The following is a 129,328-nucleotide window of genomic DNA, read 5'->3' on the forward strand; positions in this document are numbered from 1 at the left end:
AGCCTGTCAGAACCTGCTGAATAGCACCCCTAATCTTACCCAATCTGGACTTCTCCAGGGATGCTGGCTTTCTACCACCATCATGATTGCATGCCCAAAAATATATTTTCTTCTCAAGAAATATGGGATCCCAAGTCCAATGCTTTTAGAAGCATCAGCTTGGAAAAGACTGCTCTGTTTGTCTGATTTAGCTTTTTGGAGTTTCTATAATGCTGACAGGAGAATGCAAATGTCCATTTTAGAAAGAGATCTAGCAACAAAGATCAGGCTGAGGTAATCCCTGATGCATTTGATCCACTTTGCAATTTACTATATGATGGGAAAGAAGGAACACAATATATGGGCAGATTTGGAAAACTGTGCATTGGAGCAATGATTTCCTCTTCAAATCAGGCTTTTTAGCAGCCTGTGCTTATTTCCAGTTCATCCTACCAGGGGTTTCTTTCTATCTATGAGTAGATAGAAAGCTGAACTTTTGGTACTCTCGATTGTCTCTAAAAATCCCAGAGTTGAGACGTTTAATACTTCTTTATTGAATAGATTGAGGGAACTCATTTATAAATGACCTGTCCAGTTCCAAGTGCAGCACTATCATTATATACAATTTTCTCTTCTATCAAAGGGGCTTCAAGGCAAGTCTATTGTGGCAAAAGAACCTATTGCCATCTGCATTTTAGCTCTTTCCATTAGAAAATTACCTTGTGGAGTAATCGTGCCCTAAAGGTTAATGAACATTCATTACAGTGAAGTAAATGGATAATGAAAAGACAAAATGAGCTTTTAGCTCATGAATTTAAGAGAAGAAATTGGGACTTCTGCATTGGAAGCATTACAATTACACGAGGTGTTGAAAGCAATTTTGGGGTGGAAGCATATTGTTTATGAATTGCAAAAATTCTGAAAACTGTACAGTCCTACTGCTTATCTGTAGTCACACCTTGCCACTCCAATTAAAATTTTAATAAACCAACATTACTGGACTTTTGACACTGCTGAAAATCTGTGTTGCATATAACTTTTCAGAGTAGATTTATTGTTTTGCTTTCAGTTTACAAGGTTTTATTGTAAGAAATCATTTAGGGGTGAGATTTGGCACAGAAAGATACTCATTTGCATTCAGGAAATTATTAAAAAATAATTTACTATATTTTCCAAGTGTATTATTGAAAAAGTGCTCCATCTGCAGGCTTAGCTATGTTTACAAAATTCTTATGGACAAAGAAGGGGATGGGGAAAAAAGGAAGAAGGAAAAAGAGCTGGAGACAAGATTAATAATTTAAGAAGCAATTTGAATTGTCTTAGTTTGTCTTAATCTGAGCTTTCCAACACTCCCCCTTGTGCCTGTCAAATCCCTGTGCCTAATTAGATTTTAGATCAGGATTGTCTTTCTTGGGGATTTGCATGGTAAAACATGGGCAAGCATTTGTCAAGAAACGCTCTGAAGGCTGCCTTATCAATTAATGTAGCAGCAAATGATAAAATAGATCAGATTGTATTTCTTTTTAATGGTCTGAAAAATGTGTACATAATATGGTTCTTCTGCTGTTTTAGCCTTCTGTCATCCATAGTTGCTATCCTATACACAATGACTAGAAAGTAAGACCTTTTGAATATAATAAGATATGTATTTGTAGGTAAACATGTTCAGTGTTATAACTCTACCATATAAGAACCATTTGAATTCTTTTCTCCTCCCACCCTTCATCGCCCAATATTCTGGTAACATGCATTTTGTAATTGCTCATAAATATAGAATAATTATCTGTTCTCCAGGGAAACACAGAAACTGTAACTTGGTTGATGTCTACTGAAGCTTAAGAGACTTGCATGTACTAAATTAATGAAATCTTATTAAAGTCTGGCTTCATGGGCAGCATCTTAAATATTTATTTAAGCTCTTTACATTTTGCATTTTAAAAAGTGAATAGTTACAATTTTTACTATGCATGCATTGCAAAAATAAAGCATGCAATAGGTGAAAGTAGAGAACAAAAACTCTTGAAAATATGTTTAGGAGATGCAAAAACATATTACACATATTTCCATGAATGTGATAAGGTTTGAAGTTTGTGGCTAACTGAGATATCAGATCCTAAAATTGTGTCCATTAATTGAGCCTGTAGACACTTGCCTTCTGCCCCACTGGTTCCCTCACCCAGTCAGTTCTTTTTAAAAAAATCAAGATTATTTTATTTAAAAATACATGGAAATTTGGAAATTCCTGTTCTCCTCACGCCCCTTCTCAGAAAATAAACAGTACAAAATATATGTAGAAATGAGTTCACCAGCACATAAAGCAAACAAACCCTGAATGTTGATCAGAGAGTAGTAGGGAGCATTCTGAGGACTCCACTAGGTGATGTCTCCCTCTGAGAATTGTTCAGAAGGTCCCTTTGTGAACTGACAACTTCCTGGCTTGTGGCAACTTTATTAGTGTTCCTATGAGAACAGTTCATGAATAAAGATTGAATTACTCCACTACCTGAATAGGAAACAACTGCTTGAATAAATATACAGATATATCTGAGCAAAGTACCTCAGCCATAGCAACTGAAAGTCAAGAAACAGGTATATTACAATGGCACTCATATCCAAAGAAGCCAGTGATCCATATATTTTAATATCATGGCTTGACAGCTGTCCCAAGTGATGGAAAGTATAATTCTATTACATTGACAGAGCAACTTAAAAGGGAAAAAACAAACAGTTGTCCAAATGATAGAGGAAAACTATACAGACAAATAATATGTGGAAAGTTATCTACATTGCTTGATAAAGTAATGTCCCAAGCTTGACTTATCAGCAAAAAAAGATCCAGAATTGTGTGGATCAAATACCGGTAAGTGCTCATCAGTTTCAGCATAATGCCATACAACATTAGCCGAAAATCTTGAGGACAGCCAACTAATTTTTACAAGAACAAGAAATTACATTATTTATTAATAGCACGTGAAAAAGGTGATGAATGTATCAATCTATCCTTGGCATCAGATGCATAGAAATATGTTGGCCTTGAATCATTTAGATAATAAGGTACTACATAACTTTCAAATAGTGTAATACCAATGCTATTCTCAAACTGAAGGAATAGTTAGCCTGATATTTTTTATGCTCACTTTGTAATGATTAGAGTTGTTTCAATGGTTAATATGCAAAATGAATAACCATACCATTGTAGGATGTGCAGTCATACCACTGCAACCTGTTTTAGGCATTTGAGAGTTGTCCACTGTATTGACATTATTAAGAAGCTCAGCTATATCATCATCCTGAGATGGTAAGTGAATGGGACTTGGCAGAATAACTAGCCATCACTTCCACTCAGTCAATGAAGCCTGAGGAGAGGGAAGGATGCTTAGTTCGTTACAAGTCCTACCTTTTAATTAACCTTCCTAATGTACTACCCTCCAGTGTGTTAGGCAACAACCAACAAAAGATTGAGAATTATGGGAGCAGCAGGAGTTAAACGTGACTTAAGAACACATTTATTTAATATTTTAATTCAGCACATGTGAAAGAGCACAGGCTGAGGAATTTTCCAGTTCACAAAAAATTGGTGCAAGTTAAGTTCTTGTGGTAGGTTTATTCTTCTTGTGAATACAATGCTTGTATTATCAGTATTTTTATGCATTAAATCTTGGCTGTGTTGTAGGAACTATGGACTGCATAAACTTCTAATAGATTTTTTTTCTGGTCAGGATTTATATAAATAAAGCCAGTTATCATAACCAGCTAAAGGTGTCCTGAATTCTGCAACTGAACATTGCATTTTAACACACTGTATTCCCCAAAAAGTACACATTGGAATGCAAACTGTATTTCTTAAAGATTTTCCACAAATTTCTGATTATGAATTGTTCATTTTCTTGCAAGCCAGGGTATTAGAAGTTTCAAAATATTTTTCAAGTATTTACAATCCAATCCTAAGCATAAAGACGGAAGTTAAAAAATATTAAAAAAATATACAAGTTGCACATAAACTTTTTCTACCTGAAACTATTGTATGTGACCTGTCCACTGTTGTGTCTCATCCGATCTCACCACAGCCGGGGCCTTCTTATCTGCTTCCGAACACGGAGGAATTTCCTAGTATGCCTCCTGGCCCCAGCCCTGGCTCCATGCCCAGACAGGCTGAAGAGGAGGAAGTATCTCCAGCCCCCAGCTCTGGCTCCATGCCCAGGCAAACGGAGCAACTAGACCTCCTCCACAACATGTGAGCCTGAGGGAGGTCAATTGCCAACAGCTGCAGACTGGAGTGACCCTCGCGTCAGAAGACTTGATAGACGGAGGCAACAGAAGGAAGGGAGGGGCAGGCCTGGATAAGTGCTGAGTCATGGAGCCCCACCCCATGGCCTATATAAAGGACCTGCTTTCTGGCATTCTCTGAGTCAGGCAAAGTCTAAACATATCTTGCTGAAGTCACTTTCTGGTCTCCTGCCTGCCCTGAGGACTTTGCTAGGACTTTGGCAGAGCTGCAGAGGCATGCCTGATTCAGATTTCCCTGACCCGGCCGTCAGCGGAGGAGTGGGACACGACATCCACCAATAATACCACACTAAGATTCATACTATGCTACAGAGCTCCTGACTACGACATCGCTCATGCAAATATGTTAACCTCACTACTAACATGGGCTACCTCTTGCCCATATCCTCTCATCTTTCTGGGAGACCTAAATCTACCTTCTATAAACTGGATAACAAATGAATGTACAACCGAACCAATCCATACTACTCTATACAATGCAGTTACAAACCTAGGCCTTCAACAATTAGTAACTAACAATACTAGACTCAAGAACTGCCTCGACCTCATCTTTTGTAATAACGCAAACTCTATTTATGGACTACAAGTAAAAGAACCCTTTTCCAACAGCGACCACTGCATGATAGACTTTTATTTAAACATACGCCCTCGCATAAATCGTCTCAACAATAGTACTCCAAACTACAATTTTAAAAAAGCCAACTATGACCTTATAAACAATGATCTCTCATTTCTTGACTGGCATAATCTATTCTCAACCTGTATCACTACAGAAGACCACTATAAAGTATTCCTACTTGAAATTAATAAAATCATCAAACTATATGTACCACAAATCATCACCAAAATGAACCACAAATCATCACCAAAATCAACAGGAAAAGCAAATTTCCCATATCAATAAAAAAGCTGCAATCCAAAAAAAAATCCCTCTGGAAAAAAAACAAAAAAGGTTATGTAACAAACTTCAAAAACCGCTACAAAAATATTTGCAACCAAATAAAAACAGAATGTAACACTTACCACACTAAACAAGAAGAAAACCTTCTACGCACCAATTCGTGCTTTTTATAATTTTGTAAACAATAAACTAAAAGAAACAAGAACCATTCCACCACTAAAAGAATCTAACAGTAAAGAATGTACCGACGAAACAATTAAAGCAAACCTCTTTAACACATTCTTCAGCTCAGTCTTTGTAAACAGTGATGGCTCATATCCAACATTTCTCAATCGTATCAAAAATGTTAACAACGACTCAACACACATAGACTCCACAGAAGAAAACAACGACCTAACACACGTGGACTTTACAGAAGATAATGTTGAAAAAGCCCTTCGCAACCTGAAACCATCATTATCTATTGGACCAGATGGACTATGTGCATACTTTAAAAAAAAACTTTCAATTACTATAGCTGAACCCCTAAGCATTATCTTTAATAAAGCCTTCAAAACTAGTTCCCTTCCAAAACTCTGGTCTCTAGCCACAGTCATCCCTTTCTTCAAAAAAGGAGATCCAAGCCTTGTTGAAAATTACAGACCTATCTCTCTATGTTGTGTCTCATGCAAAGTAATGGAATCCATCATAAACCAATCCATTACACTCCATCTCGAAACAAATAACCTTCTCTCTAATAAACAATTTGGTTTCAGAAAAAAAATGTCTTATAATCTACAACTTCTCCACTGCAAAAACATATGGACTACAAACCTTGATCAAGGAAAAGCAATAGATGCAATCTACATAGACTTCTGCAAAGCTTTTGATTCAGTAGTACATGATAAACTACTCCTCAAACTAAAATCCTATGGCATTTCAGGACCTCTTCACAATTGGATAAATGCCTTCCTGTCAAACAGACAACAAGTGGTCAAAATTGGCAACGCTATATCTAATCCTGTTCCTGTCAAAAGTGGCATTCCCCAAGGTAGTGTTCTTGGACCAACACTCTTCATACTATACATAAATGATCTCTGCGACCTCATCTCAAGTTATTGTGTTCTTTTTGCTGACGATGTCAAACTATTTAATACCACCAATAATACTTCTACCCTTCAAGAAGACCTCGACTTAATTTCCGATTGGTCTAAAACTTGGCAACTCCAAAACTCAACCAGCAAATGCTCAGTCTTACATATTGGAAAAAAGAACCCTAATATCAAGTACAAACTTGATGGACATTACCTAACTGATGACCCCCACCCTGTCAAGGATCTTGGAGTTCTCATATCTAATGACCTTAGTACCAAAGCTCACTGCAACTACATAGCGAAAAAAGCCCTAAGAGTTGTAAACCTAATTTTATGCAGCTTCTTCTCCAGAAACACTACACTACTAACCAGAGCATATAAAACATTTGCCAGACCGATTCTTGAATACAGCTCATCTGTCTGGAACCCATACCACATCTCTGACATAAATACAATAGAAAGAGTCCAGAAATATTTTACTAGAAGAGTTCTTCACTCCTCCGAAAACAACAAAATACCTTATACCACCAGGCTTGAAATCCTGGGATTAGAAAACTTACAACTCCGTCGACTTCGACATGACCTGTGTTTAACACACAAAATCATCTATTGCAATATCCTTCCTATAAAAGACTACTTCAGCTTCAATTGCAATATTACAAGAGCAAAAAATAGATTCAAGCTAAATGTCAACCGCTTCAAACTTGACTGCAGAAAATATGACTTCTGTAACAGAGTTGTTAATGCTTGGAACTCATTACCTGACTCCATAGTCTCTACTCAAAATCCCAGAATCTTCAACCAAAAACTGTCTACTATTGACCTCACCCCATTCCTAAGAGGGCTATAAAGGGCGTGCATAAGAGCACAAAAGTGCCTACCGTTCCTGTCCTATTGTTCCCTTCATCATATCAAATTGATATAGTTGATGCATATTTTTATACATATATGTATATTTTCTTCAAAATATGTTGTTTTATCTATAACAATTGTTTGTGTATTCTGTTGTGACAAAGGAAATAAAAAAAAGTTATTTTGAAACATAGAAAGGTAGCTTTAGTATTCATTTAATCAAACATACATAAACATATTTTAAAAAGTAAGATCAGAAACAGATCCTTTGCAGCCCTTCCACAGTATATCACACTATGTGTCACACTTCCCTAGTCTCAAAGACTGACATAAATCACTGATACAGAAACATCCCTTCTCCACAAAACCAGTTAAGCTTGACCTATCCATGTCAAACTGACATCTGCTAAGCCATTGTGACGAGGGAGTAGAAGCACACACACAAAGAAGTGCAACACCACTATAAGCAAAAGTAGCCCACCTCGGATTTGAGTCTTTTCAAGAAGAATGATGGGAGCAAGTAAAATGGGAGTTTTGTGGTAAAAATGGTGACTTGGAGCACATGAAGAAAGTAAGCAATAAAGTTTATCAGGCAAACTCCCAAGAAATGTCCATTGGACAAAAATCATTTCAATAAAATAAAACAATATAATAACAAACTGTGAAGGACAGCAAAAGATTATAAAACTATTCAGAATCAGAATATTTTTCATCAATGCAACTCTGGCTTAATTTATATTTCCTTACTCCTAGTGTGTATGTGTGTGTTTGTGTATGTTTTTTCTATAATAAGAGTGAGAAAAGATTGATAAGTCTTTTATAAGGCAAAGTCCATCCGTTTATATCTGTAAGCCTACTAAAGGGCTAGAAAAATATACAGGAGAAAGTATACAGGAGAAAGCCCAGGGTTGAAAGATTATAAAACATATTACCTTAGCAAAACTAATAGAAATTGGTCATTCTTGTAATAGAGTAATATACTATAGCCTATTTTTAAAGGAATTTGCAGAATGAATTTTAGCTAATGAAATTACAATCGCTTGGCATTCATTTCTCCAGAGGGTTTATTCTGGAGAGAATAATAATAATAATAATAATTTATCAAAGCATTTGATAAAGTAGACCATAACCTACTACTAGATAAAGTAGAAAAATGTGGGTTAGACAGCACCACCACCAGATGGATTCGTAACTGGCTGACCAACCGCACTCAACGTGTAGTCCTCAACGGAACTACATCCACATGGAGGGAAGTATGCAGTGGAGGAGCCCAAGGCTCTGTTTTAGGCCCAGTACTCTTCAACATCTTCATCAATGACTTGGACGAGGGGATAGATGGGGAACTCATCAAATTTGCAGATGACACCAAGCTGGCAGGAATAGCCAACACTCCAGAAGATAGGCTCAAGTTACAGAAAGATCTTGACAGACTTGAACATGGGCGCTATCTAACAAAATGAAATTCAACATTGAAAAAAGTAAGGTTCTACATTTAGGCCAAAAAAACCAAAATGTACCAGTACCGTATATGTGGTACCTTGCTCAATAGTAGTACCTGTGAGAGGGATCTTGGAGTCCTAGTGGATAACCATTTAGATATGAGCCAGCAGTGTGCAGCAGCTGCTAAAAAAGCCAACACAGTTCTGGGCTGCATAAACAGAGGGATAGAATCAAGATCACGTGAAGTGTTAGTACCACTTTATAATGCCTTGGTAAGGCCACACTTGGAATATTGCATCCAGTTTTGGTCGCCGCGATGTAAAAAAGATGCTGAGACTCTAGAAAGAGTGCAGAGAAGAGCAACAAAGATGATTAGGGGACTGGAGGCTAAAACATATGAAGAACTGGGTATGTGCCTTTGCGGCCTCTGACCCGGCGTCAGTCTCAACCAGCTCCTTGGTTCTCCGAGGAGCTGAGGGAGATGAAACGCCGGAGAAGACGCCTAGAGAGTGTCTGGAGATACAGCCGTTCTGAGGCTGACCAGACACTAGTTAGGTCCTATAGCAGGACCTACCTAGTGGCACTGAGGGATGCCAAACGTTCCTACGTTTCCTCCCTCATTGCGTCGGCAGATAACCACCCGGCCGCCCTGTTTCGGGTGACCCGTTCTCTCCTTCAACAGGAGGGGCGGGAGGACCCCCTACAAGGGCGTGCCGAGGAGTTTAACGGTTATCTACATGATAAAATCGTTCAGCTTCGGGACGGATTGGATCAAAATTGGGTAGATCCAGACGAGGGTTCCGAGACCCGTCTTGTTGAGGTGGTTTGGGATAACTTTGACCCTGTGACTCCCGAGGACATGGACAGGTTGCTGGGTAGGCTGAATGCCACCACATGTTTACTGGATCCGTGCCCCTCCTGGTTAGTACTGGCTACACAGGAGGTGACACGAGGCTGGCTCCAGGGGATTGCAAATGCTTCTTTGCGGGAGGGGGTCTTTCCTGCTGCTTTGAAAGAGGCGGTGGTGAGACCCCTCCTCAAGAAGCCTTCCCTGGACCCAACTGTTTTAGGGAATTACCGGCCAGTCTCCAATCTTCGCTTTACAGCGAGGGTTGTAGAGAGTGTGGTGGCATGTCAGCTACCCCAGTACCTGGAGGAATCTGTCTATCTAGACCCGTTCCAGTCCGGCTTTCGGCCCGGATACAGTACGGAGACAGCTTTAGTCACGCTAGTGGATGATCTCTGGAGGGCCAGGGATAGGGGTTATTCCTCTGCCCTGGTCCTATTAGATCTCTCAGCAGCTTTCGATACCATCGACCATGGTATCCTGCTGCGCCGGTTGGAGGGGTTGGGAGTGGGAGGCACCGTTTATCGGTGGTTCTCCTCCTACCTCGCTGACCGGACGCAGACGGTGTTGACAGGGGGGCAGAGATCAACTCCGAGGCGCCTCATGTGTGGGGTGCCGCAGGGGTCGATTCTCTCACCCCACCTGTTCAACATCTATATGAAGCCGCTGGGTGAGATCATCAGTGGCTTTGGGGTGAGATACCAACTGTACGCTGATGATACTCAGCTGTACTTTTCCACCCCGGGCCACCCCAGCGAAGCTGTCGAAGTGCTGTCCCGGTGTTTGGAAGCCGTATGGGTCTGGATGGGGAGAAACAGGCTCAAACTTAATTCCTCCAAGATGGAGTGGCTGTGGATGCCGGCACCTCGGTACAGTCAGCTGCAGATGCGGCTGTCCATCGGGGGCGAGTCGTTGGCCCCGATGGAGAAGGTACGCAACTTGGGCGTGCTCCTGGATGGTCGGTTGTCCTTTGAAGATCATTTGGCGACCGTCTCCAGGAGAGCTTTTTATCAGGTTCGCCTGATCCGCCAGTTGCGTCCCTTCCTGGACCGGGATGCCTTATGCATGGTCACTCATGCTCTTGTTACCTCTCGTCTGGACTACTGCAATGCTCTCTACATGGGGCTCCCCTTGAAGAGCACCTGGAGACTTCAGCTAGTCCAGAATGCGGCTGCGCGGGTTATTGAGGGAGCGGTTCGGAGCTCCCACATAACACCTATCCTGCACAGACTGCACTGGCTACCTGTTGTTTTCCGGATGCGCTTCAAGGTATTGGTTACCACCTTTAAAGCGCTCCATGGCTTAGGACCGGGCTATTTACGGGACCGTCTACTGCCGGCCTCTATCTCCCATCGTCCGGTGCGTTCCCACAGAGAGGGCTCCTCAGAGTGCCGTCAGCCAAACAGTGTCGACTGGCGGCCCCCAGGGGGAGGGCCTTCTCTGTGGGGGCTCCTACCCTGTGGAACGAGCTCCCCTTGGGCTCCGACAACTACCTGACCTTAGGACCTTTCGCCGCGAACTTAAAACCTATTTATTTCATATGGCTGGACTAGCTTGATTTTTACTTTTAAATTTTAATTGAATTTGATGGGTTTTTAAAGTTTTGTAATTTTATGGGGGTGTATGTTATTTTAATATTTGGGCAAATTTAAATCAGTTTTTTAAGGGATGTTTTAACTATTGTGTATATCTGTATTTTATCTGCCTGTTCAGCACCCTGAGTCCTTCGGGAGAAGGGCGGTATACAAATTAAAATATTCATTCATTCATTCATTCATGTCTAGTTTAATAAAAAGAAGGACTAGGGGAGACATGATAGCTGTGTTCCAATATCTCAGGGGTTGCCACAAAGAAGAGGGAGTCGGGCTGTTCTCCAAAGCACCTGAGGGTAGAACAAGAAGCAATGGATGGAAACTGATCAAAGAAAGAAGCAACTTAGAACTAAGGAGAAATTTCCTGACAGTTAGAACAATTAATAAGTGGAACGACTTGCCTGCAGAAGTTGTGAATGCTCCAACACTGGAAATTTTTAAGAAAATGTTGGATAACCATCTGACTGAGATGGTGTAGGGTTTCCTGCCTGGGCAGGGGGTTGGACTAGAAGGCCTCCAAGGTCCCTTCCAACTCTGTTGTTGTTATGTTATGTTATGTTATGTTATGTTATGTTATGTTATGTTATGTTATGTTATGTTATGTTATGTTATGTTATGTTATGTTATGTTATGTTATGTTATGTTATAGAGTTTTTTAAAAAAGGTAAAATAGTTCCTGTGCTCCTAAGAAAGCAACATTGGTAAAGAATCTGAGCATCCTATGCCATTTTTTAAAGTTTCATCATGTCTAATAGCTAAATCTGAATTTAAACTAAATTAATTCTTTAGAACTTTTATAAAGTTTATAAAATATCTCAAATATCCATTTATCGCTGTTAAAAAGAGAAAAAGGATTAAATGCAACCCCTATACAGTCCACTGTTAAATAGTGAGACAATGTTGTTGTTGTTGTTGTTGTTGTTATCTTGCTGCTGTTAACACTATAGTTGTCAAAATACTTAAACAGCAAAGAAGCCTCATTAAACACAGGGGTCCTACATCTAAATAAATATGCAAAGATTTTGAAAACGCTGCAGGCTCTCAAAGATAATGTGTCTTTTAATCATTTTTGTTCTTTCATTTGTGGCAAAAATCTTTTAAAAATCATCACTGTTTTTGCTACTGGAATGTAAAATAGCTAAGTCTGGCTCAGAGATCAACCCAACTCTTAACATTCTTTTCATTCACTTGGGGGACATGTGGCATTTCAGATGAACCTGGGCAATTAAATGACGGCTTGAGCATGAGGAGGCAGCTTTGGTACAAAAAGTCAAGCTCTATTTATCCATAGATAGAACCAAAGTTTGTTTCTACGAATAACCTAGCTGTACCTCTTAATTTTTCTCTTGTTTCATCAAATAGAGGATTTCTCATGCTTTATTCGATTATTTTTTTCTAGGGATTTATTCCACAAATGTTAACTGCAAATGCCAGGAATGGAGACATCATCTCCATTTTAAAGAGAAGTAATATAATACTTCTGAGGTATCTGAAGAACCATCTGAGGAACCTGAGGAACCATCTTACTCTGATGGGATAACCCACCCCACTCATTCCAACAGAAAAGACCTACTTCAGATTCCATCTGCCAAAGAATTTTGGCTGGCAAGATTCCAGGAGAAGAACCTTTTCCACTGTGGCCTACTAGAATATTCTCCCATGTGAGATGTGAGATCCACCAACACATTCCTGGCCTTCTGGAAGAGCCTTCAAACTTAGTCTGCTATATTGGGGTGGCTGACGAGGTAGAGAATATTCTCACCCCCAGGCTGCCCATCATCTTAGTTCTTAACTTTTAATATTTTTATTCTAATTTTAATTTAATTTTATTTTTTTTTTAGCAATTTTTAACTTTTGCCCACCCACAAATATCATTGTTATCAATTACATTTATATGCCACCTGACTTCCATGGAATCTTGGCAGTTTGCAAATTATTTATTAGTCATATCAATTTTAGAAGGGCAGTCTTTCTAATCCCTATGAAAGCAATAGGGAAATAGGGAAAAGCTTCTTTTTACCCAATTGCCTGCTAATTCTCATTATGTTTTATCATGCTTTAATAGTTGCACAAAATTAGACCAGATGCACACTGATCCTTAGTCTATATTTTGAATTTAAGCTGATAAACTGGCAGTTTAATCCTACCTTAACATATGCATTAAAACAGCACAGAGGTCAAGGGAGGTCATATAGTGGACACAAGGCAACTTCATCAGAAAGAATCTGCTATCCTGTGACATATTTTACAGCTCCTAGTCTGCCAATACCTGCTGCTTTAACGTAGCAGTTTTACACTGCTTCATGATAAGTGGATTGAGGATTATGGCAACAGTCTAAACCAGAGGTCTTCAAACTTGGCAGCTTTAAGACTTGTGGATTTCAACTCCCAGAATTCTCCATCCAGCTCAGCTATGTTGGCTAGAGAATTCTGGGAGTTGAAGTCCACAAGTCTTAAAGCTGCCACGTTTGAAGACCTCTGGCCTAAACAATGGATTTAAAAAATGGGGACGAAGAAGAATTCTCTATTCCCATTCTTTTTCATTTCCTTTTCCATCGGTGGGGCTCATTGTCATTCATGTCATTCATGTCCCTGAATTCCAGGGACAAAGGAATTTCTCTGCTTTGAAACTGATTGTGTGTGATGACTCACTGTAAGAATAAAAACTCCATCATACTCCCTTTCTGTTCTTGTCAAACAGGAAGAGCTTTTAGATAGTGGTTATACTGACCAAAGTCAGCATGGTTAAGAAGCTAATTGGATATAGACCAGCCACCTTGCCTCCTGAAACATTAATCTTCTTACTTAACAGTAGGTCATGATATCCAATTAATTGAAGTGCTTTTGGTGTGTTCACTAGATGAGAAATATAGCTAAATAGCTATTGTGCATAAAAGACCACCAAATAGGGAGGCAGGTTAATCACCCACTACACATTCATCGTTTGGGGGGGATGAAAGAAGAGGTGATGGAACAAGTTATTTCATTTGTAAGAGCCTATCAGGTTCATTATGATCTGATTATTGTTTTTGAATGGTAACTCAGAAAGGTTTTTCAAAACATTAATTTTATTAGTCACAGCCTAAACCAATATAACATTCATTAGTCATAAATTTCAAGTCCCCAAAAACATTTCCTTGTTTAATATCTATTACATTGATTTCTCATGCATTTTAAATATACATGAGAAACAGTCCAGAGTGTCATAATCGAAGAAAGCTGAAACTTCAATGGCAGAGGGGACTTCATTTGAATTCATCAAAACTCTGCACAAAACAGTGCCTCTTTATAATTCTATGTTATAAGAGATATTGCATTTGTAAAAAAAATCAAGACAATATGTTCCAAGAAAATTCATTAACATATGTTCCTCATAAAAAGAATGTGCATTTACAGACACACAAAAGCAACAGTCTTAGGTCACCCAGTCTGTATTTGACTTTACTGTTACAGCTTCTGCTTCCTCCATGCAAAATTCAAATTCATTGGAAGCTGTTGATTTCCCTAATCATGTCAGGATGGCAGTCTCTGAGAGAGATAAGAAATCATCATCATCTTCATTTAACAACCCCATAACCCCTTGCGGGGAGTCTGGGCAACTGAATGGAGCTAGCAGAGTGTTTTAATGGTCAGATGCCCTTCCTGTTGCCAATGAGGAGTTTTGTTCAGCAGATATTTCTCAGTGTGCCCAGAGAGAGAAATATCTGTGTCTACCTAGGATCAAACTCGTAGCCTCTTGGAGAGGTGTGGGAGCTCCACCTCTAGGCCACCGCACCACTCCAGAGATAAGAAATAATGCTTCCCAAAATTCTACCTGGCCATTCCCATATACAGATAGTCCTTGAGTGTTGCACACAGTTGAGCCCAAAAGTTATGTTGCTAAGTGAAAATTTGTTAAGGGAGTTTTGCCCCATTTTATGACCTTTCTTGCTACAGTTGTTACACCTGAATCATTGCAGGTGTTAAGTTAGTAACAGGGTTGTTAAGTGAATCTGGCTTCCTCATTGACTTTGCTTGTCAGAAGGTTGCAAAAGATGGACATATCAACTGCAACTGTCATCAATATGAGCCAGTTGCTAAGCATTTGAATTCTGATCATGTGACCAGGATGATGCTGCAACTTTAGTTCACAATGTAGGTATGACAAAAGGTGATGAGTCACTTTTTTCAGTGCTATTGTAAGTTTGAATGGTCACTATATGAACTGTTGTAAATCAAGGACTCCCTGTATGGAACTCTTCCAAATATAACAAATGAGCATAAAATTCACTGTATATATATATATAGTGAATTGAGAGCTATTTTTCAGATAGAGTACAAGACTTCTATCTTTGATTTGAAATTTTCAGGTATGATTTTATAAACATAAATCATTTGAATGAGAATCTTCTTGAGTGATAAGCCAGCACAGTGAAGATTGGCCTAGATTAGACTTCTCAAACTGACTAATTAGAATGTAGCAAAAAGATTTTCACAGTTTTAACATTGTTCACATTGGATTTTATTAATATTTAATCTAAAATATTCAAACTATATAATTACAACCCAAATTTACAAAATTTCCTTCCTTGGAGGCATATGTACTATATCAGAATAACAAAACAAAATAATTCTAATGAATTCATGTAATCTATTATTATGGGGACCCAAAATTATTGATCACTTTCCTTTATTCATTTTATCTAATGCATTTTTAATTAAAACTTTATCAGGAAACACAGTATCATAAACTGATGCTGAACAATAGTGTAATACTACAGCAAAAAGGTATGCAAAATAATTAGGCATCCATTGGTTGTTGTTTTTTAACTCTAAAGCCTCAAAGCACATTTTCAGCATAAATCTATAAGTAATGCCACAATTAAAATTAAAAGAAAAAGAAACTACGCCAAGAAAAGCACTCACTTGGATAGGCTGTCTTTGTAGGAGATTACGAAGTACTCTACAAAACTAATCCCAGATTAAACATCTAATTGGTTTGAATAATACTGTCCTGAAAAGCTAAATGCCTCTAGCATTTAATTACAAATGAACAAAGATTTTATAGATCTTTGTGAACAAATATGTTCAGTAAATTGAAAAGAAAATTCACCAAAGTGAAACCACACCCAACAGAGGAAAATGTGAACGAGAACTCTCCAGAACCATCATCACAACATTCTCAGGTAGGTTTCCATAACTGATTGCATTTGTTGACATTATATTTATTGCTGGAGAAGACTTCTGCTGGATATTATCATCCACAGGGTTTTGCAAACGTTTGCTAATTGAATTAGAATACAACTTTAGCTGAGCTTATTTTATAGCACTTACTCAGAAATAAATTCCCCTGAACTGAATGAAAATTGCCTGAAGCTCTTTGAGACCAGATATCGTCTTGGCTGACATTATACTGGTTATTGTTGTAATAACTGTTGTTATCTATATAGCTATCTGCCTCCAAATGTTGATTTCTATGGCCTTAAAATCTAATAAAGAAAATTCAACTTCATATGATTCTTCCTAATAGCATAGATTTCTTTGTAACAATAGAATGTGACAAAATTCCTCATCTGTGTGATTATTAGAATCCTGACAAATCTTACTACAGTGTCATAACTGTTGTTGAAAAGAGGTTTAGCATTACTTAGCTAGATTTCATTTGGGTACAACACGTTTGGATGCGGTTACGGCATAAGCCATTCTGTAGTGTGGCTAGTTTCCCTTATGCTGTTAGTGTTTGTTATTTTTAATGTGTTCTTGGAATATTAATTATTTTAATAGTATCAAACACTTGTTAACCTTTTAGAACACCAGTGTAGAAAATGGATAATCATTGGTAGTATGATCTGTAATCTGCATAGATTGGTTCTCAATACCTTGGCATTAGCATTTAACAAGGAAATCAAATAAGAGCTTCCATAATCAATAGCATATTTAAAATCACTTACGTAAACCTGGTAAAAGGGGGGAGGAACTATTAAAAATCACCATTATAAGCCTCAAAAGGTACTGGAGCAAAGAAATCAATGCTCTGTTATAGCATTCAATGGATAACCATCACAATTAGGAGCTCTTCCTGTTGCAAGATCCAATCTGGGCCGGTCACTGGGACCAGAGATTTAGTCTTCTGAACTTTCAGACTCATACTGGAGCCCATCCTCAGGGAACCTCTCTCTAGCAGAACATTAGAGAGAAGCTCTAGCTCTTCCTGTGTTTGTAGATATCTTGGAATCAATTATTCCTTGGTGAGATAAAGATACAGCCAAGTAGGCATATTGATTGAGGTGATTTTTTTTGCTAGTTACATTTGACTCAGTATTATACAATTATGACTTTAAAAAGAGATGTTGATGCATTAGATAAGGCATGTACTTTGCTCTGAACATTTTAATATTATAAATAATTTTAGTACTAGTATTAGAAATGATATTATTTTGCAATAACTGTTTCAAATGGGAGGCCAGTATTTTATCAGCTGTTTAACCTTGCCCTTAATGTCTAATTCAGTGGATATTTTGCATTGGATTCAGTAAAAGAAGCTAGTTTCCTTTTTAGCATACATAAAAGCTTTCATTACTGAGGAAAAAGCAATTAGTGCAATGGCATTTGAATTTGTCTTCAAACATCTGAACGGCTGTCAAGATCTGAAGCTGACAGTCCTGTTTCATAGATTTATAATGCAAAGTTTAAACACTTCTTTTAATAGCTTTCCTTATTGTTGCTTTAAAGGAATCTTTAGATTAATTTAAAGGATTATTCAACTACTTATAAACTTATTAAGAAGCTAAAGAGAAGTGTTTGTGTCCTTTGTTATAACAATCAAGACAACTTGGACTGCTGTAAATCTGGTAGACCAACTATACAAACCAAAGGAACCATAAAACGACTTGATTAACTGTACCACTAGGATGTAGCTAAAGAAAAAAAAATGTAGTTAGCTCTAAGCCTTCCTCTTAATTGCTTCCTTGTGAGCAAAGGAAACTCTGCTTCTCTTGGTTAAAATCATTTAATTAAGGCTGTGATCCCAAACAGGCTTTATGCAAAGAATAACTTTATTGGAAAGAAGAGAGCATATTTCCCAATAAATGTGTTTATCATCAGTATGTAAAAGTATGGAAACCATTTGATGGCCTGTTTACTCCCAAATGTAAGATAAAACTGATTGCCAAACTCCATAAAAATTTATCCTGATATTAATTTAACCATAGGCCTTCATAAATCCTGGCCCAGTTCTAACTTTACCTTATTCCTTACTCCAGTACTTAATACCAACTATAACGCAAACCTATGACTATTATAGTTAAATTTAACATAAAGGTTACAATTAGTTTTTGACTATATATTATTTTTAACCATACAATTAGATTTAAACCATCAAAACTCACCCATTAATTACATTACAATCCATTACATTAAACATTATCATAAACTTCAATAAAGCTGACGCCTTTACCCATTAATAACATCAATTTTAATAAAAAAAAATTACCTTTTATCACTAATTCTGGAGAATAGTTATCTATGTGTTCATTAAGAACTAACATTGATTTGATGGTACATAATCAGTCAAGTTACATTAAAGAATAGAATAAACCTAAGATTACCACTACTATTACAATAAATTTTAACATAGAAAAATAGGTTTCTCTAGAAACTTTAGTTTTTTATACACACACACACTAACCCAGCATGCAATCCAAATAGAATAAATCTAATAAACCAGTTTATTAATTCCAGCCCCCCAATATAATCATAAACCTCAAGCATATACCTAACCATAAGTAATACCAATGTGAAGATTTATCCCACTCTTTTCTCCCAGTACTCATTCCCAAAAAATAATAAAACCCATAATATAAACCTAAGACTACCACAAAACAAAACAATTCATCCAATGTTAACTCTCACAAGAAATATGACTATCGGGCCCAAAGAAGATTAAGTTTAATCTTAATTTTACACTTACACCAATACTTAACTTAGTTTAGGCTAACATTTATTACACCACTCATTCTCAGTGGTAACACAAACATTTCCTAAATAATGTTTGCATATTATTTATACAATGTGCAAATATAATTAAATGGCCAAACTAGATAAAACTAGATAACCCATGACCCATTGGATAAATGCTTCAGGGTAAATCCTTTCCTAAAACAGAAAAAAGCATGACCACAAGCAGGCAAAAAAAAAAAAATTGGTGGGAGTAGGAGTGACTTCCATCTTTCTATGAGCTTCCTCAGTGCTTCTGTACTGAGTTTCCTAGAAGGAAACTGGCAGTCAGCATCAGAAATTTCCCTTCTTCCTTCTATCCTTACCAACAGACAGGTAAATGAATGCTGTGAGATAGGCAAGAAAGTATATCGTGCACAACAAGTACAGAGGGAGTACACCATTTCTCCTTTGACCTTCTCCCTGCAAGCTTCCCACAAGCGAAGTCTGCTAGTGAACAGGTGAGAAGGTGCGTAAGAGTGTCAGTAATAATATCAGTTCCTTCTGCCTTCCCCTTTGCCTTGTGAGAAGCTGTCATAGAGAATTGAAAATGAGCATTCTAAGATGACAGCTGACAGCAGCCACACAACAGCACTGAAGTGGGCAAAAAGAACCCATCGAGTTTTATTCTCTCTCCCGAGTGTAGAGAGCCTCAACATTCTGTAAATTAGCCAATTTGAAGTACATTTCTTGACAAAGCTTTGACCTATGATGCAGCTTTCACATGTAAAAGTTACAAATATCAAACAGAAATGAGAGTTTCAGTAGTGTACAGATAAGGAACAAACAGTCTTCTCGATATTTGTCTTCCTTTATAGAGGTGTTCCGTCTCATGAAACCTAGCAAATGAGCTAGCAGTAATGATGGAATAAGTCAAAGTCTCTCATCTTGGGAGCACACAAGTATCTCCATGCTAAATCTTTGGGCAATCAAATGGAGTCTGTGAGTGAGCCAAAAATAGCATTACAAAACTAATCCAAAAGGAGGAAGATAAGATCCCATCCCTGTAATTTTATGAAATGGTGACCGTTTGGTCTCTCTCTCTCTCTCCCTTTCTCCCCCCTCCCACCCTTCTCTCTTGCTGTAATCTGATTTATAAAGCTGGAAATTATATGCTGCCAGCAATGGTTCTGGCTGCAGGGGCAAAAATCTTTGTTAAATAAATAAATTTAAAAGTTTACAACAAAAGCTGGAACAAGCCAAAGAATGCAGAGGCTTCTAGATATAGAAAAAGCCGATCTTTTTAGTGGAGGGGGGGATGAATTCTATTCCCTCCATATGGACAATAGCTAAAATTGTTCCTTACAACAGTCTGAAACTGCTCTGGGGAAATTGGGGAACTGCAAAAGGAATGTGGGTGTAGCTCGTTCAGCAATGTTTAAACCCTGTTATCTGTATTTTGATTAGAATTAGTTAACAGCATTTCCTACAGTCCATTATTCCGAACAACATGTATGTATTTCTTTATCTCGGCCCTTATTCATTAGATTTTAAATAAGAGGATGGAGAGGAAGGAAAGGAACTGTGGAGGCAAATATAGCCTGTGGACTCTCCTTAGCTAGGGTCTACATTTTTCATCAAACTGACTGTTACTCCAGACCCCCTACTCCTGAGCCAGCTTCAGTCTTTGAATGACCAGTTGTGCTGCCGACACCCAGAGCCAAATGTTGTTCTGAGCACTATATTTTCTCCATGTCATGCTAATATGAAATTGATAAGTGAGGCCTTAAAAAAAAAAAGAGTTAACCCGCCTGCCCAAATCCACAAAAATCAGGCTGATTTTTATCATTCAAATGATAAGCAACACCCAAATCAAAAAGGGCCAAATATTTTGTCCCTGCCTAATCTAGCAATGTTATGTCACCAGCCAGTCCTTTATATTCATTAGAGATAACTTTAGATGGTGGGGGGGGGGGACATGTCTCCACTCTCAATATCAAGATGGATGCCACCCCTGCTTTGAAACTTTTCCTCATGTTCTTTTGTGCTCCTAACTGCCTCTTCCAAGCGCAGTTAGCCTTAGGGGAGAAAAACAAGCTTTTGATAGAAGCTTTGGAAAATGTGAAGATTCAGACTAGATAAACAGGACCAGCCTAAAGCATTTTGTTGCTGGAGGCAAAGGACAAATGTCACATTCTACTTTCCAGATGGAAAAAACAGGTGGAGTGGCCACTTAATCTTACTTCAGTCATGGCAATGGAAGAAGACTTTCTTCACAGCTAAGGGAAGCAGATCAGTTAAGGCAGAGGAGAAATGCCAGGCAGATGCCCTCACTCAAAGGCCATCTGCCACCTGAGACAACAGATTAATACTAGCATATGGAAGGAGCACTCCTATAGATAAACATGACAGGAAAATAAAATATTTCTTTCACCTTCTATCCTTCCATTTTACTCCTCTATCCCAATTCTATAGTTACTTGGCATTTAAAAAGCTATGACAGGAAATCCATCACAAATGTTGGTTTGATCGTGACTTTCATACAGCAGTGGGGAAAGCTGTTGGTCTTATCAATCATTGAAAAAAGAAAAAAAACTCCCAATTCTGACTTATCTTGTAATACATAGCATAAAAGTTGGTCTCTTGGTTAGCAATATGCTTCACATATATCAACTTAACATAACATAACATCAGAGTTGGAAGGGACCTTGGAGGCCTTCTAGTCCAACCCCCTGCCCAGGCAGGAAACCCTACACCATCTCAGTCAGATGGTTATCCAACATTTTCTTAAAAATTTCCAGTGTTGGAGCATTCACAACTTCTGAAGGCAAGTCGTTCCACTTATTAATTGTTCTAACTGTCAGGAAATTTCTCCTTAGTTCTAAGTTGCTTCTTTCTTTGATCAGTTTCCACCCATTGCTTCTTGTTCTACCCTCAGGTGCTTTGGAGAACAGCCCGACTCCCTCTTCTTTGTGGCAGCCCCTGAGATATTGGAACACAGCTATCATGTCTCCCCTAGTCCTTCTTTTTGTTAAACTAGACATACTCATTTCCTGCAACCGTTCTTCATATGTTTTATCCTCCAGTCCCCTAATCATCTTGGTTGCTCTTCTCTGCACTCTTTCTAGAGTCTCAACATCTTTTTTACATCGTGGCGACCAAAACTGGATGCAATATTCCAAGTGTGGCCTTACCAAGGCATTATAAAGTGGTACTAACACTTCACGTGATCTTGATTCTATCCCTCTGTTTATGCAGCCCAGAACTGTGTTGGCTTTTTTAACAGCTGCTGCACACTGCTGGCTCATATCTAAATGGTTATCCACTAGGACTCCAAGATCCCTCTCACAGGTACTACTATTGAGCAAGGTACCACATATACGGTACTGGTGCATTTTGTTTTTTTGGCCTAAATGTAGAACCTTACTTTTTCACTGTTGAATTTCATTTTGTTAGATAGCCCAATGTTCAAGTCTGTCAATATCTTTCTGTAACTTGAGCCTATCTTCTGGAGTGTTGGCTATTCCTGCCAGCTTGGTGTCATCTGCAAATTTGATGAGTTCCCCATCTATCCCTTCGTCCAAGTCATTGATGAAGATGTTGAAGAGTACTGGGCCTAAAACAGAGCCTTGGGGTACTCCACTGCATACTTCCCTCCATGTGGATGTAGTTCCATTGAGGACTACACGTTGAGTGCGGTTGGTCAGCCAGTTACGAATCCATCTGGTGGTGGTGCTGTCTAACTCACATTTTTCTACTTTATCTAGTAGTAGGTTATGGTCTACTTTATCAAATGCTTTACTGAAGTCCAAGTAAATTATATCAAGCATTCCTCTGGTCTACTAATTTTGTCATTTTGTCAAAGAATGCGATAAGACTAGTCTGGCATGATCTGTTTTGACAAATCCATGTTGGCTTTTGGTTATTACTTTGTTTGCTTCTAGGTGTTCGGTGATTCGTTGCTTGATTATCTTTTCCAGAATCTTCCCCCAGTATTGAGGTCAGACTGATAGGTCTGTAGTTTCCTGGATCTGTTTTTTTTTCCTTTTTTGAAGATGGGAACTACATCAGCTCTTTTCCAGTCCTCTGGCAGCTCCCCTGTGCTCCAGGATCTTTGAAAGATATAGTTCAGTGGTTCTGAGATCACGTCTGCCAGTTCCTTCAGAACCTTGGGGTGTAATCCATCCGGTCCTGGTGATTTGAACTCGTCTAGGGTAGACAGGTGTTCACTTACCATTTTCTTCCCTATTTTAACTTGTGTTTCTAATCTGTTTTTTGTAGTGCTGTTTTTGATAGGTTGGATTGTTTTTTCCTTTTGTGTAAAGACAGATGCAAAATATGAGTTAAGTAGATCTGCTTTCTCCCTGTTGCTTGTCATCTTCTTGCCACTTTCTCCCAGCAATGGGCCAATTGTTTCCTTGACTTTTTTCTTGTTTTTAACATGTTGGAAGAAGCTTTTTTGGTTATTTTTTACTTTTGTCGCTAGCCTTTGTTCATTGTGAGCCTTAGCTTTCCTCACTTCATCTTTACAGGCTCGGGCTATTTGCTGATATTCTGCCTTAGTTATTTGCCCCTCTTTCCACTTTTTATATTTGTCCTTTTTGTCTTTCAATTTGTCAGATAGTTCTTTATGCATCCATGCTGGTTTCTTTTGAGATCAATAAAATGGGGCCCTGTCTTCCTCATTGGAGTCAGTTATCTTTTCCAAGCCCTTTACCAGTAGAGGTCATAGGAAACATCAATGTTTTCAATGAAATGAAGAAATATGTTGGATTTACTTTGTCTCTGTATTTCTACATTTGTTCCCCCCTCACCTCCTCATTTTTATTTGTTTAATTAATTGATTTAGAGTCTTGGACCAAAGTCTTGGACCATAAAAACTTACATAAGTCCAATGACACAAATAGCAATAGAATGAAAATGGGTATAAGAGGCAAAAAAAGGTAAAGGAAACTTTATTGTTATGAGCTGTCCAGAGTTGTCTTTTAAGAGGGAGGGGGCATAACAATATTTTAAATAAATCAACAATATTATATCAACAATAATTTGTTTTATAAGCAGGTATAGGAATTGGTCCAATCTTGTGAAATCCAATGTCTTCTGATTACAATAGTGAACATTTTCATAACTTTCATGGAGAGCATAAATTGATTAAATAAGCAATGTAAATTCTATATATTCAGATATATAGAAAGGCAGATTATAGATTGTAGGTTTTTTTTAAAAAAAACTTGTTCAGTGTGCTGGAATGATGCTTTTATTCAAAAAATTTTATCTGCGCATATACCTTGAATACTTCTGTAATCTTCTGGGCAGGAAAAAGATAAGAAAAATGATGTTGAAAATGGGAAGTTGAAAAAAGAAGAAAACATGGCACAATCAGCCCCCAAGAAAGAAAGTGAGTAATATAACCTGAAAGCTCAAAAAAATGTGACTTTTTTGTTAGAACCTTCAAATTATAAGAAATTTGAAGGTTCTAAAAACAATGTATTGTTGTCTTGGATTCCAATTACTGCTATTAAGTAATTATTTCTGAAATATTGTAGTACAGTATTATATTCTTAATGTGATATTAAACTACTTTCCTAAAACATAGAATCCATCATATCAGATACTTGGCTCTCTAAAATTTAGGACATAAAAAAGAAGGTAAGTTTACATAACTAAAAAGAAACTTATTTGCTTGATTTTTTTTTAAGTCTACTTAAAAAGTAGTCTACTATTTTTGAATAGTCCCTTTTGGTAAAATAGAGATGATGATATAATGTGTTGCTATTTGATTTAGATTAATGATAAGATTAAAGATTAAATTAATTTAAAATATTTATATTATCTGGATTTTGTCCTGTTAATTAGAACTTTAATAAGCTGGTTTTTATATTGTTATTTTTTGTTAGAGTATATTTATTTGTTTGTTTTTTATTTGCTTGTTTTTGTCAGATTTGATTTATTTGAATCACTACATTTTTCTGTTTTACTTTATTGTTTATCTCTGCATTTTCCTCTTGGTGTTCTTTCCTTTATTTTCTTTTTTATGTTTCCCCATTAAGAGTATTAAAAAATAAAAAGTAATCAAACTAGTAAAAAGGCTGTTATGGAGAGGCAACTGTCAGATATTTTACCCTATATATGGATCGTAATTGTAATATAGTTAGGCCATGTATAATTGACAGACTGGATTTTATTGTAGATTTTAGTTGTTATTTATTATTTTATACTAGAATTTTTAATTGTATACTTACTGAGCATTTTTATTTCTTCTGGTCTCTGGTCTAAGACTGTAATAAATCGATTTTAAAAAATTACCTTATGTAACTGCAGAAAGTTAATACTATGGAGCACAAAATGTGTAACTCTCTAGTTACAAAAAGTATGAAAAACAGAAAGTATCATCTAATGAAATAATATGGTTGATTAAAGAAGTTCAGTCTATTTTTGATCTTCATGAATCTGTATAGATCTGTGATGGCGAACCTATGGCACGCATGCCAGAGGTGGGACGCAGAGCTGTCTCTGTGGGTACATGTATTATTGCCAGCTGCTCTTCCGGGCTCCGTTGCATGCAGCTGGCCACCGTGCGCATAAGCACTGGCAAGCTGCTCTCTTCTAGGTTTCAGTGCTCCGGCGTGCATACTCCAGTTTCGGCACTCAGTGCCAAAAAGCTTAGGCATCACTGATATAGAAAGATGAAGCATATTGGAGGTGTATTCTATCTTACCCTACACAACAATGCTTGTGCAACAGTTTTTCCGCTGCATATCAATTATATTTAATTAGAAGAGCCATGAACCTTTTAGGGACTCAGAAAATAGGGAGGCAATATCTATACAATTCGACCGCCATAATTGCTGGTATAAAATATAAAATGACTTAGAAGGAAAGAAGGTTATTATACTAATATTCTTGAGCAGCTGAAAAGCATGAACATGCTTATGCTGCATAGTTACATTGTCCCTGAAATGACCTTGTAGTTAAAAAAAAAAATGTTTTTAAGGCAATTAAAATGAGCACAGCTCTAGCTGATACAGAAATTTCACACATTCTAAGCCTATTTTCTTTTTGTTTCAAAAAAGTTTTATTTTGACATTCTTGTGCAATAACATATCCAATAACATATTTAATGTACCATCATATACAATTAATCGGGTCTGCCCGGTCACCACCCCCTTCCTTTTCCTTTTACTCTCCTTCTCTACCTTCTTCTACTTTCCATAACCATCCTCCCCCTCTCTTATCTACATCCTCTCCTCTTTCCTCCCTACTCCTTTCTTCTCCCTCTTCCCCTCTTCCTTCCTTTCCTCCTCCTCCTCTTCTCTTTCCTCCTTCTCTCTTCTACTCTTTCTTTCCCTTCATTCTAAAGTAGTAGCCAGGCAGGTCCGATCTTACATTAATTATACATCTTCAATCATCTTTGTACATTAACTATCAATCCATTTTCTGCCCCTCCCTCCCTTCCCTTCCTCCCCACCCCCAGGACTTCCGAGAACCGAGTACAGGGTATAAAACTAACAACAAAAATTAAAATCTAGCACAAATCATAATCCATAGTCATTCCTTAAAACCTCCACTCCCCTTCCAAAGACAAAGAAGATACTTTTCTTCCACTCCATTATATATCAGACCATTCCACTCCTAGAGTTCTCAGAAGTTTCCGATTGAGTTAGTATTTATTCTTGAATAAAGTACATAGTTTTTAATATCCAACCTTCATCAATCAATATCAAAACAACGTTCCATCTTCCAATATTCACCAAGGGTTCTTCTAAAATGTCTTTCTTCCCTTAGCAGTCTCTCAAACATAGTTCATATTTCCAGCTTAGTTTCTTTAATTTTTCTGTCCAACCTTCCGGGGTAAGCAATAGTCCATCTTTTCACATCTTTAACATTTATATATACAACAAATAATATTACAAATATCCAAAGTATCAATTGTAGTAATTAAAATCTTCACTTTACCTTACTTATATCAAATAACATTGTTAAAATTACACCTATAACTTATCCAAAATATATCTATTATAACAATTACATTCTAATTAACATTACATCCATCTCTTAAATATAATATTTAATCCAAATTCCTAAATTTTACTATCTATCCTCCAAAATTAAACAATATTCCATCTTCCTATTCCTTTATACCTTTAATATATCATATAGTACCCCTAAAATTACACATTTATATCCACAATAAATCATTTACAAAATTAAAATCTAGCACAAATCATAATCCATAGTCATTCCTTAAAACCTCCACTCCCCTTCCAAAGACAAAGAAGATACTTTTCTTCCACTCCATTATATATCAGACCATTCCACTCCTAGAGTTCTCAGAAGTTTCCGATTGAGTTAGTATTTATTCTTGAATAAAGTACATAGTTTTTAATATCCAACCTTCATCAATCAATATCAAAACAACGTTCCATCTTCCAATATTCACCAAGGGTTCTTCTAAAATGTCTTTCTTCCCTTAGCAGTCTCTCAAAATAGTTCATATTTCCAGCTTAGTTTCTTTAATTTTCCTGTCCAACCTTCCGGGGTAAGCAATAGTCCATCTTTTCACATCTTTAACATTTATATATACAACAAATAATATTACAAATATCCAAAGTATCAATTGTAGTAATTAAAATCTTCACTTTACCTTACTTATATCAAATAACATTGTTAAAATTACACCTATAACTTATCCAAAATATATCTATTATAACAATTACATTCTAATTAACATTACATCCATCTCTTAAATATAATATTTAATCCAAATTCCTAAATTTTACTATCTATCCTCCAAAATTAAACAATATTCCATCTTCCTATTCCTTTATACCTTTAATATATCATATAGTACCCCTAAAATTACACATTTATATCCACAATAAATCATTTACAAAAATTAACCATAATCATATGTAATAAAGTTAAACATTCTCCCTCCCCTTCTTCTATCTTACACATTTTCGACCATCTATTCACCATTCAACTTAACATCTGTTAACAAAGAATTCCCAATCTTTAATACATTAGTATAAAAATCTCGTGCTTTACAAATTGTGTTGAGAAAATACTTTCTTCCTTTATAATTCAGTGTTAAACCTACTGGAACCTCCCATCTAAGCCTATTTTCTGAAAACCACATCACAAGTGGTCTTATATAGAAGACATTACAATGACATAGACATTGAATAGAACAATGTTTGATTGAATGTACCTACATAGTAACAAACCTAAAGGAGTCAATATTTCTCATGATACATGCTATTATGTTTCAGTGAGCAAGCATGATATTGACATAATCATTGATAAAATAAAGGTGGAACTGCAAAAATATGCCATTTCATTCCCACCCTGAACTATTAAAAACAGTTGCTTAAAATCATGATTCTACAGCAGGTGTGCCAAACCCAAGGCCCATGGGCTGGATCTGGCCAGTTGAATGCTTAGATCTGGCCCACGAGGTTGCCCTGGAAACAACAAAGGACCCGTCTCTGCCAGTGAAAACAGAGCTCGGGAAGGCCACATGCAGTCCCCCAGGATCATTTTTGCTGGCAGAGGGCTGCAGGAGACCATTGCGGCCGAAAACAGGGCCTTGTTTTCGCTTGCAGAGGGCTAGCAAAACAAACTAAAAGCAAAATAAAAGGAAAAATGTTTCCTGTAATGTATTTGAACTTTGGGAGGGAAATTTAAGTGGGAAACTTGCACGTTGCTGATTGGTTGAAGCCTCAACCAAAAGAGTATTTAAAGAGGGGTTTTTGCCGGTGTTGGCTGCTGGGGTCGCAATAAACTAAAGAGCTGTTGCATGTCACTGGTCTCCTGCCTCGTTATTGCCCGAACTTAACAGTGGCGACGAAGGTGGGATCTCGAGGCAGCGATCTAAGAAAAAGAGCTGAAGTAACCAGGAATTAGCGAACCCAGCCGTTTCGAGAGGCGATGTCCAGCTATACACCGCCAGCGCCATTTGACTCAGCCAAGGAGAAATGGGGGTCATACATGGCTCGTTTCGAGTGTTTCCTCGAAGCGAACGAACTACAGGGAGTCTCGGACAATCGAAAGCGAGCGTACTTCTTGAGCCACTGCGGTCCAGAAGTTTTCGATACTGCAGAGTCACTCTCTGAGCCAACGCCGGTACAATCGGTACTGTGGCAAACCCTACAAACTACCCTTCGGGCGCATTACGCACCGGTACCCTCGAAGTTCGTCCAACGGTTCGAGTTGAGGCAACGGGTACAGCGAGAGGGCGAATCGATAAGCATGTACATGGCAGCATTGAGGAAAGCCGCAACCCACTGTGAGTACCGGGACTTGGAGGACTCCTTACTCAAACAACTCATTTGTGGGGTCAGGGACATTAGACTGCAAAGGCGACTGCTGTCTAAGAGCAATCTGACTCTGACGATAGCTCTGGACGAAGCCCGAGCTCATGAGATGTCTACCAAGGCGGCAGAAACACTACAGAAGCCAAACGCCCAGGGTACCGGAGCAAAGACGACACCGGTCCACAGCGAGGAAGTCCAGGCCGAATCGGAAGGTGAGGAAGAGGAAGAGGTATTCCACACCGGGAGGCTGGAAAGAGGTGACCGGGACGAGTGCGTGAGTTGTGGGGGTCAACACCAATGGCAGAACTGCAGATTTAAAGACGCGGTTTGTCGGAGATGCGAGAAAAAAGGACATATCGCTAGGGCCTGCCGAGCCCCCCAACCTTCCCGCCAAAAATTCAAACCGACCAATCAGAGCGCAGGAGCAGCGAAGTGGCCTGGGATTGGTCCATTTAAAAAGGGCGCGAAGTTAAACCAAACCACTGTAAGAGTGGGCCACGCATCGACACGACTAGAGAAGAAAATATTCACTAAAGTCCACATTGAAGGGGTGCAGTGCCAAATGGAAGTCGACACGGGGTCGTCTATCACCATTATGTCCTGGGACACCATCGTGAGAGAGTTGCCAGCCATCGCGGAACGCCAGCTACAAAACCAGAAACTGAGGGTGCAGGACTACCAAGGGAATCAGATCCCTGTTCGGGGGGTCACATCTGTCCAAGTCAAATATGGACAATTCCAGAAGACCCTACCAATCACCATCGTGAATGGAACTCTACCGAGTTTGATGGGACTGGACTGGTTTCGAGCACTGGGCATGGAGGTGACTGGGGTCCATAGAAACCACGTCAACCTCAAGGATGAACTGCTGAAGGAGTTCGAGGACGTTTTCAAGGACTACCTGGGCAAGTACGTGGGAACCCCCATTTTGTTCAATCTAGACCCCCAAGTCGCCCCCATCAGGTTGAAGGCTAGGAGGGTCCCGTTCGCCCTAAAGCCCAAAATCGATCGGGAGATAGACAAGTTAGTGAACCAGGGAATACTAGTCCCCGTCGACCATGCAAAATGGGAGACACCCATAGTGACCCCAGTTAAACTGGACGGGTCGGTCCGAATTTGCGCTGACTACAAAGCAATGCTTAACAAAGCACTGCAGAAAAGCGCATACCCCGTTCCAGTAGTGCAACATTTGTTGCACTCATTAGGGCAAGGGCAGGTCTTCGCCAAACTTGATTTGGCTCAAGCCTACCAGCAACTACCGGTAGACAACAGCACAGCCGAGGCACAGACAATCGTCATGCACCATGGGGCGTTCAAATGTACGCGACTCCAATTCGGGGTTAGCGTGGCTCCCAGGCTCTTCCAGAACCTAATGGAGTGATTGTTGCAAGGCCTGCCAGGAGTAGTGCCCTATTTCGACGATGTATTGGTATCAGCTGAAAACTTAGAGGAACTTGGGGTAAGACTAAGGAAAGTCTTGGGCATTTTTAGAACCGCAGGGCTTAAGGTTAAGCTAAACAAATGCCAGATTGGGGTAAAGGCTGTAGACTTCCTAGGTTACCGAATAGATGGAGAAGGGATCCATCCCACAGAGAGTAAGGTACAGGCTATTAGAAAAGCCCCAGCCCCCAAAAATAAAACAGAATTACAAGCATTCTTGGGGCTAGTCAATTTTTATGCAGTATTTCTCAAGAATAAAGCAACAGTAGCCGAACCGCTACATAAGTTACTGGCAAAGAAAGCTGTTTGGTCCTGGGGCAAAGAGGAGGCTAGGGCAATTGAAGGGGTAAAAAACCTGTTATCCAGCGATAGTCTCCTCATTCAGTACAATGGCATGTTGCCACTGGTGCTAGTTTGCGACGCGTCACCATATGGGGTGGGGGCTGTGCTCAGCCATAGATTACCAAATGGAACAGAAGCCCCTATTGCGTATTATTCCAGGACCATGTCCTCTGCGGAAAGGAACTACAGCCAGTTAGATAGGGAGGCACTGGCCATAGTTTCCGGGGTTAAAAAATTCCACGAATACTTGTTTGGGCGCGACTTCGAAATAGTCACGGACCATAGACCCGTTCTAGGATTGTTAGCAGGTGACCGCCCTACACCCATGGCACTTTCCCCCAGGCTGACCCGGTGGACTATTTTCCTGGCGGCATATTCCTACAAATTGCTCCACCGCCCGGGAAAAAACTTAGGGCATGCGGACGCTCTGAGCAGATGCCCTTTACCAGAAACAATTGAAGACCCAACCCCGGGAACACCCGTCTTACTAATTGACTCTTTTGACTCTGGCCCAGTCACATCCAAGCAAGTGGCTAGGGCATTGTACAAGGATATTACAATACGGACTGTAATCGGTTGGGTACAAAGGGGTTGGCCCGCTGCGCCGGGCGAGCGTTTTAAAGACTTTGTAAAAAAACGTTCGGAGCTATCCGTTCTAGGAGGGTGTCTGTTATGGGGGGATAGGGTGGTTATTCCAGAAAAGTTACGTGAAAATGACTTAGAATTATTACATGTGGGGCACCCGGGAATTGTGAGGATGAAGAGTCTAGCAAGAAGCTATGTGTGGTGGCCCCTAATGGATAAGGATATCAGCGACAGGGTAGGGAAATGCCAACCCTGCCAAGAGTCAAGGCCACTACCCCCTACAGCCCCAGTTAGAGAGTGGGAGAAACCCCAGGGGCCTTGGTCCAGGATCCACATAGATTTCGCGGGGCCGTTTCATGGGCAGACCTTTTTAATTGTAGTAGATGCCTACTCAAAATGGTTAGAAATCATACTTATGAAAAGCACAACAGCCGAAGCGGTAATCACCATCCTAAGGCATCTCTTCGTGACACACGGCCTGCCCGACACCCTAGTCTCTGACAACGGACCGCAATTCACGGCAAACCAGTTTGAGGGGTACTTGGCGGGAGAGGGCATCAGACATGTCCTCTCGGCGCCGTTCCACCCGGCGACGAACGGACTTGCAGAAGGTTTCGTTCGGAGCGGCAAGGAAGCACTATCTAGGATAAGTCCTGGTGATTGGCAAACAAAAATAGACACTTTCCTGGCCGTACAGCATAGGACACCTAGTGTGACCACCGGCCGCAGCCCAGCAGAACTCTTAATGGGCAGGAAACTCAGGTGCCCACTAGACCGGCTAAACCCAACTTATACGCCGGACGGGTACAAGGGAAATCCAGGGAAGACCAGAGAGATGGCAGTGGGTGACCCAGTATGGGCACACAACTATAGCGAGGGCCCCACATGGTTGAAGGGGGAGATTCTGGGCATAACTGGACCCAAATCCTATATAGTAGACATGGAAGACGGCCGGGTATGGAAACGCCACATAGACCAGTTAAGAAAACGAATACCAAGTAAAGTAGAAAACAAACAACCACACCCTGACTACCAAATGTTTGAATCTACAGCTGACTCAAACCCGAGGCGAGCGGAGGACTTATCTGAGTCCGATGAAGTCCAGCGACGCCAACCGGTTCCTCCTGAAGACGGCAGGGACAGCTCAGAAAATAATCCAGGGCCGGATGGCCTAGAGGAGGAGCTGGGAGGAACAAACAGTCCCTCCGACCAGCTCGGTTCTCTCCCAGAGAATGAACTGCGCAGGTCAGAAAGAGTTAGGAGACGCCCTATCTATCTGCGCGACTACGTAGAGTAATAACATGTAAATATTATGTAGATAGAGTTACAATGCGTTCTGGGAGGGAAGGGGTGTAATGTATTTGAACTTTGGGAGGAAAATTTAAGCGGGAAACTTGCACGTTGCTGATTGGTTGAAGCCTCAACCAAAAGAGTATTTAAAGAGGGGTTTTTGCCGGTGTTGGCTGCTGGGGTCACAATAAACTAAAGAGCTGTTGCATGTCACTGGTCTCCTGCCTCGTTATTGCCCGAACTTAACAGTTTCCCATTTTGCATTTGATCATGAAGAGACAGGAAAGGAGAAAGGGCAAGAGGAAAGAAAAAGAAGGAAAGATGGGAAGATAGCAAGGAAGGAAAAAGAAGGAAAGAGGGGAAGGAAAAAGAAGGGAGGGAGGGAGAGAGGGAGGGAGGGAGGGAGATTATAATGAGAGTGAGGGAGGGTCTGAGGGAAGTCTTCCTTAGCACTTGGACACTACAGGTGCCCCTGACACAAGTGATGTCGAGTTGGCATTGCCCACCCTGGCCATGCCCTTTCTTTTTTCTTTTTTTTTTACATTTATATCCCGCCCTTCTCCGAAGACTCAGGGCGGCTTACAGTGTATAAGGCAATAGTCTCATTCTATTTGTATATTTTTACAGTCAACTTATTGCCCCCCCAACAATCTGGGTCCTCATTTTACCTACCTTATAAAGGATGGAAGGCTGAGTCAACCTTGGGCCGGGCTTGAACCTGCAGTAATTGCAGGCTGCTGTGTTTTAATAACAGGCTCCTTACAGCCTGAGCTACCATGGCCCCTTTCTGACCACACACACACCATCCCTGAGGTCAAACACAACCCTCAATGAAATTGAGTTTGCACCCCTGTTCTAGAGGTATTAAAGAATTCAGGCAAAAAACAACCACCACCAGGAATATTCCTGGTCCAGATTTTATGGTCTTCAATAAAGTGAATTCACAATCCCAACAGACCAGCCTTGATATTCATTAAAAGATAAAAGGACATGAAAGTAAGAGCATTATAGGCTTGATTAATAACCCTATTTCTTTCTTCTCCTTAAAGGAAAGCCCTTAAAGAAATAAAAAAAATGCAGAGAACTAAAAGGAGATATGTGTTGTTCCAGTAAGACAAATGTTAAACCATAATGGGTTTCATTTTTGTAGCTCTGAAGGATACACCAACACTGAATCAAAACTATTCCAAATATGGTTGAATGCCTCAATATTGGGGGGGGGATGGGGGGAAGAGCTGTGCCTATTTTAATGGCATTTCACTTCTAGGCTCCTTTGTTGCTGAACCTGTAAAGATTGAATGAATTTGAATGAAAATATCAATTAGAAGCCAGAATAACTTCATGTGTATGATCACATCATAAAACAAAGGAGTAATTTGTACCTTTTGTGTAATGAAGTCATGGTTCACATGATGTCACTACTGCCTTCAGAGATGTCCATGGACCTGAACACTTTGTTATTCTGCAGTAATATTGTAAATGAAGATACAACAAATCTGTCTAGAGACGAAGAATTAGGGTAATTATCCAACAGGCTCAACCTTTAGTCAACTTGATGTGAAACTGGGGGATCAGCTAATAAGTCAATGGAGTAACCACTATGGCCTCTTTAAGACTTTCACAGAATTTCTAAGTGCAATAAAAATTACATTAGTGATACAGCTCTTTCTTGGATTCTTTTACAAAGATAGCCCTTGAGAACACGACTCATTTGATTCAGAGAACAATGAGAGATTAATTAGAAAATCCAACCTGACAACTGAAAACTGAAAATTAGATCTACCCGACCATCTCCATACTGACCTGACTTTTTTCAAGAAGAAACTGCTGCTAATTATGTAAATGTGAAAATTAAACCGATAAGTAACAGATACTTTCTGCTTAACATCAGATAATGCACACAGCAATTACAAATTGCAAATTTTGGTGGCCTGACCTCTGTCTTTTCAAAGAAGGGAGAGTAGCCTCTGGTGTCCAATTAAACTACAGTATACCATGGTCTGCTTACAGCCAGTTCAAAATACCCAATGGGTCAAGTGAATATGAAAGTGTTGGCATCTTGAAAGAAAATCACATCAACAACCAAGAAAATCTGTTTTGGGGTCAACTACCCAAACAAGTAATTATAGCTATAACCGATATGTGATCTCTTGGAAGGTATTTATAATAAAAATAATTTTAATCATTCTAACACAGGAATAGAAGTTGAGAGAGTCATTCCAGGCCAGTTCTTCAGATGGGAATGATGTAAAAGCATATATAGGTTTAGCACATGAAACTTGCAAAACTATGAAAGATAGATCTCTTTAGTTAATTAGATGAAATATGTGGGAAGCCATATTCTGTTCGCATTTCACCTGTCTCCAGACTAGGCTTCCATATTTTTTTAATTAAGACCGGAAGCTTAAGAATAAAATTTCTTTTTTTTTCCAGTATTGTAGTTCCTGCTTATGATGTCCCATTGTTTAATTTTGTAAAAGTCACAACATTTTCTTACATGTAATAAACAAATATCAAATTGGCTTGTATTTGGAAAGGGTGCTTCATGGCCCATAAAACCCTTCCCGCTGTCATAAAACATTGTGCCGACCCAACATTGCATTATGAATGCTTGGCAAATGGGTCACATTTATGACAAGTTATCAAAGAGCCGAGGTGGTGCAATGGTTAGAGTGCAGTACTGCAGGCTACTTCATGTTGTGTCTGCGCCCCCCGAACCGGGCCTCCTGCCAGAAAGTGACTTGGAAAGTGAGGGGGGAAGGGCCATCAGGACTTACCTCGGGAGCACCACTTCCCTGGCTCAGCTCCAGGAGCCAGAGGCAGGCCAGGTGGAAGAGACAACGAGGCCTCCGTCCCCTGACTCTTTTCCCCCCCAGGCCACACCTCCAGACCCAGCTGATGGCAATCAGACCTGGCTGGACCCTAGATTTCGTAGGCAGGAGAGGCGGGAACAACAGAAGCAGGGGTGGGGCAGGCCTAGGAAGTGCTGAGTCATGGAGCTACACCCCACAGGATATAAAGGCAGCAAGAGCTACTGTGCCTCTTCGTAGCAGGCAAATTAACTGCTTAACTAAGAGCTGAAGTACTGTTTGTTCCTGGGTGACTCATCAGCGTCGAGGGAGATAACAGAAACACTTGGCAGACGCACGCGCTTTTGCTGCCAGAGCTGATAGTGCCGGCTAATTAAGCCGTCGCTCAGACGGAGGCGAGGGGGGACAGAACACTTCAGCTGACTGCTAGCTGCAGTTTGGCAGTTCAAATCTCACCAGCTCAAGATTAACTCAGCCTTCCATTCTTCTGAGGTGGGTAAAATAAGGACCCATATTGTTGGGGGCAATATGCTGACTCTGTAAACCGCTTAGAGAGGGCTGTAAAAGCACTAAGAAGCTGTATATAAGTGCTATTGCTATGCTATCAAGGGCCCTGTGCAAATCACCATTTGCAATCTTCTCTGAGGTCTTCCCCAGAAAGTCAATGGGTAAGCCGGAGGGAAGGTTACAAGCAGAAGGGATAGAGGGTTCTGAAATTTTTCTGCAGGCTACAGGAACAGATCTTAATCCTGGGGATCCTATCCATGAGAGGCTGAAATCCTTTAACAGGCAGCTCTTTCACTCCATCCACTTAAGGACAAGGGATTTTTTTATTTATTTATTTTTCAAATTTATATACCGCCCTATCTCCCTAAGGACTCAGGGCGGTTCACAGGCAGTTAAAATACATATAAATACAGATTAAAAATGACAATTAAAAAACTTATTCTATTGCCAAATTTAAAAATAGTATAAATAATAAAAACCCCTTAAAACCCATAACTTTAAAATCTAATCCAGTCCCGCGCAAATGAATAAGTGTGTTTTAAGCTCGTGACGAAAGGTTCGGAGGTCCGGAAGTTGATGAAGTCCTGGAGGGAGTTCGTTCCAGAGGGTGGGAGCCCCCACAGAGAAGGCCCTTCCCCTGGGTGTCGCCAGACGGCACTGCCTAGCTGACGGCACCCTGAGGAGTCCCTCTCTGTAAGAGCGCACGGGTCGGTGAGAGGTATTTGGTAGCAGTAGGCGGTCCCGTAAATAGCCCGGCCCTATGCCATGGAGCGCTTTAAAGATTGTCATCAACACCTTGAAACGCATCCGGAAGGCCACAGGTAGCCAGTGCAGTCTGCGCAGGATAGGTGTAACGCGGGAGCCACGAGGGGCTCCCTCTATCACCCGTGCAGCCGCATTCTGGACTAACTGAAGCCTCCGGATGCCCCTCAAGGGGAGCCCCATGTAGAGAGCATTGCAGTAATCCAGGCGAGACGTCACGAGGGCGTGAGTGACCATGCATAAGGCATCCCGGTCTAGAAAGGGGCGCAACTGGCGCACCAGGCGAACCTGGTGGAAAGGTCTCCTGGAGACGGCCGTCAAATGGTCTTCAAAAGACAGCCGTTCATCCAGGAGAATGCCCAGATTGCGCACCCTCTCCATCGGGGCCAGTGACTCGCCCCCAACAGTCAGCCGAGGACTCAGCTGACTGTACCGGGATGCCGTCATCCACAGCCACTCTGTCTTGGAAGGATTGAGCTTGAGCCTGTTTCTCCCCATCCAGATATCACTTAATGACAGCAAACAGGAGTGCTGAGATTACAGTCACTGAGTGAAGCAGTCACGTGGGCATCTTACTGAATAACTGCTACATTCAACCCCTGAGACTCCAGTCCCAATTTTGATTGTTAAGCAAGGAGCACCTGTAAATTCCCACAGTATTTTTCCAACAATATGACAGGAGAAAGATGTTGAGAATATTTTGGAAGAAAATGTAATCTAACTATTTAAACCATTTATCTTGATTTATCTTGATTTCACTGTACATAAAGTCTTTGTTTAAAATAGGCAAGAATGTACAAGTAAAAACCTGAAATTAATGAAATGAAGCATCTGAGAATCACTTATATGATGAATGCTAACATGTTTATCTTTTTGGACCAAAATAAAATGATATAGAGAAAAAAAAGAGACGTTCTATTTGAAAGCCAATTCAGTTTTAGCAAGTATTTTAATATAAAATACATATTAACACAGGATGCTATACTGAGATATATTCTTAGAAATTATTCATTGTTTTTTTCTCATGCAGTTTATACTTTCTTAATATATTATATGAAATACTTGAAGTACAGTTTTCTAGATTTATCATTTTGGGCTAAATATGGGTGAATGGATATAAGAGCATAATTTTCTATACTAAAAGAATGCCTGAGCAATTTTGGTTTTGTTTTGTTTTGTTGACATTTTATAAAATAAACATGTACATTAAATACTCAATTACCAATGTTCACATATACAAAACAGGTATCTGATTTAGAAGTGGAAAGAAAATATAATCACTGTAATTAAAGACTCTAATATTACTTCTGAAAAATATGGTGGTTTGTATTGATTTGCTTTCAGACCAAATGTGAAATCCTGTAATTGCTTTTAAAGGCCTTCACGACTTGGATCTGAGTCATGTAAGACATTGCTCTCTTCTGCATGATCTGCCACATTCATTAAAGCAGGTGTTCTCAAATTGTGAGCCACAATCCCCCAGGAACTCATAAACAACTGGGACAGGAAAGATTGAAATGTTTTCTTGAAGCTGATCAAACTTGCAAAGGCAAAGTATAAATGTTATTTTTAAAAAAGTATTACTTTTTTTGCCTAAGGAGCCACATGTAAGCCTTAGGCAAGCAAAGCAGAACCAAGAATATTTGTTTATGGCAATCCTCCTTTGTTTTTGATAGTATGATCAGCTTTCAGAAATATTATAAATAGTCAAAATTGGAATGCTGTTAAAACTTGCTTCCAATTTATCTAGCGCAGTGATGGCTAACCTTTTTGCCATCGCGTGCCAAAAGCCGGGGGGAATGCAGGGGGTCACACACGCAAGTGCCCACACCCATAATTCAATGTGCCCCACCCCCCATGCATGCACACATGACTCTTCCTATACTTACTCCGCGGTGGGCCCAGTAGGCCTGTTTTTACCCTCCCCAGGCTCCAGAGACTTTCTAGGAGCCTGCGGAGAGTGAAAACAGTCTTCCCCACTCCCCCTGGAGGCCAGAAACGGCCCGTTTCCCGACTTCCAGTGTTCCCAAAAGGCCTGAAAATCAGTCCAGAGAACGCATGTGCACTGGAGCTGAGCTAAGGCAATGCTTACTTGCTCACAGATATGGCTCCGCCTGCCACCTTCACGGATCTAGAGACTCCCACCAGAGACTTGTGCAGATAAAACAGGAAGTAAAGTCCACAGCAAATGGAGATTGCTAAACCCATGAGTCTAAGTGTCCACTGTCCATAGCAGATAGCAATAGCAATAGCACATAGACTTATATACTGCTTCATACTGCTTTTACAGCCCTCTCTAAGCAGTTTACAGAGTAAGCATATTGCCCCCAGCAATCTGGATCTTCATTTTACTCACCTCGGAAGGATGGAAGATTGAGTCAACCTTGAGCTGGTGAGATTTGAACTGCCGAACTGCAGCTAGCAGTCAGCTGAATTAGCCTGCAGTACTGCACTCTAACCACTGCGCTACTTCAGCTCTTATGGTTTCCCGCTACATGTTAAATATGGTATAATATATACATAATCTTTGGAGTGTCTGTAGAAATGTATGCTAGTGGAGCTCAGTATTTTTACCCCTTTTTCTAAATTTCTAGATTTTCAAAGTTGAATTTTTGGAGCAAATGTCAACATGACCATGATAATATTGACCATGTAAAATAAAACTAAGTCAAAAAGTATGTAAATATGTAAACATTATGTATGTTTCAGTAAATATTGTTCTTTTTGGGACAACACCTAAGTAAAAAAAATATCATTACTTTTATTCACGAAGGGGTGTCTCAGAAATATAGTAAGCATTTTTAAAGGTTGTAATACTATGCATTTTGAGTTCCGCTGTGTTAAGGTCACCTGCAAAGGTCTTCCACTCACTGCTTTTGGAGTTATTCTAGTAATGAATATCCCCCAAATGTACTTTCATAGCCAATGTTTTCAAAAATGTTATTATTCTTTGAAAAGTTTTGGCTTTTTTCTTTCACTGCTGTATTACAATGGGATTTAGTTTTAAGCCCCTGTACCAACAAATGAAAGCTAGGCAGAAAACCATGAGAGAATACTTTATACATATACACAAACTGATTATCTTTTTCACTTCAGAACTCACTCTCATTACTACATAAATATCTGTTGAAAGATTATGAAGATTATGCTAGGGTCTATGCTCAGTCTAGTCTTCAAACCAGGGTGAAATGCTCCCTGATGGGACCGGCTCGCCCAATCCGGTAGCAATGGCAGAGGTGGTTCGGAGAACCGGTAGCAAAAATCCCTGGCCCCGCCCCCTGCCTCTACTGAGCCACGCCATCAACAGAGGTTTTTGGGGTTTTTTACTTTTAAAAACAGTTTTTCTTCAGCTGAAAACATGCCTTTAAAAGTTAAAAAAAAAAGCCTTTGATGATCCCACGGCTCAGCTGAGATCGTCAGAACCCTTTAAAAAAAATTTTTTTAATAACCTCTTTGGCTGAAGAGGTTGTAAAAAAAAAGGTTTTAAAAGACTCCTCTGGCAATCCCAGCTGAGTTCCTCATCACCAGAACCTTAAAAAACATGTTTTCTACAAGCTCTTCAGCCAAAGAGCTTGTAGAAAATCTCCTTTTAAGAGGTTCTGGGCTGCGATAAGGTACTTACCTAATTATCTGCTCCTTTCAGGCTGGGAAAGCCATTCTTTACATCAGTTGCATCAGCTAGCAACTGAATCTGCCTGCCTGAAATCCATCTCCTCAGTCAGCAACTGAATCTGCCTGCTTTGCTGGCTGAGGAACTCTGGGAATTGAAGTCCACAAACCTTAAAGTTACTAAGTTTGGAGACCCCTGATCTAAAAAATATAAATAAAAGAAAATAATAAAATAAAATATTTGTGCAGCTTTCTGAGATTTGGTGTGTTTCTGTAGTGTTTCACTCTAATTAAATAAACAAACAAAATCTCACAAAGCTGTAATGTGGCATTTTGTGTGTGTGTGTGAGAGAGAGAGTCAGTTGTGTTGTGTTGTGTGTGTGTAAAGTGGGAAAGTTGGTTTTTGAGCTTTTTGTGGCTGTGTGAGGTTCCTGCTTGTTGCAGGGGCCATTTTGAGTGAAGTGCAGCTGCTTTTACATTGTGTGTGAGTCAGTTGTGTTGTGTTGTGTTGTGTGTGTGTAAAGTGTGAAAGTTGGTTTTTGGTACCTCTTATTGTTTTGTATACTTTGTTTAGATTTCACCCCTGCTTCAAACCCCAATTTTCCTGAAAATAGTTAATGCTGTCTATAGATCAGTCTACCCATAAGTGGTTCACAATCCTTTGTAAAACCTGACAGTCTACACATCATAGTAAGTGGTCTCTCAGTGGCTTCTGATTTCATTCAGAAGATGCCAGTATCTTTCAGGGCATGATTCTTCTAAGATATTGTGCTATTAAGAGACATCAATCTAAGTTTGCATTCCTTTTTAAAATTGACAGACATTTTCTGTAGCAGATACCTTTTCATATGGAAAGTTACCCGAAAGGTGTGTTGTTGTTTTTCCTGAAAAGTGAGAAGTTATCATTTTTAAGGATCATAAAGACATGTTGAATGTGAAGTCTTCTCTGGAGAAAGTTGATAAAAAGTACATGACTGATGGTTAAACAGAGATTTAATAATAATAATAACAGAGTTGGAAGGGACCTTGGAGGTCTTCTAGTCCAACCCCCTGCCCAGGCAGGAAACCCTACACCACTTCAGACAAATGGTTATCCAACATCTTCTTAAAAATTTCTGGTGTTAGATCATTTGCAATTTCTGCAGGCAAGTTGTTCCACTTATTGATTGTTCTAACCGTCATGAAATTTTTCCTTAGTTCTAAGTTGCTTCACTCCTTGATCAGTTTCCACCCATTGCTTCTTGTTCTACCCTCAGGTGCTTTGGAGAATATCTTGACTCCCTCTTCTTTGTGGCAGCCTCTGAGATATTGGAATACTGCTATTATGACTCCCCTAGTCCTTCTTTTCATTAAACTAGACATACCCAGTTCCTGCAACTGTTCTTCATATGTTTTAGCCTACAGTCCCCTAATCACCTTTGTTGCTCTTCTGTGCACTCTTTCTAGAGTCTCAACATCTTTTTTACATCGTGGCGACCAAAATTGGATGCAGTATTCCAAGTGTGGCCTTACTAAGGCATTATAAAGTGGCATTAACGCTTCATGTGATCTTGATTCTATCCCTCTGTTGATGCAGCCCATAACTGTGTTGGCATTTTTGGCAGCTGCTGCACACTGCTGGCTCATATCTAAATGGTTGTCCACTAGGACTCCAAGATCCCTCTCACAGTTACTACTATTGAGCAAGGTACCACGTATACAGTACCTGTGCATTTTGGTTTTTTTGCCTAAATGTAGAACCTTACTTTTTTCACTGTTGAATTTCATTTTGTTAGATAGCGCCCAATGTTCAAGTCTGTCAAGCTCCTTCTCTATCTTGAGTTGATTTCTTTGGGGAAATGCTGGGGTCAATCTAAATGAGGATAAATTTGTGAAGCCCTTTGTTCTCTCTGAGCTTCAGCACAGATGTCACCTAGTCTGGTAACAAAATGTCTGCAGGAAAACAATCAAGTTCAGAGAATACCAAAGACTCCACAGTTCAACCCTTAGCTATGTATATTCTTATATCGGAAGATATTGTCTAAAATGTCTAGATATTGTCTAAAATGTCTATTTTTAGACATTTTTGCTAGGAATGGGAATTGACAATGAATGGGATATAGCAGCCAGACAAACACGATCAGTTATATTTTTATTCTATTTAGAATAAAAGGAAGAGAGAAAGAAATTTTCTTTGACATAAGACTTACAATTTCAGAAAGTTTACTGGTAACTGAACAATATTTATCTGCCCATATAAAAACCTCAAAATTAGCTGTTGTTGAAATACTGAACATGATCAGTTAACTATCATTACACTGATAGTTACATACACACTACCCCCAATAGTGTGTACATATATACACCGCAGGTAGCAACCTATCTTAGCTGATCTTGATCTTGAACTGTTTTGCCAAGGTAGCTTAGCTTTTTAAGCTAAACTGGGAAATCAGGTGTTTAAGACACAGAAGGCAACATACAGAATTCTCAGATTTTGGTTCTAGTATTGTTGTTTGGTAATAATGTAGAACAAGTATGTTCCATTCTTCTTGGGTTACCTCTATATAGTTGAAAACAGTGCAGATGTCTTAATTATTCTCTTCTTCATGCTAAATGATCCAGTTCTTTCAGCTATTCTTTAACTACTTTTAGGTAGTTTCAGATCCCTGATTAATAATCCCTTCAACAAGGCACATAACAGTAACACTTCCTTGCTCCCTGCCAATTGATTTTCCATGTTTCTAGTTGCTTTTAAATTCTTCCAGAGGAGAAGGAGGAGGAAGAGGAGAAAGCAAGCTCCTTCTGCTTTGTTTTGTAGAATCTATACGGTAGTCCTGAAGTACAGGAATAATTACAGCACTATTCTTATCACCTGGGTCTATGGCCCAGGTTTGGAGATAAACTTTTTAAATGCTCAGTTTTGCCTGTGATCGTAGTGAAGCCAATGATGACTTTTTATAATCTAAAAACTATGCTGCTCTAAATGAATTTTAAGATTTTATGTGATTAGTTATTTTTTTATTTCAACAGCCATATTGCACTGCTGGCTCACATTCTGCTTATGATTAAGACATATGGGAAATTGTTATATCAGGAGGCAGGTGTCTAGTCCCACAGCAAGCAAATATATTCAATATATATTCATTATAAATAATGCAGCTGCAAAATATATATTCTGGTTAACTGGGTAGTGGGCAGAATAATATACTTATATATCTGAAATTTATAACCAAAATTTCATTTGGATTATTTTTGGAGCAGACGTTAGAAATGCATGAATGACTACAAAAATATACAAGAGGTTCACCTCAAATATTTGTATATTACTAACACATATACTGTGTCTACTGATATTATGGACTAATTATGGAATTAAAAAAATTTAAAGTATCCATAATTATCAATAGTCTTTTAAAAGCAATTCATATGATTCTGTCTACACATCTTCATTTACAGGAAAAAAGAAGAGTAAAGCATCCATCAAAATGTGTCATTACTGCTAGTGATAAGGACATTAGAAGTGATTTTTTGAAAAATATTAGAAGTGATTACTTAACGTTAAATGCCATCATTTTTCTCAATAAAGTGTTTTTTTAAAAAATAAAGTTCCTTATTTATGGGCTTTGATTGCTATAATTCTTGACAGTGATTATGTGGTTGGAGAGTTACTTGAAATCCACTCAAAATACTCAGATTGGAAAACATTGAGTTAACAATATTACAAAAGTTTTGATTTAATAATAGCAGAGACAGCTAGTTTGCTGTAGTGGATTGCTTCAGGTTATAAACCTCATGAAGATCATGAATTCTAGTCCAGCCTTAGATATGAAGCCAGCTGAAGCACCTAGGGCAGTGCTGGCGAACCTATGGCATTCGTGCCGAAAGCAGCACACGAAACCATCCCGCGAAGAATGTGCGGCCTCGCTGCCTCCTCTTCTGCATTCCTGTGATCACACACGAGCCGGTCAGCTGGCCTCTGTGCGTGCAAAAGCAGTGGAACCTGGAAGAGCGGCGTTCTGGCACACATGCGCAGGCCGGCACCTGACCTTCCGGGTTGATATTGCGCGCATGCGCAATGGCCAGCTGTCATTCGGGCACGCTTCCATGCCGGTATCCATTTGTTTGGGTGCCAGCTTGCACATGCGCGATGGACCGCCATTCTTCCAGGTATTGCTGCTCCCACGTGTGCAAAGGCCAGTGGGGCCACACATACCTTGCAGGATGGTTTTGCGTGCCACTTCCAGCACACAGGCCAGCACGTGGGAACGTCAAAGGTTCGCCATCATGGACCTAGGGCCAGTTACTTTCTCTAGGAAGGAGGCAATGGCAAACCAATTCCAAAATCTTGCAGAAGTTATTCAAAATTTAACATTGACTCAAACAAACAAATAATTAAAAGTAGCAATAATAATAGTTTTGGTAACAATATTTGCTTTGTATTATGTTTTTATGGTTTATTTTATCGTAAGTTGCCCAGAATCAATTTGGAATCGGTACTTACGGGACCGCCTGCTGTTACCACATGCCTCCCACCAACCCGTACTCTCACAGAGAGGGACTTCTCAAGGTGCCGTCCGCCAAACAATGTCGGCTGGCGGCCCCCAGGGGAAGGGCCTTCTCTGTGGGGGCTCCCACACTCTGGAACGAGCTTCCCCCGGGTTTACGCCAAATACCTGACCTTCGGACTTTCCGTCGCGAACTGAAGACACATCTTTTCATTCGCGTGGGGCTGGCTTGAATTGAATTTTATTAATTTTAAATTTTAAATTTTTATTAATTAATTTTAAATGGGGTTTTTTAGTCTTGTATATTTTAACCTATCAGGCTAATTTTAAAATAAGTTTTTTAATCTGCTTTTTAAATTGTATATTGTATTATCTGTTTTATTTTTGCCTGTACACCGCCCTGAGTCCTTTGGGAGAAGGGCGGTATAAAAATCAAATAAATAATAATAATAATAATAATAAAAAAACATCTACGATAAATTAAATAAGCAAAACTTATAGCACCTTCTCTTATAGCACTTTATCCCTTTTCCCACCCCCAAAGGAACCAAAACAGCACTTTATGCTCATAGCCTCTCTCCAAAATCAAGAAGTCAGCCCTGAAATATAAAATGCTTGCATCTATGTTTATAGATGCTCAGTTTTATTCTTCATATTTTAAATGTGTGATATTCCTTTTTACAAAAAAAAAAAAGTACTTTTTTGCCAAATAAACTTTCCTAGAATCGAGACAAGAGAATTTCATACAGTGGATGATGGTACCTGCAGTGAGTCTGAAATGCAAAACCTGCCTGCTTAGAATTTCCCTTTTGCTGCTGTAGCACATCAAAACAGCTGAAGCTTTTGTATTGGATGGAATGCGAGGGGAAGATAAAGACAGAGTTTAATTATGTAAAGTAACTTTCCCGATTCTCCCCCTCTCAACATGACTTCAGAAACAGGCTCTTAATTAAGACAGCTCTACCAGTGGGCCTCCTCATCTCAGAGGATAAGAAGAAAGCGATTCAGATTCTTAGAACATGTCATGTGCAAATGATAGGATTTAGAAAGAAGCAGCCTAAAGAAAGTGGTCAGTTCCGTTAAGGATGAATGAGATGGCTGCTTCAGCTGAAATATTGGGGTTTGGTGCTCTATGACCCTGGTTGTTTTCTTGGAGACATTTCATTTATCCCTCCGTGGATCATTGATGTTGTTACCTAGTTGGGTAATGAAATGTCTGCAAGAAGCCAACCAAGCTCAGAGAGCACCAGGGGTAGGCTGCTCCAGGTTCGCCCGGGTTCGTGAGATCCTCTAGCAAAGATTCTGTGAGGTTCGGTGAACCCCCAAATCCCACTCCTGGATGGCCCTTCCTTGCCCACCCACCCTGCCCCACCCCTCCTACCCCTCTCAGGAGTCTCCATACAGCCCATTTTGGATGTCAGGTAATTGCAGGGCCCATGTGGAGGCTCGGGGAGGGCAAAAAACAGGCCTCCTGGAGGCTCTGGAAGGCTGGAAACAAGCCCATTTCCAGCTTCTGGAGGGCCTCTTGAGCCCAGGGAAGGCTGTTTTCGCCCTCCCGGAGGCTTGAGGAAAGTCTCTGGAACCCGAAGAAGGTGAAAATGCCCCCCCACCCATCATGGTGCAAGAGACTGACTAGGCCATGCCCACCATTGCCACACCCACCCAGCAACCAAGCAAAGAATCCATTGCTAAAATTTTTGAAGCCCACCCCTGGAGAGCACCAAGGAGCCCTCATTTCAACCCTGAGTTACAAATATTCTCCTCTATTAATACTGAAGATGCCATCATGGTAAGCAAATTGCAACTTCTATAAATGGTTGCATTTTTACAGCATGGAATATCTGTGTCAGGGATCCACAGTAACTTGGCTGATTTTGAGTGATAGCCTCCTTGATTTGAAGGGCTTTGCCAGTGCTTCTCCGCTCAAAAATCAAGTTCCTTTGATTCAAAAAAAGATTGAATAATGAGCTGAAGGGATTACTGTAAAAATAAGGAGGGAAGAAGGATAGTGGGTTTATTTGTGATTGCTATAAAGAAAGAGGGAAGTCATGTCTTTAACTTCTTTCTTAAACCATATTCTTTTCTGTACTTTTTTTCTTTTCATTTTTTAAAATATATTTTAGTTATGATTTTTTTTAAAATATAACAATAATTTTAAAAAAGAAATCACATCTCTTAGATTGGTCTGTGGTGAAAAATATCAAAGAAACAGCCTCTAGCCTTCTGAAGCCTCCAAGTCAAGAAAAGAGCAGGAGAGAGCATTAAATTCCAGCATAAACTTTGTCCTAGCCTCTTTTTTTTTTTTTTTTTTTTTAGATACCAAGGACGAAAGTAGTTGAAAACTTGATTGTAAAATCTGTAGTCTCTAGTAGCACTTCATAGAAAAACCTGATTTTCTTGCATGCTTTCCTGTCTGGGCTACAAAAGATTATTCCAACAAGGAAAACAAAAGATTATTCCAAAACTGCATTCAGTCATTGTAAAATTACACATTTCCAAAAACTCCTAAGAGACACATTATTCAAATAAATCCTGTGAGTTGTGAGAGGCTTATCAAATTGTTTTTAGAACAGGTAGGACAATAGATACTCAAAAATCTTCCCCTTCTCTCAGTCTCTGCAATTCAAAGGCATAAAGCAATACTGACATATGATTTGACAACACTGCAGCATAGTCTCCTTTTAAAAGAAAAATCTGACATATTATTTGTTTCAAACCAATGTTTGTTTGGACTGGGCACCATCTCAAATAACTCCAGTATGAATAACAGGCATGAACATAAGATTAATTAAGTCCTATGAATCTAAAAGTCTTATTTATGATGACTGTTTCTTATAATCCCAGGCAAATTAAAAATCAGAGTTTACAATAAAGAGTGCAGATTTATGCATTAAGAATACACTGCTAAGACATTTTCCTATAATCATTTTGCTTTGATTAAAATTATACTGTTTCTCCTTTGTGCAGTGCATCAGACTGCTGACAGCAACTTATGTTTTATAGGAATACAGATGAAATACCAACTAAGAGGAAGTAGAAAAATTAATCATTGCAGAATAGCTAAATGTCATTTAAAGGACATTTTCTCAATAATTCAGTTGAGTGCTCTCCTCCTCAAATTTGCATTTTATACTTAAATTAACACCTGCATTGTTTAAAGCCACTGTACAAATAATGAGTTGAAAGAACAAATACATAACAACAAGCAAATACAAATCACAGATAAAGGATAGGGAAAGAGACAATACTAAAAATTTAGGAGTATATAGAATAGAATTTTTTAATTGGCCAAGTGTGATTGGACACACAAGGAATTTGTCTTGGTGCATATGTTCTCGGTGTACATAAAAGAAAAGATCATCATGAATTCTAAGGTACAACATTTAATGATAGTCATAGGGTACAAATAAGCAATCAGGAACCAGTCAATATCAATATAAATCATAAGGATACAAGCAACAAAGTTACAGTCATACAGTCATAAGTGGAAGGAGATGGGTGAGGAGAATGATGAGAAGATTAATAGTAGTGCAGATTTAGTAAATAGTTTGACAGTGTTGAGGGAATTATAGCAGAGTGATGGCGTTCGGGAAGAGTGATGGTGTTCTTGCGTCTAGTTGTTCTGGTGTGCAGTGCTCTGTAGCATTGTTTTGAAGTGTAGTAAAATGTTGTGTCTCATGCAAAGTAATGGAATCTATCATAAACCAATCCATTACACTCCACCTTGAAACAAACAACCTTCTCTCTAATAAGTAATTTGGTTTCAGAAAAAAATTGTCTTAACTTACAACTTCTCCACTGCAAAAACATATGGACTACCAATCTTGACCAAGGAAAAGCAATAGATGCAATCTACATAGACTTCTGCAAAGCTTTTGACTCAGTAGTACATGATAAACTACTCCTCAAACTAAAATCCTACGGCATTTCGGGACCTCTTCACAATTGGATAAATGCCTTCCTGTCAAACAGACAAGTGGTCAAAATTGGCAACACTATATCAAATCCTGTTCCTGTCAAAAGTGGCGTTCCCCAAGGTAGTGTTCTTGGACCAACACTCTTCATACTATACATAAATGATCTCTGTGACCTCATCTCAAGTTATTGTGTTCTCTTTGCTGATGATGACAAACTATTTAATACCACTAACAATACTTCTACCCTTCAAGAAGACCTCGACTTAGTTTCCGATTGGTCTAAAATTTGGCAACTCCAAATCTCAACCAGCAAATGCTCAGTCTTACATATTGGAAAAAAGAATCCTATCAACAAGTACAAACTCGATGGTCATTACCTTACTGATGACCTCCACCCTATCAAAGATCTTGGAGTTCTCATATCAAATGACCTTAATGCCAAAGCCCGCTGCAACTACATAGCAAAAAAGGCTCTAAAAATTGTAAACCTAATTTTACGCAGCTTCTTTTCCAAAAACTCTACACTACTAACTAGAGCATACAAAACATTTGCCAGACCTATTCTTGAATTTTATTTATTTATTTATTTATTTATTTATTATTTACATTTGTATACCGCCCTTCTCCCGAAGGACTCAGGGCGGTTCACAGCCAAATAAAAATACAATACTATAAATACAGATTAAAAATACAATTAAAAAACTTATTAAAATTGGCCAGAATTAAAATTTGGAACTAAAAACCCATTAAAACCCATTAAAACACATTAAAACACTACCCCAGTCCAGCGCAGATGAATAAATAGGTTTTAAGCTCGCGGCGAAAGGTTCGGAGGTCCGGAAGTTGACGAAGTCCTGGGGGGAGTTCGTTCCAGAGGGCGGGAGCCCCCACAGAGAAGGCCCTTCCCCTGGGTGTCGCCAGACGACACTGTCGCGCCGATGGCACCCTGAGGAGCCCCTCTCTGTGAGAGCGCACGGGTCGGTGAGAGGTATTCGGTAGCAGCAGGCGGTCCCGTAAGTATCCCGGCCCTATGCCATGGAGCGCTTTAAAGACATTCACCAACACCTTGAAGCGCACCCGGAAGGCCACAGGTAGCCAGTGCAGCCGGCGCAGGATAGGTGTCACTCGGGAGCCACGAGGCTCCTCAATCACCCGCCGCTGCATTCTGACTAACTGTAGCCTCCGGATCCCCCACAAGGGGAGCCCCATGTAGAGAGCATTGCAGTAGACCAGACGAGACGCCACAAGGGCGTGAGTGACTGTGCACAAGGCATCCCGGTCTAGAAAGGGGCGCAATTGGCGCACCAGGCGAACCTGGTGGAAAGCTCTCCTGGAGACGGCCGTCAAGTGGTCTTCAAAAGACAGCCGTTCATCCAGGAGAACGCCCAAATTGCGCACCCTCTCCATCGGGGCCAATGACTCGCCCCGACAGTCAGCCGCGGACTCAGCTGGCTGTACCGGGATGCCGGCATCCACAGCCACTCCGTCTTGGAGGATTGAGCTTGAGCCTGTTCCTCCCCATCCAGACCCGTCGGCCTCCAGACACCGGGACAGCACTTGACGGCTTCATTGGGGTGGCCCGGTGTGGAAAAGTACAGCTGGGTGTCATCAGCGTACAGCTGGTACCTCACACGAAGCCACTGATGATCTCACCCAGCGGCTTCATATAGATGTTGAACAGAAGGCGAGAGATCGACCCTGCGGCACCCCACAAGTGAGGCGCCGCGGGTCGACCTCTGCCCGTCAACACCGTCTGCGTCCGGTCGGAGAGATAGGAGGAGAACCACCGATAAACGGTGCCTCCCACTCCCAATCCCCCCAACCGGCGCAGCAGGATACCATGGTCGATGGTATCAAAAGCCGCTGAGAGGTCTAATAGGACCAGGGCAGAGGAGTAACCCCTATCCCTGGCCCTCCAGAGATCATCCACCAACGCGACCAAAGCCGTCTCAGTGCTGTAACCGGCCGAAGCCGGACTGAACGGGTCCAGATAGACAGTTTCCTCCAGGTGAAGGGGAACTGATATGCCACCATATTTCTACACCCTCCGCCGCGAAGCGAGGGTTGGAGACTGGACGATAATTACCTAAAACAGCCGGGTCCAGGGAAGGCTTCTTGAGGAGGGGCCTCACCACCGCCTCTTTCAAGGCGGCCGGAAAGACTCCCTCCAACAAGGAAGCACTCGTAATCCCTGAGCCAGCCTCGTGTCACCTCCTGAGTGGCCAGCACCAGCCAGGAGGGCACGGGTCCAGTAAACATGTGGTGGCATTCAATCTACCCAGCAACCTGTCCATGTCCTCGGAGTCACAGGGTCAAACTCATCCCATACAACATCACCAAGACCGCCTCAGACGCCTCGTCCGAATCGCTGCAATCTCGGTCCAGACCGTCCTTCAGCTGAACGATTTTATCGATAGATAACCGTTAAACTCCTCAGCACGTCCCTGTATCGGTCATCCCGCTCCCCTGGTGAAGGAGGGAGCGGGTCACCGGAACAGGGCAGCTGGGCGGTTATCTGCCGGCGCAATGAGGGAGGAGGCGAGCAACGCCTCGCATCCCTCAGTGCCACTAGGTAGGTCCTAGTATAGGATCTAACTAGTGTCCGATCAGCCTCTGAACGGCTGGACCTCCAGGAACTCTCTAGGCGTCTTCTCCGGCGTTTCATCCCCCTCAGCTCCTCGGAGAACCAAGGAGCCGGTTGGGGCCTACGCCGGGTCAGAGGGCGCAAAGGCACGACACGGTCTAAAGGCCCGGCCGGCGGCCGGTCCCAGGCTGCAGCCAGTTCCTCTGCCGTGCCGTGAGCCAGATCCTCAGGAAGTGGCCCAAGCTCCGTCCGGAACCTCTCTGGGTCCATCAGGCGCCTGGGACGGTACCAACGTAATGGTTCCGTCTCCCTGCGGTGTTGGGTAGCGGTCAGAAAGTCCAGGCGAAGGAGAGAGTGATCTGACCATGACAAAGGTTCAATGACTATTTCCTTTAAGTCCAGATCTCTCGACCACTGACCAGAGACAAAAATCAGGTCCAGTGTGCCACCCCCGATGTGAGTGGGGCCATCCACTACTTGAGTCAGGTCCAAGGCCGTCCAAGGCCGTCATGGAGGCCAAGGCCGTCATGGAGGCCAAGAACTCCCGAGCTACCGTCGATGACGAGCCGGCAGATGGCAGGTTAAAGTCCCCCATGACTAAAAGTCTGGGGGTCTCCACAGCCACCCCGGCAAGCACCTCTAGGAGCTCGGGCAGGGCCGCTGTCACGCAGCAAGGAGCAAGGAGCCAGGTACGCGACCAGCAAGCCCATCTGACATCTATGACCCCACCTCACAAAGAGGGATTCACACCCGGATATCTGAGGTACAGTGGTCTCCCTCGGCTCTAAACTCTCTTTAATCACAACCGCCACCCCTCCACCCCTACCCTGGGCCCGGATACAGCTCATCCGTCTGGAACCCATACCACATCTCTGACATAAATACAATAGAACGCATCCAGAAATATTTTACTAGAAGAGTTCTTCACTCCTCCGAAAACAACAAAATACCTTATACCACCAGGCTTGAAATCCTGGGATTAGAAAACTTACAACTCCGTCAACTTCGACATGACCTGTGTTTAACACACAAAATCATCTATTGCAATATCCTTCCTGTAAAAGACTACTTCAGCTTCAATCACAATATTACAAGAGCAAAAAATAGATTCAAGCTTAATATCAACCGCTTCAAACTTGATTGCAGAAAATATGACTTCTGTAACAGAGTTGTTAATGCTTGGAACTCATTACCTGACTCCATAGTCTCTACTCAAAATCCCAAAATTTTCAACCAAAAACTGTCTACTATTGACCTCACCCCATTCCTAAGAGGAGTATAAGGGGTGTGCATAAGAGCACAAAAGTGCCTACAGTTCCTGTCCTATTGTTCCCTTCATTATATCAAATTAATATAGCTGATGCATATTTTTTTACTTATATATATATGTACATATATATATATATATATATATATATATATATATATATATATATATATATTTTCTTCATGATATGTTGTTTTATTTATGACAATGTTTGTGTACACTGTTGTGACAAAATGAAATAAAAAAAATGGGGCCAAATTTATATGTAATGTCTACAGGGATTCCCCATCATCCAGGTCATGGTTGTCCCAAAGGTGCTTTCTCAAGAGGCAACTGGACTTTCTGGGTTTTGGTTTTTTGGAAGATGTTTTGCTTCTCATCCAAGAAGTTTCTGAGGCTTCTTAGATGAGAAGCGAAATATCTTTAAAAAAACAGGAAATCCAGTCACCTCCTGAAAAAGCACCTTTGGGAACATAAGTGATCTTAAGGAGAAACATAAACATTTTAAATTTTGGGAATTCTATTCAGAATGACATTTGTACCAACAAAAATAATTCTTAGAAAAAATATTGTTAAGATAGCTAATAAATGCTGATGACATTTGAATAATGTTTTCTTCACTTCAGGGCATTTCAAAATCAATATTATATTAATTTTTCAATGAGAGCAATTTCCCATTGATTTAAAAATCAGTAATCCAGTAAAAGATAGATTTTATTTTCCAATGTTTTGCAATAACCAAACTGTCCACTGAACAAGAACCGAGTCAAATTCTTATACTGCATCTATTCTTCATGAAATAAGGACAATAAATCAACAACAGGATTTATTGGGAAAAATTGTCAGTGAGTGTTATGGTTTCTTCCAAAAATAAATATATTGTTATTAAACTAGGAAAGTCAGTTGGGATAAGAGTAGTAAACTAAGTAGTTGGAGAAAATGAAATATTGAAATGTTTTGTCATGTACACACACACACACAGACAGACAGAGGCATGCATATTCCTAGAACATGGTTTTTAAAATCTAATACACTATTTTGGTGGCTTATTTGAAGAAATTTCCTCATTCTTTCATCACTTAGGAAACTTCAACCATTAGCGAAGATTTTTTTAAAATATATAGATTTAGGTTTATACCTAATCATCATTGATTAAAGTATTTTAGGTTTTTTTTGAAAATGTGCTTTTATGAGCTATTTTGAGATTGATATTGTTTATACCTTTTCTAAGTTGAACAGTTTTGGGGTTCCAACTACGTTGAAAAATGCAGAATTCCCCTTCCTTTTATTTAGTACTAGGGAGGTATGGAATGCAATATAGGTAGTCCTTGACTTACAACAGTTCATTTAGTGACCATTCAAAATTACAGAAGCACTGAATAAAGTGACTTAGGATCATTTTTCACATGTAGCATTCCCATGATCTTGTGATCAAAATTCGGACCTTTGGCAACTTGTTCACACTTATGACCACTGCTGTGTCCCAAGTCATGGGATCACCTTTTGCAACGTGCAAAAGCAAAGTCAATGGGGAAGCCCAATTCACTTAACAACCAGGTTACTAACTTATCAACTGCAGTGATTCACTTAACAACTGTGGCAAGAAGTGTCATAAAATGGGGCCAAACTTAACAAATGTCCCACTTAACAACTGAAATTTTGGGCTCAAATGTGGTCCTAAATCAAGGACTACCTATATTACAATACCACAATCTTTAAAAAATATCCTGTGTTAAAAGTATAAAAGATGTAAACTTGACAATAAAAAAGCAATCATTTTGTTGACAAGTCTGACTGAAGTATACATTGTACACTTACAACTCTTTATAGGCTTACTTTTTTTTTCTAATTTGAGGAATTATACCGTATCACATATAACATTGGTCCCAAAGTCCAGATTGGCAATACTTTCAAATAATCCTGACTAGGTGGCTCAGTGGCTAAGACATTGAGCTTGTTGATCAGAAAGGTTGGCAGTTCGAATCCCTAGTACAGGTTTCCTGCGTGAGCAGGGGGTTGGACTATATGACCTCCAAGATCCCTTCCAACTCTGTTACTGTTACTGAATAAAACATATTTTCAGATATAGGTAGGGTTGACAGTCCTCCAGAATACCGTCCAATTCTAGAAGATTTGATACATTATTTCCAAAATTATTAGCTTATAAAATTATTTTAAAATATTTTGTTTGAATATGCTAAATGAGATGTTCAGGTGTATAGAAAGCATAAAACCAAGAACTAGGTAGCAATACATGAATGTCACAGGCCTGTACAAGCAATATATTTCTGTACCATATAGTGTTTTTATGATTAAATAGAAGAAAAAGAGCTATGTATAACCTTAATGTAATTGGAAAGAAAGAACAACCAAGAAACAAATAAAGAATGAGTTAAATTTAGAAAGAGTACAGAGAAGAGCAACAAAGATGAATAGGGGTCTCTAAGTGAATGACTGAAGGAACTAGGTATGTCTAATATAATGAAGAAAAGGACTTGGAATGACATGATAGCAGTCTTCCAGTACTTGAGGGGCTGTTACGGAGAACAAGGGATCAATCTATTTTCCAAAGCACCTGAGGACATGACAAGTCATAAACAAGGGATCCAACTTAGAACTAGAGACAAATTTCCTGACAGTGAAAACAGTCAGTGGAACAGCTTCCTTTCAGAAATTCTGGGTGCTCCAACACTGGAGGTTTCCAAGAAGAAACTGGACAGCCATATGTCCAGAAAGGTATGTTTCCTGCTTGAGCAGAGGGTTGGACTAGGACCTTCAAGGTCCCATCCAGCTCTATGATCTTGTGGTCTACATGCAACATTATCCACAATCTGAAAGGTCGCCTCCAATTGACATGCACAATATCTAGTTCATCTATGCACTACAACTCTCTTTTCTTTCTGTGCTATTATTGATTGAACATTTTTTAAAATTCTTTGAAACTATGGATCAACTGTCCCAAAGATGCTTTTTCAAGAAGCAACTGGACTTTCTGGTTTTTCTTTAAAGACATTTTGCTTCTCATCCAAGAAGCTTCAAAGAAAAACCAGAAAGTCCAGTTGTGTCTTGAAAAAGCACCTTTAGGGACAACCATGAATGGATGACTGAGAATCTCTATAGACATTGATAGACAACTGATTAACCACTAGATGGCAGCAATGAATTGCAATTTTTATGCCTCTTAGCTACCATCTAGTGATCATTCCGATTGTGCAGCTATTAAATAAGTGATCCTGATGAGCTGGATTTTTGAGAAAGAATCAAGACATGGGAATAAATACGGAAGCTGCAAACTTACTTTCAGAACATAATATAAGAAAAGGAAATGGTGTGCTGACACTCCTGGGAGCCATGGTCATCAGGAAAAGCATTTGTCCAGACAGGCTACTAAAGTACAAGAGATGTGTCATTTTGAATACAGTTTCAATTATAAGTATTAATACTAGTCCATTTGGGGCTTCACGCTCTGTGACAGATTTTACCAACCCGTTTACAGAGGAAAATAAAGTGTGAAAATCAGGATTGCTGGGAGTTGAAGTCCACAAGTCTTAAAATTGCCAAATTTGGACACCCCTGCATTAGACTGAGGATAAAGTATTTGTTATTTCAGGCTGAACATCAATAAAACCTACATTCTCCACACAGGGTTTGAAAGTAAATTAAGAGGCAAAACAGCACATTCAAAGCTGTGTACCAAAACCTACCTTTACATCTCAGCTGTGGGTGGGTGATGAGATACATGCGGTGGCATACACATATTTGGAAATAGTTAGCAGACCATCCTCATTTCCAGGCAAAGAAGTTGTGCAGATGTGCCTACAGAGTCTGAACTTGGATTTTATCTAATCCAGCCCTCTGCAGAGTATATAAAGCAGATCATATAAAGCAGCATATATAAGCAGCAGGCTTCAAATGCATCACTTCTGACATATTATTATGGAGTTAATGTTTAATAAACATCTAATAACTGAAGGGAGTCCACTACTTCCCAAGATAGTTTGTCTCATTGTCAAAAAAAAATCCCATGCTTAGAAAACATTGAAGTTGACATAAAATCTACTATGCATCAGTTTCCATTAATGATTTTATCCCTTTCTCCTGGAGCAAACTAAACATGTCCATCCATATTCTGCTTATATGTGTGAGAGAGTGTGATGGAATATATTAAAGAGGTGGATTTCCAGGAGAGAGGATGTGCTTTCCAGAGGAGTAAGAGGCAACTCAGCCCAGATATTATGTGTGAAAGACAGACCCTCTCTAATAGTTTACAGGGTATATTGCAGATGCAGAAAGTAGAGTCTTCAGTTTGACAAGATATTGTCTGTCATCATCATCTTTTTTTAACCACCCTGTAATCCCTTGCAGGGTGGAGTCAGGGCAACTGAATGGAGCTAGCAGAGTGTTTTAATGGCCAGATGCCCTTCCTGTTGCCAATGCAGAGTTTTGTTCAGCAGATATATTCTCAGTGTGCCCAGAGAGAGAAATATCTGCCTCAACTAGGTTTGAACTAACAGCCTCTTGATTGTGAGGTGAGAGCTTCACCTCTAAGCCATTGCACTACTCCACAAGGTATCATCTATAGCAGGGATGAAATCTACTTACCTTCCCTATTGGTTCAGAAGTGCGTGCACCAAGCCTCTGTGCATGCACAAACCCTTCTGTGCATGCACAGAGGGTAAAAAACAGGTTACTTCCTGATTAAAACCAGGAAGTAACGATGACCAAGTGGGTGGGCGGAGCTTATAGCCGCCATCGCTATCGGTTCTCTGAACCATTGGCCATCATCGCTATCAGCTCAGCCAAATCAGTCCGAACCAGGAACATTTCACCCCAGGTCTATAGGTATGAAAAAGTAAAGAAGTCAGCTTGGAAGAATCACCATGTGTCATTCTTGGTTTTGGGCCTAACACACACAGAGAGAGAGAGAGAGAGAGAGAGAGAGAGATTCCTCCTATTCCCATTGTTAATCTCTTTTTTTTTAAAAAAATATGCAGTTCCTCTTTTGAAATGTTTATTCTACATTAACTTTGAATGCCAGACATTTTTGGGAAGCAAATGGAGGAGAAGGAATTCGGTTGTTGTGGGAAGAGGCAGCCAAGTCCATTACCGACTTGGTATATATTTTCCTGGGAATTTCTCTTCTCACTTTCAAGATTAATGTTTATTAAACACTGATTAGTATTCAAGATCCTTGCTGAAATATGTAGGGTTCTCATTTCTTGGCTTTCTCAGCTCCATGGGGCTTGCCAACAGTGGAATATAAAGCTTAAGGAACAAATACCAATTTTTCCCTCCATATGTCTCATGATACCTGGCTCCTTGCTGCGTGACAGCTGCCCTGCCCGAGCTCCTGGAGGTGCTGGCTGGGGTGGCAGTTGAGACCCCCAGACTTTTAGTCATGGGGGACTTTAACTTGCCATCTTCCGGCTCGTCATCGATGGCAGCTCGGGAGTTCACGGCTTCCATGACAGCCTTGGACCTGACCCAAGTAGTTGATGGCCCTACTCACATTGGGGGTGGCACTCTGGACTTGATTTTTCTCTCTGGTCAGTGGTTGAGAGATCTGGACTTGAAGGAAATAGTCATTGAACCTTTGTCATGGTCAGATCACTCTCTTCTTCGCCTGGACTTTCTGACCGCCATTCACCACCGCAGGGAGACGGAGCCGATACGTTGGTTCCGTCCCAGGCGCCTGATGGACCCGGAGGGGTTCCGGACGGAGCTTGGGCCATTTCCTGAGGGTCTGGCTCGCGGCTCGGCTGAGGAACTTGTTGAGGCCTGGGAACGGGCCGCGGCGGGGGCCTTAGACCGTGTCGTGCCTTTGCGGCCTCTGACCCGGCGCAGGTCCCAACCGGCTCCTTGGTTCTCCGAGGAGCTGAGAGGGATGAAGCGCCGGAGAAGACGCCTAGAGAGTTCCTGGAGGTCTAGCCGTTCGGAAGCTGACCGGACACTAGTGAAGTCCTATACTAGGGCTTACCTAGTGGCACTGAGGGAAGCGAGGCGTAGCTACGCCTCCTCCCTCATTGCATCGGCAGATAACCGCCCAGCCGCCCTGTTTCGGGTGACTCGCTCCCTCCTCCACCAGGGGGAGCGGGATGACCCGTTGCAGGGACGTGCTGAGGAGTTTAACGATTATCTATACGATAAAATCGTTCAGCTTCGGGATGGTCTGGACCAAAATTGCGGTGACGCGGGTGAGACGGCTGAGGGTGGTCTTGGTGACAGTTTATGGGATGAGTTTGACCCTGTGGCTCCCGAGGACATGGACAGGTTGTTGGGTAGGTTGAATGCCACCACGTGTTTACTGGACCCGTGCCCCTCCTGGTTGGTGCTGGCCACTCAGGAGGTGACACGAGGCTGGCTCCAGGCAATTACGAGCGCTTCCTTGGTGGAGGGGGTCTTCCCGACCGCCTTGAAAGAGGCGGTGGTGAGACCCCTCCTCAAGAAGCCTTCCCTGGACCCGGCTGTTTTAGGTAATTATCGTCCGGTCTCCAACCTTCGCTTCGCGGCAAAGGTTGTAGAGAGTATGGTGGCATATCAGTTTCCCTTACACCTGGATGAAACTGTCTATCTAGACCCGTTCCAGTCCGGCTTCCGGCCCGGTTACAGCACTAAGACGGCTTTGGTCGCGTTGGTGGATGATCTCTGGAGGGCCAGGGATAGGGGATGTTCCTCTGCCCTGGTCCTATTAGACCTCTCAGCGGCTTTCGATACCATCGACCATGGTATCCTGCTGCGCCGGTTGGGGGGATTGGGAGTCGGAGGCACCGTTTATCGGTGGTTCTCCTCCTATCTCTCCGATCGGTCGCGGACGGTGTTGACAGGGGGGCAGAGCTCGGCTCCGAGGCGCCTCACTTGTGGGGTGCCGCAGGGGTCGATCCTCTCGCCCCTTTTGTTCAACATCTATATGAAGCCGCTGGGTGAGATCATCAGTGGCTTCGGTGTGAGGTACCAGCTGTACGCTGATGACACCCAGCTGTACTTTTCCACACCGGGCCACCCCAACGGTTATCAAGTGTTGTCCCGGTGCTTGGAGGCCGTACGGGTCTGGATGGGGAGAAACAGGCTCAAGCTCAATCCCTCCAAGACAGAGTGGCTGTGGATGCCGGCATCCCGGTACAGTCAGCTGAGTCCTCGGCTGACTGTTGGGGGCGAGTCATTGGCCCCGATGGAAGGGGTGCGCAACTTGGGCGCCCTCCTGGATGAACGGCTGTCTTTTGAAGATCATTTGACGGCCGTCTCCAGGAGAGCTTTCTACCAGGTTCGCCTGGTGCGCCAGTTGCGCCCCTTTCTAGACCGGGATGCCCTATGCACGGTCACTCACGGCCTCATGACGTCTCGCCTGGATTACTGCAATGCTCTCTACATGGGGCTCCTTGAAGGGCATCCGGAGGCTGCAGTTAGTTCAGAATGCGGCTGCGCGGGTTATAGAGGGAGCCCCTCGTGGCTCCCATATGACACCAATCCTGCGCAGACTGCACTGGCTACCTGTGGCCTTCCGGGTGCACTTCAAGGTTTTGGTAACCACCTTCAAAGCGCTCCATGGCATAGGGCCGGGTTATTTACGGGACCGCCTACTGCTACCGAATACCTCTCACCGACCCGTGCGCTCTCACAGAGAGGGACTCCTCAGGGTGCCGTCAGCTAGGCAGTGTCGTCTGGCGACGCCCAGGGGAAGGGCCTTCTCTGTGGGGGCTCCCACCCTCTGGAACGAACTCCCCCCAGGACTCCGTCAACTTCCGGACCTCCGAACCTTCCGTTGCGAGCTCAAGACACATTTATTCATCTGTGCAGGACTGGCTTAGATTTTAAATTTATAGGGGTTTTTAAATTGGTTTTTTTTTAATATTCATATTTAGATCTTTTAATAACTGGGCATTAGAATAAGTTTTTTAATGATTATCTTAATTTGTATATAAATGTTTTTATGTGCCTGTGAACCGCCCTGAGTCCTTCGGGAGATAGGGCGGTATATAAATTTGAATAATAAATAAATAAATAAATAAATACAAGGATTGCAGATATTGCTCTCTGGACATTGACCATGCAGAAAAAAGAAAGTTGTTTTGAGTTGATTTATTGGTCTCTTAACAACAGGGGTCTCCAACCTTGGCAACTTTAAGACTTGTGGACTTCAACTCCCAATTCTGGGACTTGAAGTTCACAAGTCTTAAAGTTGCCAAGGTTGGAGACCCCTGCTTAACAACATTTCATACTACCTTCCTCTATCATTATGTTCTTAGCTTCTACTATTTTTCAGCAGAGAATCTTGTTCCAAGGACTTGACCTGGAACAGTTCTTTGACCAACTGTCTGAAGGATTGTTGTTGTTTTATTTTAATTTGATGAAACTTCACTGTCATCTTCAGGAAAACTCCACAAGAATAATCTGTCATTACCTCTTAAAATATCCTTTTTTGTTTTTGTTGCTTAGCTTATTTAGATTCTGTCCTAAAGCTGTAGGCACAATTGAAATGCTAAGTAGAAAACAGATAGTTTACCTTCTATAATCCAGTACTCCCAATTTTAAACATACACTAGAAATGGCAAAGGGTAATGCAAAGAGTATTCCAATATATCAGGAACTACCTAAATTGAAAAACTTTAGAAGAAACAGGCAACAAACATTTAGTATCTGCAGTACTTAATGCTGATTTTTGTGAGTTTAAGTTATTCTTCTAGTTATATTTTCCCTGTCGCTATTGGACTTTGATTTTTAAGAATTAATATTCTGAGTGCAAGAACATGCTTGCATAATAATATTATTAATTATTTGATTCTAGATGAAGCAAAAACTCCAGAACCAGGACCTGAGCCTTCTAAAACTGAGCAACCAATGGAATCAAAGGAACCAACTCAGAAGGAGGAGGGACAGCCAGACAAGGGGAAGGAAGAGGCGGCAGTGTGAGTAGCAAAAAATGCTGGCACTTCATTCATATTAAATTTCCTTACCTAAGAAGAGAATAAGAATGACCAAGGGCAAAAAAGTAGTCAGAATGAAAGCCTCTTCCAACTTCCTGCTGACTTGGCTGTGTGTTCTGTCCCCTTCCCCACTTCACAGAGCAAACAGAAAGACGCTTGTCTCCCAGTCTTTTTATTTGCTACAGACCTATTTTCTTCAGTTGAGGAAATACTTGGCAGTGACCGTGCAGAGGCCTGCTAAGTTCTGAGTCCATTATCTCGTGTCCAAGATCCGTTGCCAAAAACTCACTGACAAAGTCCTTTAACCCTCCAACAACCGAGCTGCAGTGCACCCTTGCTAGCTTTTTTGTCTGTCACAAGGACCACATGGCAGCTCCACCCACTTTTATACCTTGTGGGGTGTGGCTCAGTGACACAGCAATCTCTGAGCCTGCCATACCTCTTCCTCTGCTGTGCACGTTTATCTCTTCGTTGCTGCCTCGGATCAATCCAGGATTGATTGTCAGCAGCTAGGACTTGAAGCGTTGCCAGGGAGGAGGAGGGTGCGGGAGAGGGAGGTCTTGTCAGCTCCTCCTCCTGGCCTGCAGCTGGAATGTGAGGCGGTGCCAGTGAGGAGGGTCCTAGAGAGGAAGGCCTTGCTGGTTCCTCTCCATCACTTTCCAAGTCACTTTCCTCCATGAGGACAGGCTCGAGGGCCGGAGTCACAACACTGTGGCTGGTCAATCATGGCAGTTGATGGTGAGACTGCTCCATCTAGCCTATAGAGCAGGGGTCTCCAACCTTGGTCCCTTTAAGACTTGTGGACTTCAACTACCAGAGTTCCTCAGCCAGCTTTGCTGGCTGAGGGACTCTGGGAGTTGAAGTCCACAAGTCTTAAAGGGACCAAGGTTGGAGACCTCTGCTATAGAGGACTAGAATGGGATTGGTGTACTGAACCTCTGTGCAACAGGATAGCAACTCTGGGAAGATCACAACTTTACCAAATTTCAATCATATGGAGTTACGGGTCTCAGATTTTGGATGCATTCTGTAAGTTAGCCCATTTGAGGTACTTTGGTTCAAAAATTGTTGCCCTGTGATGCATTGTTTCACCCAGTTAAAGGTTACAGACATAAGAGTTTTAGTAGTATATAGATAGTATATTCTATCTATATATACTATCTGGTGCTTGTGTGTGTGTGTGTAAGTATACATAAACATATATGTACAGGTACCCCTCAACTTACAACTTTTCATTTAGTGACCGTTCAAAGTTACAACGGCACTGAAAAAAGTGACTTATGACTGTTTTTAGCAATTATGACCTTTGTAGCATCCCCAATGTCATGTGATCAAAATTCGGATGCTTGGCAACTGACTCATAGTTATGACAGTTGCAGTGTCCCAGGGTCATGTGATTCCCTTTTGCAACCTTCTGACAAGCAAAGTCAATGGGAAAGCCAGACTTACTTAACTATGTTACTAACTTAACAACTACTATGGTTCTCTTAACAATTGTGGCAAGAGAGATTGTAAAACGGGGCAAAACTCACCCAACAAATGTCTCACTTAACAACAGAGACTGTCGTAAGTCAAGAAGTATATGTATATGTATATGTATATGTATATGTATATGTATACGTATACGTATACGTATACGTATGCGTATATGGACACTAGCTGGTGCTACTAGGGTTATGGTAACTAGTACTCAAATATATTCCAGTTCTCAACCTCTGATGCATCACAAAGTCAAAAAAGAAAAACATTGCCTTTTTTTCACCATTATCTTCCTAGGATAGGGGAAAAATCAATTTGTTATCTTGTCAAATGAGTCACTCAACTTGTGATAGACAGTGTGATCACCTCAGAATAGCCTTGCACTCCATTAGTGACGGAAAAAATGACCCCCTTTTGGCTTCCATCTCAGTACTTTCTTGTTTTAAATACACAAAAATACATTGTGTTAGGCATTGGCAAATAGCAGCAGACATAGCTGTAATTTGCCTGGTCACATCTGTCAGGTCTCAAAGTGGTTTGGCATATGTGAATGCCCTGTGTACTGAAAAAAAAAATGTTGATTGAGCAAATGAAAGTCTTTTAATGTCAATTTCCTAATAATTTAAATTAAGATTCACTTTGAGTCAGGCTTGTCTAGCAATCTATTTTTTCCCTTCTATCCTCTAATAACAGTACAATCATATCCCTATTAATAGCTTTTCAGGATAGCTATATTTTGTCACTGGCAGTTTTTGAGAGATGCGTAGATGAATTTTCTTCAAAATAAGAAGAGCAAGATTAGCAGATCATTTTGTCAGATCATGTTGTCAGTTCATATTAACAAGAATCTAATCTCAGGAAATTAATCCAAAAAGGCACCTCTACTAGCACAAAAATAATTCTGACATACATCAAGAGATTGTACAATGATAATAGTATAAATAAGACAATCATTGGAGAGTGAAATTGTGCAATACATTTAAACAGGAAGTGAAATTACATTGAGAAAAATAATGTATATGATGTAATTTTAATGAAAAGTAAACTCTATTACACTCATTTACTTATTTTCTAATTTAATTTGAAACAAATTAATAATGCATTCATTTACAGTCAGTCTTCATAGCAATGAAAGAGTGGGAGAAACAAAACAGTCATGCAAACATTGATAGGTTACAATATTAACCTATAAAATTCAGATCAGATATTCTGATTCAACTGTTACTGGTTCCAGCCTAATGCATATTGTGGAACTTCAAGCACTGGCTTTACAAATTGTAAGTATAAGAGGGAAAGATTTAAAGAATATTCACATTTCTACCCTCTTAATGCACGCAGAAAGGTTGTGACCTTTTGAAAGGCTTTTGATATAAAGCAATAAGTAAGAACGAAATGTAAACAACCATAAAAGTATGTATAGTATGCAAAAAATAGAGCATTTTTTTCACTCAGTACTAAAAATGTTACTGGATGAAAACTTAGTGATAAAGCAAACTGACTGGAGAAAACTTGAGCTGAACTATTTGACTGAGCATTTGGCATGGATTGCTGTTTGTTCCCGATTTCCTGGTTGCTCTGGTAACATCAGGGAAGATAAAGAAAACCTTGGCAGACGTTCGCTGGTCTGCTGCCAGAGCTGATAGCTGCCGTGGACTAAATTGCTGGCTAATTGAGTCAGTTCATGTGTCTCTCGGACTGAGGTGGGGAGGGGACAGAACAACCATACTATACAACACGGATGTCAAACTCGCAAAGTCACATTGCTGTCACATGACATTTTGTGGTGTTTTTCCCATTTATGGAGTTGGGGTGGGCGTGGCCTGCGCATGATGCACCCAGCCCACGGCCTGCCAGTTTGACACCCCTGCTATACATGAAACACCAACTAGCTGTCTAAAGACAGGATGAAAACTTAATCTCACAACACATGGACAGACATACCACAGTTTTAGCTGCAAAACTATTCATATCATAGACAAAGACAAACTCCAAAATACTAGAGAATTCCTGGAAGTTTGGCATTCAGACATATCAGCCCTCAATAGACGCATGGAGATAAACCATATCGATACACCATTCAAAAGAGGGAATAAAAAATCCAGAAAGGAAACAAAAATATTGTAGCAAATCAACAGCCCATATTCAGATAAAGTAGAGATCAGCCCCAGACAAACAATCAGGCAGAAAACAATACTTTAATCAAGGAATCACCAAGGAGAAAACTATGCACCTACCAAAACTGGAAGGGGAAGCATTTAAATAGGCAACAAACCCACACTCGTTCACACTGATTATGTTACCTTAGCTAATGAATTTTATGCAAGCAAACAACCAAGAACTCCATAGCGATTATACAATTTTATAGAAATAAAATGATCAGTTATTTCTGCCCCAGGTAGGAAAGTGGATAAGTACACATTATGTCTATGCATTCTCTGGTACTGGAAATGTTCCTAACTACCAGTTTTGGAGGAAAGTCTCATGAAGCTGTATATGATGAAAAAGCAACCATGAGCAGCCACTTGCTGGAAGCAACCTGGAGTTCAATAGGGAGTAGGTGATGGTACTTGTTAAGGATAGTCTTATCTCACAACCGATGTTGGGTGTTATTGAGCAGATTACCCTTTGAGTTTACGCACGAAAGCGATTGAGAATGATTGTGGATAATAACAGTTAACATACAAACAAACTGGGTTTTGATAATATTTTACTTTTAGGAAAAAAGCAAAATTATAGTTCAAAAAACCATCCAAATCATACACATATAAAGTGAGACAAAGATCAGTCCAGGGATATTTTTCGAATATAAAGTCTTCTTACCAGTTGTAGAAAAATACAATAAAACAGGAATTTTCAGGAACAAAGTTCAATATAAAAACAGTCAATAAATATTAGAGAAGCAATAAATAGCCATGATCAAGCAATGATCATGCATAGAGATCAAATATAAAGTTACAGCATACCAGCAGGTAAAATAGTGTAGTATTCAAACAAACCATAATTCAGCTTTCCTTAAGTACATTGGCTACAGAGCTCAGCCAATCAGGATACATGATGATGCAACACAGTTTTTAAAGCTACATAGTATTTTTAGCTACAAACACACAATGTTGGTTTATATATTTCCTGACCAACCAGTTGGGCAATAACAATTTTCTAACAGTACTTGCAGGAAATTGACAATAAGCTGCATTCAGTCTGGTACTAACTTCTTTATTTATTAATTTGCAATTCCCCCTCTCTTTGCTGATTAAGCAGAGCGCCTGCAGAAATAATATAACACATAAAACATACTACTAAAATCATTATTCAAGAAAATAATTCTGTTTCATAAATGAGTTCTTGTGATGCTAACATTAAACTACTGATGTGGAATAATGGTTTGAATCATTTGTCTTCATTATTTTCTTCTGTATTTATTTTTGTAAGTGTAGATGATTACTTGTTCATTTGGTCCCTTGCAGTCATAGATCACCTTGAGTTCCTGAAGAGAAAGGGAAGGGAATATTAATCTAATCACATAACAGTTCAAGGAACATTAAGGAAATGCCTTCTCTATAATAAATTATACTTATCTTACAACTGGAGGCATTAGCTTTGGGGCAGACTACCAAACAAAATATTAAAATCTGTAGAAGAAAATATCTGTATCTGTTTCCAAATTCATAAAACATAGGAGAAGAAACTCAAGACATTGTTGAATCATTTAAAAGTCCACTTACTACCTCAGCCAGGAAAAGGTTGAAAGGCTTATACGGGCTAGCTTTATGTCCTGACCTATTTAGTCACAGGATTAAATTGTTAGAAGAATTTTCTTGGTCCATTTCCTGAGCTGGTTTACAAATAAACACAAGAGGCAGCTGTTAGAAGTAGAGTAGTTTATTCAGCCAACCACACACAATTGCTGAAGGTAGCCTTCACCATTAGACATATATAGACAAATTAGACAAATATAGACAAGTGGGCTTTGATGTTTAGATATGCAGATTGAGGTTCCTGCCCTAGGCTTTGACTGCGATGTGTATGTTTAGATGTGTTAGGATTGTTGCCCTGAGGATGTGTTAAGCCCGGGAAGGAAGAACCTTCCCAGGTGTAGGTTATGACTTCCACTTATGACTGTAACTTTGCTGCTTGTATCCTTACGATTTATATTGATATTGATTGTTTCCTGAATGCTTATTTGTACCCTAAGACTATCATTAAGTGTTATAGCTTATGATTCTTGACGAATGTATCTTTTCTTTTATTTACATTGAGACCATATGCACCAAATTCCTTGTGCCCAATCACACTTGGCCAATAAAAAATTCTATTCTATTCTATCCTATCCTATCCTATCCTATCCTATCCTATCCTATCCTATCCTATCCTATCCTATCCTATCCTATCCTATCCTATTCTATTTATTCTATTCTATTCTATTCTATTCTTATGAGAGAGTCTGGCATCTTCCCTTTTGTTCTAGTGTTAGGACTGTATGTTTATTCAAGGGATGGAAGTTACTAAAGCGGGAGGCGCAAATCAAAAGCTTTCTTTGTTCTTTACTATTTAAATCCTAACAGTATATCATAAAAAGTTATGAAATAAGCACAAAAACTTTACATGTCCCATTACTCCCCTTTTCACTTACTATTAATTCATACAAGCACTGCTATCTGTCCTAAATTATGTATACAATATGCCTTTTTTCAGGATTATTTTTCAAGAAAAATGTCCTTAAGGAATTAAACTCCTTAAAGATGAATAACTCTTTAAAGCTTCAGAGTTATTTTCTGTATAACTGAGCCAAATGAAAATCACTTTTTCAAGCTAATCCAAACTTCAAAAGTTCACATATAGCAGAGTATAGTTGATATTTCCCAAATGTAAAAATGGGAAATTGGAACAGAATCTGTCTGTGAAAATCTTTGGCTTATCTGGCCCAATTTAGCATAATTTATTTGAGTTATTCTGGGCTCAGTTATAGTATACTGGCTGGATGGATGGATGGTTGGTTGCTTGGTTGAAAAACCTGAAGCAATCATTTTAAATCAATTACAAAAACTTGTTAACTTGCAACAAAACTTGCACTGATAATTTTTGAGTATCTATTCTACTCATCTTAGTTCCCATTCATATTGGAACTAGCAGTCAAAATCCTATTCATTTCAATTCAGAAATAATTTATAAACCCACAAAAAGTCTATATTTATAATAACTGCAATAGCTACATTGCATTTCTTTTTCTTTATAATTTTCTTTTCTATATAGAGACCACACTTGGAATACTGCATCCAGCTTTGATCACACAATGTAAACAAAATGTTGAAATTCTTGAAAGCGCATAGAGAAGATCAACAAAGATGATTAAGAGACTGGAGGCTAAAGCATATAAAGATTGGTTGCTAGAATTGGGTATCTCTAGCTTAATGAAAAGAAGGACTAGAGGTGACATGATAGCAGTGTTCCAATATCTAAGGGGTTGCCACAAAGAAGAGGGAGTCAACCCATTCTCCAAAACACCTGACGGTAGGACAGGAAGCAAGGGATGAAAACTAATCAAGGAGAGAAGCAACCTAGAACTAAGGAGAAATTTCTTGACAGTTAGAGCAATTAATCAGTGGAACAACTTGCCTCCAGAAGTTGTGGATGCTCCAACACTGAAAGTTTTTAAGAAGAGATTGGACAACGATTTGTCTGAAGTGGTGTAGGGTTTTTTGTCTGTTGGACTAGTCCCTTCCAACTCTTATTCTGCTCGGTCATCAAAATAAGTTTAGGTAATAGGCAATGAACTAATGAATACATTTTAAAAGCAAAAGAAAACCAATCAACCAGTAATAAAAGAAAAGCTGCATTAAACTCCACATTGGGAAAAACAGCATAAATCAAATAAGGATTAAAATTCAGGGTCATAACTCACCCTGCAGATACCATTAACAGCAGATAAATAATTATGTTTTACTACACTTATTTCCACAATTAGGCTTTAATATAGACTCATACATGTGATCAGGCTGAACTCACTGCCTCCCAGCATCTTTTTCTTAATGCTTTATCTTCCAAAATTCCCCAGACTGTGAACCATGACAATTAGCACATGGGGAGAGGCAGCTCAGGATCAATCCTGTCTCAGGACACCCCCACTTCCCAAGGTCTCAGTCAAATTGACCCATCAGAGCCTGTTCCGTGTCAAACAGTGCAAAACAGAGCGTCAGGTAAATACAAGTTAAAAGTCTTTATTGCCATATCATAAAGTTCTTGCGAGTAATCAGAGATAGCTAGCCAGAGTGTTAAGACTTGCCTTGATATTTGAGGTAATAGTATTCCGATAGCAGGAGAAAGTCATAGACATTATCTATCCGAACAGCCTTGTATTTTGGCAACAGGAAATTATATGAGCTGAGCTGATTGTCAAGCAAGAGATTGGGTGTAGGTCCAAGAGTCAGAATGACAGGAACAGAAATTCAGAGTTTAAGAGTTGTGCAAGGGCTTGATGGCTCTTCTTACAACCATAAGCGCTAATTCAGGAGTACCTGAATTAGGGCCATTGATTTCTTTTCATCTCAAGGATCCTCTCAAAAATCATGCTTTGATCAGGCACTGATGATGTGCTCTTGAACTAGGCAACCAGGCAATTTATATAAAGGATAGGAACAACAGTCTGGCAGAATATGATAAAACAGACTGACAATTCACTTAACAAATGATTTAAAGCCAGGGGTGAAATCCAGCAGGTTCTGACAGGTTCTGGAAAACCGATAGTGGAAATTTTGAGTAGTTCGGAGAACTGGCAAATACCATTTCTGGCTGGCCCCAGAGTAGGGTTGGAAACGAGATTTTGCGGTATCCTTCTCCTGCCATGCCCATCAAGCCACGCCCACCAAGCCACATCATGCCTACCGAGCCACACCCACAGGTAGTTAAAAAATTTGAATTTCACCACCTCTTAAAGCTAACAGATCATGAATGAAGCATCTTGGATAATCTTAAAAGGATGACTTTTAGTTTATTGAGGCATGAACTTTGTGGATTACAACTTCTTTTGTGAGATGCATGTAGCAAATAATACCTATGTATTTTGTGGGTGGATTAAAAAAAATATTTCCTCCTTACAAGAAATAAGTTCAAAAAGGTAAACAAGATATGCAAAAGTGGATTACTATGGAAATTACATATTACTGCGAGAATCAATTAGAGGAATAAAAGATTGAATCAGCAGGGATGTAATCTACTATGGATCAATAAGCATAGAAAGAAAAATAAATAAAGGTACAGACAAATAACTTTCAAAGGAACAATTGTTTTTTAAAATAAGATTGCTATTTCTAGTATCTACTGAGTCCAAGTTTCAGGGTCAGAAAAGATAAGATGGCAATCTAAAATTTGCATTGATATGTTTTCCCCTATGGATTATATAGTGGGGTTAGGCTCAGGCCACAGTGAAGGATCATAAATTGTGTAGGTCTGCATTAGAAGACCTTTTGTTATGAAGCTTTAATGTGATGGATAGTTTGCTTTAGCCTGCCCATAATTTAGCCTCACTCAAGAATAACTATGACATTGTTTAGGCACATAATCAGAGCTATTAAATGAGCAATTAATTATGCTATTAATCACTGTGCCTTCATTAATTATAACAAAGAGGAATCCCTAAGAGAATCACCTAATAAAATGAACATTGCATCCATCTAAATTCAGCTTATCTGTTGGAGCATGAAACAAGTTTTAAGTGGCTGTATTAAAGTTGTGATGGTACAAAAGAAAAGTGGAAAAAAATGATCACACTATGACAAATTGAGGAGATGGTTCTTTCTAGTCAAGTATAATATGGCAAAGATTTGCTAGAACCCCTTTTGTTATGCAAATTTTATTTTTCAAAACTCAATTGTGTTTGTGAATCTATGTTAAAGGATTATTACCCTTTTTCTTTTCTGCATTTAATATTTGGGGAGGGAGTTGAGGGCAACAGATAACAGGTTGGTGATTAAAATAGGAGAAACCCTGTTATGTGCATAGGGCAAATTTTAAGGAAGATTTTATAATTACATTGCATTAATCTTATCTTACGACTTATTTTAAATTTCATGCTTCCTTCCACAAAATGGCAAGAAGCTAAGCTGGTGACTTCTCTAGATCATGGTTGAAGGGAACTTTCAGGTACTGTTGTTGTGGTCCACTAGCAGCCTGTGGAGCTGGCAGTGGAGTCGGACAGAGAGGAGGCTGGGGAGGACAATGGGTCAGTCCTGGAGTCAGGGGAAGGCCCGGACGAGGGCTCTGCATTGGAGGGAGAGATGGGGCCAGGGCCATCTGAGAGTGATGCACAGACTCTGAAGCCTCCAGAGGTGGACAGCAGAGAAGCAGAAGAACAGGAAGAGCCCTCCTAGTGCACGCATGCGAAGAGCTGCCAGAAGGCAAGAGCAACTAAAGCCAAAAGGATGACTCAGGAGTAAGGCCAGAAGATGATTGGCCCCTCCCAAAAGGCTTAAAAGAGCAGCTTTGGACTCTTTGTAGGAAAGCAATATTGCTACATCTGTTTCCATTCCACGTCTCTTGTTTCTGAACTTCGTGAGGCTTTGCCAAGAAAAGACTTTGGCAGGATGCCCAAAGAAGACAAAGGTTTGTTATAAGGCTGAAGGAATTTTTCTGAAGGACTTTGTTTTGGAATTAATTTGGACTAAGCTGAGAATGAAGCAGGGGTGAAATCTATTTTTTTTTTGCTACCAGTTCTGTGGGCGTGGCTTGGAGGTCATGTGACTGGGTGAGTGTGGCCAACTTGTAAAATGTGATGAAACTCACTTAACAATGCTGTTGCTTAGCAACCAAAATTTGGGGCACAATTGTGGTCATAAGCTTTCTTTCTTTCTTTCTTTCTTTCTTTCTCTTGTCTCTCTCTCTCTTTCTCTCTCTCTCTCCCTTCTCCTTTCTTCCTCTTTCTCTCTTTTTCTCTCTCTCACTCTCTTTCACACATGCAAACACACACACACACACACACACACATACACACCTGGTCTGGGCACATAGACAGAGCCCTTCCCAGGGAGTTTTTCTGCCCAGACATTCCTGGCAGCAGCAACGGTGGCAGCAGCGGCAGCAGCAGAAGAGCTTGCCTGGGCTCCCCTGCCATCCCTGAACTGTGCTGTGCCAGGGAATTTTGCCATGTGAACGATCCTGGCAGCAGCGACAGTGGTGGCAGAGCTTGCCTGGGCTCCCCCACCATCCCAGAACTGTGCTGTGCTGGGGAGTTTTCCCACTTGGACAATTCCAGCAGCAGCAGTGGTGGCGGCAGAGCTTGCCTGGGCTTCCCCGCCATCGTGGAACTACGCTGCGCCGGGGAGTTTTCCTGTGCGGCCACAGTGCCGACAGTGGCAGTGGCGGCAGAGCACACCCTGCCCTTCAGGGACCCGAAGGTAGGTGGCCCAGCCCAGAAGCGGTGTGTTCCCCATCATGGGCTGGATGCGGGGGGGAGGAAGGCAAGCAGGCAGCAGGCAGCCAAAGGCCCCACAGAAGCCAAGCGCAAAAGCCAAGTGCGCCACACCCAAAAGTCGAATGAGCCTTGCCAGGTTCCCCGAGGCCGAGCATCGTGGGTCTCCCTCCCCACCCCCATGACTGCCAGCATTGGCTTACCTTCTAGATCCTCTCCCTGCAGCCCTGCCATGCTTTCCTCAGTTTCCTGCCTTCCATGTGGCCTTACGCTTGCCTGCCTTCACATATGGCTGCGGGCCGCAGACTGATCCAGGGGCATGGCCAGCCAGTGATTGCTACCAGTTCTCTGAACCAGCCCCAATCTCCACTACCTACTCACCCGATCTGGTCCGATCCAGTAGCATTTCACCCCTGGAATGAAGTAATTCTCAGCTATTCTAATAAAATACGTTTGTTTAGGACTGATTGTGTCTCTTAATACCTACTTGGACCTAGGTCACAGGAACTGTATAGAGAAATGTAATTTGGAAAGAAAACAAAAACAGTACCATGATGGGAATTTTCCATTAGAGCAGGGGTGTTAAACTGGTGGTGGCTTGCAAGCCAGATGTGTCATGAGCAGGCCATGCCCACCCAGCTCCGCAAATTGGGAAAACATCAGGAAACGTCACCGGCAATGTGATGTGGTGAGTTTGACACCCATGCATTAGAAGGCTGCTGTTCTAAAGGCTGAAATCAAATAGGATTGAAAACTCCTGGAATCAGATGTTGTTGTATCTGGCTAGGCCTCTTCCTTATTATTTTGTCCTGAAAGTTTTTAAGGAATATTATACAAAAGGAATTGAAAATTCAGCACTTGTGGAGAGCACATGTGCTCCATACGGTGTCCATGGAAATCAAAATTCAATAATTTAAATAATAATTTCAGGAAACATTGAATTTTTGTAGGATGATCACATCTCATGTGTTGTGATGGCCTCATTTGAAATTTTGTGAGATTTGGGGCAAGTATGACAACTTGCAATATTTCATGATCTTCTGGAATTTTGGTCATATTTGTCTTTAATTTTTCTCTTATTTTATTTACTCCAAGATTCACAGATTAGTAGTGGATGTTAGAGCAGATGTTGGAAACCATCACCATAACATATTAGCAAGCCTGATTAGGGAGCAATGAAATTCACCAATTTTTTATAAGAAAAAGATTTTAGTTAATGTTGTGGGAAATGTCACTGAATGGAATTCATCCAAATGTTAATGAAAATGCATGATTCTTGGAAATGGCATTATTAGATTACAGAATCATATTAAATGTTCTTCGATTATAAAGCTGATTATAAAAAGAAATGTCTCAGAAGTTCTACAAGTGTCCATATTTATTCTTATCTGTATTTTTTAAAAAGTAAAGGTTTCCCCTGTCCACTCATACCTGACTCTAGGGGATGGTGCTCATCTCCATTTCTTAGCTGAGGAAGCCAGCATTTTCTGTGGTCATGCAGTTAGCATCAGGGGTGATATTCACTTACCTTCACTACCAGTTTGGAAATGTGAGCATGCGCGCTTGCTCGCTTTGCTTGCACACACCACCTCTGCACTTGTGCAGAGCCTTCCATGCACGTGCAGAGCATCAAAAACAGGATGTGATGACATCCGGGCAGGTGAGCAGAGCCTCGCGCAGCCACTGCTACCAGTTTGCCTGAGCCAGATTAAACCGGCTGAATAGCACCACTGGTTAGTATGACCATGGGCTAAGGCACATGGAGTGCTGTTATGTTACCACTGAAGTGGTATCTATCTACTCACATTTGCATGCTTTTGAACTGCTAGGTGGACAGGAGCTGGGGCAAGTAATGGGAGCTCACCCTGTCATGTGGCGCTCGGGTTCCAGACTTGGGTTCCAGCTGACAAGCTCAGGGTCTTTAACTATTGAGCCGTTGCATCCCCTAATAAATGTAAAAAGGAGAATACAAATGAATAGTTTATACTTTTCTCTCACAAGCATCCTGAATATTATTCACCTTGGTTGTTATGGGCAACCTCCTTCTTTAGAGAAGAACCTGGGGAAGTAGAAATCATAAACAAACCTTTTTACCAGCAACATGTGGAAAAGGTAAGCAAATGATAGGACTGACCATGATTTTATAGAAATAGTTTTAACAAACATGAGGTTTTTGTGCAATCTACTATGATGAGATTTTTTTTTCTATTTTTCTTTTTAAATATCCAGTTAGAGCAATATTTTTGCTTATTCCTTTTTGTGTTTAGGTTTGTAGGCCTTCAAGATTGTTTTTAAGCTTTAAGTATTTGATAACTTATACAAACCAAAGGCAATCTCTCATGTTCATGAACCATTTTTGTTTTAAGCGGATATGTTAGAAATATTTAAATTAAATACAGACTCTCTTTTGCAGCTGCTTTTAGCAGTACTTCACTTATGTCCCAGTAGATTTCTTTTCATGTGAGGAGTGAATGAAGGTCAGGAGAATGTACAGCTTTACTGCAGGCTCAGCACAATTTAATGTATTTTAGGCAACTGAAATTCATGTCATAAATCAAAAATCAGTTATTCAGGAAAAGAATTCATTTCTATTGAAGGGCTGTGCCTTACCTCATCTGAAGTGAATTATCAAGTATCAGGGCAGTATTAAAATTGAATAATGAAGCAGCACCCCTTGGCTGTTTTGAAGGGCTAGCTAATCTAGTTATGTTAGTGGGTGAGGCAGTGGGTGTTCGTTTCTAGAATATTTGATAAAACTCTATATAAGCCTTTTGTACTGATCTCGCCAAGTGCTCACCTGGGCAAGCTTTACAAGAGGATATCTTGCACGAACCAGTTTAATAGAATGCAGAGTTTTCAGGGCAGTTAATAAACTGCATTCTGAGAGGGTCAGGATGCTTCCACAGATACTTCTACAAAGGTTTTCAAAAAGAAACTGCATTTCCAGCAATTGGGACATGACCCTTTTTTCCTGCTTTGAGCCATGATACCTTCTTGAAGCCACCCATTACTCTCTTACACTTAGTTAGGGACAGTGGTGAGATTCAGCCGGTTTGGGCTGGTTCGGGAGAATTGGTTGTTAAATTTCTGACTGGCCGCTTCCTGCCCCTTCCCGCTTCATCCCTTCCAGGAGTCCCCCCATGACCTGTTTTTGCTCCCAGGAGGCTGCAGGGAGACCTACTAGGCTCAAAATGGGGTACAGGGAGGCACAATTCCCCCCACGGCCCATTTTTGCTCCCAAGGGGGTGCAGGAGGCCAAGTGCTACATGTCACACTCCTGGCCATGCCCACCATCGCCACACCTACCCAGTCGGTCATTAGGGCAGAGAACCGATTGTTAAATTATTTGAATCCCACAACTGGTTAGGGGGTTTCTGACTAGCCTAACTACAGCAGCACCTGAGCAGTTCATAAGACTCTATGCGGCAATCTAACACTGCAACCGGGATTGTTCGCCAGATGTCTTCAATCGGTTCTTAGAAAGAGAGGCCTGGTTAGAGACGAGTCTTCTGTCAGGTCTCCCCGGTAAACCAGACATGACTAGATGAACTACATCTAGAACATCAAGAGCAACAAAGATGATTAGGGGACTCAAGGATAAAACATATGAAGAATGGTTGCAGGAACTCGGTATGTCTAGTTAGGTAGGACTGGCATAGGATTTTAGTTTTTAAATTGGGGTTTTATTGTTTTAATGATATTTTAATTTGGGCCAATTTAATAAGTTTTTTAAATATGATTTTTATCTTGTATTTATTCTTCTTCTATTTTACCTGGCTGTGAACCGCCCTGAGTCCTTCGGGAGAAGGGCGGTATAAAAATCCAATTAAATAAATAAAATAAATAGTTTAATGAAAAGAAGGACTAGGGGAGTCATGATAGCAGTGTTCCAATATCTCAGGGATTGCCACAAAGAAGAGGGAGTCAAACTATTCTCCAAAGCACCTGAGGGTAGGACAAGAAGCAATGGGTGGAAACTAATCAAGGAGAGAAGCAACTTAGAACTAAGGAGAAATTTCCTGACAGTTAGAACAATCAATAAATGGAACAACTTGCCTGCAGAAGTTGTGAATGTTCCAACACTGGAAATTTTTAAGAAATGTTGGATAGCCATTTGTCTGAAATGGTGTAGGGTTTCCTGTCTGGGCAGGGGGTTGGACTAGAAGACCTCCAAGGTCCCTTCCAACTCTGTTATTATGTTATGTTAAAACTAAATCTACTTTATTGTAAGGCTACATTAACAGAATATTGCAAGAATTAAAGTATAATTAAAGTACAATTTGGGCCAAATTGAATAAGTTTTTTAATTACTGTTTTTAGTAATATTGTATGTGTCTTGACTGTTATTTTATCTGGCTGTTAACCGCCCTGAGTCCTTCGGGAGAAGGGCGGTATACAAATTAAATTATTATTATTATTATTATTATTATTATTATTATTATTATTATTATTATTATTATTATTATTATTATTATCTTCCTACTTTTAATTTCTTGATTCATTGGGGCACGTCCTCCTTAATTTTATTTCTCTGACCATTAAGTCACTGGGAACTTCTGTCTCTTTTGTCTGTTAGCTAAGTAGCATCTTCTCCCTTAATTGGAACATTCCATTTACAACTTCAGACAGTACTGAAAAAGGTCTTTATAGGGATGTCTTCCTATAAAGCAATCTCACACATGCCCAATACCCAGATTTCCTAACCTGTTCATTACATAAATTTGTGGTGACAAAAACTCACCTTATAAGAAATAAGTCAATGCAATTAGATAAGTCCAAACTAGTTTTCTCAAGTAAGTTAGCAAAACTACACTGGACTCCTACCCAGGACTAGACAAGAGTCATAGGACTAATTAGCACAGATCTTATAAATGTTTGCAAAGAATTGAATAGAGAGTAAATGGATAATTAGTTTACAATTTAGGTAAGGTTTGCTGATGGTATTGCTGAAGGAAGCAGAGCATCCTCTTGTCTAGCCCCAGAATAGCTTATAACAGCAGTCCTTAAATTGTTTGGTGTCAGGAGCCCTTTACATTTTAAAAAAAATGATTGAGGGTCCAAAAAAGGCTTTTATTTATTTGGCTTGTATCTACTGATATTTATTGTATTAGAAATTAAAACTGAGACATTTAAAAATATTTGACTTCACAGATTTCCTACCAGTCCCCAGACCACATTTCGAGAACCAGTGGCTTATATAGACATTAGCTCACCAGAGACACAGAAGCCATGCAAATTGTTTCCATTTTATTATTGTAATAGCATTATTGACATTATGAACTAGGCAGTATAAACAAGGTAAAGCTAATGAATTTATTATCTGTATCCTTTTAGATGATAAGAATTGTGGGCGTATCAGGTCTGTAGGTGAAAGCCCTTGGTCAGTCAGTCAGGATGTTTTGCCAAAAAGGGAGTGAATGAATTAGAGTGTACATTGAGATTTGCAATTTGCCTGTTACACTGCAGTTGACTTCATTTTATCTGTACGGGATGGGGGGGGTGGATGAGTGAGTTATATGTTTACTCAAGTTAGTTCTTTCTAACTATGTTGCTGCTATACTTAGCAAGGCAGGTCACAGCACCTTTCTAAAACCAGCATTTCTAATGTCATTTTAAATTTCAGTACAGTTCTACCCACTCCAGAAATGCGCACATTACTATATTTTTATCCCTCCTATCCTTTAGGAGCTCAATATGATGCATATAACATTCATCCTTTAATTTTAAGCTCACAGCAACTTTATCACTTATGTAAGAGTGAGATGTGGTGACTGGACTTCTTTTTTGTCAATGAGAATAATAATGATCAGAGTACTGGAAACTAAGTTTTATGAAAACTTGGTTTTATCGAAGTTTTATGGAAACTAATCAAGGAAAGATCCAACTTAGAACTAAGGACACATTTTCTAATAGTGAGAACAATCAACTAGTGGAACATCTTGCCTTCAGAAGTTGTGGGTGCTCCACCACTGAAAGGTTTTAAGAAGACAACCACCTGTTAGAAAAGATATAAGGTCTTCTGTGTGAGCAGGTTATTCTATTCTTTTCTGAATTATTTTTGAGAGAAGTAAATATCTTTGGCTTTGGATAAAGATAACATAGTAGCATTTTTCATCAAGTGCCATTAACATTTCTATGAACAAGACACATAAAGGATGACACTGCATTCATGTGTTATAAAAACATTGTAATAATAAAAATAATTTGATGTTGGAATCAGTAATTAAAAGATATGACCTTTTCCGGACATAGTTGTAACTGTTTTAACTGTACTTTAATAGCTTTGTTTCCATGAAATGTGTGGAGCCAGATTTTAGGGCAGCATAAAAGATTCAAACTGTATTTCTGAAGATGAATTGGATAAAAAATAGAGGTACATTTCACTTTATACTTGTTTTAAAAAATCATCCAAATGTGTAAACACATAACATAACATAACATAACATAACATAACATAACATAACATAACATAACAACAGAGTTGGAAGGGACCTTGGAGACCTTCTAGTCCAACCCCCTGCCTAGGCAGGAACCCTACACCATCTCAGTCAGATGGTTATCCAACATTTTCTTAAAAATTTCCAGTGTTGGAGCATTCACAACTTCTGCAGGCAAGTCGTTCCACTTATTAATTGTTCTAACTGTCAGGAAATTTCTCCTTAGTTCTAAGTTGCTTCTTTCTTTGATCAGTTTCCACCCATTGCTTCTTGTTTTACCCTCAGGTGCTTTGGAGAACAGCCCGACTCCCTCTTCTTTGTGGCAACCCCTGAGATATTGGAACACAGCTATCATGTCTCCCCTAGTCCTTCTTTTCATTAAACTAGACATACCCAGTTCCTGCAACCGTTCTTCATATGTTTTAGCCTCCAGTCCTCTAATCATCTTTGTTGCTCTTCTCTGCACTCTTTCTAGAGTCTCAACATCTTTTTTACATCGTGGAGACCAAAACTGGATGCAATATTCCAAGTGTGGCCTTACCGAGGCATTATAAAGTGGCATTAACACTTCACGTGATCTTGATTTTATCCCTCTGTTTATGCAGCCCAGAACTGTGTTGGCTTTTTTAGCAGCTGCTGCACACTGCTGGCTCATAAATACAGTCTTAATTTTCATGATTCATAGACTGGCAGTGAGATTAATGACTTCTGTTCCTAGCATACCAGCAGAAAGAAAAGACATATGTAATAGTGATATCCTGATATTTTTGAATGCAGTTGATGACAAGTGTGCTTTCTTTGAATCAGTGTCATACAATCATACAATGTTTAAATTGGCCTGTTTAGGCTTATTGGATGCAAAAGAAAAGCTGAAAGGTTGCACATTGAATAATGAGAAAGAATTTTGGCTGCTGCCAGGAACTATGTAAAAATGAGGAATAGTCCACATAATTTATGGTATAGAGAAATTGGTTCTTCAGCATAGCCAAAGGTACAGATCTATTGGCAGTGATGAGGCTATGCTGTCTCACTTGAGCATATGTTTCCTATACAAAGTAGGCAAGATCTAACATTTTACTTCTGTAGTGTCTGCTCTTTTATTAATCAAATTATTCCATTCTCAAGATAAGGAACCATCTGTGTTATTGCTAGATACTTTAAAGCTTATTTAAATACATGGATGTAGTCATATTTTTTCAAAGATCTTAATCATTGTCCTACCCCATAAACAGCCCAGAAAATAAACCACCGGAAATCATTATCAATGAATATGCACAAATACAGCTGCAAGATATTGTCCAAAAAATGCGAGAAAGAACAGCTACTTATAAGGAAAAGATGAATAATCCAATAATCTCTTCACCAGAAATCAGTCCAACCGCATGTAAGTTGTGGAAGCTGTACCTTTTTTACTTACATTGTGTTATGAGTGGCTTGAAGATAATGAATTGGGACTGTGAATCAGGTTCTCCAGCAGGGTTAATTTTAGAGTATTACCATCCTGGTCAGATATGTACAATATTAACCCAGGAAGTGTCTCTTTATCTACTAAGTCATTTTTATAGTTTACCCAATGCTTGACAAAATCTTTAATTATTCATCCTCAAAGAAATATCAGTATAGAAATATAGTGAGAATATAGTGAGCTGCCTGTACTTTTCTGGGTCACAAGTATTTAGCTCTGTAAAATAGTATTCTCCAAACACTTCAGTATGCCCATGATCCCAACCTGAAACACTGAATTTATTTCCAACAACACCCACAACATGGAAATACATAGGATAGAAGGATATATTTGTGAGGAGACAATCCTGCATCCTGGTAATCCTCAACTTGCAACTGTTCATTTAGTCGCTGAAAAAAATGACTTATGACCACACTTACAACTGTTGCAGTATCGCCATGATTACGTGATTAAAATTTGGACATTTATTGACGGGCATGTGTGCACTGTCCTGGAGTCATATGATCACCATTTGTGACCTTCACACCCAGTTTCTGACTAGCAAAGTCAATGGGGAAAGCCAGATTCACTTACCAACCACATGGTTCACTAACAACTGTAGTGATTCACGTAACAATTGTAGCATAAAAGTTTATAAAATGGGGCACAATTCACTTATCAACATCATTGCTTTACAATGGAAATTTTAAGACTCATTTGGGGTCATAAGTCAAAAACTACCTGTATTTACATGAGCATAGTTCTCACCAGGTGGAGGGTGTGAAGGTTGCTTATTAATGATCGTTTGTCTTTTAATTTGTCTGTCTCGCTTTGTTTATTTTTTTCATTTTTGATTCCCAGAGTCACAATGATCAAGTTGGAAAACCACATAAACTCTTTAAAAAAATTAAATCATGACTGAAACTAAAGATATATTTGCCCAGTCAACCTATTATGACATTCAGAGAGTATTTTCAATAAAATAAAATCATATAACTTTTGATGGACCAAAATAATCTCCCTATTTACTGTCCTGCTTATTTAGTTACTAATAATTCCAATGCATTTTATGTTGAATAGATTCATTAAGCTACAGTAAGATTGAATCTTACTTATTGAATCATCATACTTAACAATTGGCAGAATAAATGTTTCTCTCTTTTCAAAAAAGATAACAAGAAGTATACCTGTAGTATATTCTATACTTTAATGAAAATTTAATTTAAATTGAATTTAAAAGACACAAATACATAGTGTAAATCTGAGATTATAATGTATCTATTTTTGTAATTTTTTGGGGGGGGAGGGGAAGTAAAGCCTCAACTTTAAAATGCTGTCCAAATGTTTCAGTGTTTTTACTCCTGAAGCACTATTCACACAGTTCATTATCTTTGTTCAAATATTTTGTTCTGTCTTTTATTCAATGACACTTTGGTAGGTATTAGTGCCACACATGGCATGGAGGCCAAATATTCAGTAGAAAGTTCTATAAACACTGAAAAATATAAGGATGCATTACAATTTAATTCTTATCTCAGAAGCTGAATAGACATCACTACTCAGAAAACTCTTTTGACTTCAGCACTAAAGCTAATGCTTCCTTTATCATGAAGCTACCTGACAGATAGTTTTTAATTTAATGACTACCTTGAACAGTGACCGTTCAATTATGACAGTGATGAAAAAGTAACCTTGAGACCAATCCTCGCATTTATGACCATTGCAGGCTTGTAAAGCAAAGAAAAACTGAAGTAAGACCATAAGCACAGTCGTAGTTTCACTTAGCATCTGCTTCATTTAATAACTGGGTTGTCAGTTCCAATTGTGGTCACTAAATAAAGATCACCTGTACTTTAAAAATCAAATTCCACCTGGGATGCCTTTTCTAACCTTTATTTCTCTATTAGTTCACAAATATATTTCTGTTCATAATGGGATTAATCAGATCACAATCAGATCACAAGTGCCCAGATCACTTTTCCAAAGGATTAATAAATGTTTTTGGGAAAGTTGTAAAAAGAATAGCACAAGGATAAAGGATCTAGAATAAAATTCTGTAGTTTCAGTGAATCTAGTGCATTTGAGAAAGTGGTATTAACTTTATGACTCTCTAAAATTTATTTAGCACCCCAAAAGAAGCCCCCACCCCCTGCTGCCAAAGAGGAAAAGAAAGAAGAAAGCAAACCTGAGGAGAAGCCAAGTTCTACAGTCAAGAAACTATCCATGAAAGAATATATGAAAAAATGGAAACTGCCAGAAACCATAGATGCATTCACAGGTATAAGTTCAATTCTCCAGAACAGGGGTCTCCAGCCTTGGCAACTTCAAGACTTGTGGACTTCAACTCCCAGAATACCTCAACCAGCAAAGCTGGCTGAGGAATTCTGGGAGTTGGAATCCACAAGTCTTAAAGTTGCCAAGGTTGGAGACCCCTGCTCCAGAACAAGGAAGTTCTGGAGATAGTGAAATTCTCAGTGATTATCTTTGGATATGTAAAGACCTTTGCAGGCTTCAAGTGCTATTGCACTATAGATAAGTCAGCATGTTTTCCCTTTTGTTAATGTAGACTGACTATTAACTTTATCCCGAAATATAGAATCTATTAATTGTTTGAAGATAGTGACTGAAGTTGAGCCTTCTAAAAATAACTTTAGTATACAGGTTAACTAATAAATAATCTATGCATCACTTCTCAGACTGCAATTAAGGATAGCAAGTTATGATACTTTCCTTAGGCACTTCATTTATATTTTCTGGAGAAATGCATTCCCAAATCCCAATGATAGTAACTTAAACAAGCGTATTATTTTTCTTTTCCAGATCGTCGCTATATAATGTGGTTATTCTTAGTTACTGCTGCTTATAACTGGAACTGCTGGTTCATCCCACTGCGATTAGTATTCCCAGTTCAAACATCCAGCAATATAATATACTGGATTGCTACAGACATTTTAAGTGACATCTGCTACATCTGTGATTTCCTGTTATTTCAACCTCGAGTACAATTTGTGAAAGGGGGAGATATAATAGTAAGTAAAAGAGAAAGAAAGAAAAAACCCTGAAGCCTAGTGGGCTGGATTGATGTTTTTTACCAGAAAACATTAGTGTTCTCTCCCCCTCTGCAGTCCAGGAGACACGAGCAATGACTTAATTAGCCGGCAACTATCAGCTCTGGCAGCAAACTAGCTAGCGTCTCCCAAGTGTCTCTGTTATCTCCCTTGGTGCCGATGAGTCAGCCAGGAAACCAGGAACAAACAGGACTTCAGCTCTAATTCTCCCTCTAAGCTGTTGATTTGCATGCCACAAGGTGGTATAGCAGCCCTTTCTGCTTTTATATCCTGTGGGGTGTAGCTCCATGACTCAGCACTTCCTAGGCCTGCCCCACCCCTGCTTCTGTTGTTCCCGCCTCTCCTGCCTACGAAACCTAGGGTCCAGCCAGGCCTGACTGCCATCAGCCGGGTCTGGAGGCGTGGCCTGGGGGGAAAGAGTCAGGGGATGGAGGCCTCATTATCTCCTCCACTTGACCTGCCTCTGGCTCCTGGAGCTGAGCCAGGGAAGCCGGTGCTCCAGAGGTAAGTCCTGATGGCCCTTCCCCCTTCCGAGTCCCTTTCTGGCAGGGGGCCCAGCTTGGGGGGTGCAGACACAACAATTAGATTCAAAAGAGATGAAGTCCAATGTTATTTGGGGGGTTAAAACAGAGTATAAACAGAACCCAGAAGACCATTGGATGGCACCTATTACTATTGGTACCATCTTTGCATTCTTTTACCACAATCATTGCATTTCAATTTGCAGGTCTTTCTATTTTGTGATTTTCCCCAGTTCATTCCCTTCAGTTCTGCTGTCTCCAGGTACCACTACATCCACTATCCAGACATTTTTTTCTTTCTTATTGACCAGTGCTATGTTTGTAGTGTCTGTTATATGGCAGGTGCTTATCTGTTTGAATTCCAAAGTCCAAGAGTGCTGGTATTTCTTGCAGATAGGAAGATACTTGTGTTAACCCTTTTTAGTTCAATAGTGCCAGATCCAAGCCTAAAGATGACACAGTAAAATCGAATCAGATCCAATCCTTTATTTGCTTAAACCTAATGGACAGAATCTCGCTAAACCTTCTAACCTGCTAGATACTAAATCTATAACCCTCTACCCTAATAGAGATGTTTTGAGGGATTCTAAGATGAGGCTACCCTGAACTCTCCCGCCCCTTCCTCATCTAGCTTAGAACTGCACAGTTTCTTAATTTGGTCTTCTCTCTGATGAAATGTACTGCCTCCTCACTGGGAAAGCTCTGTGCTGTCCAGACCAGGAGTCTCCAACCTTGACAACTTTAAGACTTGTGGACTTCAACTCCCAGAGTTCCTGAGGTCCACAAGTCTTGAAGTCCACAAGTCTTAAAGTTGTCAAGGTTGGAGACCCCCGGTCCAGACTCTGCTCTGCTGTTTCTCCAAGTGCACATTCCATCACGAACAGGAAGCATAGTTTGTTAATAAACTGGCCTGTGAGTTTCTGCTGAAGAGCAGCTTTTTTTTAACAATAATAATGTAATTATTATATTGTCATAATTGCTATTATGTAAATCAGTGTTTCTCAACCCCAGCAACTTTAACAAGTACAAGCTCTTAACATTGGCTAGGGGAATTCTGGAATTTGAAGTCAACACCTCCAAATGTTGCTGAGGTTGAGAAATGCTAATATAAATCACTTAGTCTGCCTTTCTTAGTAGTAGCTTAACTTGGCTGGTAACTCCTGCTTACCTTCTTTTCTGATTCCTCTTTGCTAGAAAAGTTTTCAGCTCTTCCTCCTAGCTGCTGGCTAGAATCACATTTTCCTACAGCTCTTACATGCTAGGAACTACGACTGCAATGTAAAACCTTCAATTTGGCCACTGAGTCCTTTAAACCCCATCAATTCAAGAACAATCCTGTTCATTTTCAGTCAAGAAGACAGTTCCAATCATGCAATCAATTCTTTTAAAATGCACATGGAAAGCTACAGTTATAAGCAGGCTGTTGCCACATGAGAGAAGACTAGATTTATTTTTAGAGTTCTGTTAAACTTCCCTGATAAGGAGATAGCATCATTTCCCATCAGAGAACAACTTAAAAATAAACAACTAATCATTTTTAATAGATGCAATGCTGACAGTTCTAATGCTAATGAGAGCACATCCATCCGGCTTCTAAATGAAATAATTTGTATAGTAGTGTTTCTTCTAATGGCTCATCCCTGCTATAATTGCTACCAATAGAGTTCAGCAAACATTGATTACAATAATCATTACATTTTTCCTTAAAAAAAACATAACAAAGCCCAAAATAAAAAAGTGTGTGGGTTTAAAATGAGGCTTAAGATTTCTCATTCAAAATCATGGATTTTATTCTCCCTAAAAAATTTACTTACCTACCCTTCTATTCTTCTTCTAGTCTGTTTTCCAAATTTTGTTTTGAAAAAAAGGCCCTCTTTTAACAGTATTTCAGCAGTGTGATCTTTTTTTCCTCTCTGTTCAGTATATTAGTTCTCTAAGTATCATTAAGACTATGTAGTCCATGTATTCTTACAGAACGTCTCCATTTTAATGCCCTGCATCTCCAGGGTGAGAAAGACAGGCTTAAAACATTGAAAGACACCTAGCAATAGTATAGGCAATATTGAATTAGTTGTTTCCTACTTAGGTACCTGTGGAAGGAGGTTCTGATGTTTCCAAAGTCTAAGAACAAGTAATGCATCAAGGGAAAGCCTTAATAGTAGTTGAAATCACACTATATTTCTAGGTGTTTTAAATAATATGCTGATTCCTAAATGTTGTTATTTGACGGAACCTATGCCATAAATATAAATCCTTAGTCTTAATATTTTCTCAGGATTTCTGACAACTTAAGCTGGCAGTTCCAAGGTTTCCTTCAAACCTATAATAATCAGGTTTAGGAGTTCTATACATGGTCAGTGCTGAGAGAAAAATTGATGGTTGCATCATAAATGTGAGTCAATTGCTAAGAGTCTGAATTTTGATCACATGATCATGGAGATGCTGCAACGGTCATAAGTATGAAAAAGTTACTTTTTTCAGTGCCATTGTAACTTTGAATGGTCACTAAATGAACTGTTGTAAGTAAAGGACTACCTGTAATTTAAGATCCATTGTTTTCAACCGAGCTAAGATGTAGCTGATTGTTGGGCTGCAATATAGCAATAGAACTTAGACTTATATACCATTTTATAGTGCTTTACAACCTTCGCTAAGCAGTTTTCAGAATCAGCATAGTGCCCTCAAACAATCTGGGTCCTTATTTTACCAACCTCCAGAAGGATGGAAAGCTGAGTCAACCATGAGCCATTCAAAATCAAACTCCTGGAGTGAGCAGTGGGTTAGCCTGCAGTAATGCATTTTAACCATGTGCCACCATATACTTTCGAGAGTACCTCTAGTAAATTTCTATGCACCAGATGGCGGTGCACTATATTCTTTAGATAAATAACTTTGGAGTGTTTAAATAATATAAATATAATATATTTTGCGAGTGATTATTATGTGATCCTATACCACATACTAATTCTCATATGTTATTGAGGTTATTGAACTTTGACTGACTCTTTTTTCTGTTTCTACTTTTAGACAGATAGAGAAGAAATAAAGAAGTCCTATCGGAATTCATTAAAATTTCGAGTAAGTAAGATGAGTAAATTGGGTATGCTTGACAGGGTATCAGTTACTTTAATTCATTTGGGAGACTATGGTATTATTGTTATTATATCTCTTTTTTTTCAACATGACATTCAATAATAATAGTTTTTCACAAAGTTTTAATTTTCTGAATTTTTACAAAGTCAAGAATCAGTGTCCTATATATCAGGGGTCTCCAACCTTGGTCACTTTAAGACTTGTGGACTTCAATTCCCAGAGTCCCTCAGCCAACAAAGCTGGCTGAGGAACTCTGGAAGTTGAAGTCCACAAGTCTTAAAGTGACCAAGGTTGGAAACCCCCTGATATATATGAATAAACAGACTAAAACAAAAATATATCAATAAATAAAATACTTAAACCAACAGTTTACAAATAATGAAACGATTATTAGCTGGAAAAAAAATTCCAAATATTTTGAGAATCATCTGATTTCTGTTTTGGCATTCTGGGAACCTACTTAATTTCCAAAGGAAAACAAAGGAAAGACATAGGGGTGGTAACGTGGGAACAATCCCTAAATGGGAAGGTAGTCACTGGGGGAAATGGTCCATAGAGGAGCCAATCAGTGAAGCTTGTATTTCCTGCATGGGTGAAAGTAAGGATATGGCCAAACAGTGACCATAGTCCAGACTTGGTACCAGCCTGGGCCCAATGCAAGTTTGCAATACAGATTGAAATTTCTGAAACCAGTTTAAGAAATATCTGTGGGAAGCATGGGAGTCAAATATAATGCAGAAGTCCCTTATTCTATCATGGATCTCTAGAAATGGAATAGATTAAAAACCATCCAGAATACTTTTCCAAATTTTAACCATCAGCTGAAAAAATAACCTTACTCAGTGAAGGTCAGATGGGAAGTACCTAAACTTTACAAATGAATAAAATAAATAAATAAAAACATTATAAACATAGATTATCCCATATTTCTGTCAACATCTTGCAAATACGAACACATCCCAACACCATTATTAATGTGTCCGTTTTCTTAGCAAGTATCTAGATTAGAGGTCAAAAACTAGAAGCCCCCATCTGTGTAAAATTATGAATTATTTTCAGTAGTAACAAGGAATAATGAGAATAATTTATTCTTCCTACTTTGCTTCTCAATTAGACACATTTCTGACAAATATTCACAATTCAATAAGTCAAATTAACTTTGAGTAATTTTTAATACAAGTATCATATTAATTTAAGCAAGACTAACTGAATTGTTTGCTTCACCAGCTTGATTTATTTTCAGTAATTCCATTTGATGTTTTATACGTTATATTTGGAATCAGTGCAATATTTAGAGTAAACAGGATAATGAAGGTAAGAAGAGATTATCTATTACTCTTAATCCTGGGATAAAACTCATATTCCTTATGGTTTATTGATCACATTGGGGATGAGATGGATTCAAAATAAAAACATGCCATATACTTTCTAACTATAGATTTCAAGTATTTTTCTTTGAGAAAAAGTTCATTCATTTCTTTCAGTTCTGAATCAATTTTAAAAGCTTATACACTAATGTTGAACACTAGAATAGGAGACATTTATTTTATGAATTAACATTATAACAGTATAAATGTAATTGTATGCAAGCTTAACTAAAAATAGGTCTCACTGTGTTCAATTAGATTTATACTTATACAAAGACATTCTTTTTAAATTAGAGTTTTTCAATTCGGTCAGCTTTAAGATGTGTGGACTGACTAGGGAATTCTGGGAGTTGAAGTCCACATATCTTAAATTTGAAAAGGTTGAGAAACACTACTTTAGGCTAATTAGTAAATTTGGCATGTAGACCACATTTTATTACCTTTAGGTAAAGGTAAAGGTTCACCTTGCACATATGTGCTAGTTGTTCCTGACTCTAGGGGGTGGTGCTCATCTCCATTTCAAAGCCGAAGAGCCAGCGTTGTCCGAAGACGTCTCCGTGGTCATGTGGCCGGCAGGACTAAATGCCAAAGGCTCATGGAACGCTGTTACCTTCCCAAGGTGGTCCCTATTTTTCTACTTGCACTTTTTACATGTTTTAAAACTGCTAGGTTGGCAGAAGCTGGGACAAGTAACGGGAGCTCACCCCATTACATGGCACTAGGGATTCAAACTGCTGAACTGCCAACCTTTCAGTCAACAATCTTAGCGTCTTAGCCACTGAGCCACCACGTCTCCCTTTAGGAACTGCCTATTTACAAAATTGCTGCTGAGAAATTTCTGTCCTAGAATGCTTTCTACAAATCTATTTATCTTTGATTTTCATTGTTTGCCTGTTTGTGTTTTGAGGAGGGAATGAAAATGCATGTGGGTATAACCACTTACTATTTCTATTTTCTTAGAATGCTTGTGGTTCCCAAAACTATTCCTGTAAAGTATAATAGCTGTGACTGATATTGCATATCTGCAATATATCGGTTTCCTTTAAAAATAAATGAATAAATAAAACTTTAAAAAACAACAGGAAAGATAGGCATGGGCATCCACAGAAGAGGTCAAGGGCAAATTTAAGATGATTTCATTATGTAAATACTGCAAATTAAGTACTTATTCATGATTTTTAGACTCTTTGCACTTTTGGGGGTGAGAGGTGTCCTGACTCATGATCTGTTTATCTAATTTAATTTCAAATTAATGGATTAAAGATGCCCTTTAATTTGCAAAGTTTAAAAAGAAGTTATACAGACAATTATCTCTCTTTCAAAAAGCTAATTATATAGAAATCAAGTAATGAATAAATATAATCAGCAAAACTTAGTCAAGAAAGTTTGGTTAACTGAATACAATAATACTGTCAAAAATACTAATATGCTATCAGAGAAAAAAAATCATCACCTCCCCTATAGAAAAGGGAATAGGTGGGCAATTTGTGACAAAAATGCATTATAGAGATGGTTTTACTTTTTCTTGTTTTATATTCAGTATCTCACATTCTTTGAATTCAATGACAAGTTAGAGGCAATAATGGATAAAGCATACATCTACAGGTATGTGTTACCCGTGTTATAGTATCTCACGTAATATAGTTTTCAGAAATATTTTAATATTTTGGAATGATGAGGATGAGGAGGAAGATGCAGTTTTCTATAGTTTTCTGCAGTTTTATCTGCAATCCATAATGGATAAATTCATGCAGTCCCATGGAACATGTTATAAAGTCTAGAGCAGGGGTGTCCAAACTTGGCCCTTTGGAGAGTGGTGGACTTCAACTCCCAGAATTCTCCAACTAGCAACTTGCTTAAATTTATAGCTCATGCTGGCTGGGGAATTCTGGGAGTTGAAGTCCACCACTCTCCAAAGGGCCAAGTTTGGACACCCCTGGTCTAGAGTCTTGTGGGAAATCTAGATTTTGACATTTAAATGAACAATATTTATCTTAGCAGAATTAAGTCCCGGTGTGATGTAATGAAATCTACAATACTTAGCAAAATCTTTCAGGTTTCATACCTGGGCTTGGCTAGTCTTAGCATAAGACTCTCAGACAAAACTTTGCTAGAAACAAACTTTATTTCACACAACAAAAGGATTTATTGTTCATTCAGAAATGTGTCTCTCTGTATGTGTATTAATTATTTCATTTTTCTTCCCACATATCTGTGCCAAAAGATCCTTGGTTAGAATTTTGATTGACTACTCCAGCTATTGTAAAAACAGTTAAGGTAGTTTTGACTGAAAAGCAGCAACACAGCCTAGATTTAGGGGTATGGGAAGAAAGTATTTGAAGGAGACTCTAACTTAATTGACTTACTGTAAATCTGCCTAGGTAGGTACTCTTTCAGTCTTCAAGGTTATGTTTTTGCTCTGACTAGCACATTAAATATGCTGATTTTTGAAATCAGTGTTTCTGCCTGAATTTGTCAACCACGTAGGGCTTGACAATTTATCTAATTTATTTATTTGTATCCCACCTTTATTGTTTTTACAAATAGCAGAAAGCAGCAAACCACATCATTCTTCTCCTATTTTCCCCATAACAAGAAGCCTGTGAATTGTGTTGGGCTGAGAGAGAATGACTGGCCCAAAGACATCTAGTTTTCATGGCTAAGGCAGGACTTGAACTCAGCAGTTTCCCGCTTTCTAGCCCAGTGCCTTAACCATCAGACCAGACTGCCTTTCCACGAACAATGTTCTTGGGAGACAGCTTTATTTCAATTCTCTCTAGTCTGGGGATTTCTGATTTTAACATCACCAGTTTCTGCCAAATATTATTTCATGAAAACAAATGTTTATTTCCAAATATTCAATGTAAATTTAATTAGTCGGTGTGTTATCCTACAGGAAACATAATTCACCAGTGTCCCTAGACCAGTTAAATTCACTATTGAATTTACTAGTGGGATTCAAATCCCAGCGCTACCAGTTTGCTATCGGGAGTACGTGGGTGTGTGCGCACTTGCTTCGTGAGCGTGCAGCACTTCTGCGCATGCACAGAAGGTTCTGGGCATTGGCAGAGAGTTTTTGATGATGTCTGGGTGGATGGGTAGAGCCTCCCACTGCCGCCTCTATCAGTTCGCCCGAACTGGGGTGAACCAGTAGCAACCCACCTCGATTGAATTTTAAAAGAGTAAAATAGATTAGCAGCTTATTTTCGGTCCTGTTAATATTGGGTGGGTATCAGTTTTGCCATTGACCAAAATCAAAATTTCCTAAGAAAGGGCATACCCAGAAAAAAAATACATATCAGAACTTATATAAACTTTGGGTCTTTCTTTTTTTCACAGGGTTATTCGAACTATTGGATACCTGTTGTTTGCCTTGCATATTAATGCATGCTTATATTACTGGGCTTCATCCTACGAAGGAATTGGTAGTACCAAATGGGTGTATGATGGCAAAGGAAACATGCAAGTAGTTTTGTGTTACATTTCCCCTGTAATCTTAATTAAATGCTAAACATTCATAAGTGTTTCCACTAGTAAACTTTAGCTCCAGTTTTAATAGCAGTAAAATGTGCTTATTATATGGAAGACTGGTATAGTGAATGTTAGCATCCGGGTTCATTTTATCAGTGAATGTTGATTATTTCTTTAATGATTTCATCTTTTTCCTCAATCATTTAGCCATCACATAGCTTCATAAATTAAACTGACTCATTGTGTAAAGAAATCTTGGGCGATAAGAAAATTACCACTTGGAAAAGATCAAAGAAGTCCAACTGCAATAAATAATTCAGATCGTAAGAGACAATATCTTTCCTTTTAAGAGGCTTCATAGGATCTAATTCCACCACTTCTTTACTTACGGTGAAGGTCATATGCAAACATGTTCTTAAAAAAAAGATAATGTCCTGTGGAAGATAACAGTATTTATTGTAATTGACTGCTTGAAGTGACTAGGGAAGAGGTGACATATCATAAATAAATTCACAAAAGGAAAACTGAAACAAATGAATGGGAGAGATGAAGTGAGGATAACATGTTCTGAAGCAGGGTGTCAAGGTTCCAGAAAAACCTCTTCTGCATAAAAAAAACTCAGAAGCCATTGTCTTTAAGAGATCTTTACTAGCATGAGGAAACTGGCACACGATGAGTGAAATTCCAAAACTGAATTTCCGGATTCTTTTCCCAGTTATACAAACCCCAAGAGTCCCACCCCCCTGACCCCTTTGATGGTCACATGGACCCACGTTCTCCCAGTTCATTCAAATATCTTCTTGCCACTCTTCCTGCAGATGTGAACACCATCCGACCTTGACCGCTTGAAGAATATTACCATACCCCTCAGCCCCCCTTCCTCCCCTCAGGGGAAAAATGTGGCAGCGTCTGGAACCCTAAAGTCTAATATGGTTTCCAGGCCTGACAGGCGTCCCCCCTTGGAAAAGAAGCTATATCCTAGGAAAGAAAACAAAGAGTCGATAAAGAAGAGTGTCAGTGGTCCACACTTCCCTTCTACCCCCCCTCCCCTCTCCAAGAGGTTTTTTAGGTTTGTCAGGGAAAGTGTCATGAAATTGTTTAATCAAATTGTCCGCATTTACTTTCCAACTTTTGACCCAAGTAGATTCAGATAATGGATATCCCTTCCAGTGGACTAAATATTGTAATTGACCTCTATATAGTCTAGAGTCAAGGATTTTCTTGATTTCATAGTGGGTTTCACCTTGGATTATCAAGGGTGGTGGGGGAGCGGCAGGTTGAGGTCTTAGACCAGACTGTCTAGCAGGTTTTAATAAGCTGGTATGGAATACCGGGTGTATTTTCCCCAACATTCGAGGGAGCTTGAGTTGGACGGTAGCGGGATTAATAATTTTTACAATGGGGAAACCTCTTGGAGAGGGGGGGGGTAGAAGGGAAGTGTGGACCACTGACACTCTTCTTTATCGACTCTTTGTTTTCTTTCCTAGGATATAGCTTCTTTTCCAAGGGGGGACGCCTGTCAGGCCTGGAAACCATATTAGACTTTAGGGTTCCAGACGCTGCCACATTTTCCCCTGAGGGGAGGAAGGGGGGCTGAGGGGTATGGTAACATTCTTCAAGCGGTCAAGGTCGGATGGTGTTCACATCTGCAGGAAGAGTGGCAAGAAGATATTCGAATGAACTGGGAGAACGTGGGACCATGTGACCATCAAAGGGGTCAGGGGGGTGGGACTCTTGGGGTTTGTATAACTGGGAAAAGAATCCGGAAATTCAGTTTTGGAATTTCACTCATCGTGTGCCAGTTTCCTCATGCTAATAAAGATCTCTTAAAGACAATGGCTTCTGAGTTTTTTTTTATGCAGAAGAGGTTTTTCTGGAACCTTGACATTGCGCAGCTACAGGTGATTTTGCTGGTTCAATGAACCCTCTGGCTAGGTTAGTGTCAATGTATTTTCTTAGTTCAGACATTTCGGCTGGTGTCATTGAATACATTTTGGGTTTTGGTAATTTTGCCCCCGGGTGCAATTCAATTGCGCAATCAGTTTGTCGGTGGGGGGGTAAGAGGTTACATTCATCCTCGCTAAAAACTTCTGATAAATCCATGTATGGTTTAGGGATGCGTGGTTCATTAGGAGATGGATTGGATATGGTGGTTGTTGGTTCCCTCTGGTGGTCATTTTGGATAAGGGTTTTTTTTTCGATAGGGGGAATTGGGTCTAAGGGTCTGAAAGTCCATATAATTTTCCTGAATCCATCCTCCCATTTGATTGTGGGTTCCCATTTGTCCAGCCAAGCTAAACCCAGGATGATGGATTCTGACATCTTGGGAATTACTATGAATCTTATAAGTTCATGATGGGCTCAAATTTCTAAGCGAACCAGTTGTGTGACTTGGGTCGCTGGAACGCCACCAATCAAGGTTCCATCTACTTGGTGGAATTTAATTGGGTGTTTTAAGGGAAATGTTTTTATACAGAGTTGGGCAACCGTAGAGGTTGAAATTAGGCATCTGGTGCATCCTGTGTCCACAATAGCCTCTACATCTTTTTTGGCCCCTCCCCCTGGAATTACTAAGTTTACTTTGATAGCAAATGGAGGAATGGGTGCACTCACCATTGGGTAGTTGAGCTATCCATTCTGAGGCTAGCCCCACGTTCATACCATCCGAGATGGCGTTGATTAGGCTTCTTTCTGATGGGTATTGATGTATATATTGTTCAACGTAAGCCTCAATTCTGCTGAGAAAGTAAGCCAGGTGGTGTGGATTCCCATCAAAGGTTGGTTTGAAAGGGGGAGGGGTTGGGTGAGGGGATGCAGGTGGGTTTAGCTGGCCTGCTTGCGGTTGAAGAAGGATTTGGGGGACGGCCGTTGCTGTTGTGGCTGGTTGCTGAGTTGTGAAGGGGGGTGGAATTCCCCCTGGCTGCTGAGAAGGAAGTCCTTGAAATGCTTCAGCTTGCGAGGCAAATCTCGGCCTGGGGCCCCCAGGAAAGAAAGGTGCTGAACTGGCTGGTTGCCATTGGTACTGGATCAACCCTTGTCCAGGATAAAATGCCCAGCCAGGAGGAATAGAAGCAGCTGGAGGCAGCGTAGGCCTCTGTTGGAGGGAAAAGTCAATTGGAGGGGGGAGTTGCGATTCCCCCCAAGTCCCTGGTGCTGCCTGAACTCCCTGCCGTCTGAAGGAGGGAAGGGAGGTCCTCCTGCGTTCATCGGAACGGCTTTGAGCTTCAGTAATTTCTCCCTCTCTGGTGGGAGGGAAGGTGAATTTAGGCTGAGCTAAAGGCTCTCGAGTTGGGTGAGCTGAGCTTATACGAGACCTCACTTCCAAACGCTCAAAAGTTTCAGGGAGGTCTAATAGGGACTGGGATTTCAGGGGGTTTCTCAGGTCCCAATCCAGTGACTCTCCTGATTCTCCGGGTTTTACTGTCCTCCAGTGAGGTTGAGAAGAGGGAGGGGGCTCTCCATTCCGCCCCGGGGAAATGTTTGAACGACAGCTTACCCATGAATCGGAGTCTTTGGGCCGTGCTCCAAGCTGACAAGCAGGCTCTACCACTTCGGGCTTTTGAGTCATATCTTCCGATGGGAAGTCAGTGATTTCAACTAAATTGTTAGATTCAAGTTTCTGTGCTGCATCCATGCTTTCAGATAGCTGCTGTTCCATCTTCACTGGGTCTTTGCACCGCTGTGGAGGTTGCGGAGGCTGGGGCCCAGCACCCCCCTAACGGGCCCCCTCTGAGTGGAGGAGAGGGTACCATTAGCAAAAGAAAGTTAGGAGTTTTGGAATAATGTCAAGGTTCCAGAAAAACCTCTTCTGCATAAAAAAAAACCTCAGAAGCCATTGTCTTTAAGAGATCTTTACTAGCATGAGGAAACTGGCACACGATGAGTGAAATTCCAAAACTGAATTTCTGGATTCTTTTCCCAGTTATACAAACCCCAAGAGTCCCACCCCCCTGACCCCTTTGATGGTCACATGGTCCCATGTTCTCCCAGTTCATTCGAATATCTTCTTGCCACTCTTCCTGCAGATGTGAACACCATCCGACCTTGACCGCTTGAAGAATGTTACCATACCCCTCAGTCCCCCTTCCTCCCCTCAGGGGAAAAATGTGGCAGCGTCTGGAACCCTAAAGTCTAATATGGTTTCCAGGCCTGACACAGGGGTCTCCAACCTTGGCAACTTTAAGACTGTGTTGTGACTCCAGCCCCCGAACCTGGCCCCATGCCCGAAAGTGAGTGAGGGGGAAGGGCCATTAAGGCTTACCTCGGAAGCATTGGTTCCTTTGGCTCGGCTCCAGGAGCCAGAACCAGACCAGTTGGAGGACGTAATGAGGCCATCATCCCCTGATTCCTCCCTTCCCCAGGCTACACCTCCAGACCCAGCTGATAATAATAATCAAGCTTGGCTTGACCTGCGCTTCAGAAGATTAAGAGGTGGCGTCATCAAAAGGAAGGGAGGGCAGGAGCCCCACCCCACAGGATATATAAGGAGCTTTGGGACTGCTCTCACTCCACGGGAAGCAAAGTTTAACTGAACCGTTTCAAAAAGAGCTGAAAGTCTTGCTATGTGAGTCATTTGTTTGAACTTTGGCAGGCAGCTGCAATTTCTCTGCCATGACTGATAAGAGCCGTGAATCCACTGGCTGTAGGCCAGCTTGTGGGTCTGAAGTGGGGAAGGAGACAGAACAGACTGGTGGACTTTAACTCCCAGAATTCCTCAACCAGCCTTACTGGCTGAGGGATTCTGGGAGTTGAAGTCCACCAGTCTTAAAGTTGCCAAGGTTGGAGACCCCTGCTCTGAAGTATATATTTCTAAGAAAGTGAATAGTTTCTATGGAAATGTCCAAAGACGACTTCAATCTCAAGGCTTGTGTCTTACTGTCTGTGAATGTCAGACATCTGCAGCTGATCAAGCTATTCTGAAAATTCAGTAAAAGCACGCAAAATGCAGAGCCTGCAAGTGAAGAATCTGAGAGCTTAGAAATCATGCTTGTACAACACCCTGTGGGAACACTCAAGTAATATAAGTACACAGGGTGCCATTTTGTAGAGCATAAACAAGATGATCTTGAGAGAGATAAGCAAGATCCATTCTCAAAGCTACACAGTGAGCAGCATGACTCAAGCCCAAAACAATCTGAGGAAGGGAGCAAAAAGCTCAGATAAACACTTCCTTAGTTTCAGGAAACTCATTTCACAGGAATGTAAGGGTGGGCTTCAAAACTTTTAGCACGAGGTTCTCTGCCCGGTTGCTAGGTGGGTGTGGCCATGGTGGGCGTGACCTAGGCAGCCTCCTGCACCATGGCAAGGGGGAATTTTTGCCCTCCCTGGGCTCCAGAGGCCCTCTGGACGCCGGAAAAGGGCCTGTTTCCAGCCTTCCCAATCATCCAGTAGGCCCGTTTTTTGCTCTCCCCAAGCCTCCACACATGCCCTGCACTTACCTGCATCCAAAAAGGGCCACGTGGAGACTCCTGGGAGGGGTAGGGTGGGCAGGGTAGGGCCAGCCAGGAGTGGGATTTGGGGTTCTTTAAACTGCACAGAATGTTAGCTAGAGGTTCTCCTGAACCCCTGCAAAACCCCAGCAGCCCACCCCGATGTAAGGGAGAATAGGGAAATGAGAAGTAAAGCACAATTAGATTTGCAAGATTGCAACCTGGGGAAGTCTAAAACTACTGGATCCAGAGAAATAGTATAATTCTGAAGTCCCTGGATCCAGAGATTTGCTATTTTTATCTCTGAATTTGGTAGTAACTCCTCAAATACACAGGTATATAATTTGGGGGGGATCTTTCTGCATTCACACCTGCTTCTAATTTATCAGCTAATAGATATGACTAAAGAACTTTTCTACAACCTAGATTGGCAGGTCCTATTGACTATGGGTGTCTTGGAAGAGACCATTTCTGCCATAATGCCTACCTTATGAAACACCATGCCACCTGAGATTAGACTAGCCCTGATCCTGTTAGCTTGTAACAAGGCCCCCAAACCTAGGCCTAGAGCCCTGAGTGTGTGATGTAGCCTGTCTCTTGGCTTTCTCGACAGTTGTTTTTGTGATGCTCAGCTGCTATGTGTTTTAATTTTTATACTGTGTATTTTACACATTGTGTAATGTGTAAAATACACAATATAAGCTCATATAGTCACGTTTATGAGATGAGTGGCATGAAATTAAATTAAAATCTGTTTCTCTATTGGGAGGCCATACTCACAATAACTCATGTATTAGTTGCTAGCTGACTTGATTACTATAATACACTCTATATTTGGTTGCTCTTGAAGCTACAACTGGTCCAGAATGCAGCATGGTAGGAAATTTGGGCACTTTGCTACACACCTACATGGTACCTCTGACCCTTGAGCTACAGTGGTTACCAGTGAGCGTCTGGGTGCAAGTCAAGGTGCTGGTTGTAACATACTCGTAACATATAAAGCTCCACATAGCACAGGGTTCAGGTACTTGGAGGACCACCTGCCTCATAGTCTTTGTTCATCCCACCATATCTAGCAGGGACAATGTGGTGTAGGTCAGGGGTCTGCAAACTAGACAGAAATCTTGGAATAATGACAGGGTTCCAGAAAAACTTCTTCTGCATAAAAAAACCCTCTGAAGCCATTGTCTTTCAAAGTTCTTTACTAGCAGAAGGAAACTGGCACACGATGAGTGAAATTCCAAAACTGAAACTTCCGGATTCTTTTCCCAGTTATACAAACCCCAAGAGTCCCACTCCCCCAACCCCTTTGCCGGTCATATGGTCCAATGTTCTTCCACTTTATTCGAAACCTCTTCTTGCCACTCCTTCTGCAGATGTGAACACAATCCAACCTTGACCGCTTGAAGAATGTTACCATACCCCTCAACCAGGGGTGAAATGCTCCCAGATCGGACGGGATCGCGTGATCCGGTAGTGATGGCGGCGGCTGGTTCGGAGGACCGGTAGCGAAAATCCCTGGCCCCGCCCCCCTGCTTCTGCTGAGCCACACCATCAGCAGAGGTTTTTTTTTTTTTTTACTTTTAAAAGCCGGTTTTGCTTCAGCCGAAATAGGCCTTTAAAAGTAAAAAAGAGCAGAATCTTACTTGTACTCTTACTTGTAGAAAACATGTTTCCTACAAGTAAGAGTAGAGATTCTAAGGCATTTACCTGATTACTGATGAACGCATGGCTCTCTTTCCAGCCCGAAAGCAGTTTCAGTTGCAGCTAGACAGAATCAATCGCTCAGCTAATCTATTTCCTCGGTGATCAACTGGCTGGATTTGCTGGCTGAGGAACTCTGGGATTTGAAGTCCACAATAAAAATAAAATAAAATAAAATAATAAAATAAAATATTTGTGCAGCTTTCTGAGATTTGGTGTGTTTCTGTAGTGTTTCACTCTAACTACACAAACACACAAAATCTCAGAAAGCTGTATGTGGCATATTGTGTGTGTGTGTGTGTGTTAGGTGTGTGTGTGTAAAGTGTGAAAGTTGGTTTTTCAGCTTTTTGTGGCTGTGTGAAGTGTGAAGTGCAGCTGCTTTTACATTGTGTGTGAGTCAGTTGTGTTGTGTGTGTGTAAAGTGTGAAAGTTGGTTTTTGAGCTTTTTATGGTTATGTGAAGTGTGAAGTGCAGCTGCTTTTACATTGTGTGTGAGTCGTGTTGTGTTGTGTGTGTGTGAAGTGTGAAAGTTGTTTTTGAGCTTTTTGTGGCTGTATGAAGTGTGAAGTGCAGCTGCTTTTACATTGTGTGTGAGTCAGTTGTGTTGTGTTGTGTATGTGTAAAGTGTGAAAGTTGGTTTTTGGTACTCTTATTGTTTTTTATACTTTGTTTATTATTTTTATTATTTGTTGTTATTGGCCACATCCACCAAGCCATCTGACCACCAAGCCACGCCCACCAATTAAGCCACACCCACAGAACCGGTAGGGAAAATTTTTAGATTTCACCCCTGCCCTCAACCCCCCTTCTTCCCCTCAGGGGAGAAATGTGGCAGCGTCTGGAAACCTACGGCCTAGTATGGTTTCCAGGCCTGACAACTTGGCTCTTTTAAGACTTGTGGATTTCAATTCCCAGAGTTCCTCAGCCAGCAAAGCTGGCTGAGGAACTCTGGGAGTTGAAGTCCACAAGTCTTAAAAGAGCCAAGTTTACAGACCCCTGGTCTAGGTCCCTTCTATTAAGAAATTATCTTGTGGGAAGCAGGAGTTGTGTCTTCTCTGACAAAGCACCTGTCCTATTGGCTAGTTTATCACACAGACAGGACCACTGTATTTCATGCTACATGAACAGGGTGTTTTTTTCTATCATTTATTGTTTTATCTCATTCTTCCCATCTGCTTTTCTAGGAATAGAAATATTAAATTCAGTCAACTAATACTGTAAGCAGTGTGTGATATACATTTTCTGTTACATAACTTTGCTCCATTGTTTACTTGGCTATTCTGCAGGTATTTAAAGATATCAATCACATTGGCTACATTCACACAGCACATAAGTCAATAACATAGTTTCTTTGATTATGTGAACTCAGTATGATTTGTACACTTGTTTATGGTTTGGCATGTTGCAGTATTAATTTAACAAGCTATGATTAAAACAAACTTCGGCTTTGTATGTGTATGAGCTCAGTCACAGTGTGACTTGGGCAGCTTCCTAAGAGTTTATCCAGAAGAATGCAGGTTGATTTGGAAATAATCTGGAAGCACAGTTTAGAAGCCAATTTGAAAGCATGACTTAGTTTGATTAATAAATCTTCTTCCTAGCATATTTCCGCAAGTGTAGGGTCCACTTCAGAATCATTGAGCACCACTTTGCATGGTCAGCTGCATCTCCAGGGCTCTGGCCCGCAGCTTCATATCTTTTTTGATGGTGTCTTGCTATCTCTGTTTTGGACATCCGCCAGGTCGCTGGCCATTGACTTCTAGTTTGGTAGGCAGTCTTGGCCATGGTGGAAGGTGCTGCTCTCTGGACATGTCCATGACAGTAGAGTCGGCCTTCTGTCATCTTCTCTATAATTGGCGCTACACCAAAATGTTCTCAAATGGTGACATTTGTGATGTCAAGAAGAGAGATGCCTGATATCCAATGGAGCATTCGCATTTCCATGGCATGGAGATAGCTTTCGGTTCCTGTTGTTGCTGCCCAGCATTCAATGCCATACAATGCAACAGGGCAGATGATTGTCTTGTAAATCTTAGATTTAAGACAGGTTGGCATTCGTCTGTCACATAACACCGGTGAGTTCTCGCCAATGCATCCAGGCTGCATTCACCCTTGCTTGCACCTCACAACTGATGTCGCCATTGATGCCTTAGAGATGATAATTTGATTAATAAATCCAGTCATAATATCTTAGCCCTTTCTTGTCCTGGTCAATTTAGATTCTGATTTGCAAAAAATCCTAAATCCATGTAACTGACTAGCACATATCTGCACTATCAGTTGTATGCTTAGTGCCTGATTTGTACAACTAGACAGCTACTCTTATAGGGCACACAATTTCTTATTTACTCTTTATCTAGACAAAATAGTGGTGAAAATCTCTGTGCTTCATTACCTAATTATTATTCCCATGATTAACTGCTTTAGAAAAAAGGCATTATTCCTTATGCTGAACATTAATAATCAGTACAACCATCTGTAGAAAAATAATGATATCAACAATTATTTTATATCTACAGGTATCTAAGATGTTACTACTGGGCTGTTCGCACTTTGATCACTATTGGTGGACTACCAGAACCAGTCACTTTGTTTGAAATAATCTTTCAGCTTACGAATTTTTTCTCAGGCGTCTTTGTATTCTCCAGTTTGATTGGCCAGGTAAACAAAAATATTATTGTGTTACTGTGTTTGCCATATTTCTATAGACATTCCATCAGTTCTTTTGGCCTGCCAACTTGGTAATGACCACAGTGCAGACTGAACATCTTCTAGTGGTTGGACTACAAGACCTCCAAGGTCCCTTCCAACTCTGTTACTCTGTTCTAGTATTAGGATTTCTTGTATATATAGACCAGGGCTGTCAAATTCCCAGCCCACAGGCTGGATGCATCACACACTGGCCACGCCCATGCTCGGTTTAGAGAAGATGGGGAAGTCCTGATACATCAGATGATGCCTCTGTGACAATGTGAGTTTGACACCCCTGATATAGACTATGCTCCAACTTTGGCTTCTCTGCTATAGTATATTCCTTCCATTCTCATTGAGGTTCTTTGAAATACTTATTGACATCCCTTAGCATACCCAATTGAGATTTGAACATCTTTGTCAGTCCCAAGATCTTAGTTTTCCTAGGTCTGTTTCCATCTTCAATATCTTTACAAAAGTTGTATAGTACTGTTTCTTGTCTCTTCTAAAGGCAGTTGAAATACTTCCTTCCTAAGAGCCTTGTCTTTCTTGGATGATGTCTTGTGGACAATAAATAAGAACTGCCCAATTGGCTGATACCATGCCTGTGGCAGGACAAGGATTTTAAAGAATATGGTTATTCCTTATTATCATAAGAGATAAAGAATTTTAGGCCAGTATACCATAGTTTTCTGCTAGTTCAAAGGCTGGTGAAGAACATTTTACTTTGGTTATACAAAAGAGCTCTTACTTGCAGTGCATATGCTTCACATGCAGATTTCAGGTTAAAATCAAAAAAGAAAAGGGGAAAGTGGTGGAAATAAATACTGCCAAAATAGAAAAACCGAAGTTAAAATAAAAAATAATATATCACAGATCTCTCTGTTCCATTTATTAAATTACCTTCTTTTCCATTAGTGAATTAATAAACTGTTAAAATATATTCCATGAAAAAAAATACTGTAACTTGGAAAAGCCAGTACAAACTATATAGACAGAAATTTTTATTGCAAATAAAAATTTAAGTTAGCAAAAACCTATAATAATATAACATGTAATGATAATGGCTGATATTTGCAGATGCGTGATATTATTGGAGCAGCAACAGCAGGGCAAAACTATTATCGTGCCTGTATGGATGACACAGTTGGTTACATGAATACTTACACAATTTCATGGCTTGTTCAGAATCGTGTTCGAACATGGTATGAGTATACGTGGGATTCACAAGGAATGCTAGGTAAAATTCAGAACGTTTCATTTTCCCGAGTCTGCTGTTTTGGGAATACCAGTTTCATTTGGTTTGATTGCAAAGGAATAGAAAGTTGGCACTAACAATCACTGAATAATATCACTTAAACAACCCAGTTCAGATGATATGATGAATCACCATTTTTCAAATCACTGGGGGAGGGTTCATTTTTCAGTATACACCAATAGCATAAACCAACTTTTATCATTTTGTCTTGCAGATGAATCAGAATTACTGGAGCAGATGCCTGGAAAAATGCAGCTAGACATTGCAACTGATGTTAATTTTGCTATTGTCCGGAAAGTCGATTTGTTCAAAGTCAGTAAAACTTTGGAAGTATAACAATTAACATCGCAAGATCATTATTATTTTTTTGTAAAGCAAGCAATTATAACAAGCATATTCAATTTGTAGGACAACAGACATAATCAAATTACAGCAATTACTATGGGCTTGATGAGGATCATCAAGTTCTTAACCAGTGGCTTAATAAGAACAATCCATAAAGGTTCTACAAATACATTTGATCATCAGAGTGAGATATTGCAGCTATTGGAGTCATGGAGTCATCACCCTGATGGTACTAGAGTCATGTAAGATGCTGATTCATCCAGAAGACTCAGTAAAGCAGGGGTCCCAATCCCCAGTCCGTGGACCAGCATTGGTCCATGGCATATCAGAAACTAGGCTGCACAAACAAGCAAAGCGCCATCCACAGGATGCAGGCAGCACATGAAACCATGCCCCCTCCAGTCACAGAAAAACCTCTCTCCATGGAACTGGTCCCTCATGCCCAAAAGGTTGGAGGCCATGGCAATAAAGGAAAGACCTGCCTAACTCATATCATATAGCAAGCAGTTATTCCTTGAACACTTCCCATTCCAGTCTTTACTTCCAACAGTTAGATTAATAAACATCTGTTTCTTTATGTTGTCTTAGATTAAGATAGGAAAGACACAAGATACATGGAAGTAGCAACTGACCTTGATCTAATAGCGGCAAAGACCTGGAATTACTGGACAACAATGTGTCCTAGCTGTTCTCCATCATTCAGTCTGATTCTCACAAAAAACCGCAAGAGTAAAATTTTTGTCAGTGTTTTACTTTACCTGCTTGTGTGTCTCATAAAATAGTTACTACATATACAATCACATTTTTAAAAAACTTAATTTTTTTCTACACACAGAAAATGAGAGATAAATTTTTAAAGGCCAAATATTTTGCATCTTTTTTCCCCCTGATATTAGTTGCCTAGGAACAAATTATCTAGTTTTAATTTTTTTTCAATTATATTTTTCTTCTTTTGAGGAGTTTTTGCTTCATTTATATTCCATGTTAAACTTTTGTAATCCATAATTAGGCCAAAATTTTGAAAAGATCAATACCCACATGGCCCCAGTTTCATTATCATCTTTTTTCCAGTTCCTATTGCATCTGTTGTGATTTTTTGTGTAGTTTCTTCTGAGCGCTCCATTTGCATCTCCTCCAATTCTCCTTTAACTCTTTTTTAAATTGTGAGCATAGATGGAATTCCAGCACTGCCAGCAGCTCAGCTCCTTATCTAACTTCAAGAACCTTCTGTTTCTGCTGTTTATCCATGAGGAGCAGCTGTCCAGAATGCATGGAGATCTCACAATCTCTGTTTGATCCAGTGAGATTATTCCAGTCACAATCCATCTTCCAACAGGTGATGGATTCAACTATAAATCCATCTCTTTCATGAATCCATTTTCTATGAATCCAGTCCCAACTACGATGCCTCTCTGCTCCTTCAGAAATATTAGCCCACCAAAATTTTCCACCAGAAGCTGCCTGCTGTTTAGTATTGCTGATAAAATTTTACTTAAATATATTCCTGAAAGAGGTTTGTCTTTCCTTTTAAACAGGAATGTGAATCCCAAATGATATGCGACATGTTGCTGAGATTGAAATCCATTGTGTATTTACCTGGTGATTTCGTGTGCAAAAAGGTGATGCAACCTATTTGTTTTTAAAAATAAAAACAAATAAGGAGTCCTGCTGTGGATCAAAACTGAATTTTGAATAAAATTAATATTAAAATTACATACCATATATACTGTATATAATACAGTGCATGATCATCGCTATATGTTCTCAGATTTCTTACTTGGTCCCAAAAATTAGATATTTTTTTACTTACAGGATAATTAAAAAAAGAATATGAATGTATAGTATTTAAATATGAATTATATATTGGCACATGTCATTAGAAGTGAAATATTGAGGGCACAATTTGTACATAAATACTCTATAATACCCAGGGGAACATATGAGGCTGAGTTATAAAACTTTGTCATTTGCCATCTGAAAAAAAATTGAGATACAGATATGCTGTGTTCTGCCAAGAATAATCAGTAGTGATATTCATGCATTCAGTAGCTCAAGGTCGGTAGTTTCCTAACTTTGGCTCTGGTTCCATGAAAAATTACTGTTCACCTGCTTGGCACAGAAAAGAAGCTTCAACTGATGCCAGTGGAAGCATATTTCCAAAAGCAAATAGCAGCTTTGGGAAGATAATTTTTACTGGGATGCTAGCATATTAGCGGGGGAAATATAATTTCTAAGCCAGCATGGTAGAGTCCCAATTCATAGGTATTCCATAGCTACTATACAGAGCAAAACACACGTTAAACATCGGCACTAAAGAAATATTCAAGGCACTGGACCATCCTAACTATATATATATGTGTGTGTGTGTGTGATAGATATGTCCCAGTTGTATGCTATTTTTCTTTTATAGCACACTCAATTACTTTGATTGGAATATATATATATATATATATATATATATATATATATATATATATATATATATATATATATATATATATATATATATATATATATCTCACAAGCTTAGAATTTTCAGTTCTATTTGTCCAGGTATAATTGGCTTCATTTGAATGCTAATCAGCTCACAAATGAGCTGGTAAATATGCAAGGAACAGCAGATGCTATGGTTGGTTGATTATTCTTGATTTCCCCTTGAAAATTATGCAAATGATCATTAGGAAAATACTTAAAATGCTGATTTACTTTTGAGTGTGCATTGTTTCATTTGTTTGCTTTGTTATTTCTGTTCTTGCTTTGAAGACTTAAAGAAGGTGAATTTAAATGGATATTTATTGTAGACTTCCATCTATTAGGAAAAAGTTGATTTACTCTATTAGAATAAGCTCCATGAAGGTTAATCTTCCCAGTTAACAAGAAAGTGCAAAAGAGGGATGTCAAATTAATTCATATTTCTTCAGAGGTCTTTAGACAATGCAGGTTTAAGACTTGAAGCCAAGGTACAAATCTTAAGCTTCAGAGCCACCAATTTTTCCATATGGCATAAAAAGTTAGTGTTGAAAAGAATGAAATGCTACCCAGCTTCACTTCTCTTTCTACAGTGTAAGCATTAGCTTCGTTTTGTTTAGGTTATCCTAACTAACCTGCAAAAGTCCATATTAGATACCAGTAAAGTGAGTTTTCCACATCTCTAACAGCCATCAGTGTTTTTGCAACCCAGACATAATAGCCCTAGTAATTACTGCATTTGTAAACAATTCTTCATTCCCCACTATAATTAAATTAACATATTTTTTTAAAAAAAATTTCAGATACATGCATCTTCAGGAAAGCAAGTTATAATATTAAATGTATAACACAGGCTAGCAAAAGAAAAAAATAAAAACCAACCCACCAAAAGCATACTCAAAATGGATTACAAAGTAATACTAATTAAACCAGGTAGCTATTACCATAGAAGGAGGAATCTATCTTCTTCCTATAGAAAACAGTTTAAGTCCATTGCAGTACAATGTCTTCAAGGTTCAACAATTTTAAATTGGTCAAAGATACTGAAATTTGTTTGGCTGTCCAAGAAAATTAATGTGGTATTGTACTCCTATAGTTTTGTTGTTGTTAGTTGCGAAGTCATGTCCGACCCATTGCGACCCCATGGACAACATTCCTCCAGGCCTTCCTGTCCTCTACCATCCTCTGGAGTCCATTTAAACTCATGCCTACTGCTTCAGTGACTCCATCCAGCCACCTCGTTCTCTATCGTCCCCTTCTTCTTTTGCCCTCAATCTTTCCCAGCATTAGGCTCTTCTCCAGTGAGTCCTTCTTTCTCATTAGGTGGCCAAAGTATTTCAGTTTCATCTTCAGGATCTGGCCTTCTAAAGAGCAGTCAGGGTTGATCTCCTCTAGAACTGACTTGTTTGTTCGCCTTGCAGTCCAAGGGACTTTCAGGAGTCTTCTCCAGCACCAGAGTTCAAAGACCTCAATTCTTTGGCGCTCAGCCTTTCTTATGGTCCAACCCTCACAGCCATACATTGCAACTGGGAAAACCATAGCTTTGACTATACGCACTTTGGTTGGCAGGGTGATGTCTCTGCTTTTTAGTACGCTGTCTAGATTTGCCATAGCTTTCCTCCCCAGGAGCAAGTGTGTTTTAATTTCTTGGCTGCAGTCCCCATCTGCGGTAATCTTGGAGCCCAGGAAAATAAAATCTGTCACTACCTCCATTTCTTCACCAACTATCTGCCAGGAATTGAAAGGGACGGATGCCATGATTTTAGTTTTCTTAATGTTGAGTTTCAAGCCAACTTTTGCACTCTCCTCCTTCACTCGCATCAAGAGACTCTTTAGTTCCTCTTCGCTTTCTGCCATTAGAGTGGTATCATCTGCATATCTGAGGTTGTTGATATTTCTTCCGGCAATCTTAATTCCAATTTTTGATTCATCTAGCCCCACCTTTCTCATGATGTGTTCTGCATATAAGTTAAATAGGCAGGGTGATATAGTTAAATAGTTAAATATAGTTAAATAGTTAAATATAGTTAAATAGGCAGGGTGAAATAGGCTGTGCTGGCTGAGGACCTCTGGGAGTTGAAGTCCACAAGTCTTAAAGTTGTTAAGGTTGGAGACTCCTGCTGTAGAGCACTGTTTCTCAACCTTGGGAACTTTAGGATATGTGGACTTCAACTCCCAGAATTCCCCACCTAGCATGATTCTGGAAGCTGAATTCTTCACATCTTATAGTTCCCAAGCTTGAAAAACATTGCTGTGGAGAGAAGGAATTCAGTTTGTGGGAAGTTCACCAAGTTGAAAATGGGATTTTATGTTTAACTCTGATTCTTCTTCAGATAACATCCATCATAATTGGATATGATGCATGATATAATTGTGTTTTTTTGCTCCATCATGTGCATTTAGGGAGAAATTGGTAGAGAAATGTATATCATTAAGCAAGGTGAAGTTCAAGTACTTGGAGGTCCTGATGGCACTAAAATCCTGGTCACCTTGAGAGCAGGAGCTGTATTTGGAGAAATCAGGTATTCTTCTTTGTTCATTTTTTTTCAGAGAGCAAAACAAATACCTATTTTAACGAATTATTATAAGACTATCACTTCCAGAGAGGAAATGTGTCTGCCATCACAGATCAGTCCATGCAAAAGTTTCTCCCTACTATATAATGGTAACCAAGATATAATTCAGTTCTTGACTGAATTCCTCCTGTCATTAATCTGTAAGCAACATCTTCCACCATCTTTTCCCATTTTGCCCTGGCTAATTTGGTCTGTGTGTTCATTAGCATATGGGGTGGAGTTATTGGAGAAACTGAAGGTCTTAGCCTCTGTCAAGGTAACCAGCCAAATATTACGCTACTTGGAACACTGCAGAAATCTTCTGAGAAGCAACTGATATGTTGAGAAGACGATGAAACCTGAAAGTCTATGCACTAATTCTGTGAAATATGGCACACTTCATCCCCTTGTAATCATCTCACTATCCTTATTAACCTGAAAAGTTATCATAACTTTAAGAACCGAGATTATAAAGGAGTATTATGTAAGAGCCCCCATATTGATTTCTGTGAAAGTGAATTAACTTAATCCTTGCACGTGTTTTTACTTCTCTCAACATTTCATCTCATTCATGTGTGTGTGTGTGTGTGTGTGTGTGTGTGTGTGTGTGTGTGTGTGTGCGTGCACGCCATTTGGCATTTATGTTTCTCCTGAGTCAGTTAATGGGATGGTGAAGCTCTGGCTCGTTTGTTTGTTTGTTTTTCTAATAACACTCAGTATTATGAATGAGTCAGAACAGGTTTTCTAATATAATTAGACCAGTAGAAATCAGATCAGGCTGTAAATTGCCCCTGTACAGTTATAGTATTTATAAAAGACTATAAAAGAATGCCTTGGGTCTTATTTGAAGTAACATTTCATTAGTATATAGCTTCAGTAAACATATATTTTGTATAGGAATATAAACATTTTCATGGACTTTGACTTGTTTGCACTAGTTCTAGTGTTATACAAAACAACTGGAATCTAATAGAATTTTTATTTTCTATTTATTTTTATTTATTTAAATTTTAAAATATTTAAAACAGAGCTACCCAATTCTGATGGACTTTGGGTGGTGTACAAAACCATAAAACCCCTTTTCAATGGCTGTTGCATCTGACATAATAATAGAGGGGTTTACAAATTAGCTTACTTATCTCTTTTGTCTGGTAGCGGCTCCCCAATTCTTGTGCAGAAATCTTTTTCTTCTAAAGAGATATAATACAGGTAACAGATTCCAAGCATTTGTTTATTTTTCATATTTTTGAACTACCCATCTCCCTCAAAGCATATTGTCTATCACTGGCTATGGCCCTTCCTATAAATAGAAAATAGAGTTGGAAGGGACCTTGGAGGTCTTCTAGTCCAACCCCCTGCTTAGGCAGGAAACCCTATACCACTTCAGACAAATGGTTATCTAAACTCTTCTTAAAAACTTCCAGTGTTGGAGCATTTACAACTTCTGGAGGCAAGTTGTTTCACTGATTAATTGTTCTAACCGTCAGGAAATTTCTCCTTAGTTCTAAGTTGCTTCTAACTGTCAGGAAATTTCTCCTTAGTTCTAAGTTGCTTCTAACTGTCAGGAAATTTCTCCTTAGTTCTAAGTTGCTTCTCTCTTTAATTAGTTTCCACCCATTGCTTCTTTTCCAGCCCTCATTGCTTTGGAGAATAGGTTGACTCCCTCTTCTTTTTGGCAGCCCCTAAGATATTGGAATAATGCTATCATGTCTCCCCTAGTCCTTCTTTTCATAAGACTAGAGATATTCAGTTCCAACAACCATTCTTTATATGTTTTATCCTCGAGTCCCCTAATCATCTTTGTTGCTCTTCTCTGTACTCTTTCTAGAGTCTCAGTTGGGTTTTTTTACATTGTGGCAACCAAAATTGGATGCTGTATTCCAAGTGTGGCCTTACCAAGACATTATAAAGTGCTATTAATACTTCACATGATCTTGATTCTATCTCTCTGTTTATGCAGCCTAGAACTGTGTTGGCTTTTTAAATTTTAAGTTAAAGATAGTGCTTCCAATTATGTTGAAATAATTCCCAGCCAAAATTCTCTGACCATCTTATTGAGAATTCCAGTGTATCTGACAGCATTAAGATGGATAAAGTTAGTTTGGACCTGTTTGCAATAAAATAAAAAAAAACCAAATGGAAGTGGCATATGAATTAGAACACTATACCAATAAGGTGATTAGAAACCAGTAATAGGTTCTTATTCACAACAATATACTTTAATTCCAATTATTTTACCCCTTTTACCTTCTTTCAAATGTCTTATCTTAATGAGACCATGTCAGCTTTGGAAGACAATTTTCTTTTTTGCTTCTTAACTGCCACATATTTTAGCTGGGGAAGTTGGGGGGGTGGGGTTTGTTGTTGGGGCAGTAGAAAGTTAAGTCATAACAACATTCCATATTCAAGGACTTTTGCCTGTGCCTGATGGAGACTGCCTGATGATTGTATCCAGTTGAGTGTGAAGAGTTGATTGGACAATGTGATGAACTTTTGGGTGTGGGGTAGGGCTGTGAACTGTCAGCTGGGTGTGAAAAACCTGGAAGCTTTCAGATTCGGGGTTTTCCCAGATGTGCCAATATGACATCTCTAATAAATTGGAACTTTGAGGAACCTCAGGCCTCAGAGCTTTATTTCGTTTGGGGTGTTCCTTGGAACCCTGACATTCAGATTGTGATGCCTTCCCTATAGGCCAAACACAAATTGCCTGCAAGAGGGGGCTCTGCCTTTGCAGAAATGGGGTGGATGCATGTGCAGCAGCCCGGGGATGTCCACTTGCCTTCCCAGAGCACTGCCGCCACCCGTCTCAGCCCCAGCTCAGCGTCTGCATTTTCACCAAAGGCTGCCCGCCCACCCACTGGCCAGGACGGACCTCGGAAGGCAAGCGGGAGTGGGGAACTGCTGGGAAGGCAGCGTGGAAGGCAGGCAAGCATGGCAGGCTCCCTTCCCTGCAGTTCCCTTCCCCACAGCCCTGTCATGCTTGTCTGTCTTCCACATGGCCTTCCGCTTGCCTGCCTTTGCAAGCTGGCCACGGGGATGCCGGGAAGGCCATGTGGAAAGCAGGGAAGCATGGCAGGACTGCAGGTCATGGACTGGTTTGGGAACGTGGCCAGCCAGTGATTGCTACCAGTTCGGTGAACCAGCCCCAATCTCCGCTATCGATTCTCCCAAACTGGTCTGAACCAGTATTTATTTATTTATTTTATTTTTATTTATTTATTTATTTGATTTGATTTTTATACCGCCCTTCTCCCGAAGGACTCAGGGCGGTGTACAGGCTACAATAAAATACAAACACCACAATATACAATTTAAAATACAAGTTAAAAAACTTATTATAATTAGCCTAGAACCTTAAAATTTATAAAACCAAAACCCCATTTAAAATTAGTAGAAAATTTAAAATCGATAAAATTTATGTAGTTTAAAATTTAAAATTTAAAATGTAAAATTTAAAATTTAGGCCAGCCCCGCGCGAATAAAAAGGTATGTCTTCAGTTCGCGGCGGAAAGTCCGAAGGTCAGGTATTTGACGTAAGCCTGGGGGAAGCTCGTTCCAAAGTGTGGGAGCCCCCACAGAGAAGGCCCTTCCTCTGGGGGCTGCCAGCCGACATTGTTTGGCGGACGGCACCCTGAGAAGTCCCTCTCTGTGAGAGCGTACGGGTCGGTGGGAGGCATATGGTAACAGCAGGCGGTCCCGTAAGTACCCAGGCCCTAAGCCATGGAGCGCTTTAAAGGTCGTAACCAACACCTTAAAGTGCACTCGGAAGGCCACAGGTAGCCAGTGCAGTCTGCGCAGGAGCGGTGTTACGTGGGAGCTACGCGAAGCTCCCTCTATCACCCGCGCAGCTGCATTCTGGACTAACTGAAGCCTCCGAGTGCACTTCAAGGGGAGCCCCATATAGAGAGCATTACAATAATCCAAGCGAGAGGTAACGAGCACGTGAGTGACTGTGCACAAGGCATCCCGATCAAGGAAGGGGCGCAACTGCCGAACCAGGCGGACCTGGTGGAAGGCCCTCCTGGAGACGGCCAGGAGTAGCATTTCACCCCTGATTCAAAGTGTAGGGGAAGTTGTTTATAGGATGGCTAACTAGAAACAGAAGCATGCCTGTTTCTTTTGTCCTTTCAGCCTATTAGCAGCCAGTGGAGGCAATCGGCGAACTGCAAATGTGATTGCTCATGGATTTGCCAATCTTTTTATTCTTGATAAGAAGACACTGAATGAAATCCTTGTTCACTATCCTGAATCTGAAAGGCACTTAAGAAAGAAGGGAAGGTATGTGTTTTTTGTGTCTATGTGTAGAAAAATTGTTGCTATGCTAAGTGCTATGATACATTACTATATCTTAGCCATGATGTTAGTATTATAGTTGCAGTATTTTGTAGGAGAAGAATGATTAGTGCTGGAAGAGACACAATTCAAGATTAATATGCTAAAAACTATAGGTCTAACTCTAAATCTAGTTGTTCAAAATTAATAAAGAGGTGTAGACTTCAACTCCCAAAATTCCATAGCCAAAATGCTGGCTGGAAAATACTGAGAGTTGAAGTCTTCAATTTCAAATCTTGATCAAGGCAAATCAATAGATGCAATCTACATAGACTTCTGCAAAGCTTTTGACTCAGTAGTACACGATAAACTTCTCCTAAAACTAATATCCTATGGCATCTCAGGGCCCCTCCACAAATGGATATCTGCTTTTCTGTCTAACAGACAACAAGTGGTCAAAATTGGCAATGCTTTATCAAATCCTGTTCCTGTCAAGAGTGGCGTTCCTCAAGGCAGCGTTCTTGGACCAACACTCTTTATACTATACATTAATGATCTTTGTGACCATATCTCAAGTAATTGTGTTCTCTTTGCTGATGATGTCAAACTATTTAACATCACAGACAATACTTCTATCATTCAAAACGATCTTGATCATCTAACCGCTTGGTCTAAAAATTGGCAGCTCCAAATTTCAACCAGCAAATGCTCAGTCTTACATATAGGAAAAAAGAACCCAAAAACTAAGTACATACTAGATGGACATTACCTTACAGACGACCCCCATCCCATTAAAGACCTTGGAGTTTTTATGTCAAATGATCTAAGTGCCAAAGCCCACTGCAACTACATAGCAAAAAAAAACTCTAAGAGTTGTAAACCTAATTTTGCGTAGCTTCTTTTCCAAAAACACCACACTACTAACCAGAGCATATAAAACATTTGCTAGACCAATTCTAGAATACAGCTCGCCTGTTTGGAACCCTCACCACATCTCTGACATCAATACAATTGAACGTGTCCAGAAATATTTTACAAGAAGAGTTCTCCATTCTCTGAAAACAATAGAATACCCTATCCCACCAGACTCGAAATCCGAGGCTTAGAAAACTTGGAACTCCGTCGCCTTCGACAAGACCTAAGCTTAACTCACAGAATCATCTATTGTAATGTCCTTCCTGTTAAAGACTACTTCAGCTTTAATTGCAATAATACTAGAGCAACTAATAGATTTAAACTTAATGTCAACTGCTTTAATCTAGATTGCAGAAAATATGATTTCTGTAACAGAATCATCAGTGCTTGGAATACTTTACCTGACTCTGTTGTCTCTTCCCACAATCCTACAAGTTTTATCCAAAAACTTTCTACTATTGACCTCACCCCATTCCTAAGAGGACCATAAGGGGCGTGCATAAGCGCACAAATGTGCCTACCGTTCCTGTCCTATTGTTTTTCTTTTCTTCTTTCTATATATATGCTTATACCTCCTTATATTTACTCATATATGTTTATATACTATATAATCTTTTGTATGATTCCTACATATATTGTTGTGACAAAATAAAATAAAATAAATAAATAAATAAATAAAGTCCGTATCTCTTAAAGTTGCCAAGTTAAAAAACATCATTCTAAACAAAAGGTTTTAAAGTTACTGTTTTATGCAAACACTACATGGGGCTACTTAGAGATTCTTACTACGAAGTAGCATCATATTCTGAGTAATATTAAGAAACTCACTTCTGACACATATCACCTCAAAATATAGTCGTAGAGCAAGAGAGATTATACTTCTTGCTAGATACTTCAAGTTTTCTTTTATGACTTCTAGTCTTTTTCAAATATGCTAATTTTATTTATTTATTTCAGTTTCAAACTGCCTAAGAACTACATTTTTCTGAATGGTATAGATTTTTTTAAAAAAAATATAAATTTAAGTATCAATCTTTCAAACTAAATTGATGATTTCCAGCTCCAGTAATAATTGCACAAATTGTCTATCTACCATGAACATATGAATCCATGCAAAATACTCTTTTAATGAAATATAAAATATAAAATTAATTAATTAATTTAGCATATGGCATACAATGCCACAAAATCCACGTATACTAGATACATAATGCACTCATGACAGCCTAGAATGCTAGTTCATTCTGTTCAGAACTTATATGCCTATCAGTGCACCACGGGGGTAGGGGGGCAACTAGTTTTACACCTAATGTTACACCTAACTGGTGGTGTTTTGATTGCTGGCTCTTCTGGACTCCTGCTTGCCTCCCTTTGTATTGCGATATTCTACATCCAGGCTGGTCCAGGATCAGCTTTTGCTCTCCAGACACACAAATGGAGCTAGGATTTTCCCCACTGAAGTGGTACCAGTGGTGGGTTGCTAGTGGTGATGGTGAAGTGACAGCAAACCAGTTCTCTCCGACCATCATCTGGCCCCTCCTGCCCAACCCTGCGCTATACCTACCTTTATTCCTCCATTTTTAGCCTAGCTGAATGGCACGGCAGAGCGGATTGCAATGCCTCAGCTGTTCAGCCTCTGAATGCACTTGTGCAAAGCGCAAGTTTGGCGTGCATGCGAGCGAAGCGAACTGGTGGTAACACCAGCTAGAACCCACCACTGAGTGGTACCCATTTATCTACTCCAGTATTGCATGCTTTTGAACTTCTGGGTGGGCAGGAGCTAGGAATGAAGCCAGGCTCAAACTGCTGGAGTGCAAACCATTGGCAGTTCCAGCCTCATTAAGCCTCTGTAACAACACGTTCCATGTCAAAATACAATTGATTTGTATTTTGAATATGTATTTTTTTGTCAAACAAGATGGAAAGTAAATTATTAGGTTGACTGATCATACAAGACACAGGATACTGGAATAAATGGACCTCTGAGATGATTTAGCAAATCTTTTCTTTGATTTGATATAGATTCTACAAGTCATCTACCCTAAGCTATTTCTGTACTGATTTAGGAGGAAACAATTATACATTCAGATTAATACTTTTAAAGGGATGATATGCATTAAAGTTCTTGTAAGGAATTTCCTGTTTTTTTATGAATTAAAAAAGTCAGTGGAAAGTGCTTAGAAGTTAAAGGAAAAGGGAAAAAAATACAATTGGTGTATTTTACTAATATATATATATATAAAGAATTTTTTTTTTGGTCAACTAAGATGGAAATTACCCATGCACAGGCAAAGCAGAATTGTTCATTTGAATAATAACAATAATAAAAACAACGGTACATTGGAAAATCTACAAGAAATCCTTTTTGCCTATAAGCAAGAACTGGGTGGAACCACAATACAGAGAAAGTATTAGAAAATGAAGAAATCTCTGGGACTTTAGAATTTAAACAAATAAGCATCTGCCACATAACATCCCAGACTTAACAATTGTCAATAATAAAGACAAAAAGCTCTGGATAATGAATGTACAAGTACCTGGCAACAGCAGAGTAAAATAGAAAGAACTGGAAAAGATAGCAAAATATAAAGACCCGCAAATAGAAATAGAACGACAATGGGACAAGAAAGCAAAGATAATACCAATAATAATAGGTGCCTTGGCTACAATTCCAAAATGTCTGGAACACCACTTGAATACAATCGACATCGACAAAATCTCCATTGATCAATTGCAAAAGGCAGATTAATCTGGAATAGTTTGACATCTTGTGATGATACCTTGAACACCATGAAAGAATAATACCTCTCTATCCCTGGTCCTTTGAAAAAACTTGATAAGCAAATATGCCCAATCCAGTCTAAACCATCTAGCTAACTGTGCAATGAATTGTCTTGATAACAACTGACAATTGAAAAAGGAGAAGACAACCATATAAGGTACTCTTCACTTGGAAACAAGGGAGAGAGAAAATAAAATTTAAAATGTTAAAAATAATAGAAACAAAGATAGGGCATAAGATGAGGTCCAAGTGTCCAGCAGAAGTTGCTGTATTTCATTGATTAATTAGGAAAATAGGATTGGAAGACTTAACGGAGATTAGAATCATAATAATTAATAAGCATTTGATGCTATATTTGATGAATTTTCCCACCCTCTTCTTTTTCTACAATTTAGAGCACTTATGAAGAAAGCAGGAAAACCTACTGGACCACCACCACCATCTGCAAAGGGCCTAGCTCTGCTTATGGCTAAAGCAGAAGCACCTAAAATGCTCAAAGCATTAACTGGTGGGAAAGGAGGTATTTTAGCTGTAATTAACAAGATCAAGAAAGAGAACGAGGCCCTGGTATGTATCTTTTATGGTGCTAATCCAGTGTAAAATAATCGGCAGAAAATGGATTAAATTAAAGAAATACCTAAAATTCAGGACACTAGCAATTAGTAAAAATGATTTCAGAAATTAATTTTGCAACTATATTTATGACAGGGGTGTCAAACTCAACGCCTGGGGCCTGGATCCGGCCATAGGGTGCTTAGATCTGGCCCATGGGGCCTCCCTGGAAACAGCAAAGGACCGACCCACAGTGCTTCTGCCAGCAAAAACGGAGCTTGGGAGGGCTGTGTGTGGCCCTCCCAAGGTCCTTTTTCACTGACAGGGGGTTGCAGGAGGCTATCGAAGCCAAAAATGGAGCTCGAGAGGGCCATCGGCAACACTCCCCAGCTTCCTTTTCGCTGGCAGAGGGTTGCAGGAGGCCATCGCAGCCAAAAAGGAACTTGGGAGCCTGTTTTTGCTAGCAAAGTGCTTGGGCCACTACAGGTGCCCCGACACAAGTAACTTTGAGTTGTCCACGCACACCCCGGCCCCCCAAGGTCAAACACAATCCTGATGCGGCTCTCAATGAAATAGAGTTTGACACTCCTGCTTTATGGGTTAAAGAGCACTTTTCATACCCAACACTTGAAACTTGCTTCGAACTTAATGTGTGGTCTGCAAGATAACATTTTGAAAAAGGTAGATTTAAGTGTAAAACTATATTTAGATAGTATACCTTACTGATGCTATAGAAGGCATGCAATCTTTTAGTTACTGTATACTAGTGAAAAATGTTTGAATAGACAGATATCAGGTATTCCCATAAGATTTAGAGATATTGGGAAATGCACAAATTGTTATATAAATGACTGGTTTTCAAAAGTAATTTTAAAATTATTCTGGTAGAAATAAATGATATATTAGAGATGTTTATGGTCAAACTCACTTCAGGGAAATTCTAAGACTGTTTATGTAGCAGCCTCTTGTCTTAGTAGTTAGCAGAACTTGTGAAGGATTCCAGGTGCTACATCAATCAGTCAATCATTTAAAGTACTCTATGACCAGAAAACCACTTTGAAGCGAGAATAGGTTATCTACTAACTATGCTTGGAAGACTGCGTTCCTCTGGTCACTATGGACAAAGCTGTGAGGTTACACAATTAAACATTCTTATTTAATATATTTAGTCTCTGTTTAGAGCAGTGGTAGTCAACCTGGTCCCTACCACCCACTAGTGGGCGTTCCAGCTTTCATGGTGGGCAGTAGGGGTTTTGTCCGATACTGAAGCAGTTTCCTTTTTTTAACTTAATTGACTTTTTTAAAAAAATTCATAGCATTATTTAAAAACATTTTCATAAAATTCCCCGTGACAATTTAAATTTCTGAAAATATACTACTTGTATCGCCCGCACATAAGTTTAGTTCACGTTACGTAAGTGAAACTAAATGGCGCTATAGTGCGATCACGAACAAAAGAGCCTCATTTCAGAATAGCTCACGCATCTCCCCCCGAACCGGTGGGCGGTTAGAAAATTTTACTACTAACAGAGATACAAAAGTGGGTGGTAGGTATAAAAAGGTTGACTACTCCTGGTTTAGAGGGAAAATATGGAGAAGGAATAAGCAGACAAAAGGAACAAAAAACATGGAAAGATGGTAGAAAAAGATAAGTCAATATTTAATTTATTTATTTTTTTAGAAAGAAAAGGAAGCCGAGGAAGAAAAGAAAAAGAAAGAGAAGGAAGAAAAAGAAAAGGCAGAAAAAAAGAAGACAGAAAATGTCAAGCCAAATCCACAGGGAAAAAAACCATCTGAAGAGCCCAAGACTAAAGTCCAAGAAACCAAAGCTGAGGCAAGTGCTCCTAAAGAAGAGGCAGTCACAAAACCTTCACCACAACCATCAGTGCTCTCAGGCATCAATAAACAGTCCCTTGTTATTAGCATGACTCCTTCTCCTGTATCAGGGGAAGGAGAGATCCTTACTGTTGAAGTCAAAGACAAAAAGGAAGCATAAGCAGTGGATGTTACTATACATTTAGTATGTGACATCTCAAGCACTGGGAAGTTCTCAGATTATCTTATTTTCTGGTTCAAAAGTGTAGCCCATCTCAGATTTCTTTGTATGTTCCAAAAACATAAATAAAAAGGCTAGTAGAGAGTTAGTGGTACTGCATTCATTGTAAATTATAAGATGAATATTAACTATAAGTCCTCAAAAATAATTTCAAAGAAGAAAATTTGATCATTGTCCTGCTGATTTCTGGTCAAATAATTCACAGTCTTTTCACCTCATTTTCTTGTCCAGGCTAGCTGACATTGGCTTAAAATATAACCCAATATTAAATTATATTTATTGAGGGTTGTTCAGACTCAGTCCTGTGGCAGAAATGACCATCATTCTGGATTTCTTTGACATGCTGAGTTTTTCAATGACCCAGTTAAGTGCATGCTGCCCTTTGCACAAATGTATGTTGCAAATCTTCCCTTTTTTTAAAAAAAAATCTGATTTAAAAAATAAAAATATAGTTTTTTAGGTAAATGATGAGCTTCCAGAATTACCCATCATATTTTTTATTTCACCTCAATAACAGCCATGTAAATCTCATTCATCCTGCTGTTGTTGCTGCTGCTGCTGCTGCTGGGAATGTCAATCTTCTTTCCCTAATCTCAAATTAAGTGTTCAAATGACATGCCTGAAATGTTATTCTTCTCATTGGAAGACTTGAGACCTTGAAGCAAGCTTAAGAAATTTTTTTTCCTAGGGCCAACTTTATTAGGAGTGGGAAAAGTTTCATATCTGACCAGAAAGCCTAGATTGTGCTATCATAAGCAAACATATTATCTAGAAGGGACAACTAAAAATAAGTTGTGATGGATTGTGTTTAACAGTGCGCTTATCACTTATTCAAAAATAAATGCCACTGATACACTAAAAACACTTCCAGATGACAACATAGAGCAGTGGTCCTTAATCTGTGGTCTGCGGACCCCTGGGGAGGCCACAATGTTGTCACAGTGTCTCCGCAAAGGCATGATGCAATCTAGTGATTTAAATCTTGAATTAAAAGATCTTGGTGGTCTGTGGCCATAATTCATGGCCACAAAAGATATTTAAAGGGGATCTGTGCAAAGAAAAAGTTGAGAACTACTGATATAGAGGGTTCCAATCTAATAATATGTCAGTATGTGTGTCAGCTACTAATTTATTGTTTTATTGCTCTGAGTAGTCTGTCTCCTGATTTATGCATTTATTACTTTGCTTGCTACAGCTGTCATGGTAACGGGAGGGGGGGGGGAAGGAGTGCTGGAGGAGAATTAGAGAGTTTTCTTCAAATGAGTTTGGCAGTTGGAAAGCAGGCTGATAACAGTCAAGGTTAACGGCCCGAGCATGCCAGAGAGATGAAACCATCTGAAGATGCACCCCACGTGCCACCTAGGGGGTACGTGGATTGGACAAGACTGACTGGACTACAGGGAGGAGGGCTTAGGGCATATCTCTTATATGTGTATTCCATGCCAAATACCTCAGAGCTTGATTTCATTTGTTTGCTTTCAGTTCATACTCAGTAAAAGAACCTTTCTCTACAAACAATGGAATTGGGGGTTTTCCTGCTTGAGTATTGAAAGGAGGCATTCCTGACATTAAGTAAGCTCTCAGGTCTTCAGCCATCCCGGAAACACACCGTGGGGGCTGAGAAAAGGATGTCTGACCAAGGCAGCAACCAGGAAGATATGGGAGCTGCTGGATCCACTCTCTCTCAGACACAACCCAGCTGGGATGCTTTGGAATGGTTGGCTAAATTACAGCTTGAAGAAAAGTTGGAGAAACCCAGATGGTCGCTTGGAGTGGGGAGACCCCCCCTCCCGGAATGACAACTACCAGAAGCCAAGGGGGGATGCTAGCCTGGCAGGAAGAACAGAAGGAAGACTTCCTGATTGCCCAAGCGGTACAGCTACTGACAGAAGCTTCTGAGAGTTGAACAGCTTATGAAAGGTATTCTCTGGAAGGGGAGGAGATGAACGTGGGCAGGGGAGAGCAGAAGCTGCTATTGCTTGGAAGAGACAGCTGGAGCCCGAAAAGATGCAGCCCAGACCCCGGGGACCCTAGTATCTGCTTCGGGCCAGGTCCCTCCTGTTGGGCAGGCATTGCCACGAAGGCAGAAAAAGCCCAAAATTCCCCCCGTTACCTGTGAAATATGGAGGGGATCCCAAAGGACTGGGGTGTTTCCTAACTCAAGTATGGAACCACATGCAAGACTGGGGAGAGGATTTCCTTTCCGACACAGCCTATGTGAGATGTGTGACCAGAGCTCTAGAGGGAGTGGTGTCTGACTGGATGGTGGGACTTCACAACAAAATTTCCCTCTTGCTAAGAAATCATGACCAGTTTATGGCAGCTCTCAGAGCACGATTCAAGGACCCCCTGGCGGAGCGAAGGGCCAGAATTTGGAGGAAATCCATCCATCAGGGGCGGAGATTGGTGGCAGAGTATATCCAGGAGTTTCATGAGCTAGTGCCTGACATGAGAGGATGGTCAGAAGTAGCTCTGCTGGAAAACTACAAAGATGGCCTCAATGAAGATGTCTATAAGAATTGCCGCTCGCTTGGGGCCCCGCGCACTCTGCAGAGCTGGTATGTGCGGGCTGCAAATGTGGAGATTGATTTGGCCAGAGATCGTATCCATGGTGGTCGCACTTGGAACAGGGCTCCCTCCTCGCCCTACAAGGGAGCTCCAAAAGGCACTGGGGGATCTGCCAGCTCGAAGCCAAAGTCCACCGCATGCTTCAGATGTGGAAAAAATGGTCACAGCGCAGCTGAATGTGTCACAAAGCTTGGATCCAAGGCAACCCCTGGTGGTGGGAAGAAAGCTGACAAACTGCCTGCCAAGGGCCACGAGGTCACTCTAAAAGGAGTGGAAGTCATTGAGTTCGCTCTCCCAAAACAGGGTGAGCTGGGAACTCCGACCGGCACCAATGACAGCAAATCCGAAACTGATTCCGACGAGGACCTCCTGGTAAATCTGAGGGGGGGACTTTCTTCAGCGGTTTGGCCCCAAAATATGTTCTGTGTCCGTCCTCACTCTGGAGTAATGAGCTGGCCTACAGCCAGTGGGTTCACGGCTCCTATCAGTCCTGGCCGAGAAAACGCAGCTGCCTGCCAAAAAGTTCAAACAGATTAAGACTTCAGCTCACTTCGACACGGTTCAGCTAATTTGCTTCCCGTGGAACTGAGAGCAGTCCCAAAGCTCCTTATATATCCTGTGGATATATTCTTCCGTTTGATGACGCTGCCTCTTTAATCTTCTGAAGCACGGGTCGATCCAGGCTTGATTAGTATGATTATCAGCTGCGTCTGAGGGCATAGCCTGAGGGAGGAATCAGGAGATATCGGCCTCATTACGTCCTCCGACTGGCCTGGTTCTGGCTCCTAGAGCCGAGCCAAAGGAATTAGTGCTTCTGAGGTAAGCCTTATTGACCCTTCCCCCTCACTCTCAGAGTCACTTTCAGGCATGGGGCCAAATTTGGGGGCTGTAGCCACAACACAATAGGGGTTCTCCCTCTCTATCCTACGCTGTCTAGAGCAAATGCGTAGCACGCCCATCCTCCAATTTATTCACGGGTTCCATTTCCGGAGCTATGGCAGACTGAGCAGGAGGGGGTTGTTCCATGCCCGGGGCCACGATAAAGCTCAGGGTCTCTCAGTGATCGCCCATGCTCATCTCTATTGGTTTGATTATGAAATGGATGGGATCCCTGCTACGGACCCGTCTAACTGGCAGAATGCAATGAGTCTGTTCAATGATCTTAGTCTTAGGCCCATCTTTTTCATGATCACGGGGCTGATGACACACCTTGTGCACCCCAAGTCCAGAAGGGCTAGCATCTAGCTTTATTGATAAGAACCTAAAATGTGGCTTCATCCAACCAGCTAGGCCACAAGTAGCCACCCCTGTGATGTTTAGAGAAAAGGATGGGTCTTTTCGCCTGGTGGCAGACTATAAAAATTTGAATGCCATATGCATGGAGAATGTTTACCCATTACCACTCATGAAAGATATGTTAGCCCATCTGTCCAAAGGGAAGATTTTTACTAAATTGGACTTGCGGGAGGCTTATTATAGGGTGCGTATTAAGGAAGGGGACGAATGGAAAACTGCTTTCAACTGCCTCCTGGGTTGTTTCCAGTTCCGAGTGCTCCCTTTCGGATTACAAGAACCCCTCCCCCCCCCCAGTTGTCATGCAGCTGATCAACAAAGTATTCCATGAGCACCTGTTCAAAAGGGTTCTGGTCTATCTTAATGACATTCTTATTTACATGGAGACCATGGACGAACATGTGAAACTAGTGAGAGCGGTTCTGAAAAAACTTAGGGCCACTGAACTGTATGCTAAGCTGTCCAAATGTGATTTCCACCAGACCAAAATTGACTATTTGGGGTACCGCATATCACCGGAGGGATGAAGTGGATCCAGAGAAAGTCCGGGCAGTACTGGAATGGGCACCTCCGCGTACCCACAAACAGTTACAGTTTCCTGGGTTTTGCTAATTTCTACCGACAATTTATCCCATTGTTCGCAAAGATTGCCTTACCGATTATAAATCTTCTGAAAACAAAGGGGGAGATGAAGCCAAAACCATCCCGGCCTCTTGAATGAACTATGGAATGTCAGGCCACTTTTGAAAAGTTGAAACGACTGTTTGCTGCTGAACCGGTCCTTAAACACCCGGATATGGAGGCCCCATTTGTTGTTCAGGCAGACGCCAGTGATGTGTCCGTCAGAGCGGTCTTACTTCAAACCAATGCTGAAGGGAAGTTGCAACCCTGCGCATATACCTCTCAGAAGTTGTCGGACACTAAAAGACGATGGGCCATCTGGGAGAAGGAGGCTTTTGCTGTTTGCTGGGCTCTCTTAACGTGAAGACAGTTTCTGGAAGGGGCCAAGCACCCTTTTGAGGTGTGGACTGATCACAAAAATTTAGAAGCTTTAAAAATTCCCAGAAAGCTGTCACCAAAGCAAGCCCGCTGGGTCCAACACTTTAATCGTTTTAATTTCGCTTTACGCTACCTCCTGGGAGGAAAGAATTTTTTGGTGGATGTCTTTCAAGATTACCTCAATACAATAGTTCTCTGACAGAGGTGATTCGTCCCATTGTTCCTGCAGATCATCTGATGGCCCCAGCAGTCACCCGAAACCAAACAAAACTGGACTCACCTACATGGCGACTTGACTGAACTATAAAAAGAAGCACTAAAAACTGATGTTTAATTTTTAGCCCACTCAAATGAGTGCACCGTTCAGGACGGTCTCGCCTGGGTGGGTAAAACTGTATGTCCCCACCAGCTTGAGGAGGATGATTTTGCAACGTTGTCATGACGCTAAAGTGGCTGGACATTTTGGATTTGTAAAAACCTTGCATTACTGAAACGACAATTCTGGTGGCCGGCTTTTAAGAAAGACATAGAAGCCTATGTGGCGAGCTGCCCTGTGTGTGCAGTAGCAAAGAAACCTCTGGGGAAGCCCCCGGGGCTACTTCAGAGTGTGGCCAGACCAGGAGCCCCTTGAAGAGAAATATCTATGGATTTCATTGTTGAATTTCCCGAGTGGGGGAAATACAGTGATTTAGGTGGTTACTGACTTGTTCTCCAAACAAGTACATTTTATCCCACGTCCAAAATTCCCTCAGCCAAAACCTTAGCTAAACTGTTTGCCCAACATGTGTATAGGTTTCACGGAGCTCCTAAGCGAATAATCTCTGACCGAGGGGTCCAGTTCATCTCCCATTTCTGGAAGGAGTTCCTGAAGTTATTAGGCTCCGCCCAAGGATTAAGCTCCATCCATCATCCTCAGACTAATGGAGCTTGTGAAAGAACTAATTTGGTATTGGAACAATATCTCAGGTATTACATAAATTATCAACCAGACAACTGGGTGGACTTGCTGCCTTTTGCAGAGGTTGCTTATAACATTTCTATCCATAGCAGTACTGGCTTCACCCCATTCAAGGTTACCTCTGGGCAAGACTTTGTACCAATCCCGGAACTACCTGGAGAGAAACCACAAATACCTTCATTAACTGATTGGGTCGAACAACTATGAAGTACTTGGGAGGTGACACGCAAGGCCTTAGATGAAGCGCACCGATCTCATGAGAAACATGCTGATAAGAAAAGAACTCGAGCTAGGGACTACCAAATAGGAGATAAAGTGTTCCTATCTACCAAGCACTTATAAGCTACCCAAAAGTCTAAGAAACTTGGCCCTAAGTATGTGGAGCCTTTCCCCATTGTACGAGTAGTGAACCCGGTCACGGTACAATTAGAATTATCAAAGATTTTGTGGAGAATCCACCCTATATTTCATGTGAGCTTACTGAAGCCTGAACATATTTCTTCCCTCCATCCAGAACCCCCCCCCCTTCTTCCAATACACATAGAAGGGGAGCAACATTTTGAAGTCAAAGAAATCTTGGACTCTAGAAAACATAGGGGTAGAGTGCAATATCTAGTGGCTTGGAAACATTTCCCTTTAGCTCAGGCTGAATGGGTCAATAAACAGGATGTAAGGGCTCCTAAACAACTGGAATTATTCTATTCTAAATACCCTGATAAACCTTAACTTAACATGTGATTTTCTTTTCTAGGACTAAAGTCCTTTCTGCAGGAGGGTCGAATGTCAGCCTCCGCTCGCTACTAGTTTATTGTTTTATTGCTCTGAGTAGTCTGTCTCCTGATTTATGCATTTACTACTTTGCTTGCTATGGCTGTCATGGTAACGGGAGGGAAGGAGTGCTGGAGGAGAATTAGAGTTTTCTTCAAATGTGTTTAGAAAGAAAGTGGAAAGTGGGCTGATAACAGTGAAGGTTAACGGCCCGAGCATGCGAAGGGATGAAACCATCTGAAGATGCACCCCGTGTGCCACCTAGGGGAGACCTGGATTGGACAAGACTGACTGGACTACAGGGAGGAGGGCTTGGGGCATATCTCTTATAAGTGTATTCCGCGCCAAATACCTCAGAGCTTGCTTTCATTTGTTTGCTTTCAGTTCATACTCAGTAAAAGTACCTTTCTCTACAAACAATGGAGTTGGGGGTTTTCTTTCTTCATCACACCAATTAGTATAAAAATATAGCAACCAAAGGACAAAAATAAAACTTTCCCTAAAGAGACTCAGATAAAAACGTTTTTAAATCCAGCAACAACAACAAAAATTCCCTTCTCCATTTAAATCCAATCCAAGATGGAGACACTCTCAGAAAAAAAATTCCAAAAAGCTCAACTTTTAAAAAGGAATAATTTCTCAAAACATTTTTAATCCGCCATTCAATTATTATTATTTTTAAATATTTTTTCTTCTTTCAAGTCTTAGGATGGTTTTGCAAAGTCTAATTAAATAATAGTCTCTCACCCCTATCAGCATGTTTCCTTCCGCTCTTCCGTTTCGGAGCTGTCCCAGCTTTGACAGCCGAGGCTGGAATAAACTGCCACGAAAAAGGGCTTCTCCTGGGTCAATTGGGGATTTTGCAGTATCCCCGTGACCCGCAGGAAGTGCCCTACACGATCACTGTCTCTCCGGGACAGTGAGGTCCAAAAAAATGGACCGTTGTGACAGAAAAACTTCGGCTGCAAGTCCAGAGTTCAAACTTGCATGCCGTTTCGCTGCGACGTCAGCTCCACCCTCCAGTGGGGGTTTTCTTTCTTAAGTAATTTAGTATTTAAAAATATCTAAATTTTCCAAGATTTACAGAAGTAGTAGCTATGAGTACAACAGATACAGGAACACTGGGCTTAATGGTCACTGTTTACTGTTAATTTCACTTCAAATTGTACTTGCGTTTCTACAAATCTCTTACTTACATAGAATACTAAACAAAAATAACATTTTTAGAACTCCAAGGAGAACACATACCACTAATGAATTCATGCAATTAGAAACCTTGGTAAAAGGGAGACTTCTAAAGATTCTTTGTATCTTCTTGTGATTGCCACAGGTTTGAAAATTATGCAGTGTGCTGGCTTACAGGGTGGCAAATATAACATGAAATATAACATGCCAAACAATGTCCAGAAGCAGGAGATTGACAAGGCATTTCCCAAGGATCAGGGTATGATTCTGTGCTTTTCACAAGTAGTATAAATAAAATATGCAATATAAGATTTGCACAGTCAATTATCCAAAATAGTTTAATTGATGCAAACTGTTTACTAGCCTATTTGGACATGAAAATTTAGCTTCCTGGCTAATTTTAAATAAAAAAAGCCTTGTAATATTCAGAAAAGATACAAGAGGAATTAGATTTTCCCATGCATGACGGATAAAATTTTTGCTCCTCCTTATCCTGGAAACAGGAAAACGACATTCATACTCAAGGATTTTGGCTTTGAATATTTTAGATTATAAACTGCCACATTATTGTGTACTTTTGCTTGTCTAACTCCATGAGGACATTGACAGTAATTTATAAGTAGCAATAATAAGGATCAATGTGTTGGTTTGTAACTCAATAAACACTGTAAAAGTTTTTTGAAAAGGATATCTGGAAACTGATAAGAAAAATGGTTTTCTTTCTTTCTATGGTACAAATGTAAATTCTTTAGAAGGCAGTAAAACATAGTGCTATCATTTAAACAATTGTTAGCTTCCATGATTATAATTTATTTTATTTTAAAAAGTGCTGCATAATTGGGTTAACGTTGTTCTGTGAATTATTAAATAAAATGCTTTCTTTTCAGAATTATTTTGTTAACTTGGACATTGTAACAATGGCTATCTGTTGATCTTTGAACTTCAGAATCAATGGAGAAGCTAGCAGTAAATTCGCAAATGGTGTCTCACTTAATGACCATGGTAGAAGTGAAGTTCTAAGTCCATCATGGCCATGTGATATCTTGCTTAATGACTACATCACTTAGTGAGGGAACTGCTGGCCACAATTGCAGGTTGTTAAGCAAGGACTAGTTGTATATATGACTTCTCATAGTTTGAGACAAAACATCTCTTTCAAAATTTCAGCATTCACTAAAGACATTTGTTCTACTTGTACAGGACAGAGTTTTAAACTTATACGGTTTAAACATACACACATACACACACAAATATATATGGAAGTTAACTTAGTACATAAACATATAACAATGTTCAATATATTCAATTATCTTTTCCCTTTCTCTTAGTTCTCTAACAGGACTGGACACTCTTACAACAGTACAGGTAGTCCTCGACTTATGGTCACAATTGAGACCAAAATTTCTGTTGCTAAGTGAGACATTTGTTAAGCAAATTTTACCCCATTTTATGACCTTGTTTCCCACAAGTTATGTGAATCACTGCAGTTGTTAAGTTGGTAACATGGTTGTTAATTGAATCTGGCTTTCCCATTGACTTTGCTTGGTTACAAGGTTACAAAAGGTGAACATGTAACCCTGGGTCACTGCAACTATCATAAATGAATCAGTTGCCAAGCATCTGAATTTTGATCACATGACCATGGGTCATGCAATGGTCATAAGTGTGAAAAATGGTCATAAGTCATTATTTTCAGTGCTGTTGTTAACTATTAACTGTCACTAAATGAACTATTGTAAATTGAGGATTACCTGTATGGGCTATGTTGGAAACAAAAGAGAACCTGGTCATAATTTATTGGGCAAGCAACTGTAGAACTCACAATTCTTAATACTTAAAATAATGTCATTCAAATTGTTTTGTCCTGAGCGGCAGATAAAAACTATTTTTCAGCTTCTGAAAGTTTTCCACATTCCTCTTATAAAAAATGCAGTGATAAGAACTATGAGCATACAAAGAATAAAGCTGCATAAGATTATAGGACTGAAAGACTGAAATCCATTCTGATTTATTGATGCTACTAACCATACATAAGTCATTCTGGAGCCTTTTCTGCAGCAGAGAACGGTAGTGAAATAGAGGTGGGCAAGAGTAATGCGGCTCTCATTTTAAACATAAGCCTGTTAAACGTTCTGTAACACAACTGACCTTTGCTTTCAAATAATTCCTCTGAAGGTTGTTTTTACCTGACAACATGAAATTGAAAACCAACAGGAGAGGCCATCCATAAAATTAATAAAATTAAGGTGCTTTAAAATATTAAAATTAGGCAAGTGAGACCTATCAAGAGAACAGAAATACCAGGATTTTTAAAGCCGTATCTCTGCAAGATTAAAAATATACTTCTATTTTTTACTACCGTGGCTTGGTGGGCATGGGTGTGGTTTGGTAGGCGTGGCTTGGTGGGTGTGACAGGGGAAGGATAATGCAAAATCTCCTTTCTAACCCCACTCTGGGGCCAGCCAGAGGTCGTATTTGCCGGTTCTCCAAACTATTCAAAATTTCCGCTACCGGTTCTCCAGAACCTGCT

At 40.1% G+C, this 129,328-nt stretch overlaps 1 protein-coding gene across 1 annotated transcript; it reads left to right on the forward strand.

The window, feature by feature from the left end:
* The first annotated feature begins 61,340 nt into the window (after positions 1–61,340).
* CNGB3 (cyclic nucleotide gated channel subunit beta 3) lies at positions 61,341–118,967 on the forward strand. Its single transcript, XM_058175098.1, has 17 exons — positions 61,341–61,350; positions 61,581–61,701; positions 80,268–80,419; positions 82,605–82,757; positions 83,300–83,508; positions 87,096–87,146; positions 88,389–88,475; positions 90,069–90,133; positions 91,868–91,990; positions 101,652–101,793; positions 102,904–103,063; positions 103,296–103,393; positions 104,962–105,045; positions 108,299–108,417; positions 112,582–112,728; positions 116,815–116,986; positions 118,653–118,967. Exons 1-17 carry the CDS (start codon positions 61,341–61,343, stop codon positions 118,965–118,967), a joined length of 2,208 nt encoding a protein of 735 aa, XP_058031081.1.
* The last annotated feature ends 10,361 nt before the right edge of the window (positions 118,968–129,328 follow it).

Source organism: Ahaetulla prasina, chromosome 3 (assembly GCF_028640845.1).
Source record: "Ahaetulla prasina isolate Xishuangbanna chromosome 3, ASM2864084v1, whole genome shotgun sequence".
NCBI lineage: Eukaryota > Metazoa > Chordata > Lepidosauria > Squamata > Colubridae > Ahaetulla > Ahaetulla prasina.

Excerpts from the sequence above, each read along its gene's own strand:
- CNGB3 (XM_058175098.1), top strand. Across the intron at positions 90,134-91,867 it reads GATAAAGCATACATCTACAG|GGTTATTCGAACTATTGGAT; the intron begins GTATGTGTTACC and ends TTTTTTTCACAG. Across the intron at positions 105,046-108,298 it reads GTGATTTCGTGTGCAAAAAG|GGAGAAATTGGTAGAGAAAT; the intron begins GTGATGCAACCT and ends ATGTGCATTTAG.